Here is a 143,500-nt window from a genome sequence, read left to right as displayed (position 1 = left end):
AAAAATTTAACTTTGAAAGACTAGAGAATCATGGGGGGAAAGCCATGAATTCTATGTGCTGTATTCTCCTAGCACTGGTGTTTTGCATTTCTCATTGATTAACGAACTTGATCTTGGCTGCATGTTCTTGCTGATCTTCTGTGGGGAGAAGCCTGTTGCAGTGATTCTCAAATGTCTTTGACTAAGGTGGAGTTGCACCACCCTTGCCAGAGGCCCAGCTAAGTAATCTGCTCAGGTTTGCTCTTGGTAGCTTCTGTTTCCTGAAAGCTTTCTACAGATTTGGAGGACAAGAATGAAGACGACAGCCTCCCAATCTCCAACCCCATAGGAGCCAAGTGCTCAGGGGGCTCCTCTCTTCAGTGAGCCCTCAGAGAAAAGCAGTCATTCACTCCTGTCTCCCTGGTCTTGAGCTGTACTCTGAAGTCACCTAGCCTGTGAACAAGCATTGCTGTCTCTGGCACACAGCTCCATTTGGAGTCTCCAAACCCAGCATATTCCTGCAGTCACTCCTCCTGCATGTCACTCCTCCCAGCAGAGGAAGAAGGAGGGGGGGTCTCCCCAGATCTGCCACTTGTGGGGTCCCTGCTCAAAGAATAGTGGCCCAACTTTGCATTGGATCATGGTTTTTGGCAACCCTGAACTGAGACCCTCCCTCCTCAGCTTCATCTTTGCAACTGGTTTCCTCTCTCCAATACCTGGGAGGTATACCACACTCAGGCACCCCTGGTCTTTCTGTGACCCCAGAGGGTCCTGAGCCACACTGACCCAGTGAGGATTTCACTCCCCCCCCCAACCCCCCGCTTAGCCACTGGAGTGATGTCCCTTCACAGAGCAGACTTCTAAAAGTTCTGATTTTGTGCTCCACTGCTCTATCACCTGCCAGGAGCTGGCCCCACCCCTCCCTGGTCTATCTTCCTGTATATCACCTCGGATTCACTTCTTCACATGTCCTACCTTCCAGAAAGTGGTTGCTCTTCTGTTCATAAATTGCTACTGTTCTCTTCTCTTCAATCTCCTGTTGAGTTGGTGGTGTTCAGAATAGTTTGATATCTAACTGAATTCCTGTAACCAGATGAAATTTAGGTATCCTACTCCTCTGCCATCTTGCTCCTCAGTCCCCTAGGAGCTTTTTTTAAACATATTTTTCCTTATAATCTCCCATGAAATGTTAACACTGCTGATTGACTCTATATTTCTTAATGTATTGTGTCCTATAATTAAAAACAGACTCTATTTTTAATTTCTTGAGGAATCTCCACACTGTTTTCCAAAGTGGCTGCACCAACTTGCATTCCCATCAACAGTGTAAGAGGGTTCCCCTTTCTCCACATCCTCTCCAACACATGTTGTTTCCTGTCTTGCTAATTTTGGCCATTCTAACTGATGTAAGGTGGTATCTCAATGTGGTTTTAATTTGAATCTCCCTGATGGCTAGTGATGATGAACATTCTTTCATGTGTCTGATAGCCACTTGTATGTCTTCATTAGAGAAGTGTCTGTTCATGTCTTCTGCCCATTTTTTGACATAATTATCTGTTTTGTGTGTGTTGAGTTTGTGAAGTTCTTTATACATCCTGGATATCAACCTTTTGTCTGTACTGTCATTTGCAAATATCTTCTCCCATTCCGTGGGTTGCCTCTTTGTTTTGTTGACTGTTTCCTTTACTGTGCAGAAGCTTTTAATCTTGATGAAGTCCCAAAAGTTCATTTTCACTTTTGTTTCCTTTGCCTTTGGAGACATATCTTGAAAGAAGTTGCTGTGGCTGATATCAAAGAGGTTACTGCCTATGTTCTCCTCTAGGATTCTGATGGATTCCTTCTCACACTGAAGTCTTTTATCCATTTTGAGTTTATTTTTGTGTATGGTGTAAGAGAATGGTCGAGTTTCATTCTTCTACATATAACTGTCCAGTTTTCCCAGCACCATTTATTGAAGAGACTGTCTTTTTTCCACTGTATTTTTTTTCCTGCTTTGTCGAAGATTATTTGACCATAGAATTGAGGGTCCATATCTGGCCTCTCTACTCTGTTCCACTGGTCTGTGTGTCTGTTTTTATGCTAGTACCATGCTGTCTTGATGATCACAGCTTTGTAGTAAAGCTTGAAATCAGGTAACGTGATGCCTCCAGTTTTGTTTTTCTTTTTCAACATTTCCTTAGCAATTTGGGGTCTCTTCTGATTCCATATAAATTTAGGATTATTTGCTCCAGATGTAGTGAAAAGAAGGGCCATCTGTACCTCAATGTTCATAGCAGCAATGGCCATGGTCGCCCAACTGTGGAAAGAACCAAGATGCCCTTCAACGGACGAATGGATAAGGAAGATGTGGTTCATATACACTATGGAGTATTGTGCCTCCATCAGAAAGGACGAATACCCAACTTTTGTAGCAACACGGACGGGACTGGAAGAGATTCTGCTGAGTGAAATAAGTTAAGCAGAGAGAGTCAATTATCATATGGTTTCACTTATTTGTGGAGCATAACAAATAGCATGGAGGACAAGGGGAGATGGAGAGGAGAAGGGAGTTGAGGGAAATTGGAAAGGGAGGTGAACCATGAGAGACTATGGACTCTGAAAAACAATCTGAAGGGTTTGAAGAGGTGGGAGGGTGGGAAGTTGGGGGAACCAGGTGGTGGGTATTAGAGAGGGCACGGATTGCATGGAGCACTGGGTGTGGTACAAAAACAATGAATACTGTTATGCTGAAAATAAATTTAAAAAAAAAGAAAAATTTTTTAAAAAAAGACTAATTTTCACCCCTGGGGGCAATATCCTCCTAGAGTAAGAAAAGACATAATTAAGTTATAAGAATTATAAAGAAAGTATAGCTACAGATAGAGCAGAAATATAAAAGTCAAATATATTCTGAACAACACTATACCAATATATGTGAATACATGTTCAAATTCCTAGAAAAATTTAATACTTAATGACTTCTAAAAGAAATAGAAGCACTAAATAATCCAGTGTGTATGTTGGCTCTGGCTGGCATAACTAAAATTCACAGACTGTATGACTAAACAGAAATTTATTTTCTCACAGTTCTGGAGGCTGAAAGTCCAAGATCAAAGTGCCAGTATGGTTGTTTTCTGAAAAGACATTTCTGAAAAAGACATTTCCAGACATTGTCTGAAAAGACAAAAGGCAGCAGGCATCTGCCTTCTTGTTGTATCCTCACTTGGCCTTTTCTCTGTGTCTGCATGGAAGGAGAGCTCTAGCTTCTCTTCCTATTCTTTTTTTTTTTTTTTTTTGCCATTTATTTATTTATTTATTTATTTATTTTACAAAATAACTTTATTTTAATTTTTTTTAATTTTTTCAGCATAACAGTATTCATTATTTTTGCACCACACCCAGTGCTCCATGCAATCCGTGCCCTCTACAATACCCACCACCTGGTGCCCCCAACCTCCCACCCCCCACCCCTTCAAAATTCTCAGATCGTTTTTCAGAGTCCATAGTCTCTCATGGTTCACCTCCCCTTCCAATTTCCCTCAACTCCCTTCTCCTCTCCATCTCCCCTTGTCCTCCATGCTATTTGTTATGCTCCACAAATAAGTGAAACCATGATAATTGACTCTCTCTGCTTGACTTATTTCACTCAGCATAATCTCTTCCAGTCCCGTCCATGTTGCTTCTCTTCCTATTCTTATGAGGACACCGGATCTGTAGGATGAGACCCCAGCCTTAAGACTTCACTTAACCTTTATCACCTTCTTAAAGTCTCTGTCATCTCCAAAAACAATCACATTGTGGGTTAGGGTTCAAAATATGAATTTGGGGATGGGCGCTACAAGTCTATAACATTCAATAAATATTAATTAAATTATATGGGTAACTTCAAGACTTTCCACAAAGAAAACAGGCACAGATGATATCATACCAAATATTCAAGAAGCAGATTGTTGTGATCATATTCAAAGTCTTACCAAGAGAAAAGAAAGTGAAACCACTCCTAGGTGCATTTTATGAGGCCAATATTATGTGACATCAAAACCAGGAAAAGATAGTACAAAGATAGAAAATTGTAGGCCAGCTTCTCTCATAATCACAGGTAATTACAAACTAATGGTAAATTTAATCCAGCAGTGTTTTAGCAATATTTTCATAGCCAAGCTGTTTTTTTTAAATAAAATGTTAAAGTTGGTTTTATATGCATTAATATAATTAACCACAGTAATAGATCACTGGAGGAAAATACATTTATTCATGACTTGTTGCAAACCAAGACTAGTAGGAAAACACCTAATCTCATAAAGTATGTCTATCAAAAGCCTTCAATATAGATTATTCTTCATGCTGGTGTGTTAGAAGCAATCTCTTTAATTCCTCCATCACAGTTTTTAGGCAACATTTAACAGGGGAAGTAGCAAAATGTGTGTATGTGTGCGTGTGTATCTGTAGAGAATATATATATATTCTAAAACATACCTGGAGAATCATTATATAATATATTATATAATATAAAATATTATATAATATATTATATTATATATTATATAATATAAAGATTCTCCAGGTATGTTATGTATATATATTATATATATTATTATTATTAATATATTATTATATATATAATATATATATAATATAATGATTCTCCAGGTATGTTCTCTTGAACAGAAAACCAATCCTACCAGAAATTATAAAAATGCAAATTAAGACCACAATAAGAGGTCAAATCAATAGATATATAAAAATTTGACAATACCAAGTCTTATGAAGGATGTGAAGCAAGGAAAAACTAATATGCTAATGAGAGATGTATACCAAATCCTAAATATCATTTAAGATATCCTGTGATTTTAAATACCACTTCAAAAATTCATACATACACAGTGTTTTTAATCACTTACAATTTTTATGTAATAAGTATTGAAAGATATATTTTAGACTTAGAAGGATTTGGGGGATATATCACTCTTCCTTTGTGCATACAAATATGAAGAAAATAAATTTGTTAATGAGGGGCACCTGCGTGGCTCAGTGGGTTAAAGCCTCTGCCTTTGGCTCAGGTCATGATCCCAGCGTCCTGGGATCGAGCCCACATCGGGCTCTCTGCTCAGCGGGGTACCTGCTTCCCCCTCTCTCTCTGCCTGCCTACGTGTGATCTCTGTCAAATAAATAAATAAATCTTAAAAAAAATAAATCTGTTAATGAATTTCTAAATATTTTTCACATCACAGTCTAAGTGATGGAATCGCCTTTGACTCAAAGTTGTCAAGGACTGTATTTTTCCACGAAGCACAGGCAAACCATCTCCAGTCACCCTCTCTGCATTTCTGATTCCCAGAACTTATGCACATAGGAAATGGTTCTCTTGTATGTCACTACATTGGGGTGGTTTGTTACATAGCAGTACATAACCAGAATGTCCCTCATTCACAAAGGACTTTGGAATGCTTGTACAAACTTTCTTGACCTTCTAGATCTTTTTATGTCTATGGATGATGTCAGTGTTCACACCAATGACCCGTACTGTACTCTAGTCTCCCAGTTCCTGGACCTCCTCACCCACAAGGATGTCCTCATCTAAGTCACTTCAGCTACCTGCTTTCAGTTATAAAAAGGCAGGGTCTTGAGGATTTGAATGGACATCTGGAGGGTTTGGGATAAGGGACAAATGATGGCCCCATCCTAACCCCCATCCAAAGATCCCATGGCTCCCACCTGGGGTTATCAACAGGCAGGGTACTGAGCAGAGCTGCAGGTCACAAAGTCACCATGCCAACCCTCCTGCCCATCATAAGGGACATCACAGGGAATTCTGCCTCTGTGGGGCAGGGGAAGAGCCACTCAGGTAGTGGGGCCATCACCCCAGAGACAGCCACTTGCCTCTTCCGCCCCAAGGGCAGATACCAGGTGGAGGCTTTCAGAGAAATTTGGGGCAGTGCTGGAGGGGACAAGACCCCAGGGCACGGGGTTTTCGGGGAGACAGTGGATGAGGCAGAGGCCTGTGGTGGTTGGGCATGGCCAGCACTAATCCCACACCTGCTCCAGGAGAGAGTGGGGCCTCGGGCACAGCTAAGAAAATAGGGAGCAGCAGCATCTGTGTCCCAGGCCCTGCACTTTCCCTGTTCCTGCTCCTGCTGCTGCCACCTCCATTGCTGAGCACAGGGAGCTTCCTGCACCGCCTCCCAGCTGGGAGAACTTTCCACCACGGCGCCAGGCACTACAGGAACAAAGTTGATCTGAGAACCTGCGATAGTGGCTTTAACCTCTTCTTCCTCCTGGACGCGTGAGCAGCTCTCCCACCCTGGCCCTGGATGTCCCTCAGGGCACCTCTGACCTCAGGGCATGAAGTGGTTCAAGGAGATCCCAGCCTCTGGGAAAGGAGAGGTGGAGACAGTCTTAACACCTAAGATAAAACCCCTTTTTCCTGATGCAGAAGGAATGCTCCAAGAATTTATTCCCTGAGAATTTTCCTTTTGGAAAGGAAAAAAAAGGCCACTGTACAGTTTTGGGGTGACTCTCAGTCCCTCCTCTGACATGGCCAGGATCTGTGCCCTGCATGCCCCTTAAACAGCTGGATGGGCAGGTGATTGTTAGAAGCCCCTTCTCAGCAATTTTTAGAAGCTCACTGGGTTTCAGATTCTGTCTGTGCAGTTATCTGCTTGTGTTGCTTTTCACTCAAGTAGATTCTATTTTTATTAGGCTCCAGAGAGATTCCCTGTTGGTTCTGTTGGACATTCTCAGAGTGTCACTGCTTAGAAAGTCCTTTGCTTTCCTGCCAAGGCTTTTGCTTCCTTCTTCAACCACTTGGAGACCAAATTCTGGAATGTGTATACTTCCAGAACAGCTAGGTATGACCAGGTGTTATCCTGGGAAGCTGGGCTGTGCATTAAGCACCCTGTGGCCCTCAGAGAAGGAAAGGGGGTAGATCTTCATGCTTGGAGAGACTGGAGTTTTGCCTTGTTTCCATTGCCAACTTGTCTGTTGGGTTGACCCCTTCAGTAGTAATAATAATATGACCATCCATAATGTCATCATTGAAGCACATTTTGATTTCCAAAGCCCTTCCACTGTACTTCCATCACCCTCAAAACCATCCTAGAATGTAGAGTAAGGAAGAATGTAGAGTAAGGAAGAATGTAGAGTAAGGAAGAATGTAGAGTAAGGAAGACATTTTGCATTTTCACTCTCCTGGAGAAGGGACAGCATCTAGAGGTTGGATAAAGTAGCTCCAAAGCTGGTGGGTGATTCCAAAGACCCCCCTCATCTGCCATCCTGTTACAGTGCCCTTCTTCATGGGGCAAAACCCAGCCTAGTAGTGTGGGCAAAACCCAGCCCTGGGTTGCATTGGGAAGGATTCTGGGTATAGGTGTGGCCTGTGAAATAACAGTAATTAAGCAATTTCTACATGCCTGCGAAGGGCTGAACTAAGCCTCCCAAAGCTTAGGGAAGTAGATTCTATTTCTCTATGAGGGTGACAAAACTGAGGCCGAGAGGAATTAGTGATTTGCTCAATGTCAATTGAGTCAGTTCGTTGCAAATCATTAGATAGTGGGGGAATGCTCCCTTTCCTCTCTTCTGAGGAGGGTATGCAGTGAGGGAACAAGAAAGGTGCCAGAGAAATGGCTTCCTGAACAAAGAGGTCCCCACTTCTTGTCCCTTTCATAGCTCTGCTCTTTCCCCCTTCAGCTTTTAAATGCTGGGAGGTGGTACTGTTCTCTCTGATCACAGCTGGCTGTAGCTGTATGTTGATGTGAAGGGTATGGACCCCACTCTGAAGGCTGAGAGGGCAAGGGAGGAAGGGGAGCAATCAAATCCTCTGTACCCTCACTCACACTCTAGGATCAAGGCCCCCCAACCCTTATTCTGACATGTTACCCAGGTAGCCAGAACTGAATCCTGCTGGATGCACTGATGGGAGGAGGAGCTGAGGGGGTCCATGAAAGAGCCCTTAAACACACCTTTCACAGCTCCCAGAGCCATCAGTGAGGGGTCTGGCTAGAACCTGCCTGCAGTTAACCAGGCAAAGATTGTCTGAAACCACAGAAAACTCCTCAGCCCCAGGGAAATAATCTCTGTGTGACCTGGGCACAACTAGTGTGGTTGAAGATGGCTTTATGCATTGCTTTTGAGGGCCAACTTGATGAGAAATTCCTGGAAGGTGAGCACATAGTCCCTCCAGCATTTCTCCCTGCTGTTCTCAGAAGAAGGGGAGTAATGACCACTGAGGATCATTTTTGCCCACACTGGTGAGTGAGGCAGACTGCACTAACCAGTCCTGTCCCCCTGGACAATCTGTTTCACCTCTCTGTGCCTCAGATTCCCCTCTGTGATGGGGATCTTCATACCCAACTCACCAGGTTGTGATGAGAATGAAGGGGAGTTTGTATGCAGTTTGCCCAACATAGCGTCTGATGGAATCATAGAAGATGAGTACAAAATGCTGCTAGGGAAAGCAGAGTCGGTCACACCGGGGCTGGGGACTCCCTGGCACTACAGGGGCCCCTGACCAAGCCCTGACTCCCTGGCTTGACTCTCTTCTGACATGCCCTTTTGGGTGGCAGGATACAGGTCAAATGCCTGTGCTGGTGACACTCCCAAGGTTCTCTGGGGCCTATCATCCATGTGATGAGCAGTCCTGTTCGTTCATTCATTCCCTTAACAATTCATCCACTCACAATGTCTGAGCAACTGCTACACATCAGTCACTATTTGGATGTGCAGGTAAGGCAGCAAACAAAACTGGACAAGGTCCTTGTCCTCCTGGAGTTTCCATGACTAAAGAGGGAATAAATCAAAGAGGAGAGGAAGTAGTGTATTAGATGGGATAAGCACCAGGGGAGAATCAGGGAAGGAAGATGAAAGTACTGAGGGAGGGGCTTTTCTGATGAAGTGGTCAGGGAAGGCAGGGCTGGCAGACTAGAAGGTAGAGGTGAATAAGAGGGTGTGTTTGAGCAGAGAGGGCATACAACTAGATCTTGGTCTGAGAGGATCACAACTGAGGGGCCGAAGGACAGAACCTGCTGGGAGACCACTGCAGGGGTGTCTGGGGATCCAGGGAGATGATGGTGGTGTGGACCTGTGGGGTAGGAGTGGAGGTGCAGAGTGGCTAGATTCTGAATCTATCTTGAGGAATATAGAGAGTTTGGATGGGGGAGCCCAAATGTGGCTGTAGACTGGGAACAAGGGGAAGGAGAAAAAGTAGCTTCATCACTGAGTCTTCCTCTCCACTGTGGGTAAATATTTTCTATTTCACCAATGAGGAAAAAAAAGGTCACTCAGGGCCAGAAATGACCCCCTAAAGCCCTCAGAAGGGAAGACATGGAGCAGGAATTGAAATCCTGGAATGTCTTCCTCCAAAGCCCATGCCAAAGAGTCCAAGGCTGCGTGGGTCCCTGAGGATCGCTGTCTGCAGGAAGGTCTTGAGTGGTTCATTTCCACCTTATTCATTAGATTCATTAAGTTGAATTGGATGAAAATTAGTGAGCTCTACCATTGCCCCAGGGCTGACTCCCTTTGAGGGCCAGGAAACTCCAGGTTAGGGGAATGGCCTGTGTAAAGTCCTGAGTGTGAGACCCTCAGATGATCTCAGAGTGTGAGGAGGGACGGAGGGTAGAGGAGGAGGAAGAAGGAAGGGGCTGGTCAATGGTGGGCCCTTGGGCCTATCTGAGCAGTGTGTGTTATATCTTAAGGGCATCTGTGGGATTCACTGAAAGAACTACTTTTATCAGAAGAGAGATGGATCGGATCTGCGTTCTTGAAAGAACTCCCATATTCCTTGAGGATTAGATAGGAAAAGGGACGGATGGCACATGAGTGGAATTAAAGGGGAAAATTCTAGAAGTTCACAGGAAGCCTGACAGGCTGGGGAAAAACAAGTGGGAAACAAGATCAGGTATGCCAAATGAGAGAAGAGGGAGACAGACTCTCCCAAATCTCCTACATATGTGGCACATTTGGAGTATGAAGGGCTGGTATAGACAAGACAGGCAGTTCTTCGGATCCATCATGCCAACAACATGGGTATGTCACTGTGAGTGCACTGTGGATGACAGGTCTCATAGCTTCTTTTTCTGATGTTAAAAGATAAACTGAGGTACTTTGTAATTTTTAAGAATTAAAGTATGCATGGATTTACATTAAGTCACACCAAACTTAAGTTGTTAGGAACACTACATTGGCAGGATCTAGTGCCAAGATTTATATAGAGAAGATGTAAAAGAAAAACAAAGAAATTATTTTCATATAATAGTTTAAGTAGTTACTTTATTTGGGATAAGCCCAATTAGCAGTTTTTTATTGGTTTTCTTATACAGGCTACCAAGACATTAGGACCACCTAGTCTAATGACTTTTGCCATAGATATTTTGCTACTGTTCATTCATTCACCTTTTTTTTTTTAATTTCAGAAGTTTTGTAGTCTAGAAGTTAAGTTACAGTTTGTTCCACCTCACTGAAGTTGTTCCCTACTCTTGAGAATAGGTCAATTCAGTTAAACAGTTGTATCTCATTTAATGAGGTATTGTTACAGAGGGGCTCCCAAAGTTAGACCTATACCATGTGAACGTTCAGGTATATAAGATGCATTTTAATGAGAACAAAAGAAAAATTAATGGTTAGAGCAGACTACAAACCGGATTCTGAGACCAGAAAGCTGTCAGTTGAGAAGGTGTGCAGACATAGGGCTCTTAAATGTGAGCTTAATGCATCTTGTGTAGTTTGAATGTTCCTGGTGATGTCAATGGGTGTTCAAATGATTGTTCTGAGTGGCCTACCACAAAAATGTTTCCTGTGCATGAGACATTGTGTTGATTTCTATGAAGTTTATATCAAGTTATCCAGCTCAGTTTTGCAGGGCTTTGGGAAAAGAGCAGTTTCTGATTTTGGTGATTCCAAATCAAAAGGGTGGGAGCAAATTGGAAGCATTAATTTAGAGAACTGTATGCAGATATTGAAGGAAAATAGAAGTTAGGATCCATTACATTTTACAGGTAGATAGCAACACCACAAAGACAAGAACAGGTCTAGCTAGAATCTGATCTCCATGAGGGTGTGTTATAGATTTTACTGCTTTTTACAGAAAGACAAAAAACAGTTTTTATTGATACATAATCTTCCTCTTTACCATTATCCCAATTTCTAGCAAAAATAATCTCAGTAAGAATAATTTATTAAATCACTCTAGTCTCATTAAACTGGGCTTAATTATTTCCATAAGTACAGGAAGAATAATGATTTTAAGTATAATCTCAGATATGATATACCAGTTAAAGCTTTGATGATATCTAAGAGGACTTATTGTTTCCATTAGGGTCCACCTCATTTTTCATTCTGGTAATAAGAAATCTTTGATTAGATTTTGTCATTGTTGTTTTCTGTGGTTTTGTGATTAGATTTTTTTAAGCTAAGAAGCCAAACCAATCACTTGCCCAATTTCATCCTGTTAAAAGGAAATCAGACTCTTATTTAGCTTACACAAATACCTATATTGTCATGTAAAATAAGAATACTCAAGGAGCACCTGAGTGGTTCAGTCAGTTGAGCATCCAACTCTTGGTTTTGGCTAAGGTCATGATCTCAGAGTCTTGAGATCGAGCCCCACCTGGCTCTGCACAGAGTCTGCTTTGGATTCTCTCCCTCTCCACCTCTACCCTTCCCCTCATTCTCTTTCAGAATAATAAATAAATAGATTATCTTTTAAAAAAAGAATACTTAAAATTTTCTGAAGAATAGAAGGATCAGATAGAGAGTAAAAGATATTTTATTTTCAGTAAAAAGTTTGTTTACTAAATTTCTATAAATTATAAGTAGATTAAAAGAAAGGATAAAGATGACTCCTTAAATCTGGAGATGGAGGAACAGAAAAACCAGCAATGTTTAAAAAAAAGAACATAGGGGCACCTGGGTGGCTCAGTGGGTTAAAGCCTCTGCCTTCGGCTCAGGTCATGATCTCAGGGTCCGCGGATCAAGTCCCGCATCGGGCTCCCTGCTCAGCGGCGGAAGCCTGCTTCCTCCTCTCTCTCTCTCTGCCTGCCTGCTTGTGATCTCTCTCTGTCAAATAAATACATTTTAAAAAATCTCAAAAAAATAAAATAAAATAGGATCATAAATTCATAATAATCCTCATGAGTTCTTCTAGTACTATGTAATTGATTCTTGATTAATGTTTAATCTTCTGTTAGAAATTATATGAATCCATCAGTTTCTCCATTAGTGTTCAGAAAATTCTTCCCCACTTCAGTGATATCACCTTAAAGTTATCTGAAACTTGTACCTGGAGAGTTCCCCAGTTCACTGATATCACCTTTAAGTTATCTGAAACTTGTACCTGGAAAGTTACTAGAAAAGGTCCTTTCCATAAATCTCTTTGAAAAGAAACTACTTCTGCAAAACCAGTAGTGTAAAGCAGTAACTGTCTATAAATGTCAAAAGACTTAAAAGCTTAAAAGCTGGAATATTAAAGATCTGATGAGGGTTCATTACAGTGCAATTGACAAGAAATTTCACTTTTTCTTTGACATACTTCTTAAGACCATAATTAGAATTATGACAGATAACATATTACCAAGACATTGATTTCTTGGAATTCCATACAATTTCTAGAACTTACCTTAATAACATAGATCCATACGAGTATAACCTAAAAAAAGTTTAACATATCTTATTTGAGAATGCTTCCCTTGTAATTCAACATGTCAAACTAGCAAAATTAGTTTAATATGTCTGTTTTATAAGGAGAGCAAAAAATATTTTGAGATGTTCCAGGGACCCTCTTAAATATCCCCAAGTCATCCTGAGGTTAAAAAGACATCATTTTGAAATTGGTAAAGAGAAGTTTATAAAAAAAAAAAAAAGAAATCAGATAGCGCAAGGGAGGAAGCAAGATGGTGGAAGAGTAAGGGACCTCATTTTCATCAGTCCCTTGAATTTAGCTAGATAACTATGAAATCATTCTGAACACCCATGAATTCACCCTCAGATGTAGGAAAAGATTATCCAAAACCCTGAAAGTAGAAAAGTGACCACTTTTTCCAAGGTAGGAGATACAGAGAAGTGAATCTGAGGAAAGATAGCAGAAGATAAATGGAGTGGGGAGGGAGCCTCTGTGAGCTGGCTACCAGAAAGTGATATAGCTTCAGAGGGCGAAATCAGAATCCTTAGAAATCTGCTCCAGTGAGAGACATCCCTGTCTGAGTGGTGCTCAGGGGGTTAAATGAGAAGATTTCTAGGTGGGACAATGTGGTCTCAGGATCCCCGGAGTCACAGAATTAACAGGGACTCCTGAGCTGGTCAAGTTCCAAAGCAGTGGAAAGGGGAAACTTGTTCTGGTCAGTGAGCCCAGGAGGGGGCTCTCAGCTCAATTTGCCATAAATTGTAAGCCAGGCCAATTGGGTGGACACTCTCTTGCCTGTGGACCCTGCAGAGGACTAGAAACACAGAGACCATTCACCATCCCCTGGGAGGGGCAGAATGGGTGCACACAGGATTCAGCCACTGCTCTCAGCACCACGGCCCTACAGAGAGCATTAACACAGGACCCTACAACTTCCCCCTGGAGGACTGCTGTGGGCATGCACCACCAGAGTCTGCAGAGTTTGGCACACAAAAAAGTAAAGAGCCTTGATTCCAGAGAGTTTACTAAGGAGAAGGAACTGCGTCTTTCGGTTCTAGGGCTGGAGAACAGGTGTAGCCATTTTTGTTTTGATCCTCTAAAGAAGCACATAAAGTCTTAAGGGAATAAATGACACACAAAAGACACACAAAGGACTAGCTTACACTGTCAGACACCTGGCAAGGGGCGGGGCTACTCCACCCAGGAAAGACACCTGAGAAGCAGCACAGCAGGCTCCCCCCCACCAGAAGACCAACTGGAAGAAGAGGAGCAGAGCAAGTTTACAGACCCCACAAGACTTTAAAAATCCAGTGCCAGAGGAAAATAGTATATAGAATTTGAGGCCTTTTTCTCATGATTCATTTATCTTTCAGTTTAAAACTTTTCATTTCTTTTTTCCCTTTTCAACTAGTTTCTTACCAACTCTTTGTTTTTTAAATCTTTTTTTGACTTTCTTTTTTAACTTTTTTTAACTTTCATTTTTTGCATTTACATTTTATAGATCTATTCTTCATTTTTGGCTTCCTTTCACTCTATTCAATTTTATTCACTCATTTTGGTTTCTGATTTTATTCAGTCATTTTGACTTCCTTTCACTCTATTCAATTTTATTTTGTGTGTGTGTGTGTGTATTATATATATATATATATATATGTATATATATATATATACATATATATATATATATATATAAAGTTTTGCTTTCTTTACAATTTTGGGATTTAGTGTCTTCTAACACATAGAGCAAAATATACTCAGGAACAGGTGGATCACCCTGTTTTGTCCACCTAGTGAGATTATATTCTCTCTTCCCCTCCCCCCCTTTTTTCTTTTTTCTTTCATTTATTCTTTTGCTCTTCCGTTTTGGTTTCTGACCTCTTGGGATTTTCCCAGTGTGTAGTTTGCTTGAGTCATGGTTGATATTTTTTATTGTTCATTCGTATATCCATTCTTCTCTGGGCAAATTGACTAGAAGTAGGAATTCACAACAAAAGAAAGAAGTAATACTCTGCCACAGATCTAACTGATATGGATATAAGTAAAATGTCAGACCTGGAATTCAAGATAACAATTATAAAGTTACTAATTGGACTGGAAAAAAAGGGCAAAAGACACTAAAGAATCTGTTACTGCAGAAAGGAGATTTATTTTTAGTTTTTTATTTTTTCAGCATAACAGTATTCATTATTTTTGCACCACACCCAGTGCTCCATGCAATCCGTGCCCTGTACAATACCCACCACCTGGTGCCCCCAACCTCCCACCCCCCACCCCTTCAAAATTCTCAGATCGTTTTTCAGAGTCCATAGTCTCTCATGGTTCACCTCCCCTTCCAATTTCCCTCAACTCCAGAAAGGAGATTTAATTAGCCCCAAATTAAAAATTTTCTAACTGAAATGCAGTCTAAATTGGATGCTCTAACAGCTAGGATCAATGAGGCAAAAGAGAGAGTCAGTGACACAGAAGAAAAATTGATGGAAAGGAAGGAAGCTGAGGTAAAGAGAAAACAACTAATAGGCATGAAGAGAGGATTTTTTTTAAATTTAATTTTATTTTTTTCAATGTTCCAAAATTCATTGTTTATGCACCACACCCAGTGCTCCAGAAATCAGTGATGCTACAAAACGTACCAACATCAGAATTATTGGAATCACTGAGGATGAAGATGGGGGGGGCAGCAGAAGGTGTATTTGACCAAGTCATAGCTTAGAACTTTCCTAATGTGGGGAAGGAAACAGGCATTCGTGTACAAGAGGTAGAAAGGACCTCTCCCCAAATTAATAAAAAATAGATCACTCTGACATATAATAGTGAAGCTTCCAAATTTCAGAAACAAAGAAAAAATACTGAAAGAAGCTCAAGAAAAGAGGTTCCTAACCTACAGAAGTAGGAACATTAGACCTGCATCAGACCTATCCACAGAGACATGGTAGGCCAGAAAGGGCTGGCATGATATATATTCAGGGTACTTAATGAGAAAAACATGCAGCCAAGAATACTTTATCCAGCAAGGATATCATTCAGAATGGAAGGAGAAATAAAGAGCTTCCAGGATAAACAGAAACTGAACAATATGTGGCCACCAAACCAGCCCTGCAAGAAATATAAAAGAGAGACCCTGTAAGCAAGGAGAGAGCCAAAGAGTAACATAAACCACAAAGGAACAGACAATTTACAGAAACAGGGACTTTACAGGTAATACAATATCACTAAATTCATATCTTTCAATAGTTACTCTGAATATAAATGGGCTAAATACCCCAGTCAAAAGACACAGGATATCAGATTGTTCCCCTGAAATAAATAATACATTGTTAATTTTAAAAAAGAATGAATGGGTCAACCAGGAAATTAAAGAAGAATTTTAAAAGTTCATAGATACTAATAAAAATGAAAACACAACTGTTCAAAATGTTTGGGATACAGGAAAGGGGGTTCTAAGATGGAAGTACATTGCAATACATGCCTCTCTCAAAAATTGGAAAAATCTCAAATATAAAAGCTAACCTTACACCTAAAGGAGCTGGAGAAAACACAGCAAATAAAGCCTAAACCAAGCAGAAGAAGAGGAATAATTAAGATTAAGAAATAATTAAGGTTAAGATTCAAGCAGAAGTGAATGAAATAGAAACCAGAACAGTAGAACAGATCAATGAAACCAGAGGCTGGTTCTTTGAAAGAATTAATAAGATCAATAAACCCCTAGCCAGACTTATCAAAAAGAAAAGATAAAGGACCCAAATTAGTAAAATCATGAATGTAAAAGGAGAGATCACAACCAAGACCAATGAAATATGGTCAATTTTAAGAACATATTATAAGCAACTATATGCCAACAAATTGGGCAATTTGAAAGAAATGGATGCATTCCTGGAAACTTATAAACTACCAAAACTGAAACAGGAAGAAACAGAAGATCTGGACAGATCCCATAACCAACAGGAAAATTAAAGGAGTAATCAAAACTTCCCAAAAAACAAGAGTCCAGGGCCTTCTGGCTTCCCAGGGGAATTCTACCAAGTATTTAAAGAAGAAATAATACCAATTCTACTTAAGCTCTTTTTTTTTAATTTTTTATTTCTTTTCAGCGTAACAGTATTCATTGTTTTTGCACCACACCCAGTGCTCCATGCAATCCGTGCCCTCTCTAATACCCACCACCTGGTTCCCCCAACCTCCCACCCCCAACCCCTTCAAAACCCTCAGATTGTTTTTCAGAGTCCATAGTTTCTCATGGTTCACCTCCCCTCCCAATTTTGAAGCTCTTTTTTAAAAAATGGAAATGGAAGGAGAAGGTCCAAACTTCTTTAGGAGGCCAGCCTCACCTTGATCCCAAAGCCAGACAAAGACACCAACAAAAAAGAATTACAGACCAATATACCTGATGAACATGGATGTCAAAATACCCATACTGACTAATAGGATCCAACAGTACATTAAAAAGATTATTCACCACAACCAAGTGGAATTTATTCCTGGACTGCAAGGGTGGTTCAACACTTGAAAATCAATCAACATGGCACATCACATTAATAAAAGTAAGGACGAGAATCATACGATCCTCTCAATTAATGCAGAAAAAGCATTTGACAAAATACAAATCCTTTCCCTTTTTTTATTGTGTTATGTTAGTCATCATAAAATACCTTATTAGTTTTTAATGCAGTGTTCCAAGATTCATTGCTTACATACAACACCCAGTACTCCATGCAATATTTGCCCTCCTTAATACCCACAACATCCTTTCTTGATTAAAACTCTTCACAGTGTAAGGACAGAGGGATCTTACCTCAGTATCATAAAAACCACCTACAAAAAGCCCACAGTATCATTCCCAATGGAGAAAAACTGAGAGTTTTTCCCTAAGGTCAGGAACAGGACAAGTATGCTCACTCTCACCATTATTGTTCAACGTATTACTAGAAGTCCTAACCTCAGCAAAAAGAAATAAAAGGCATTCAAATTGGCAAAGAAGAAGTAAAACTCTCAGTCTTTGCAGATGACATGATACTTTATATGGAAAACCCAAAAGACTCCACCCCAAAATTACTACAACTCATACGGCAATTCAGTAATGTGGCAGGATACAAAATCAATGCACAGAAATCAGTTGCTTTTCTCTACACTAACAATGTGACTGTAGAAAGAGAAATTAGGGAATCAATTCCCTTTACAATGGCACCAAAACCCATAAGATACCTATGAATAAACCTAAGCAAAGAAGTAAAGGATCTATACTCTAGGAATTAAAAAACACTCATGAAAGAAGTTGAAGAAGACACAAATGGAAAAATATTCCATGCTAATGGATTGGAAGAATAAATATTGTGAAAATGTCTATGCTACCCAGAGCAGTGTGCACATTCGATGCAATCCCTATCAAAATACCATCAACTTTTTTCACAGAGCTGGAACAAATAATCCTAAAATTTGTATGGAACCAGAAAAGACCCTAAATAGCCAGGGGAATGTTGGAAAAAAGAAAGCCAATGCTGGTGGCATCACAAAGCCTGACTTCAAGCTATATTTCAAAGCTGTGATCATCAAGACAGCATGGTACTGGATCAAAAACAGACACATAGATCAATGGCACAGAATAGAAAACCCAAAAATAGACCCTTGACAGCATGGTCAACTAATCTTTGACAAAGCAGGAAAGAATATCCCATGAAAAACAACAATCTCTTTAATAAATGGTGTTGGGAAAATTGGACAACCACATGCAGAAGAATGAAACGGGACCACTTCCTTATACCACACACAAAAATAGACTCAAAATGGTTAACTTATTTCACTTAGCACAATACCCTCCAGTTCCATCTACATTGATATAAATTGTAAGTATCCATCATTTCTGATGGTAGAGTCATATTCATATATATATATATATATATATATATATATATATATATATGTCACATCTTCTTTATCCATTCATCTGTTGAAGGACATCTGGCTCTTTCCACAATTGGGCTATTGTGGACGTTGCTGCTATGAACATCGGAGTGCAGGTTCCTCTTAATTTCACCACATCTATATCTTTGTAGTAAATACCTAGTAGAGCAATTACTGGGTCATAGAGTAGTTCTATTTTTAACTTCCTGTGGAACCTCCAGAGTGTTTCCAGAGTGGCTATACCAGCTTTAAATCTGATGCCTTGACTTCCTCAAGGATGGATTCTGTGAATTTATTTAGTTCTTTGAATGAACAATGTTCTTCTATTTCTTTGTACATTCTGTGATTTTGGTTGTTGTTGGAAGTTTGATTTGGATTATTACAATGTAGTAACTGTAGAAATAAGATTTTCTAAAAAAAAAAATTCTCACTGGTCTCAGGGGTGTTTTGCTCCTTCTACATGTGTAGAAGTTCGTTTGTTTTGAGATTTTTCCAAATTACATTTTCAAAGAATGAATCTTGTGTGGGGACACTGGAGTTTGTTTCTTTGGCTAATTTTCAGCTTATATTTTGACAGCGATTCCTTTGAATGCCGGCAGTTTGAAACAAATATAAAAACACCATAACATTAAAAAAAAAAAAAGACCCCACGAGAAACAGAGAAGAGAACCTCTTCCACTTCCAGTTAGGCAGATGTTATTTACTGGGCTTTCCTTTACCACTTAACTAGACTTGTTCTGAACCTAGGGATCAACCAAAGGTGAAAGTTTATTTATTTGTTTTAAAGATTTTATGTATTTATTGGACAGACAGAGATCACAAGTAGGCAGAGAAGCAGGCAGAGAGAGAGAGGAGGAAGCAGGCTCCCTGCTTGAGCAGAGAGCCTGATGTGGGGCTCAATCCCAGGACCCTGGGATCATGACCTGAGCTGAAGGCAGAGGCTTTACCCCACTGAACCACCCAGGTGCCCCCAAAGGTGAAAGTTTAAAGTGTTCACAGAATATGCTTCTGGCTGAGCATATGCGTAGCTTTCTAAATTTATCTGTGTCCACAACTACCTTTGCAAATCCTAAATTAACCCCCACAGCAAGTTTAGAGAAAAGATGTACACAATAATTTATAAGTGAGGTCCACACTGCTCCCTCTGGTTCAAGAAGTTGGAACTGGACCACATATCAGGACTCAAACTGCCACCGGACTAGAAAAAGAATGGGGGAAGGGTGATTAAAAATGTTTACTATTGAACCATAGTAAAGTGACAGTACAAAGCCCCTGAGGAGGGAAGGGATCTGAGAGGTGTTGCCACTGGAGTTTTTAAGTCTAAGGGTTTTTGGTTTTTTTTAAGATTTTATTTATTTATTTGACAGACAGAGATCACAAGTAGGCTGAGAGGCAGGCAGAGAGAGAGAGGAGGAAGCAGGCTCCCCGCCGAGCAGAGAGCCCGATGTGGGGCTCGATCCCAGGACCCCGGGATCATGACCCGAGCTGAAGGCAGAGGCTTTAACCCACTGAGCCACCCAGGTGCCCCTTAAGTCTAAGGGTTTTTATGAGCTTGTTGGTGGGCTGTTTTAATCTGATTAACCCTCCCTGCACCTGTCATTCAATCAGGTTTTTGTCATCTATCACACGGGAAAGGGTGGAGGGCTCCTTCCTGGGTGGTGTAAAATCCTCTAAAGGGTGATTTCCTCTTAGGATGGGGGCCACTTGTGCCTGCCTGCCTTTCTTCCAACTATCCTCCATCAGTGTCATCCCAGTCTGCCAAGTAGAACAGGGAGAGCATGAGCTTTACAACTAGATCTGGATTCAGATCTATGCTACCCATGGAAATTGTGCCAAATTCTTTGAACTATGAGAGCCTCAGTTTTCTTGACTGTAAAATGGAAATAATTCTGATATCACAAGCCTTCTCTGGAATTGGAAATCTTTAATGTAAAATGCCTCATATATACATGAATGATAATCCTGACATACTTAGGATCATCTATCCTTGTTTCCCTCACCATCTAGTGACAATTTTAGAAGTAGCTTAGAGGAGGCAGAAGGAATGGTGGAGTGGAGAAAGGATGCTTTTGGATGTGTGGGACACATGTAAAAACATGTAAACATGACATTTGGAATGTAAATGAACATAGGGATCATTGGAAGAAAAGGAAGAGCCTCCTTGTGGGTTTCTCTGATTCTGACATATGTTCTCTGACTCTGGCATATGTTCTCTGACATAGGACATGTAAAAGGCAAGAACCATCACAGATCCAGGGAAAGAGTCCAGGCACCAGCACCAGTCTGTTTCACTCTAACCATCCATAGAACCCTGACAAAAACACTTAGTCAATAAACCTCCAGAAACTGGAATTGTGCAGACCTACAGAGATATGACATTACAAAGAATCTTGAACCCTGGGCAGCTAAGGCACAATAAAGTGCTTCCCACCTAGGCAGAAGGGGCCATCATGAGGCATCAACCTTCTTTACCCTCCTACTCTCCATCCAGGGATTAATGTGGGAGCCAACCGGAACCAAGAAACTGAAAGTAGGGACAGAAGGGACCTGTAGCTTTCCCTTCTGGTTGTAGCATGATGACACCAGAACAGTACTGTCCTGGGCCTATTCCAGTCCCTCCCCCGCAGTGGGGCTAGAAAAGTCCTCCTGTGTCCAGAGTGGCTCAGCTTTGCAGGCTGATAGGAAAGAGGGAAATAAAATAGTCCTAGTAGCACATCCTCTGTGCTGAGGTCAGGGCTTCTACCAATGTGTTGGTAAGTGGGAACGAGGGGCAATAGAACAACATATCAGAATCAGTGGGAACTTTTCTATCCTCCTTCCTTCCTTGCCTAACAGCCTCATCTAACATGACCAACCATCTGGGTTTGTATCCAAAGTCCCTCATCCTCAAGCATGGGTCTATGTGGTCATCCTCCCCACCACTTCCACTGATGATAGTCACCACCAAGGTAACCCACTAAGGTGTTTGGCAGACATCAGTTATGTGGGCTGGAGATGAGCTTGCCAAAGGGACTGTGGGAGGTAGGGAGGCAGAAATGCTGCCTAGCTGATGGAGGCACATAATCCCTCTGATCAATGTTGTTTTGTCTTTCAGGTCAGAAACTGCAAAAGAATACTGGGAAGAATCACAGAGACTTGTGGAGGAAATGCTGAAGAGGTTCACAAAGTAGGCTTGTGTTTCCCTCTGCCAGGCAGAGTACACAGCTCTTTAGCTCAGTAGGCATGAGCATCCCTCCAGTCAGGAGCACAGAGCCCAGGGCAGCATCTTGAAACAGGAAAGGACAGATCAGTCATTCCATTGGTTCATGGCAGCTTTGACTGGCTCCTGCCTGAGAGTCAGGCCATATTGTTGGGGATACAGTCTGACCTTGAGGACCTAACAGATTAGGAAACAAGCAAAACAGTAGCAGTAAATAAACACTTGCTTAAATAATGCCAGGGGCCAAAAGAAAAGGCAAATGACTTACAGCAACTTTAAGGAAAAATTAAGAATTCACAGAAAAAGTTCAAGGATGGCTTCCCAGGGGATGTGAAATTTGATCTATTTTTTTAAAGATGGGGAAAAACAGGGTAATGGGAACCATCAGGGAGATTTCTTACGGAGTAAGAGGTCTGTTTGGGTGCAGGATAGGGTTATAAGGAGGGGAGGGCTGAGAGATAAAGCCAGATGGGTCAGCATGGAGCCAAAACACAGTGACTCATGCCAGGCCATGGGGCTTACATTTTCTGCTGTGAGCTATAGGAAGCCACAGATAATTCTTGTTTAAGGGTGTGAAAATAGCAAAGTTGTGCTCTAGGAAAAAGAAATAATAATAAGAAAGTCTGATAATAGTGGTAAATGAGTTGGGAGAAGAACCAAGAGCAGTTTAGCTAAGGAATAATGAGAGTCAGCAGACCAGAAAACAGTGACCAAGGAGAGGAAATGAAGGGATGTACATGCATGGTTACCAAAAGAGAGAATAACTTTTTTAGGAGAGAGAGAGGTGGGGAAGGAGTTCCAAAGTATGTTGCAGTAGAGGAGAGGCTATTTGGAAGGCCCTCTTGCAAGAGTGTGAAGGTGTCTATTTCCTTGAGTAGCACTGTGCATATGCCTCTGTGTGTGTGTGTGTCTTTTGGAGAGAGTGTAAGGGTGATTCAGGATGCCATTCTCACACATTCTTCCAGGAAGGCTGCCCATTTCACAGGCCTCAGAATTTCTTTGCTAAAGTTACAAGAAGTTCTGAGGTTTGGAAAGCAGGGCCCAAAACAGAATCGTTGAGGTGGGGACAGGGAAACTCTCATGCATTCCCTCCCTGATTGCCACTGGTTTCATCTGAAACTGTGTTGATGGCTTCTCACAAGCATGTCCTTCCTCCCTAGCCCAACCGTGAGGATCGGCATAGTCACCTACAATTCACAGGGTGAGACCCAATTGCCACTCACCATACACAGGCAAGTGCCACGTCGACCCCCAAGGCAGGCCTTAGTGGGTGAGACCCCAGAAAGATCAAGGGAGCTGAAAGGTTCCCTGAGACCACAGTGGGAATCCCAATGGTATGTGCATAGGCGGGCCTGAGATTCCTTCATTGTGCATCCTAACCCCCAAGCTCTGACTCCTCTCTTTCCTCTGACCCCTGGCTGCTCTGAAAATGGCCAGCCCTGTACTGGTAGACTGTCCCTGTCCCTCTAAGCCCTGTGATCACATGTCTGAGTTCTTCTCTCTATGCCCTTCCCTGTTCTTAGAAGTGGCTGTCAGTGGGACTCCCTGGACGGGGTAGGACGGATGTGTGGCTTACTTTTGAGCAGTACCAATGATGGGTACTTGCTCTTGTGTGTCACTTTCTGCCCTGGGCCAGTGGGGCAGGGAGAGACAAAGTCAGTAGTGGGGGGAAGGGATGGGATGGGCAGCATCAAAGTATCGATGGGTATCAATGAAGCAGATCTTGGTCCCTTAGTAGGTCTGGGACAGGGGAACCAATGAGTGGAGTCCTGAGCACCAAGCTGGGATAGAATGATTGAGATGGGTCATGGTGGGCTAAGCAGTTTTCTCAAAAACCTGGAGATAGGAAGTATGGAGCTTCTGAGTGGCTGAAAGGTTAAGATTCTCATGGACATAAATGACTGAATCCCAATTTAGAGAGAGAGAAGGACCAAAGAGAGGTTGAGCACCCTTAGGACAGAATGGACCCAGGATTTATGACATAGACACACCATTCAGTACCATGGAGAGAAACCAGGTGTGCACAGTGGTGATGTCAGTGCATGCAGACAGCACTCTCATGTCTGACTCCAGGAAAAGCAATGAGTGGGATGGCTGCTCCAAGCATTAGTGGAAGCACAGATTTGTGCATATGTGTGGTTATGGGTTTAGGACAGAGAGATCTGAGTGGATATGAGCTGAGTGGAAGGAAGCAAGTCCATCAGGGGTGACGCTGGCAGGTGGCAGAAAGACGCAAGGCTGCTGGGCAGGGGGCTCTGGTGGAAAAGCTGTCACTGGGGAGGGGAAGGCTTCTGCCTTCTCTAAGGTGGGAGTCTCAGGGCCCAGATGTGAGAAGCTGTGTGGAGGCTTAGGGAGGGCCTCCTGGTCCTCTCTGGACAGGAAACATAATGACATCTGCCACAAACGAGGTTTCAGGAATGGCAGTGTATCCAGGGGAGTGGAAAAGATGGGAAATGAGATGGGACAAGATGTGCAGCTGGGAAGAGAGCTCACACTCAGATCAGGGTCCTAAGGCTGTCAGCCCCTGAGAAACCCAGAGAATCTTGAGTGGAGTTAGGCTCCACCTGAGACTGGGCCTTCCCAAATGTGCTGCACTGCCTAGAAGTTGAGGAAGCCTATGGCTGAGAGCCCAGGCTCTCAGAGAATGCCAGGGAGAAACCCCTGGCATTCAGAGAAAATCCCAGAGGGGACAATGTTACCTGATACAATTGTGACTCTGGAGGTTCTGCAGAGAATGTGGGACCAAGGCTAGGACCTTGCTTGGTGCCTTCTGAGCCCTTCCTGCTAGGATCGAGTAGGCTGAGGAGACATAGTCCAAGAGGGGTTTCGTCTGGATGTTGGAGAAGCCAGATGGCACAGAAGCTAGAAAGACCCAGAGGTGTTGCCCAGGAGGGTGACAACAGGAGAGAGATGGAGAGGCTCCAAGGAGTTGAGACAGGTATTAAGGAGGAAGAGAGACTGCTAGAGGCAGACTGAAGAGGACTGATGTCCCTCCCATGGACAGAGCTGGGAGTAGGGCCAGAGGGGCAGCACTCCCTGGGGGGAGCCTATTGGGCTAGACACTGGGAAGAGGTGAGAGTTCCCCCATACTTGGGATACTGTCACAAAATACGAATCTTCCAGTGTATGATGAGAGAGGAGGGGAGAGTGCTTCCACTGAACAGACAGTGCCTGGTGTAGTTTCCACTGGCCCCAGTTCCCAGGCCTTACCTCCTGGGCTGGGCTGGGCTGGGCTGAGTGGGGCTGGACCTGGGGCTCTCAGGTCTCCCCCATAGCAACACCTGCACTCTCCACAATGAAAAGCCTTCTTGGGTCCACATTCTCCTAGACTGGCTGTGCCAACCTAGCTCATCATATGGGATTGGCCTGAACCTAAACACCCAGACCCTCATGTATCCCAGTCTCACCCATGAGTTCTGCCTTCACAGCAGCTGTCTGGCCACAGAACTGTGGCAGCCAAGGGATCACTCCTCAGGGCCACTTCCCCAGGAAGCGGCCTTTTCCAGGAGCACATGAACTCAGGAGCCCTAGTGTGCTCATGAAGCAGCTTGCTACTTCCTTTAGCACCAGTCCAGAAGGGAAAGAAGCTTAGGGGGACCAGGTCAACCTCAGGGGTCTGTGGCAGGGAAGTATGGGACAAAGCAGGAGCATCAATCAGCAGGATAACTTTTCCAAACTCAGCCTTACCTGTTGGAGGATAGTGTGCCTTCCTGAGGGAACTGGTAACTTCTAGCATCCCTGCCCATCACATTGTGAGTGGGATTCACAGTGACACCTCCATGGGTGTGCCCCACATTCACCCTGGGCCCTTGGGGGTCCCCCAGGTCTGTGTGCCTGAGACAGTGACGAGTGCAGAGAAAGCCAGGCCATACCCATGGGACTAGCAAAGCAGCATCTCCCACCCTATGCTCACCCGATGGGAGACAGCAGAGGCCTGAACATGGCCTGTCAATATCAAGGACAGGGGGCTGAAGGTCATGACTCAGCTAATTGACTTGTGTCCTTTCCTAGCCAGACATGTACACACGGCACAGTGGCTCCAGGATGGCTTGGGGCTGCCTTTAATATCAAGACCAAGTTACACTTCAACACTTTTTCTGATTTTTTCAGAAAGAAATTTGAAGAAGCTCTTAACAATCTTAAGACAGTACAACTTTCAGGAGAAAACCTATTGGAGACAGGATTTGTAAAGGTACTAACTGTAGAGTTCTGAGGACCTCTGCTTTATGGAGATCTTAGAGTATTCCTGGGTCCTCCCACTGCCCTCCCCCAATACTCCTTCATTTCCTTGCAGGTAAATGAGGACCTTCGAAAAGAGCATCTCCTAAGTAAGCTGCCTGGTGACTTCACTGTGGGCAGGTGTGGGGACAGAGCAGGCCCGGGCTTCAGGGAGGTCTGGTGCAGACCCTTAGTATCACTGACTCTTGGAACAAGGTGTTGTCCTCTCTGGGCCGTGGGTATCCTCCTCTGTGTAGCGAGGATGAAAACCATCCCTAGTAATGTACTCAGAGTAACATGGGGCCATACGTGTACCTTATAGGTTCTTGGTAACTGAGAGGTGCTTGAAGTATACTTGGGCTGCCTGAACAAGAAAACAGAAAAGCTAGGGGACCGAGAGCAGACAAGATTCCATTTTCAGAAAAAAGCACTGGATTTCCCCCTTGCTATCCACACTTTGTCTCCACCACATTTCTGGCCCTGGTTCCTTTCCCTTCAGTTTCTTCCCTCTGGCTAATGTCATCCTGTGACTGTGTCCCCAACACTGGAAAAGGCTGTCCTCTGCCCAGAACCATCTTCATCTAGACTATAGGGTCGCAGCCCTTGCCGGGAAGGAAGCGTAGGCCTGGTGGGGAAGGGCACTGAGCTGGCCATGGGGTCCACAGCCTGAGAGTCTCCACCTTGTCTTCTGGACCCCTGGGTGTACAGATAGAGCAGGAATTTCTGAGGGCACTGCCCGGAGCCAGAGCCAGGCTCTCCACTGCCCTGCGGGACATCTGGTACAGTCGAGTCTGGCTGTCCGTCCCTTTGCTCAACTGAAAGGCTGATGCTTGTGCAGTGAGGTAGCTGGAGTTACCTTTCAGAGCAAGGGTCGTACGTCTGGTCATAGTGACAGTTCAGTAGGGAGGGCCAGAGCGAGGCTCAGCGCTGTCATCTATCATGTAGGTCCTGGCTAAGGCCCTTCTCCCTCCAGGGCTGGGCTGCTAGCCCTCCAGACGTCGCTGATGGTGGGTGCTCGGGTCGGGGGCCTCTCCTCCAAAGGAGGAAGTGTGGGGAGCAGCACTGCGCTCCAGCAGCCAGTGGAGAGTCACCATGGGGCCTCTACTGACCAGGCCGCTCCCTGCCCCTCTGCAGACCCGCGTAAGAGCAGCCTGATTATAGCGGTGACCACCGCGCCCCTGAAACCGTCATCAATACCGATGATCAAGGCCCAAGTGAGTCCCGCCCGTCGGTATTAGCATTTTGCCGCACGTTTCAAGTATCTTATACTCAAAGTCTTATTTGTCTTAGGCTGAGGAGGCCTGGAGGATGAAGGGCTCACTTTACTTCATGACTTACAACGATTATAACAGAGAGCAGGTAATTACAAGCAGGTAAGCAGGTGCCACCTGGGAGCCTAGATGGAGAGAGCTTTCATAGGTGGCTTTCCCAGGGTCACATGAGGATGGACCTCTAACCCACCCCTAGTGTCTGGACAGCAGACAGCCACTGCAGAAACGAATGACAATTGTTGTGTTAAACCTACACGCCCAGGTACACGTGTAAGGGCTTTCCCTTCCTGAAGGGTGGGCTGCTGGCCCTCGGAGTCTATAAGCAAAAGACTGTCTCCTGGAATGGGGACTTCTGTGTCTTCAACTGCTTGTGAACACCTCATAGTTACTACTCCCTGCGAGTCCATGACACTTCTTCTTCCTTGTAGCTAGTAGACATTACAGGAAGAGAATCCCAGGTGTATGCAACAAAGGGGCTCAAGAAATTGGATCTCGCTTATCAATCGGTGAGTGTGCATTAAATGTGAGAAGGGGACAAGGAGGCTTCTCACCACGCTACCACAATCCACTGTCCCTGACCTGCTACTCCTTTCTCTTTTCCAGCTTGTGGCCAATACCTGTATGAAAATGAATGCAGTCGGCGTTTACTTTGTCTGTTTGTTTGGTAAGAGATGCGGTCACTGTTATAGTGTGGGGAGTGTGTGCATGTAAGTGTACATGTGCGACTGTGCTCATGGGCTCAAATGTGTGGGAGTCTGTGTTCATCTGAGTGTTACTGTGACTGAGTGTGTGTTTGGTGTTAGTGTGACTTATGTGAGTGTCTGGTCTTTGCATGTGAATAAATCCCAGGGCCACAGCACCTAGAAAAGCTGTCAGGGATGAGCACAGACTCGCTGTGGCTCAGGTGACATCTCCTACGCAGGGCCCTGAAGGCACTGAGCAGGCCCCTTCCCAAACCCGAGCCTGGCCTGGGAGTGTGAGGTCCCTAGCCTCCATCAAGGCCAGCCAGGTCTTCCCTCAGCTCTAAGGCTGGGGAGAGGGGTGACATTGGGCTTCCTGCAAGCCCCTCTGTCCACTTTCCAGGGTCTAGTCCACCCTGGAAAGGTGGACTTTGAGGCCTCATTCCCAGGAGTCTGCCCCTTGCCCCTTCCCTGATTCACCGGCCCCTCTGGATTCCCACAACCCTTTGTCTGTCCCTCTCATTAGTCACTTGTCACTTTGTATGTGCCGTGACTTTGGCTTGGCTGTGTCATGGTTTATTTTTGCCATTCAGTTCTTTGATATTTTCCTAGACTCTGAAAGAAATTTCCAAGCTTACAGCAAAGTGGAAACACCAGTACAAGGAACAGCCCCATCTCCACTACCTGGATTTTGCAGTTCATATTTAATATCTGACCATATCTCATTATAATGTTATCTATCTAGTCCACTTGCTCCCTCTCTCCATGAATCCATTCTTAATTTTTGTTGCATTTTAAAGTAAATTACAGGTATAAGTCTACTTCACCAAACCCTTTCATCTACGTATCTTACACAGGGGGCTAATATTTACTAAGAGTTATTTTTCTGAAATATGACAAAAGTGTACCATTTCATGATTTCTGACAAAAGTACAAAATGCATGTGTGACTCCAACCCCCATGAAAACACAGACCATTACGGTGGCTTCCAGAAAATCCACGCTGAACCCTTGTTCAGCAAATCTTGCTCCTGCCAGCTGAAGGCTGTTAATGTTCTGATTTTCCTCGCATAGGCTAGTTTGCTCTGTAAAAAACATCTCCTTAATGGACTCAGGCACTAGGAACACTGTGTTTGGTTGAGGCACTAGGCACGGTGGTTTGGAGATTCAGCCTTCCTCTGTGTTTGCTGGGTATATTTGAGGCTTTCTTGCCCACTGAAGCCGGATGTTGCTGGCACCTTGTCACTCTTTTTCCCATATGTGATGGGACCCAGAGTGAGTGTCTGCAAAGAACAGACAGGGCAATCTATGGGGACACATAGTAGGACCCAGGGCAGAGGAGGGCTTTCTGCTCAGATTCAGTGGGCAGGTCCTGAAGGGTGGCAGGTAGAAGCTTTGTGTGGAGTATGTGCAGGTTCAGCTGGGCAGGAGGAGCCTGAAGACGGAATGCAAGACCAGCTACACAGTGCAGGGTCATGCCTGCAGCCAGTCCACTTAGTGACCCTCCCTCCACCCCACTATGATCAAGTTCCCATGTGTCCCATCCATCTCTCTCCCACAGATAACTCCACCAGATGGCTGATCATGTGTCTGTACACAGCTATCTAAATATGCTTTTCAGGGATGTTTTTACATGAATGGGGTCATGCAGGACCTTCAGGGTGGCGAGGACACTCACTGTGTGCAGAGAGCAGGATGGGCTGTGTGGAGCAGGAGCCCCCAGAGGGGGAAGGCAAGACCCACGGTGCAAGGCAGAGACACCTTTGCCACCAGCATGGGCAGCTGCTATTCATCTACCATGGTCCTTTCCATCTCATCCTCCAGAGATAACTACCACAGACAGTTCATCGCATGTCTATACAGAGCTATCTAAATATGCTTTCCGAGGATGTTTTTACATGAATGGGGTCATGCAGTATGTAACATTCCCCAACCATCAGCACATACTCCATTCTACAGATGGAGGAAATTTCTTTCAGTAGTCTCCCTGGTCAATATTCTGGTTGTTCCTAACATGTGGCTGCAGCAGGCTGTGAACAACGTGAGGCTCACTCTTTGTGGGCATGGGTCAGGATTCCCTGGGTCAATCCCACAAGTAGGACTGCAGCATGAAGAGGACACACAGGATAAACATTGGTCAGTAGAGTCGGATTTCTCCCAAAGAGCCTGTGCCAAGCAGCAGGGGGTGTTCCCAGAGCCCGACCCTCCCCAGGGCGGTCACTTCTACTCGTGTGCCCTTGTCAGTCTCATGGTCAGTGGATTGCCCTTCCTCACTGCTGGTTTCCTCCTGGCCTTCTTGGGGAGCTACCCTCCCGCCTTCTTGGGAGCTCTTTTCTCTGGAGCCCTGGAAGGCCCACTGTACAACTTCTTCTCCAGAAAGAAAATTCTCCATCCAGAAGGACCAGTCTCCCCTTCCAGGGGATCCAGGTCCTCATACCACCCAACCGCTGCAATGCAGTGGCCCCCTGTGTAGGAAATGCAGCTCCCACAAGCTGATGTTAGTCTGTCCTTGGATTCATTTTCTTCTTGTGGTGGTTGGAATTGGGTAGGGGGTGTTGGAGCAGAAGGAGCAGGTAATTGCTTTCCTCAGAAGGAGTTCCTGGGAATGGGGTTTTGGGGGAACCTGCTATAACTAGCAGATCAGAGGGAAAGTAGCTCTTAGCCCTGTCTCATACAGACCATTGGATTTTGCCTTTGCAGATACCTATGATGTGGGATTTGAGAGACATGTCCCAGATCCAAGCAACATAGAGAACTTTGTTTGCGAATATACTTTGGATGGCGAGGCTCTCCCCAGTAAGTAATCCCCTTGGTTCCTCAAAGTGACAAATTCCCCACCTCAGGCTGCCTTCTCCTCAGCCACCCAGGTCTTCAAAGTCCTTGCTGACCATGCACTGTGGACATTATGAGAACAGAACTGTTCTAAGCCTCTTGAGTGCCAACTCCCAGGGTGCCATTAGGAAAAAGAAAAAAACACACAAACAAAGACAAGGAGAGGCCCTCTTCCTTCCTCAGGCTTTGCTACCTTACTAAATGGCACCCCCATCCACCCAGGCATTGTGGCCAAACCCTGCCAATCAACTCTGCTTCCTCTTTGCTTTCACTCCAACAGTCCACTATTGCCTCAATGTCCAACACGTACCCGGATCTGGCCAGCCCCTGGTCAGATTCATCATCTTAGAATAAGACGCAAACCCCTTCCCAGGGCTCACAGTGCCCTGCCCACCTCTCCTCACTCACTTCTCTCCACAATAAGCTCAACTAGTTATGCCCCAGGCCCTTGGCACATGCTGTTCACAGAAGCCAGACACTCTTTCCTTGGATCTTTCCCTGGCTTTCCCCTCACCTGGTTTCAGCTCTAGGATCCTCTCCTCAAAGAGACTTTATTTGGGATGGAAATTTTCAACAGTAAAGAAAAGTAACAAAAATTGTAGAATGAACTTGACACAACTTCACCTACTTTCAATAATTATCAACGCTGGACCATCTGGTTTTATTGACGCCTTCACTATGGACTACTTTGAAGCAAATCCCAGCCATCACATCAGTGAAGTCACTGAAGAATACAGATTTTTGTTTCTGTAAAAGGAAATGGTATCTCTTAAGGACAGGACAGGTCCCCCCATTCCTAAGTTGTGTCTTTTCCTTTCCACTCTCTGTCCTCCCCTTGCTTCTTGTCTCAGCACTTTTCACTGTCTGCATTTATTTTGTTCCTTGTTAGTTATTTCAATGTCTGTCTCCCTCCAGTCCCTCAAATGTAAAGCCCTTGGGAACTGGGACTCAGCCAGCCTTTTCCATCCAACCAGAGCATTCTAGAGAACCTGGTGCACAGTAGGGGCTCAGAGGAAGACAGAGAAGAGAAGCTGGTGTCTTTCAAAGTGTTAACTCTGCTTGCCAGGGGCTAGCAGAAAGGAAGAGATGGATGAATGGACATGGCATTAACATTATTCTTGTGATTTTCTTTTAGATAGAAGAGCAGATGCTGTAACGCCACGCAGTATAATTTGCCCTGGATTCGTATTTGAGGAGGAAGATCAGTAAGTGCCCCAGGTCAGGGGCCAGATGGACATTTTTCCACCATGAGATGTACAGAATGTGGGATGCCAAGCTACAGGCAGCACATGTCTAATTCAGGGAGGGCTCCAGGCATGCTCAGGACCTACTCTTGGTGGTGGTCCCCAGAGGTATTCAAGGATTCCCCCATCCCTGGCTCTGCTGAGGAAGGTAGGATTCAGGAGATGATGTACTCTGTGGTGGTACCTTTGCTCCAGACAGCCATTCAAAGCTAAGTCAACGTACTCTGTAAATAGTCAAGATGGTGACACCAAGCAGCCCTCCCTGGAAACTTAGCCCATGGCCATGAGGGTATCACACCCGATGTAAGACTCCTCATGCTTGGTCAGTCATCACTGCAAAACTGACCTTGTAGTATGCTATATGCTCACTGATGGACCCAGTGCCTGATGGTCAAAGTCACTGCAATAAACAAAACTAATGACTATGGCTGACTCAAGTGCAAGAAGTATACTAGCCATACTAGTGATCACCATCTGCTTTTCTATGCTTTAGGGAGCTCATCGTGAGATACAGCATGGATGCTGGAATCACATTCCAAGGCAACATGGTTTTCCGCGGCACCAACTGTGTGAGTGCTAATGTAGGGTGGCAGCCTCCCTCCTGGGCTGTCCAGAACCACTGCACAGAAGGAGCAGACACCAGGGAAGCAGAAAGGGCAAGAATGTCCCAGGCAGTCTCAAGAGGTGGCTCCTGCAAACACGAAGCTAGGGCAGCGTCTCACAGCCAGCTTGGGGCCCTCAGCCCGTCATCAGCAAGCCGTTCCCCCATACAGCCCTCTGAGGTGCCCTGAGAGCAGGTTCACAGGAGTTCCTGCAATGCAGCCACCTGTTCCGGCCTTGTAGAAACTCTGCTCTCTGTGAACCAACTGTCATTGGAGGCACATGAAAGGTGACAGTCAGAGCCCTGAGCAGACTCTAGAAATGGTGCTGAGCCTCTGACACCTGCCTCCCTCCTTGCCACCTCCCCTGGCCCAGCTGTTTTGGGGGGAGCTCAGGCTTCCATCCTGCATTCCAGCCAGGCAGCTGAGAGAGCCTGGGGGACTGTGGGCTAGGAGCCAGAGTCCAGGACCTCTGGGACACTGGGACACTCCAAATCCAGGTACCAGACACAGGGCATCTGGAAGGTGGGGACGGGTGTGTTTCCACCATATGGATGCAGCTGCTGGTACAGCTGAGCCCACATATGCCCATCACTGGCCTGAGCCCCAGGCCACTTGGGAACCCCCCTCCCCGGTCATTTGGCAGAGACCATCAGCCTCCCCTCTACGTCCACTGCTTTCTCGTGATCCTCAGCTGTCCCTCTCTACTAGCGCTCTCTAACCCTACTCTCCTGCAATGGGAGGGGAAGCCACCAGGGCTGTGGGAAGGGCCTGGGGCTCAGCTCAAGGACAGGCACATGGGGGAAGAAGGTTCTGCTCCCAGGTTCCTCCTCCTCAGAGCTCCATATCTCCTTGACACCTGGCATAGGGCACCATGACATGGGCAACAGAGAGCGTTAGGATGGAGAAGACAGCTGCCTGGGAGGAGGGATAATGGTGCCTAATTGCCACCACCCTAGTGTCCAGTCCCAGCCTGGGAGGGTTTCAGCAGTGCTGACAGTCCTCCAACTCTGTCTTCGGTTGTGCCTGGACATACATTTCTGGATCAGCAAACTGACTCACCTATGTGTCCGTCCGGAGTCCCACCAGCTGACAGCCCACCCCCAGCACACACATGTCAGAAAGACCTTAGGAGGAGCCACACCACCCTGGGCCCAGACTCTGCCTCCCTCTTCAGCTGCTTGTCTCCTGGAATAGACCCTCAGCCCTCTCCCTCCCCTGCCTCTGGGAAAGGAGACCACTTTGTTTAGGACAGGGCTTTGCAGCATGTCCACCGAGAGGTGCAGATTGGCTTTGTCCCACCATGGGGATTCTGCTCCCTGGTCGGGGCTCTGGGACAGGGCCTCTGAACAGGGCTAGTGGTGCACTCTGTGGCCCAGGGCTCCGCAGTGGCTCTCTGGGTGCTGTCTTTGTTCTCCAGCCTTCAGTGTTTCCTGGGGTGGGGAAATCTGAGGTCCATGGGAACAGGTGGATGGGGAGATCTGCGTGGTTACTAGGGTATGCTCCCCATAAGAGGTCACTCTTGCCTACCTCTGTCGCTGACATGTCTATATGTTGCAGGAGGACCCATTAAAGTCTGCAGAAAGAACCACGATGCCCTCGATGATCACATCTACAATGACCACAAACACCACGACGACCACGTGGATGCCCATGATGCCCATTTCAACCACGACGACCACACAGACAACCACAACACCCACGACGACCAGGTGGACGACCACAAACACCAGGACGACCACGTGGATGCCCATGATGCCCATTTCAACCACGACGACCACACAGACAACCACAACACCCACAACGACCAGGTGGACGACCACAAACACCAGGACAACCACGTGGATGCCCATGATGCCCATTTCAACCACGACGACCACACAGACAACCACAACACCCACAACGACCAGGTGGACAACCACAACACCCATGACAGCCACGCAGACGATCACAGTGTCCACCGTCACATGGGAGATGATTGGGAAAGGAGTAGTCACACCAGAGTCCACAGGGCCCATGGTTGTCACAGAAAAGCCAATCCTTGACAAATCTCTCTATCCAGTGCTCGTCCCCACCCTGCTCATCATCCCGGTGGTTATCTGCTGCATCTGCTGCTGCACGAACGTGAGTGAGCCCAGGCCACACAGCCTGTGAAGAGGCTCACCCAAACCACAAGGGACCCAAGCCCATTCCACCCCCAGATTCAGACTGTGGCAGCTGCCCATCAACAACCAGGTCCTCACAGGAACAACCAGAGGCACAGCCTGTCTTCTGCTCCCAGGCAGAGACTCACCATGTGTCTAAGGGCCGCCAGCCTCACGCATGTCTCTGGAGGTGGCCTGTGAGCTGCCCTGGCCTCTGGGGAGAAGCCACCTTAGGGTCCAGATGCCAGAGAGGCCTCACAGCAGCGAGACCTCTGGAGACTCAGGCAGACTGAGCACCACACAAGGCCTCTGAGGGAAGAGCATGGGCCCTGCAGGAGGCAGTGAGAGCCCCAAGGGAGAATCGCTGGCTGGCAGGGGTCCGGACCTCTGGGACAGCTGAGCCTCAGACACCAACAAGAATCTCTGCCCTCGTGCAGTGGGTCTGGCCTACCTTCCTCCTTGCTAAGGGCCAGGGCATGCTGGGCCCCTTGCTGGCCATAGAGGTCCAGGAATGGACCAGACACCAGCCTTGCCCTCAGGAGCTCACAGTCCTGTGTCTGGTCTGGATGGGTACCTGGGGGTGGAGGGTAAATTGTCACCTTCATAGGGTGTGGCAAGCAGAGCCTTAGCAAAGGACAAATACTGGCCCTGGGGGGAGGGAGGAGGGCAGACACACTGGCCGCTGGGTTTGAGGGGGCCCCAGCCAGAGCTGATGAAGGAAGAGGGGATGGCAGATGGTGGGAAAGGACAGAACAAACCTGCAGGACACAAGCAGGTCCCGTTGTGGCAGAAGGGGAAGTGTGAGGACAGAAAGAGGAGGTGGGCACTGCCAGCCGTAGGGGGAATCAGAGAGGGTTGCTAGGAATTGGTAGGTACGGGAAGGGGAGAAGGGAAGAGGGGGAAGTTTTCCCATCTTCATGTGATAGAAGGGCTGCTGACAAAACTACCAGCTGGGGTGCCTCTGCCAAGGACCAGGAAGCCTACTCTGATTGTCTCCCCATGCATCGTGGAGGGAGCTCTGATCCCCCTTGAAGCCTGAGGAGCCTGAGGCTCAGGGTGGTGCAGCTGGTTAGCCAGAGATCATGGGCAGTGGGCTCATAGATGTCACCCTAAAGTCCATGTTCCATTTTCCGGCTGCTGAATAAGGTCCCCTCCTGTCTGCATGGTGGACCCAGCTCTCTCCATGCCATTCCAGCCTCTGTCCGTGTCTCTTTTTAACATTCTAGACTGACAAGGAGCCACCACCAATGGAGATAATAGAAAGGGTAAGTCATGATTTTTGGTCCTGATGTGGTCTGTATCCTCGATGCCCACACTGAACTTCACACACAAGGGCTCCTGCTGCCTGTGGGATATTTGCACCCCCTGCCACAGCACCTCCCAGCTCCCTGGGCAAAGAAAGTTGGCAGAAAGAAGAGAGTAACTGAGGGACAGGGGAGGGCCTCAGAAGGGCTTGGGACTCATAACACCCTTCCCATGTATGCAGCTCTGCTGCTCCAGGGCCTTTGCCCCCAAATTAGCAACTAGAGGGAGCCCGTTTCAGCAAGCACCAGGATCCCTATTAAAATAGAGGGACTTTGGGTCAATTTCCAAAGGACTGTTTGAGAGAGTCGGGTGAACTTTGAGAGTAGGAACCTTAGATTTCAAACATTGGTCCTCTGCCCAAACTCTGATGTATGTTGTGCTGCATATCGTTGATCTCCATCCCTGTCCCCTGACAGGGCCAGGAGCTTGGCTAGGGTGGGACACTAGGGACATGAGGGGCTGTGAAGGTTGGAAGGTGTCTTACCTGGCATCGAGCTGGGAGGCAGACCCAGTCCAGGTGAGCACAGAGAGCCAGGGTCAGGGAGCAGGCTTGGATATCCCAGGGTGGGAGCCGAAACCTGGTTCTGGAAGAAAGAGTTATATGGGTACACAGTGTCCTGAAGAGGGTACCAGAGCCTGACGGCTGGAAGGAAGCAGGCCTCACTGCCTGTGTCTGTACTGGGACTGGGTGCAGTGCCATGTGCTGAGAAAGGATCTGCCAGGGTCGGGTGAGTGCGGCCCTGTCCCCTGCCAATGCTCCCACCTGGACAGCCCTCCAGTACACTGCACAACCCCAAGACTGGGTTTCTCCCCCAAGGGTAGCCCCAGGAGACCTGGGGTAGAGTTTGGTGGTCTCCTGGGAAAGTGCCATATTTGCAAGTGTATTGAGTTTGCTTGTTTTTCCCCTGGAGAGACTGTCACAGAGCACGGTGCTCCTTAAGCTCCTCTAAACCTCCTAGCAGTGCCCTTTTCCTGAGTGGGCCACTGAGGGGCCACATGTCATGTGCCTCTGTCCAGGAGCTGCCGACAAAGAAGCAAGCTGTGCTTTCTCTTCGTAGGAGTCAGACACGTGTATGCAGAGATGCACTCCAGTGATCATCCCTTGTTGTCCCTACCAGGAAGACATGAGTCGCATAGAGGTAAGAAGCGCATTAGGGAGGGTGCTGTGACTGCCAGGTAGGCTGAGGAAGAAAAGGGAGCAGTCCGTTCATGGCCCACGGGAACCGTGGCTTCGGGGAGATGAAGTTTATGGAAATGGACACTGACCCCTTGGCACTAGAGAAAAAGCAGACTGCATCCTGATCCCCAGGCCCAGGAGAGAACAGAAGGGATGGACCCTGCCTCCACTACCTTGAGGGGCCCAGCACTAGCGTCTCCCCCTTGGCATGGGCCCAGGTTTGCAGAAGCTGGTAGCTGGCTATAGCCTGCCAGTCCCCGGCTCGCTCAGAGCTGCTCAGCATCTCCAGCAATGGCTTGGGGTTCACCAGCCAGCAGGGGGATGACGAAACACAAGCGCACGCATAAGCAGGCTCCCATGGGTCAGAAACAAAATTTTTTACAGGAGAATTCTGAGCAAGGTTTGTTCACTATTAAAAGTATCCAGAAATACCAGTGGCTCCTGCGAGCCTTTCATGCGTCTGCTCAGCAGGGTGAGGGACTGAGCTAACTCCATTGTCCTGGGGACCCAGTGACATGGAGGGACCAGGGCCTTGTGGAGGAGAAGGCCTGCAGGAAATGTTCTCACCCCAGGATGTGCTAGGCCCCCACCCAGTGAGGGAGCCCCCAACCCTGCAGGGGTCTTTGAGGACAGGGATGGGGAGGCCTGAGGCAGTCCAGTGTGAGGAAAATATGTTTCAGATTCCAGAGACCCCAAACAAACAAGGTCACCAGGCCCCTGCCCCAGGTAGACGTTTCAGGGGTCCCTCAGTGTGTTCCTGGAGATAGAGCCCTCTGGGACCATCTCAAGCCAGAGAGAACTGTACCCTCTGGAGGTGACCGCCATGCCTACAGCTTCCTCATGGCCACATCTGCTTCTCAGGACAAACTGGATACCCTGTGTGACTTTGTTCAAAGCTGCAACCAGCTGCCATTGATGTGGTGTCAGCCTGGTGAGCAGGTAAGCAGGGGCACAGGGATGCTCCCCATGGGCCAGCAGGCCTTTGCTCTTTGCCCTTGACCGTTGCACTCAGGGACTGTGGGCCAGAGACTGTGTCCAGGCACCGGCCAGGGAGGATGCTAAGACGTGGAAAGGTGGTGTTCATGAGCCTCACAGGCCGATTTGGGTCTGGCACCTGCATTTTCGTGCACATCCTCTCCAGAATAACAGGAAAGTTCTTATGACCCAGCGCCTCCGAACCTAAGTCAGAGAAGCTGTAAAGGGAGGCCAGCCACAGAGTTCTCCTGGCCCCTCACCATCATCCCTCCCCACCGTGCTCCCCCCTGGAGGTCTGCTGGCTGCCCCCATCCACTGAGACTCTCCTGCATGGCTCACTCTTATGCTAGGACTGGTGGAGGGCATGGTGACACCCCCATGTTGTTGGCCAATACTGACTGCTTTTACCAGGTAGTAGAGTCCCTCCTTCTGTCATTGCCTGTGACAACAGGGAGAAGCCAGCTTGTCACAGGTGTCCTCCATGGAACTGAATATTAGTGACAACTTGTTGTTCTAAGTTCCTCCTGTGGGCCAGCTGCCAGTCTAAGAACGCTGCATATTTTCACTATGTACTCCTGCCAGCAACCCCATGTGCAAGTACTACTAATATGCCCTTCTTTCCAAAGGGGGTGCTAAGGCACAGAGAGGTCTAGTGACTTACCCCAGGTCACAAAGCCTGGGAGTGGCAGCGCTGGACTTGAACCCCAGACCCTGGCTCCACCCCTCTCCCTGCCCTTCCCCCTGTCAGGTCAGGATCCTGATCCCATGATGGTTACCCCACAAATACCTACAAGGCTCAGACCGAGGGCCCACGAAAAGCATGCTCCTTGCTCACCTGGCTCCCAGGTCTCAGACCCTTTGCTCAGACTGGCCCAGGGGCCTGGAGGACGTTGAAGTCCCCAGAAGCCCTAGTGAGGACCACATAAGTCACTTCTTTGGATCAGGCAAGCACGGCTCTCCCTTGGTACCAGGTGGGCATTTCGGAGTCCTGGGCAGGCCTGAGGGGCTTGGGACACTGCTGAGGAGACACCCCCGATGCATGCTGACCCCCAGCAGGGCCACCGTCTGGTGTCAGAGGTGCCAGGGCTCCTCTGGGGCTGGGCTCCGGGCTCTGGGTCTGAACAGGGCTCTCAGTCCCAGCCATGCTCACACAGAATTCCCTTCTCCATCTGATTCTCCTGGAGCCTCTTCCCAGAACCGCAGCCCCACGATGGTCACATGAGCACCACACCAACCCTGTGCCCTGAATCCACCCAGTGGTGCCCACTCAGGGCGGAGGGATGGAGCAAGACATGGAGGGAGGCCTGAGACCAGATGGAGAACAAGGAAGGGATACCAGAAAGGGCCATCCTACCCATCCAGGTGAGGGCAGGGTGCTGAACGACCTTCCAGAAGGGTCACATTCCTAAGACTCCAGATGAAGGGTGGCAGAATTCAGACTCATGCATTGTGGGGCACTGCCAGCTGCCCACGGCTCTGCCAGACCCCTGCCATGCCAGCTCTGGCACTGGCCCAGCCCCCTCTGGAGCCAGGAGGGACCCTGTGTGTGTGCCAATGGCCAAACACTGTCTGAGAGGTCAGGAAAGCAGCAAAGTCCGACGGAGAGCAAGTTCAGCACCCAGGGCTGTCTGAAGTCAATCCTCTCATCCTGAGCAGACCTGGGAGCCCATTAACTAAGCCCTGTGGGAGGGGGCTCCCTCCCCACTCATCTGTCCCCTCCCATATGACTCTGAGGGTCAAAGCCTGCCCAGGGTCTCTTTGGTAATAGACAGCTGGGCTGGGAAAGCTACTCCCTCTCCTGCCTCCTGAGTCTGCACACATCGTCTGTGGATGAGACCCTCATCGTGACTTGAGCCCTTCCCAGAACAGGCACCACACTGCTGGGAGCTGGATCTGATGACTCAGCACAAATCCTGAACCCCGAACGCGGCTGTGTTCTGTGGGTTCAGTCTGCTCTTTCCTTCAGTATAGTGAATGACTGTGTTTTTACTGTCGGTCCTCTGGTGTTATAAGGTGCTACTCTCCTGTGGCTGCTCTAACACAGTGTCACAAACTCAGCAGCTGAAAACAACAAGTTTTCAGTTGTGGAGTCCTCTCAGCTCTGGAGGCTGGAAGTGTGAAACAGGTTTCCTGAGCAGAAATCCAGTTCTCTCCGAGACTGTGCTCTTTCTGGAGGGTCTGGCAAGAAACAATCCATTATCCATTTCCTGCCTTTTCTACTTCCGGAACTGCATTCGCAGGATTCTCTGGCTCCTGGCCCCTTCCTCCACCCATATGCTAACAGAGTAGCACCTTGAATCTCCCTCTGCTTCACCCTTCCCATCACCTTCTCCTCTTCTGTGGGTAGGTCTCCCTCTTTCAGGAACCTGGGCTCACCTGTCAGCCCATTCAGATAACCCAGGAAAATCTCCTCACCTCAAGCTCCTTGACTTAATCACATCACAAAGATCCTCTTCCAGTGTAACCCAAACAGCCACAAGTTCCTAGGACCTTGATATCTTTCAGGGCCATTATTCAAGTGACCACTGCAAGCCAATGACCTAGAAGCTCCTTTGAGAGTAGGGACCCTCCTATCTGACACTTTGCACTTCATGTAGCACATAATGAGCAAAAGGACATGGGGACCTGGAGGTTCAAGTGTCTGTGGTGTGTGGGAGTGTGCAAGGACCACTCAAATGAGGGCCACACCCAGGGGCTTTACCCAGTTAATGTTCCTAAAGGTGTGGCTGCCTTGCTGTGTCAATAGGTTTATTTGAATTAAATTTGTTTCAAATTTATTTGAAGTAAATCAAATTTGAATTTGAATTAATGGTTCTAGAAGAACTGCCCCCTGGAAGGAAGCTGGGGGTCTGGGAAAACCCGACATGGTCTCCCTCCTCTCAGGTGTGCTGCCTGTGGAAGATGCAGGACCTTTCTTATCCACTCTCTGTATCTCCTGGAGCTAGAGGGGCCAGAAATGCTGTCAGATGGCCAGCATGCCCAGGCCCCCTCCCTGGCTTTCTGAGCCTTTCAGCTGGGACTCCTCAGCTGATTCGGAGCTAGGGTCTAGAGGGGATGCCAGTGAACCACAGGCAGACTCTTCTGTCCCAAACATCTCTATTGTTCTCTTCCCAAGCCAAAGAGTTTGGGTTTGCTGCTGCCTCCACAGCCCATCACCCATCTGAGGGTGCCCCCAGTTGCCCTTGGCCTGGGGGCCCAGAGCCTGACCTCAGAACTGTGGTGAGAAATCAACCCTCCAGCACACAATCACTGAAAGAACCGGGGCAAGGCCTGTGCTGCTGTGGCAGTCAGGCTTTGTTCTCATTTTTGAGGTTCCCAGTCCAGGGGAAGCAGACAAGTTCAAAACCAGAACAGAGGGAGTCTGGAATCAGAACACTGGAGCCTCCTGGGGGAGGCAGGGAAGACTTCTAAAACATGAACTGAGTCTTGAATTGGCAGTCCAGCCTGGAGGCCAGCACCCAGGGAGAGGAAGGGTATCAACAAGGTCCTACCATGTTGGTCTTGATGGGTCGTGAACCAGAACTCCCTTGAGCCAAGAACATCAAAGCTTTCTGGTTCCATCTCCAATGCCTTCTCAGTAACCTTCTCTCTCTTCTCTTCTCTGCAGGGTCAGTGTTTCAACTTCACCCCACTGAAGCCCCTCTGCAGGCAGTTGCCCTGCCTTCCACCCAACCAGGGATGCTTCCCCCTCAACATCTGCTGTGCACAGTGCCACTACCCCCCTACCATATACTCCCAGCCACCCTCCATGACGCTGCCATTGATCTCTCCCCCTGCTGAGGCACTCTGCAGAACTACTTTGTCACTCCCACCCCCATAGTCTTGCCTGTAAAGCCCCCAAAACCCAAGACTGTTAAGAGCCCTTTGTGTACTGAATTGGACATATATAAAAAGTCTTGATATATGGTTAAAAGAGTTAGAATTGTTGGTGATCAACAAGAGAGTTTATTTACCTGGTGAGCATCACTCTATTGTATGAGATGTGTCAGTAGTGTTCCTGCCAGGAAAAAGCACCTGGTCTATGGATGCAGACATGAATGTCTCCCACTCCCTGCAAGTTGGTCTTCATCTGTCATGAAGGGCCTGGATGCATGGGGTTTGGTACAAATTTTCCTTTTTGAAAAAAGCCTGAAATGTCTTTGAAATATGAATAAAGCCTGTTTCCCCACTCACTGACTATTTTAATCTCTTGAATAATTTACTTAATATCCCAGTGATTTAAGGACAGGTCATTTGAAATCATCCCACTGGAAAAACAAAAAGAAAATGGAGTTAAAAGGAGTAAAGAAATACTATGGGACATCATCCACAGAAACAATGTTTTAGAATCCCAGAATGAAAAGAGAAAGAGAAAGATACAGAAAGTATATTTAAAGCTAAATGGCTGAAAACTTATCAAATGTGGAGAGAAATGGAAATCCAAATTCATTTGGGTCCAAGGACCCCCCACCCCAGTGGTTAAACAAGATAGGCACATCCCAACACATCTTGCCAAACTGAAATAGAGAATTGTGAAACCAACAAAAGAAATGTGAGTCATCACACACAGGGACTCTGCCCATAAGACTGAAGGTGTATTTTTCAACAGAAATCTTGCAGAAAAAAAGCGGGATGATAGAGTCAAATATTTAAGATAAAAGCTGCCAACTAAGAATAGGATGCCCAGCAAAGCTATTATTTGGAAGTGGAGAGAGAAAAACATAACAAACAATAGTTGAGTTCATAACCAGTAGACCTGCCTCCCCCAAAATGTTAAAGAATATCAATGAAGCAGAAATAAATGATCATAATTAACATGGTGAAAACAAAAGAATGTGTTTGCAAGACTCATTGGTAGTGACCATCCTATTGTCAAGGTGGTCCATAATTATGTAGAACTCTAGATCAAAGATTAGAAAATGTATAAAATAAACACAACCACAATAACTTGTTTTAAACCATATTTAAAAATATGTAATTTTTTTTAATTTCTTTTCAGCGTAACAGTATTCATTGTTTTTTGCACCACACCCAGTGCTCCATGCAATCCGTGCCCTCTACAATACCCACCACCTGGCTCCCCCAACCTCCCACCCCCCGCCCCTTCAAAACCCTCAGGTTGTTTTTCAGAGTCCATAGTGTCTCATGGTTCACCTCCCACTCCAATTTCCCTCAACTCCCTTCTCCTCTCCATCTCCCTATGTCCTCCGTTATTTGTTATGCTCCACAAATAAGTGAAACCATATGATAGTTGACTCTCTCTGCTTGACTTATTTCACTCAGCAGAATCTCTTCCAGTCCCATCCATGTTGCTACAAAAGTTGGGGATTCATCCTTTCTGATGGAGGCATAATACTCCATAGTGTATAGGACCACATCTTCCTTATCCATTTGTCCGGTGAAGGGCATTCTTAGTTCTTTCCACAGTTTCCATTCATCCGCTGAAGGGCATCTTAGTTCTTTCCACTGTTTGGCGACCGTGGTCATTGCTGTTATAAACACTGGGGTACAGATGGCCCTTCTTTTCACCAAATAAATGGTGTAAGGTGGTATCTCAATGTGGTTTTAATTTGAATCTCCCTGATGGCTAGTGATGATGAACATTTTTTCATGTGTCTGATAGCTATTTGTATGTCTTCATTGGAGAAGTGACTGTTCATATCTTCTGCCCATTTTTTGATATGATTATCTGTTTTGTGTGTGTTGAGTTTGGATACAAAGTCAATGTACAGAAATCAGTGGCTTTCTTATACACTAACAATGAAAATACAGAAAGGGAATTTAGAGAATCAATTCCATTTACTATAGCACCAAGAATGATAAGATACCTGGGAATAAGCCTAACCAAAGAGGTAAACAATCTGTACTTGAGGAACTACAGAACACTCATGAAAGAAACTGAAGAAGGCACAGAAAGATGGAAGACCATTCCATGCTCTTGGATTGGAAGAATAAACATTGTTAAAATGTCTATACTGCCCAGAGCAATCTATACTTTTAATGCCATTCCAATCAAAATTCCACCAGTATTTTTCAAAGAGCTGGAGCAAATAATCCTAAAATTTGTATGGAATCAAAAGAGACCCTGAATCGCTAAGGAAATGTTGAAAAACAAAAATAAAACTGGCAGCATCACGTTACCTGATTTCAAGCTTTACTACAAAGCTGTGACCACCAAGACAGCATGGTACTGGCATAAAAACAGACACATAGACCAGTGGAACAGAGTAGAGAGCCCAGATATGGACCCTCAACTCTATGGTCAAATAATCTTAGACAAAGCAGGAAAAAATATACAGTAGAAAAATACATAAATTTTAATATCAATTACCTAAAATGTGAAGGACAGATAAATGTAAGGATAAATTTATGTATGCTATCAATAAGTTGTTATCAGTTTAAAATAGGATGTTATAAAAATAATATATTTTATGTAATCCTTTACACAATTACAAAAGCAAAACCAATAGAGATAAACAAAAGTTATATGGAGTGCCTGGGTGGCTTGGTAGCTTAATCTTCTGCCTTCTGCTCAGGTCATAATCCCAGGGTCCTGTGAACTTGCTTCTCTGCTTCTCCCTCTCCCTCTGCCTGCCACTCCCCCTGCTTGTGCTCTCTCTGCCTCTTTGTCAAATGAATAAATAAAGTCTTTAAAAAATAAAAAATAAATAAAAATAAAAGAAAACTTATGAAATAAGAATTAAAGGAATCAAAGCATATCCCTACAAAAAGTCATCAAACAACAAAAGACAGCTAGCCAAGAAATAAGAAACATATAAATTAAGTTAAATGGCAATGGTAATAAATAATTCCTTTAGTCATAAAATTATTAAATTATTTAATCAAAAGACACGAAATAATTGAATGGAGAAAAAAAAAAGATCTAAGAATATGCTGCCTACAAGAGATTCACTTTAGCTTTAAATACACACACAGACTGACAGGGAATGGATGTAAAAAGATATTTTAAGCAAATGGTCCCAAAAGACAGCACTGATAGCTCTACTTCTATCAGACAGAATAGACTTTAAGCAAAAAATAAGTGGTCAAGAGACAAAGAAGTCATTATATAATGATAAGAAGGTCAGTCCACCAGGAATATACAGCAATTGTACTTATTTATGCACCCAACATTGGAGCAACTAAATGTATAAAACAATTACTAACAGAACAAAAGGATAAATAAACAGCAATATAATAATAGGTAAGGGCCTCAACACCCACTCTCAACAATGGAAAGTTCATCCAGACAGAGGATCAATAGAGAAACAGTGGATTTGAACAACACTGTAGACCAAACAAGGTCTAACACACATAACCACTACATGCCAAACAATAGCAGCAGAATACACATTTTTCTCAAGCAGCTATGGAAAATTCCCTAGGATAGATCATATTTTAGGCCACAAAAATAGTCTTAACAGATTTAAGATGATTCAAATCATTTCAATTATCTTTTCCAATCACAATGGTGTGAAAGTAGAAATGGATAACATGGGGAGAGCTGGAAAATGCTCAAATACATACAAATTAAACACCACACACTGAACAACCAATGAACCACAGAAGAACTCAAAAGGAAAATACACAGATATTTTGAAAAAAAAGAAAACAGGAAACACAGTATACCAAAACATAGGGTGGAGCAAAAGCAGTTCAAAGGGAGTTTACAGAAATAAAGGCATATACCAAGAAAAAAGGAATACAGCCTCTGAAAAACCTTACCTTACACCTCAAGGAACTATGAAAAAAATTAAGTGCAAAGTTATCAAAAGGAAATGAAGATTTCAGTGCAAAAAGTAGAAAACAATAAAACTGTACAAAAGGTTAACAAAACAAAGACTTGGTTCTTTGAAAAGACAAAGCACATTGGCCAACCTCTGACTAACCAAGAAACTAAAAAGAGGACCAAACTTTAAAAATATATATATAAATGAAAGAGAAGACATTACTACTAATACAGAAATAAAATAGATCATAAAATGCTATGAACAACTAAAAGCTGCTAAATTGCAAAAATTCAAAGAAATGGAAAAATTTGTGGAAAATACAACTACCAACACTGAATCACAAGTAAATAGGATATCTTAACAAACCAATAGTGAGTCAGGAGATTCAATCAGTAATTAAAAATCTACCAAGAAAGAAAAGCCCAGAACCAGATAATTTCACTGGTGAATTATACCAAGCATTTATAAAATTAATTATAAAATTAATTATAAAATTAATTATAAAAACCAATTATTCTCAAACTCTCCCAAAACACTGCAGAGGAGGGAACACTCCCAAACCTATTTTTCAATACCAGCATTACCCTAATATCGAAGCAGATAACAGCACTACAAGAAGACAATAGACCAATATCCCTTGTGATTATAATACAAAAATTACACACACACACACACACACACACACACACACACACACACACACACACAAATTAACAAAGAAAATTCAGCAGCATATTAAAAATATAATGATCAAGTGGGATTCATTTCTGGAATACAAGGATGGTTTGACATACACAAATCAATAAATGGGATACATAAAAAGAGTCTGAAAGTTTTCCTTCTGCTTCTATTTTTTGAAACAGGTTCAGGAGAATAGGTATTATTTCTTCTTTGAATGTTTGGTAGAATTCCCCAGGGAATCCATCAGGTCCTGGACTCTTGTTTTTTGGGGAGGTTTTGATCACTGCTTCAATATCATTATGACATATTGGTCTATTCAGGTTGTCAATTTCTTCCCGATTCAGTTTTGGAAGTTTATAGGTTTCCAGGATTGCATCCATTTGGTCTAGGTTGTTTAGCTTATTGGCATATAACTGTTGATAATAATTTCTGATGATTGTTTCTATTTCCTTGGTGTTAGTCATGATCTCTCCCTTTTCATTCATAATTTTATTAATTTGGGTCCTCTCTATTTTTTTTATTAGTTTGGCCAATGGTTTATCAATCTTATTGATACAAAAAAAAAAGCTTCTAATTTCATTGATGTGTTCTACTGTATCTCTAGTTTCTATCTCTGCTCTAATCTTATTTCCCTTCTTGAGTGTGCGGTTGGCTTAATTTATTGTTGATTCTCTAGTTCTTTAAGGTGAAAAGAGAGGTGGTGTCTTCTGGATTTTTCCTTTTTTTTTTTGAGGAAGGCTTGGATGGCTTTGTACTTCCCCCTTAGGACTGCCTTTGTTGTATCCCATAGGTTTTGGACCAAAGTGTCTTCATTCCCATTGGTTTCCATGAATTGTTTAAGTTCTTGCTTGATTTCCTTGTTGAGCCAAACATTCTGAAGCAAGGTGGCTTTTAGCTTCCAGCTGTTTGAATTCCTTCCAAACTTTTTCTTGTGGTTGAGTTACAGTTTCAAAGCATTGTAGTCTGAGAATATGCAGGGAATAATCTCAGTCTTTTGGTGTCGGTTGAGTCCTGCTTTGTGACCCAGTATGGAGCCTATTCTGGAGAAAGTTCCATGTGCACTCGAGGAGAGTGAGTATTCTGTTGTTTTAGGGTGGAATGCTCTGTGTATATCTATGAGGTCCATCTGGTCCAATGTGTCATTCAATGCTCTTGTTTCTTTATTGATTTTCTGCTTGGATGATCTGTCTATTACTGAGAGAGGCATGTTAAGATCCCCTACTATTAATGTATTCATATCAATATGACTCTATCTTTTTTTTTTTTTTATAAACATATATTTTTATCCCCAGGGGTACAGGTCTGTGAATCGCCAGGTTTACACACTTCACAGCATTCACCATAGCACATACCCTCCCCAATATCCATAATCCCATCCCCCCTCTCCCAACCCCCCTCCCCCCATCAACCCTCAGTTTGTTTTGTGAGATTAAGAGTCACTTATGGTTTGTCTCCCTCCCAATCCCATCTTGTTACATTTATTCTTCTCCTACCCCCTTAACCCCCCATGTTGCATCTCCTCTCCCTCATATCAGGGAGATCATATGATAGTTGTCTTTCTCCGATTGACTTATTTCGCTAAGCATGATACCCTCTAGTTCCATCCACGTGGTCGCAAATGGCAAGATTTCATTTCTTTTGATGGCTGCATAGTATTCCATTGTGTATATATACCACATCTTCTTTATCCATTCGAATATGACTCTATCTTGATTAACAGTTGTCGTATGTAGTTGGCTGCTCGCATATTGGGGGCATAAATATTTACAATTGTTAGATCTTCCTGGTGGATGGACCCTTTAAGAATGATGTAGTGTCTTTCTTTATCTCTGACTACAGTCTTTAGTTTAAAATCCAATTTATCTGATATGAGAATCGCTACCCCAGCTTTCTTCTGAGGACTACTGGCATGAAAGATGCTTCTCCATCCCTTCACTCTCAGTCTGGATGTATCCTTATGTTCAAAATGGGTCTCTTGTAGACAAAATATGGACACGTCCTGTCGTTTTATCCAATCTGCAACCCTGTGCCATTTTATGGGAGTGTTTAGGCCATTCGTGTTGAGAGTGACTATTGAGAGATACATTTTTATTGACATCATGTTGCCTGTGAAGTCCTTGTTTCTATAGATTATCCCCGAAAATTTCTGTTCTATGACACTCTTGGGTTCTTTCATATTTTATAGAACCCTCCCCTTAATATTTCTTGTAGTGCCAGCTTGGTGGTCACACATTATTTTAAACCTTGCTGCCGGTCTTGGAAGATCTTTATCTCTCCATCCATTTTGAATGTCAGTCTTGCTGGATAAAGTATTCTTGGCTGCATGTTCTTTTCATTTAGTGCCCTGAATATGTCTTACCAGCCCTTCTGGCTTGCCAGGTTTCTGTTGACAGGTCCGAAGTCATTCTGATGGCCCTTACTCTGTATGTAAGGAAGCTATTCCCCCTAGCTGCTCTCAAGAGCACCTGTCTAAAATTTTGATTCATCAGTTTCACAATCACATGTCTCAAGGTCTTTCTAGATTCTATGATCTTGGGGGAGCTGACCTTTCTGCCTCTAGGACACAAACGCTGGTTCCATTCCCCAGATTGGGAAAATTTTCATGGAGAATTTGTTCAACTATATCTTATAGTCTTCTTTCTTTCTCCTCCCCATCAGGGATTCCATAATTCTGGCATTGGAATGTTTCATGGTGTCATTTATTTCCCTAATTCTGTTTTCATGGCTTCTAAGCTGTTTGTTCCAGGCCTCCTCCTGATCCTTTTTCTCTATCAGTTTTTCCTCTAGATCACTAATTCTATTTTCTGTCTCAGTTACCCTAGCTGTTAGAGAATTTAAATTAGATTGGAACTCATTGATAGCATTTTTAACTTCTTCCCAGGTTATCCTGATCCCAAAATCAGGCAAAGACACCACCAAAAATGAGAATTGCAGACCAATATCCCTGATGAATATGGATGCTAAGATTCTCAATAAGATCCTAGCTAATAGGACCCAACAGTACATTAAAAAGATTACCCACCATAACCAGGTGGGATTTATCCATGGGATGCAGGGGTGGTATAACATTTGCAAATCAATCAATGCAATAGAACAAATCAATAAGAGAAGAGAGAAGAGCCACATGGTCCTCTCAATTGATGCAGAAAAAGCATTTGATACGATACAGCATCATTCCTGATTAAAATGCTTCAAAGTACAGGGATAGAAGGAACATTCCTCAACTTCATAAAATCGATCTATGAAAAGCACACAGCGAATATCATCCTCAATGGGAAAAAGCTGACAGCCTTCCCTTTGAGATCAGGAACACAACAACGATGCCCACTCTCACCACTCTTGTAAACATAGTACTAGAAGTCCTAGCAATAGCAATCACACAACAAAAAGAACTTAAAGGTATTCAGGTTGGCAATGAAGAAGTCAAACTCTCTCTCTTCAAAGATGACGTGATACATTATATGGAAAACCCAAAAGACTCCACCGCCAAATTATTAGAACTCATACAGCAATTCAGTAATGTGGCAGGATACAAAATCAATGTACAGAAATCATTTGCTTTCTTATACACTAACAATGAAAATACAGAAAGGGAAATTAGAGAATCAATTCCATTTACTATAGCATCAAGAAACATAAGATACCTGAGAATAAACCTAAGCAAAGAGGTAAAGGATCTGTACTTGAGGAACTACAGAACACTCATGAAAGAAATTGAAGAGGACACAGAAAGATGGAAGACCATTCCATGCTCATGGATCAGAAGAATAAACATTGTTAAAATGTCTATACTGCCTGAACCAATCTATACTTTCAATGCCATTCTGATCAAAATTCCACCAGTAATTTTCAAAGAGCTCGAGCAAACAATCCTAAAATTTGTATGGAATCAGAAGAGACCCCGAATTGCTAAGGGAATGTTGAAAAAGAAAAACAAAACTGGGGGCATCACGTTACCTGATTTCAAGCTTTACTACAAAGCTGTGATCACCAAGACAGCATGGTACTGGCACAAAAACAGACACAGCTAGACTTGTGGAACAGAGTAGAGAGCCCAGATATGACCCCCAACTTTACGGTCAACTAATCTTTGACAAAGCAGAAAAAAATATACAGTGGGGAAAAAAAAAAACAGTCTCCTCAATAAATGGTGCTGGGAAAATGGAACAGCTGTATGTAGAAGAATGAAACTCGACCATTCTCTTACACCATATGCAAAGATAAATTCGAAATGGATAAAAGACCTCAATGTGAGGCAGGAATCCATCAGAATCCTAGAGGAGAACATAGGCAGTATACACATAGGGTTTTTTCTTCTAAAAATTTTTTCTTCTAAAAAATTTGGTGTAGATCAAAATACACCCTAAATCTAACACTGGGCCTGTTCTAGTCTCCAGCCTGAGTAAACTCTCTCCACTTTCTTTTTCTTTATTCTCCCAACCAACTTATCTTATCAACTCCTTTTTTAGAAATAAAAAAAAATTTTTTTCATCTTTATAGTCATATTCCATCCCTTCATTGTGTTTACCCTTATATATGTTTTTTATTCTTTAAAATTTTGGGAGGTAGTTTCTTCTAAGGACCAAAATACTCCCAAAATTAAGTGGGTGACCCTGTTCTAGTAACCAGTCTAATATATATAAATTTTTTCTTTTTTCTTTTTTCTTTTTTACATTTTTCCTTTATTTGTTTTCTTTTTTTAATTTTTTTTCTGAACTTCTTTTTACTCCCTTTCTCCCCGCCATGACTTGGGGTCTCTTCTGATTTGGTTAAAGCACATTTTCTTGGGGTCTTTGCCACCCTTTTAGTATTTTATTTGCTCCATCATATATTCTTATCTGGATAAAATGACAAGGCAGAAAAACTCATCACAAAAAAAAAAAAAAAGAACAAGAGGCAGTACTGAAGGCTAGGGACCTAATCAATATGGACATTGGTAATATGTCAGATCTAGGGTTCAGAATGACGATTCTCAAGGTGTTAGCCAGACTCGAAAAAGGCATGGAAGATATTAGAGAAACCCTGTCTGGAGAAATAAAAGCCCTTTCTGGAGAAATAAAAGAACTAAAATGTAACCAAATTGAAATTTATAAAGCTATTAATGAGGTGCTATAAAAAATGGAGGCTCTTACTGCTAGGATAAATGAAGCAGAAGAAAGAATTAGTGATATAGAAGACCAAATGACAGAGAATAAAAAAGCTAAGCAAAAGAGAGACAAACAACTACTGTACCATGAGGGGAGAATTCAAGAGATAAGTGATACCATAAGATGAAACAACATTAGAATAATTGGGATTCCAGAAGAAGAAGAAAGAGAGAGGGGAGCAGAAGGTATATTGGAGAGAATTATTGTAGAGAATTTCCCTAATATGGCAAAGGGAACAAGCATCAAAATCTAGGAGGTGCAGAGAACTCCCGTCAAAATCAATAAGAATAGGTCCACACCCCATCATCTAATAGTAAAACTTACAAGTCTTAGTGACAAAGACAAAATCCTGAAAGCAGCCTGGGACAAGACGTTGGTATGTAACATACAATGGTAAAAATATTAGATTGGAGGTGGACTTATCCACAGAGACCTGGAAGGCGAGAAAGAACCGGCATGATATATTCAGAGCACTAAATGAGAAAAACATGCAGCCAAGAATACTATATCCAGTTAGGCTATCATTGAAAATAGAAGGAGAGATAAAAAGCTTCCAAGACAAACAAAAACTGAAAGAATTTGCAAACACCAAACCAGCTCTACAGGAAATATTGAAAAGGGTCCTCTAAGCAAAGAGAGACGGTAAAAGTAGTAGATCAGAAAGGAACAGAGACAATATACATAACAGTAACCTTACAGACAATACAATGGCACTAAATTCATATCTCTCAATAGTTGCCCTGAATGTAAATGGGCTAAATGCCCCAATCAAAAGGCACAGGGTATCATAATGGATTAAAAAAAAAAAAAAACCATCAATATGCTGTCTACAAGTAACTCATTTTAGACCCAAAGACACCTCCAGATTTAAAGTGAGGGGCTGGAAAACAATTTACCATGCTAATGGACATCAAAAGAAAGCTGGGGTGGCAATCCTTATATCAGATCAATTAGATTTTAAGCCAAAGACTATAATAAGAGATGAGGAAGGACACTATATCATACTCAAAGGGTCTGTCCAATGAGAAGATCTAACAATTTTAAATATCTATGCCCCTAACATGGGAGCAGACAACTATACAGACCAATAAATAACAAAATCAAAGAAACACATTGACAATAATACAGTAATAGTAGGGGACATTAATACACCCCTCACTGAAATGGACAGATCATCCCAGTGAAAGATCAACAAGGAAATAAAGGCCTTAAATGACACACTGGACCAGAAGGACATCACAGACACATTCAGAACATTCCATCCCAAAGCAAAAGAATACACATTCTTCTCTAGTGCACATGGAACATTCTCCAGAATAGATCACATATTGGGTCATAAATCAGGTCTCAACTGGTATCAAAAGAGTGGGATCATTCCCTGCATATTTTCAGACCACAATGCTCTGAAGCTAGAACTCAATCACAAGAGGAAATTTGGAAAGACCCCAAATATATGGAGACTAAAGAGTATCCTTCTAAAGAATGAATGGGTCAACTAGGAAATTAAAGAAGAATTGAAAAAATTCATGGAAACAAATGATAATAAGAACACAATGGTTCAAAATCTGTGGGACACAGCAAACACAGTCCTGAGAGGAAAATACATAGTGATACAAGCCTTTCTCAAGAAACAAGAAAGGTCTCAAATACACAACCTAACCCTACACCTAAAGGAGCTGGAGAAAGAACAACAAAGAAAGCCTAAACCCAGCAGGAGAAGAGAAATAATAAAGATCAGAGCAGAAATCAATGAAATAGAAACAAACAAACAAAAAAAAAAAAAAACAAGAGAACAAATCAACAAAACTAGGAGCTGGTTCTTTGAAAGAATTAATAAGATTGATAAAGCACTGGCCAGACTTATCAAAAAGAAAAGAGAAAGGATCCAAATAAATAAAACCATGAATGAAAGAGGAGAGATCAGAACCAACACCAAAGAAATACAAACAATTATAAAAACATACTATGAGCAACTCTATGCCAACAAATTTGACAATCTGGAAGAAGTGGATGCATTCCTAGAGACATATGAACTACCACAACTGAACCAGGAAGAAATAGAAAATCTGAACAGACCCATAAACAGTAAGGAGATTGAAAGATTTATCAAAAATCTCCAAACAAGCAAAAGCCCAGGGACAGACAGCTTCCCAGGGGCATGCTACCAAACATTTGAAGAAGAATTAATTCCTATTCTCCTGAAACTGTTCCAAAAAATAGAAATGGGAGGAAAACTTCCAAACTCATTTTATGAAGCCAGCATCACCTGGATCCCAAAACCAGACAAGGACCCCATCAAAAAAGAGAACTACAGACCAATATCCTTGATGAACACAGATGTGAAAATTCTCACCAAATTACTAGCCAATAGGATCCAACAGTACATTAAAAGGATTATTCACCACGACCAAGTGGGATTTATTCCAGGGCTGCAAGACTGGTTCAACATCTGCAAATCAATCAATGTGATACAATACATTAATAAAAGAAAGAACAAGAACCATATGATACTCTCAATAGATGCTGAAAAAGCATTTGACAAAGTACAGCATCCCTTCCTGATCAAAACTCTTCCAAGTGTAGGGAGAGAAGGCACATACCTCAATATTATCAAAGCCATCTATGAAAAACCCACTGCAAATATCATTCTCAATGGAGAAAAACTGAAAGCTTTCTGCTAAGGTCAGGAACATGGCAGGGATGCCCGTTATCACCACTGCTATTCAACATAGTACTAGAAGTCCTAGCCTCAGCAATCAGACAACAAAAGGAAATTAAAGGCATCCAAATTGGCAAAGAAGAAGTCAAACTATCACTCTTTGCAGATGATATGATACTATTTGTGGAAAACCCTAAAGACTCCACTCCAAATCTGCTAGAACTTGTACAGGAATTCAGAAAAAGTGTCAGGATATAAAATCAATGCACAGAAATCAGTTGCATTTCTCTACACCAACAACAAGACAGAAGAAAGAGAAATTAAGGAGTCAATCCCATTTACAATTGCACCCAAAACTATAAGATACCTAGGAATAAACCTAACCAAAGAGGCTAAGAACCTATACTCAGAAAACTATAAAGTACTCATGAAAGAAATTGAGGAAGACACAAAGAAATGAAAAATGTGCCTCTGCCTTCGGCTCAGGTCATGGTCCCAGGGTCCTGGGATCGAGCCCTGCACCAGGGTCCTGCTGAGCAGGGAGCCTGATTCCTCCTCTCTCTCTCTCTCTCTGCCTGCCTCTCTGCCTACTTGTAATCTGTCTGTCAAACAAATAAATAAAATTAAAAAAAAAAAGAAAAATGTTCCATGCTCATGGATTGGAAGAACAAATATTGTGAAAAGGCCTATGCTACCTAAAGCAATCTACACATTTAATGCAATCCCTATCAAAATCCCATCCATTTTCTTTTTCAAAGAAATGGAACAAATAATCCTAAAATTTATATGGAACCAGAAAAGACCTTGAATAGCCAATGGAATATTGAAAAAGAAAGCCAAAGTTGGTGGCATCCCAATTCCAGATTTCAAGCTCTATTACAAAGCTGTCATCATCAAGACAGTATGGTACTGGCACAAAAACAGACACATAGATCAATGGAACAGAAGAGAGAGCCCAGAAATAGACCCTCAACTCTATGGTCAACTAATCTTCGACAAAGCATGAAAGAATGTCCAATGGAAAAAAGACAGCCTCTTCAACAAACGGTGTTGAGAAAATTGGACAGCCACATGCAGAAAAATGAAATTGTACCATTTCCTTACACCACACACAAAAATAGACTCAATGGAAGAAGGTCCTCAATGTGAGAAAGGAATCCATTGAAATCCTTGAAGAGAACACAGGCAGCAACCTCTTTGACCTCAGCTGCAGCAGCTTCTTCCTGGGAGCATCGCCAAAGGCAAGCGAAGCAAGGGCCAAAATGAACTATTGGGATTTCATCAAGATCAAAAGCTTTGCACAGCAAAGGAAACAGTTAACAAAACCAAAAGAAAACTGACAGAATAGGAAAAGATATTTACAAATGACATATCAGATAAAAGGCTAGTATCCAAAATCTTTAAAGAGCTTAGCAAACTCAACACCCAAAGAACAAATAATGCAATAAAGAAATGGGCAGAGGAACACCTGGGTGGCTCAGTGGGTTAAAGCCTCTGCCTTTGGCTCAGGTCATGATCCCAGGGTCAAAATAAGTAAAATCTTTAAAAAAAAAAAAAAAGGAAAAGAAATGGGCAAAGGACATGAACAGAGTATGGAAACTGCCTAATCTGATAAAGAATTTCTACCAAAAGCCTTTCATAAATAGTATTTTTTCTTTTTTAAATTTTTTAATTAAATTTTTAAAATTTTTTATTAACATATAATGTATTATCAGCCCCAGGGGTACAGTTCTGTGAATCGCCAGATTTACACATTTCACAGCACTCACCAAGCACATACCTTCCCCAATGTCCATAACCCCACCACCCTCTCCCTAGCCCCCTCCCCCCGGCAACCCTCAGTTTGTTTTGTGAGTTTTGTTTTGTCTCTTATGGTTTGTCTCCCTCCCGATCCCATCTTGTTTCATTACTCTTTTCCTACCCCCCGAAACCTCCCACGTTGCCTCTACACTTCATATCAAGGAGATCATATGATAGTTGTCTTTCTCCGATTGACTTATTTCACTAAGCATAAATAGTATTTTTCACGTTGATATATTAAAAGTATTCTTGTAAAAGTCAAGAATGCCTCCATCACAGGTTCCAGACAACATGGCATTGGAGAAGCAACCAGAGTAATTTCTTTGGTTTCTGTTTTTCATGGAAACCAAAACTGCTCTACAGACATATGTTAGAATAAGGGAGCTTAACAAATTGTATGAATAATCAATAAATTAATACATCTCCCCACAACACCAATAAAAGTTTAAAAGCTTTATTTTTAAAATGTCATTTACATTAAGAGCAAAAATATAAGGTATTTAGGGAAGGCACTTGACAAAAAAGACAGGATCTTCATAGGGAAATTTATATCCAAGGCACTGGAAAAGATATAAATAAATGGAGACATTGCCAGGTTCACTGATACTGGGAGTCCTGATGGCAGATTCAAATCAGACCAAAGAGTATCTATACATTTAATGATCAATTAATTAATTTAATTTGTTAATTAAATTTTTAATACTTGATTACAGTAACACTGTAATTAATTAATTTAATTTGTTAATTAAATTAAATTAATTAAATTAATTAATTACAGTGTTACTGTAATCAAGTATTAAAAATTTGGGGAGACTTTTCATAAGATCAGGCAACTAAAACAAATGGTCAATGGCCAATCTAAATTCAAAACTGGATATTTTGAAAGTATATCCCATGGCAATTATCAGCTCCTACTGTTCTCAGAGGCTACAGTGTGTAAAGTTATCTAGAATCAATTTAGAAGAATCACAAGCCTATGATCTAAATGAAAAGTAAGAGGTAAGAAGAAGAAGATCTAAAATTTATATGAGATTTATATAGTGCTTCTAAAATTTATATGAAAGAGCAAATGGGTTTTCCATGTTTTTCTATGAAGCAGAGACAAGCCATCTTCACTCAGCCCTCTTTGCATTTCTGATCCACAGACACTGTGCATTTAGGAAATGGTTCTTGTTTTATATCACTAATTTGCAGATGGTTTGTTACACAGCAGTAGATAACTGGAATGTCCCTCATTCACAAAGGACTTTGGAATGCTTGCACCTTCTAGACCTTCTAGATCCTTCCATGTCCATGGGTGGCTTCAGTGCTCACACCAATGATGATTACTGTACTCTAGTCTCCCAGCTCCTGGACCTCCTCATCCACAGGGATGTCCCCATCTAAGCCACCTCAGCTGCCACCTTTGAGTTATAAAAAAGCAAGATCTTGAGGATTTTAATGGCCACCTGGAGGGCTTATGATAAGAGACAAATGGTGGCCTCATCTTATCCCACCCCACCCCCTCTCCCACCCAAAGATCCCAGGACTCCTGCCTGGGGTTGTCAGAAGGCAGGACACTGAGCAGAGCGGCAGGTCATAAAGTCACCATGCCAACCCTCCTGTCCATCATAACAAGGCCTTCTGCCCTGGGGGCACGGGGGAAGGAAAGCGCAGGTAGTGGGGCCATCGCCCCAGAGCCAGCCACTTACCTCTTCCGCCCAAAGGGCAGGTAGCAGGTGGAGGCTTGAAGTGGGTCTTGGGAAAGGGCTGGAGAGGCGGAGTCCTCCTTGGCACAGGAGGAGTCCACGGAGGCAGCAGCCTGAGGCGACCTGAAGTGGCCAGCATCCAGCAGCACCGCGAGAGCGGCCCAGAAAATGGGGAGCCGCAGCCTGGGTTTGCCAGGCCCTGCACTCTTCCTGCTGCTGGTATTGCCGCCTCCGCTGCTGAGAGCCGGAAGCTTCCTGCACACGATCAAGGCCTCCAGAGACATGAATGAACCCGGTCAGAGCAGGAAAAGCCAACACCACAACCCCCGCCCACATGGGAAAGTCCTCCAACCCAACAGCGGTCTGAGGCACTATTTCCCGGAGACCCGGATAGACGAGTCCAAAAAGTGCCGGAGTAATTTTGATCTTTACTTCATCTTGGACAAGTGAGTGGCCCTCCTGCCCTACCCAACGCCCCAAAGGCAGAGCGGTCCCTGAGGCTAATATGGGCAAGAGGGGGCCAAAGGGGATGCCAGCTTCCATGAGGGGAGGGAAAGGGGATTCTTTCCCTCAAGAAATCTCTGCAGACTCGTTCCTGAGACAGAAGGAATGCCCCCAAGAATTTGTTCTCTGGGACTTTTCCTTTTGGAAGAAAAGGCCACAATAGGGTTTCCGGGTGGCTCTCAGTCCCTCCTCTGACATGGCCAGGATCTGTGCCCTGCATGCCCCTTAAACAGCTGGAGGGGCAGGTGATTGCTAGAAGCTCCTTCTAGTTATTAGAAGCTCGCTGGGTTTCAGTTTCTGTCTGTATGGTTTTTTGCTTGTGTTGCTTTTCACCCACATGGATTCTATTTTTACTGGGCACCAGAGAGATTGCCCTGTTGCTTCTGGTGGGCATTCTCAGACTGTCACTGCTTAGAAAATCCTTTGCTTTCCTTCCCAGACTTTTGCTTCCTTCTTCAACCCCTTGGAGACCATGTTCTGGATTTTGTGCACTTGCAGAACAGCTAGGTCTGGCCGGCTGTTGTCCTGGGAAGCTGGGTTGTGCATTAGGCACCCTGTGGCCCTCAGAGAAGGAAAGGGGGTGGATATTCATCTTGGGTGGATATTCATTTGTAACTTGCCTGTTGGGTTGAGAATGAACTTTACTGGGTTAATACTATCAGTGGTATGAGAATAATATTGTTAAAGCACGTTTTGGTTTCCAAAACCCTCCCACTTAACACTTCATCCTCAAAACCACTCTGAGATGTAGAGTAGGGAAGATATTTGCACTTTCTATCTCCTGGAAAGGGGGTGGGATCTGGAAGTTGGATGAAGTAGCTCCCAGGCTGGTAGGGATGACAGGACTCTGGCTTCCTGTGTACCCTGATTACAGCATTCCCAGGCTGTACTGCCTCTGATTCCTCTTATTCTCTGTGGAAGCTGATGACCTAGGGGTGGGGAGGGGGGGGGGCAAGTATGTGGCCAGCCACCGGCTTCTAAACAAAACCAGCAGAGCGGGGAGCCTCTCTGTCCACTGGAATAAGTTCCTCCTCACTGTCTAGTGAAGGGACTTCTGAATTGCTCTGAGCAGGTCTTGCCTCAATGATATTTGGCCCAGCCCAGGGAGATGGTGATTTCTCTCTTAGGCATTAGGGTTGGGGTTAGGAAGACTCTTGTTTGTTGGGAGATTTTTGATTACTGATTCAATTTCTTTTCTGCTTTTGGATCTGTTCAGGTTTTCTACTTCTTCCTGTTTCAACTTTGGTAGTTTATATGTTTCTAGGAATTTATCTATTTCTTCCAGATTTCCCAATTTGTTGGCATATAAATGCTCATAATATTCTCTTATAATTGTATTTCTTCAGTGTTGGTTGTGATCCTTCCTCTTTCATTCATGATTTTATTTTTTTAAAGATTTTATTTATTTATTTGACAGATAGAGATCACAAATAGGCAGAGAGGCAGGTAGAGATAGAGAGAGGAGGAGCAGGCTCCCCGCTGAGCAGAGAGCCCGATGTAGGGCTCCATCCCAGGACCCTGGGAACATGACCTGAGCCAAAGGCAGAGGCATTAACCCACTGAGCCACCCAGGCGCCCCGTTCATGATTTTATTTATGATGGTCCTTTTCTTTTTGATAAGTCCAGCTAGGGGGTTATCAATCTTGCTAATTCTTTCAAAGAACCAGCTCCTAGTTTCATTGATCTGTTCTTTTTTTATGCATTCCTATATCATTGATTTCTGCTCTAATCTTTATTATTTCTGATTTAGGCTCTATTTTCTCATCTTTTCGCAGCTCCTGGGTGTAAGTTTGGGTCTTGTATTTGAGACTACTCTCGCTGTGTTGCTATATACTTCCCTCAGGACCACCTTTGCTGCATCCGAAAGGAATTTAACTGTCGTGTTTTCATTTTCATTTGCTTTAATAATAAAAAAAATATTTTTTAATTCTTCTTTAATTTCTTGGTTGACCCATTCATTCTACAGTAGGATGTTCTTTAACCTCCACATATTTGTGGTCATTCCAAATTTCTTCATGTGGTTGACTTCAAGCTTTATAGCATTGTGGTTTGAAAATACGCAGGGAGTGATCCCAGTCTTTTGGTACTGATTGAGACCTTATTTGTGACATAGTATGTGATCTATTCTGGAGAATGTCCCATATACACTCAAGAAGAATGTGTATTCTGTTGCTTTTGGATGAAATGCTCTGAATGTATCTGTGAAATCCAATTAGTCTAGTGTGTCATCCAAAGCCCTTGTTTCCTTGTTGTTCTTCTGCTTCAATGATTTGTCATTTTCATGGGTGGGATATTAAAGTCCTCTAATATTATATTATTATCAATCAGTTTCTTTAATTTTGTTATTAATTGGTTTGTATATTTGGCTGCTCCTAAGTTAGAGGCATAAATATTTACAACTGTTATATCTTATTGGATAAACACCTTTATTATGATATAGTGTCCTTCTTCATCTCTTATTACAGTCTTCAGTTTAAAATCTAGTTTGTCTGATAATAAGGATGGCTACCTCAGCTTTCTTTTGATGTCCATTAGCATGATAAATTGTTCTCCACCCCCTCACTTTCAGTCTGGAGATGTCTCTGGGTCTAAAATGAGTCTCTTGTAAGCAGCACATCAATGTGTCTTTTTTTTTTTATCCAATCTGATACCCTATGTCTTTTGATTGGAACATTTAGCCCATTTACACTCGGAGTAATTATTGAAAGATATTAATTTAGTGCCATGGTATTACCTGTAAAATTGCTGTTCCTGTTAATTGTCTCTGTTCCTTTCTGGTCTTTACTACTTTGGGGCTCGCTCTCTCTCTCTCTCTCTCGCTTTATTTTCGAGCTCACAGGATCCCTTTAATATTTGTTGCACGGCTGGTTTAGTGATCACACAGTCCTTTAGTTTTTGTTTCTCCTGGAAACTCTTTACCTCTCCAACTATTCTTAATGACAGCCTTGCTGGATAAAGTATTCTTGGCTACATACTTTCCAGTTTAGCATGTTGAATATATCATGCCAGTCCTTTCTGGCCTGCCAGGTCTTTGTGGGCAGGTCTGCTACCAACCTTATGTGTCTGCCCTTATAGGTTCAGGGCCTCTTGTCCCCAGCTGCTTTGGGATTTTCTCTTTATCTTTGAAATTTGTAAGCTTCACTATTATATGTTGGGGTGTTGGCCTATTTTTATTGATTTTGAAAGGGCTTCTCTGTGCCTCCTGGAGCTGAATGCCTGTTCCCTTCCCCCAGATTAGAGAAGTTCTCAACTATAATTTGTTCAAATAAACCTTCTGCCCCTTTCTCCCTCTCTTCATCTTCTGGGACCCCTACTATCCAGCTATTATTTTGCTTTATGGAAAGAAGTCTCTCTATGTGATCTAATGGGTTTTTTTTTCTCTCTTCTTTTCAGCTTCATTATTTTCCATCATGTTATCTGCTATAGCACTGACTCTTTCTTCTGCTCATTCATCCTCATTTTTATGGCCTCCACTTCGGACCATATCACAGTTATAGAATTTTTAATTTTGGACTGACCAGATTTTATTTCATTTATTTCTATGGTAAGGAATTCCTTAGTGTCTTCCATGCTTTTTTCAAGCCTATCTAGTATCTAGAATCATTTAAAAATTCTAATTCAGACATATTACTTATATCTGTATTGATTAAATCCCTGGCAGGGAGTACTACCTGCCGTTCTTTCTTTTGGGGTGAATTTCTCATCTTGTCATTTTGTCCAGAAAAGAAAAGAAAGGAGGAGAAAAAACAATAATAACAATAAAAAAAGACAAAGCAAACAAAGACAAAAACAAAACAAAACAAAACAGATCCTGGGTATGTTTTAGTCTGCTTGTTAAAGGAAACAAGATCCATTTACATCAACAAGGATGGAACTGGACAGTATTATGCTAAGTGAAATAAGTCAATAAGAGGAACACAATTATATGGTTTCACTCATATGTGGAACGTAAGGAATAGTGCAGAGGACAATAGGGGTGGGAGGGGGGAACTGAATGGGAAGAAATCAGAGAGGGATAAAAACTATATGAGACTCTTGACTCCAGGAAACAAACTGAGAGTTGCAGAAAGGGAGGTGGGTGGGGGATGGGGTAACTGAGTGATGGGCATTAAGGAGGGCATATGATATGATGAGCACAGGGTGTTATAGTAAACTGATGAATCTTTGAACATTATATCAAAACCAATGATGTACTATACCTTGGTTAACTGAATTTAAATTTAAAAAATAAATATAAAAATTTAAAAATAGAAAAAATAATAAAAACTTTAAAAACTAGACCCAAAAATAAGAAAAAAAAAGACTTTTAATATAAAGTGAAATACAATGATGGGAAACAAAAAATAAATATGTATATAATGTGTACATATAAACACAAAATTTAAAAGAATTGAAAAAATAAGAAAATAACTGAAAAAATACTGAAAGCCTAAAGAATAAAAATACCAAGAATGCTGTATACTGTTTTCCCCCAAGAGCTGAAGTTTTGCAGCCTTCTATGATCTGTAAACTTGGTGTGAGACAATTGTTTGTGTTGGTCTTCTAGAGGGGAGGCCTGTTGCACTGACTCTCAGTGGCATTCGCCCTGGTGGAAATGTACCTCCAGTGTGAAGGGAGTTAGGGCTTGGTGTAAGCAGCTCTGGACTCCACTCTGTGGCACTGTTTTCCTCCTTGAAGGCTTTCAGTGCTGATGGGGCCCTGCTCTCTAGTCCTGGAGCTGAAAGCTCACTCCCCCAACTCTTCATTGAGCCCTCACAGAAAAGTAGTCAATGACTCTTGTCTCCCTGGTTTTCATTGCTAATCTGGGTTCACTCAGTCTGTGACTGAGCATTTTTATCTCAGACGCATGACCGAGTTTCAAAACTCCAAATTTTTCTGACTCCTGAAGCTCGGATCCACGCTATTCCTCTCCAAGTGATGAGAGAGGGTCTTGCCTCACTATTGCCTTTTGCCGGACCCTCCCAGGAAAGCAGTCACACAACTCTGCAGTTTAAGGCATTGCAGAGCAGAAAGCTGGCACTTAGACTCATTGTTCTCACCCAGCTTCCTTGCTCTGATGCCTGGGAAATCTGCCACATTTGGGCATACCTGTTCTTGTGACCGTGGGGATCCTACAATCACACTGTCCCATCTGGGATACCACTCCACTTTGCCCCCTGAATACCTTTAAGCCAGGGACATACCACAATGTAATACACTGCAAGAAGTTCTGATTTTACACTCTACTGCTCCAGAAGCATGCTCCTCCCTATGCAGTATCCTCAGCTATTTCTCCCTGGATTCATCTAACTTCCTAACTTCCAAAAGATAGTCACTTTTCTACCTTGCAGCATTTCTTTTCTCAGATCGTCAATTGACTTCTCAGGTGTTTAGAATGATTAGACAACTATCTAGGTGTATTCGAGGAACCAGACAAACTTAGCGTGTCCTTCATCTTCTGTTTATACATTTTCTTTGGAGAAATGCCTATTGAACTCCTTTGCCCATTTTTGAATTGAGTTGTTTTGTTTTTATTGTTGAGTTGTAGGAATACTTATATGCTCTAGATAGCAATCCCTTTTCAAATATATGATTTGCCAATGTTCTCTCTCATTCATTAGGTTATCTTTTCATTTTTTTATGGTATCCTTTGTACAAAAGTTTTTAATTTTGATGTTTGGCTTATCTATTTTTCTTTTATTGCTTGTGTTTTGGGTGTGATATCCAGAATACCATTACCAAATCCAACATCATAAGGCTTTTCCTCTGTGTTTTCTTCTTAAAGTTTACATACAGACCTTTGCACAGACCCTAGAGTCACTAACATGTATGGAGAAAACATTAAGATATTTTTGTGTCCCTGGAAAGATTAAGGAGACTATGCTAGAGTTTAGGCACAAGATCCCTTTAGCAGTACGTATTTTACTTATTTTTTTAGCAGTTTGTATTTTTTATGTTATAATAGTCACCATACAGTACATCATTAGTTTTTGATGTAGTGTTCCCTAATTGATTGATTGTGAATAACACCCAGTGCTCCATGCAATCTATGCTCTCCTTAAATACCCATCACCAGGTTCACCCATTCCCCCACCCCCTCTCTTCTAAAATCCTCAGTTTTGTTTCTCAGAGTCCATAGTCTCTTGTGGTTTGTCTCCCCCTCCATTTCTCCCCCTTCATTTTTTCCTTCCTTCTAATGTTCTCCATGCCATTCCTTATGTTCCACAAATAAGTGAAACCATATGATAATTGACTTTCTCTGCTTGACTTATTTCACTTAGCATAATCTCCAGTCCCATCCATGTTGATGCAAAAGTTGGTATTCATCCCTTCTGATAGCTGAGCAATATTCCATTGTTTATAGGGACCACATCTTCTCTATCCATTCATCTGTTGAACAGCATCTCAGCTCTTTCCATACTTTGGCTATTGTGGACATTGCCACTATGAACAGTGGGGTGCAGGGGTCCTTTCTTTTCACTACATCTGTATCTTTGGGGTAAATACCCAGTAGTGAAATTGCTGGGTCATAGGTTAGCACTATTTTTAATTTTTTGAGGAAGACCCATACTGTTTTCCAAAGTGGCAGTACCAACTTGCATTCCCACAACAGGTAAGAGAGTTCCCCTTTCTCCACAAACTCTCTAACACTTGTTGTTTTTTGCTTTGTCAATTTTTGCCATTCTAACTTATGTAAGATGGTATCTCAATGTGAGGGTTTTTTTGTTAACTTATAATGTATTATTTGTTTCAGTGGTACAGGTCTGGGATTCATCATTCATACACAATTGACAGCACTCACCATAGCACATACCCTCCCCAATATCCATCACACAGCCATACCATCCCTCCCACACCCATCCCTCCAGCAACCCTTAGCTTGTTTCCTGAGATTAAGAATCTCTTATGGTTTGTCTACCTCTCTGGTCCCATCTTGTTTCATCTTACCCTCCCTTCCCTTAGGATTCTCTGTCTTTTTTCTCAAATTCCTCATATCAGTGAGATCATATGATAATTGTCTTACTCTGACTCATTTCACTTAGCATAATACCCTCTAGTTCCATTCACGTTGTTGCAAATGGCAAGATTTCATGGTTTTTGATGACTGCATAGTATTCTATTGTATATAGATACCACATCTTCTTTATCCATTCATCTGTTGATGAACATCTAGGCTCTTTCCATAGTTTGGCTATTGTAGACATTGCCTCTATAAACATTTGGGTATACGTGCCCCTTCAGATCACTGCATTTATATCTTTAGGGTAAATACCCAGTAGTGTAATTGCTGGGTCATAGAGTAGCTCTATTTTCAACTTTTTGAGAAACTTCCATACTGTATTCCAGAGTGTCTGCACCACCTTGCATTCCCACCAACAGTGTAGGAGGGTTCCCCTTTTTCTGCATCCTCGCCAACACCTGTCAATTCCTGACTTTTTAATTTTAGGCATTCTGATTGGTATGAGGTGGTATCTCACTGTGGTTTTGTTTTGGATTTCCCTGATGCTGAGTGATGTAGAGCACTTTCTCATGTGTCTGTTGGCCATTTGAATGTCTTCTTTGCAAAAATGTCTCTGCATATCTTCTGTACATTTCTTGATTGGATTCTTTGTTCTTTGGGTGTTGAGTTTGGTAAGCTCTTTATAAATTTTAGTTACTAGCCCTTTATCTGATATGTCATTTACAAATATCTTCTCCCATTTTGTCAGTTGTCCTTTGGTTTTGTTGACTCTGTGCAACAGAGTTTACTTTTCTGTGCAAAAGCTCTTGATCTTGATGAATTCCCAAAAGTTCATCTCTGCCCTTGCTTCCCTTGTCTTTGACGGTGTTTCCAGGAAGAAGTTGCTGTGGCTGAGGTGAGGAAGGATGCTGACTGTGTTCTCAAGGATTTTGAAGGATTCCGTTCTCACATTGAGGTCTTTCATCTATTTTGAGTCTACTTTTGTATGTGGTGTAAGGAAATGGTCCAGTTTCATTCTTCTGCATGTGCCTGTCCAATTTTCCCAATAACATTTGTTGAAGAGACTGTCTTTTTTTCACTGGACATTTTTTACTGCGTTGTTGAAGATTCGTTGGCCATAGAGTTAAGGATCCACTTCTAGGTTCTCTGTTCTGTTCCATTGATCTGTATGCTTGTTTTTTCAGCCACTGCCATACTGTCTTGATTATTACAGCTTTGTAATAGTGCTTGAAGTCCGGAATTGTGATGCCGCCAACTTTTTCTTTTTTCTTTTTCAACATTCCTCTGACTATTCAGGGTCTTTTCTGATTCCATACAAATTTTATATTTATTTGTTCCATTTCTTTGAAAAAACCTAATGGTATTTTGATAGGGATTGCATTAAATGTGTAGATTGCTCTTGGTAGCATAGACATTTTCACAAAATTTTTCTACCAATCCATGAGCATGGAAAGTTTTTCCATTTCTTCTCGTCTTCCTCAATTTCTTTCATGAGTACTTTATAATTTTCTGAGTATATATGTTTTTCTTCTTTGGTTAGATTTATTCTGAGGTATCTTATGGTTTTGGGTGCAGTTGCAAATGCACCCAACTCCTTAATTGCTCTTTCTTCTGTCTTGTCATTGGTGTATAGAAATGCAACTGATTTCTGTGCATTGATTTTATATCCTGACACTGTAATGAATTCCTGTATGAGGTCTAGCAGTTTTGGAGGAGAGCCTTTGGGTTTTCCACATAAAGTAACATATCATCTGCAAAGAGTGAGAGTTTGACTTCTTTGCTGATTTGGATACCTTTTATTTCTTTTTGTTGTCTGATTGCTAAGGCTAAGACTTCTGGTACTATGTTGAATAGCAGTAGTGACAGTGGACAGCTCTGCCATAGTTCCTGACCCTTATGGCAAAAGCTCTCAGTTTTTCCCCATTGAGAATGATATTCCCTGAGGTTTATTCATAGATGGCTTTTATGATATTGAGGTATGTCCCTCTATCCCTACTGTGAAGAGTTTTGATCAATAAAGGATCCTGTAATGTGTCAAATGCTTTTTCAGCATCTATTGAGAATATCATATGGTTCTTGTTCTTTTTTTTTTATTAATGTATTGTATCACATTGATTGATTTGCTGGTGTTGAACCAACCTTGCAGCCCAGGAATAAATCCCACTTGGTCGTGGTGAATAATCCTGTTAATGTACTGTTGGATCCTATTGGCTCGTATTTTGATGAGAACTTTTGCATCAGTGTTCATCAGGGATATTGGTCTGTACTTCTTCTTTTTGGTGGGGTTTTGTCTGGTTTGGGGATCAAAGGAATGCTGGCTTCATAAAATGAATTTGGAAGTTTTCCTTCCATTTCTATTTTTTGGAACCATTTCAGGAGAATAGGTATTAATTCTTCTTTAAATGTTTGGTAGAATTCCCCTGGGAAAGCTGCCTGGCCCTGGGCTCTTCTTTCTTGGGACATTTTTGATGACTGCTTCAATCTCCTTACTGGTTATGGGTCTCTTCAGGTTTTGTATTTCTTCCTGGTTCATTTGTGGTAGTTTATACATCTCTAGGAATGCATCCATTATTTCCAGATTATCAAATTTGCTGGTGCATATTTGTTCATAATATGTGCTTATAATTGTTTGTATTTCTTTGGTGTTGGTTGTGATCTCTCCTCTCTCATTCATGATTTTATTAATTTGGATCCTTTTCTTTTCTTTTTAATAAGCCTGGCCAGGGGTTTAGCAATCTTATTAATTTCTCTTTTTATTATTTTTTATTTTTTTAATTTATTTTCAGCGTAACAGTATTCATTGTTTTTTGCACCACACCCAGTGCTCCATGCAATCCGTGCCCTCTCCAATACCCACCACCTGGTTCCCCCAACCTCCCACCCCCCGCCCCTTCAAAACCCTCAGTTTGTTCTTCAGAGTCCATAGTCTCTCATGGTTCACCTCAGTTCTTTCAAAGAACCAGTTCTTAGTTTCACTTATCTGTTCTACTGTTCTTTTAGTTTCTTTTTCATTGATTTCTGCTCTGATCTTTATTATTTCTCTTTTCCTGCTGGGATTAGGCTTTATTTGCTGTTTTTTTCTCCAGCTTCATTAGGTGTTAGGTTGTGTATTTGAGGCCTTTCTTGTTTCTTGAGAAAGGCTTGTATTGCTATACACTCTCTAGGCTTGTATTGCTATACACTCTCTGTACAGGACTGCCTTTGCTGCAACCCAAAGATTGTGAACAGTTGTTTTCATTTTCATTTGTTTCCATGAATTTTTAAAATTCTTTCTTAATTTCCTGGTTGATCCATTCATTTTTTAGAAGGATGCTTTTTAGCCTCCATGTATTGTATGCCCTCTGTAATACCCACCATCAGGCTCACCCAACCTCCCACCCCCCGCCCCTTCAAAACCCTCAGATTGTTTTTCAGAGTCCATAGTCTCTCATGGTTCATCTCCCCTTCCAATTTCCCTCAACTTCCTTCTCCTCTCCATCTCCCCATGTCTTCCTTGTTATTTGTTATGCTCCACAAATAAGTGAAACCATACGATGATTGACTCTCTCTGCTTGACTTATTTCACTCAGCATAATCTCTTCCAGTCCCATCCATGTTGATACAAAGTTGGGTATTCATCCTTTCTGATGGAGGCATAATACTCCATAATACTCCATAGTGTATATGGACCACATCTTCCTTATCCATTTGTCCATTGAAGGGCATCTTCATTCTTTCCACAGTTTGGCGACCGTGGCCATTGCTGCTATGAACATTGAGGTACAGATGGCCCTTCTTTTCACTACATCTGTATCTTTGGGGTAAATACACAGTAGTGCAATTGCAGGGTCATAGGGAAGCTCTATTTTTAATTTCTTAAGGAATCTCCACACTGTTTTCCAAAGTGGCTGCACCAACCTGCATTCCCACCAAGAGTGTAAGATGGTTCCCCTTTCTCCACATCTTTCCAACACACGTTGTTTCCTGTCTTGCGAATTTTGGTCATTCTAAATGGTGGTGGTATCTCAATGTGGTTTTAATTTGAATCTCCCTGATGGCTAGTGATGATGAACATTTTTTCATGTGTCTGATAGCCATTTGTATGTCTTCATTGGAGAAGTGACTGTTCATGTCTTCTGCCCATTTTTTGACATGATTATCTCTTTTGTGTGTGTTGAGTTTGAGGAGTTCTTTATAGATCCTGGATATCAACCTTTTGTCTGTAGTGTCATTTGCAAATATCTTCTCCCATTCTGTGGGTTGCCTCTTTGTTTTGTTGACTGTTTCCTTTGCTGTGCAGAAGCTTTTGATCTTGATGAAATCCCAAAGTTCATTTTCACTTTTTTTTCCTTTGCCTTTGGAGACATATCTTGAAAGAAGTTGCTGTGGTTGATATCGAAGAGGATACTGCCTATGTTCTCCTCTAGGATTCTGGATACAAAGTCAATGTACAGAAATCAGTTGCTTTCTTATACACTAACAATGAAAATACAGAAAGGGAATTTAGAGAATCGATTCCATTTACTATAGCACCAAGAACCATAAGATATCTGGGAATAAACCTAAGCAAAGAGGTAAAGGATCTGTACTCGAGTAACTACAGAACATTCATGACAGGAATTGAAGAAGACACAAAAAGATGGAAGACCATTCCATGCTCTTGGGTTGGAAGAATAAACATTATTAAAATGTCTATACTGCCTAGAGCAATCTATACTTTTAATGCCATTCCAATCAAAATTCCACCAGTATTTTTCAAAGAACTGGAGCAAATAATCCAAAAATTTGTATGGAATCAGAAGAGACCCTGAATTGCTAAGGAAATGTTGGAAAAAAAAAAAAAACAAAGCTGGTGGCATCACGTTACCTGATTTCAAGCTTTACTACAAAGCTGTGATCACCAAGACAGCATGGTACTGGCATAAAAACAGACACATAGACCAGTGGAACAGAGTAGAGAGCCCAGATATGGACCCTCAACTCTATGGTCAAATAATCTTTGACAAAGCAGGAAAAAATATACAGTGGAAAAAAAAGACAGTATCTTTAATAAATGGTGCTGGGAAAATTGGACAGCTATATGTAGAAGAATGAAACTCGACCATTCTCTTACACCGTACACAAAGATAAACTCAAAATGGATAAAAGACCTCTTCTATGCTTTTTTCAAACCCAGATAATGCCTTGATAATCATCATTCTGAACTCTAGTTCTGAAATCTTACTAATGTCTGCATAGATTAAGTCCCTAGGCATCAGTACTGTCTCTTGTTCTTTTAGTTTTTTGAAGTGAGCTCTTCTGCCTTATCATTTTATTCAGATAAGAATAGATGAATGAAAGAACAAAACACTAAAAAGCTAGCAATGACTCCAGAAAACACATTAACCAAATCGGAAGAAACCTGAAACTGGAAGGGGGGCAGGAAAGAAAAAAAGGGGGAAAAAACTATATATATATATATATATATATATATATATATATATATATATATATACACACACATATATATATGTGTGTGTGTGTGTGTGTATACATATATGTATATACACATATATATATGTATATATATATATATATGTATATATATATATATATATATATATTAGGTTAATAGAACAAAGCCACACACTTGATTTTGGGTGTATTTTGGTCTGTTAGAGGAAACTGCCTCCCAAAATTTTGAAGAAAGAATAACTTATATATATACCAAAATGATGAAGGGATGGACTATGACTGTAAATATGAAAATTAAAAAAGGTTCCAAAAAAGGAATTGATAAGATAGGAAGTTGGTTGAAAAAAGGGAAGAAAAAACAAAAGGAGATAATTTGATCAGGCTGGAGACTAAAACAAAGCCATACAGTAGATCTAGGGCATATTTTGTTCTGTTAGAAGAACTGTATCAGGGCGCCTGGGTGGCTCAGTGGGTTAAGCTGCTGCCTTCGGCTCAGGTCATGATCTCAGAGTCCTGGGATCGAGCCCCACATCGGGCTCTCTGCTCAGCAGGGAGCCTGCTTCCTCCTCTCTCTCTGCCTGCCTCTCTGCCTGCTTGTGATCTCTCTGTCAAATAAATAGATAAAATCTTTAAAAAAAAAAAAAAGAAGAAACTGTATCCAAAATTTTAAAGAAAGAAAAACTTATATGTATACCAAAAATGAGGTTAAATACAATGAAGGGATAGAATATGACTATAAAAATGAAAATTAAAAAAGATTTTTACAAAGGTATTGATAAGATAAAATAGTTAAAATAGGAAAGAGGAAAAATTTTTTTAAAAGAAAAAGAAAAAAATAGCAAAATTTTAAAAATTTAACTTTGAAAGACTAAAGAATCATGGGTAAAAAGCCACAAATTCTATGTGCTGTATTTCCCTAGCACCAGTGTTTTACAGTTCTCATTGATTGATGAACTTGGTCTTGGCTGAATGTTCTTGCTGATCTTCTGGGGGAAGGGCCTGTTGCAGTGATTTTCAAATGTCTTTGCCCGAGGCAGAATTGCACCGCCCTTGCCAGGGGCCCAACTGAACAGTCTGCTTGGGTTCACTCTCAGTAGCTTTTGTTCCCTGAATGATTTCTGTACAGCTTTAGAGGGCAAGAATAAAAATGGTGGCCTCCCAATCTCCGACCAGGCCCTGTAGGAGTTGAGAGCTCAGGGCCCCACTCCAGTGTGCCCTCAGAGAATAGCACTCAATCCGTCCCATCTCCCTGGTCTCCAGCCACAATCTGAGTTGACCTGGCCTGTGACGGAGCATTTCTTCTCTGGCGCACAGCCCATTTGGAGTCTCCAAACCCAGCAGATTCCTGCAGCACACTCCCGTGCCACTCCTCCTGGTAGAGGAAGGAGGGGCCCTTCCCAGAACTGCCACTTGTGAGGTCCCTGCTCAAAGAGTCATGGTCCGATGATTTAAGGTAACCTTGAGCTGAGAGCCCATCCTCGGCTCCATCTCTGCAGCTGGCTTCCCCTCTCTGATTCCTGGGAACTCTGCCACATTCAGACACCCCTGGTCTTTCTGTGACCCCAGGGGTCCTGAGACCACACTGTCCCCATGAGGGCTCCACCCCTGCTCAACCTCTGGAGCAACCTCCCTCTGTGGAGCAGACTTCTAAAAGTTCCCATTTTGTACTCCACTACTCTACTGGCTGGGAGCCAACCCCAGCCCCCTGTAGTCTCTTTTCCTGTATGTTGCCTCAGATTCATTTATCCACATGCCCTACCTTCTAGAAAGTGGTCGCTTTTCTGTTCTTAGAATTGCTGCTATTCTTCTCTTCCATCTCCTGTTTAGTTGGAGGTGTTGAGAATGGTTTGGTAACTATCCAACTGAATTCCTGGGACCAGATGAAATTTAGGTCTACTCTTCCACCATCTTGTTCCTCCCTCCTCAATGTGGTTTTGATTTGAATTTCCGTGATGGCTAATGATGATGAACATTTTCTCATGTGCCTGTTAGCCATTTGTATGTCTTCTTTGGAGAAGTGTCTGTTCATGTTTTCTTCCCATTTTTTGACTTGATTATTTGTTTTTTGGGTGCTGACTTTGAGAAGTTCTTTGATATCTTGGTTATCAGCTCTTTGTCTGTAGTGTCATTTGCAAATATCTTCTCCCATTCCATGGGTTGCCTTTTTGTTTTATTGATTGTTTCCTTTCCTGTGCAGAAACTTTTTATCTTGATGAATTCCCAAAAGTTCATTTTCACTTTTGTTTCCCTTGCCTTTGGAGACATGTCTTGAAAGAAGTTGTTGTGGCCAATGTTGAAGAGGTTACTGCCCATGTTTCTCTCTAGGGTTTGATGGATTCCTGTCTCACATTGAGGTCTTTCATCCATTTTGAGTTTATCTTTGTGTATGGTGTAAAGGAATTGTTGACTTTTGCATTCTTCTGTATATAGCTGTCCCAATTTTCTCAGCACCATTTATTGAAGAAACTGTCTTTTTTCCATTGGATATTTTTTCCTGATTTGTCAAAGATTATCTGACCTAGGGTTGAGGGTCCACATCTGGGCTCTCTATTCTGTTCCACTAGTCTATGTGTCTGTTTCTGTGCCAGAACAATGCTGTCTTGGTGATCACAGCTTTGTAATATAGCTTGAAATCAGGCAATGTGATGCCCCCAGCTTTGTTTTTCTTTTTCAACGTTTCCTTGGTGATTCGTGGTCTTTTCTGGTTGCATACAAATTTTAGGATTGTTTGTTCCAACTCTTTGAAAAATGCCAATGGTATTTTGATCTGGATGGTGTTGAAAGTATAGATTGTTCTGGGCAGCATAGACATTTTAACAATGTTTATTCTTCCGATCCATGAGCATGATCTGTGTGTCCACAAATATATGTTGTCAGTGTGAGATATTTTTCTCTCTGGATGGATATTGCCCAAACTAATTTGTAATGAGCTCTATTTCCTTGGTTTGGAGACAAGTACTTATAAGGATTGGGTATTCTAAAACTGTAAGAAAGATAGAAACTAATCTAAATATGTTTCAAATTCATGTGATCTGGGCAAATACTCAGTTATTGGTTTAAGTAAAATAGATATGGCTTTAGTTATCAGCACTAAAATTAAAACTTTTATGTGCCTTGGTTTACTAAAATAAGTAGATGTGATCTCTGTTCCAAAATGTTTAAAAAAAAATAACTTGGGAGAATGATGAACTTTTATGTTTCATCAGGGTTTTTTTTTTAATTTTTATTTTAATTTCAGTTAGTTAACACACCATGTTCTATTAGTTTCATGTGCACATTATAGTGACCCATCACTTCCATCCATCAGCTGTGCACATCAGAACAAGTGGGCCCCTTAATTCCCATTGCCTATTTCACTGATCCTCCCCATGTCTCATAAAGTTTTTATGGGTAAACTCAGCAAAACTGTTAGGAACAAGTACATTGAATAGATGTAAATTAAATTAGAAATTTTAGATAAAAATAAAAGAAAATAAAAGTTTAATACTTTTACATTTAAGTTTTTTATTCATTTGAGTTAATTTTTGTATATGACATAAGGTAAGAGCCCAACTACATTATTACATGTAGACATCCAGTTTTCCCAGCACTATTTTTTGAAAATAGTGTCCTTGCCACATTGAATGTTCTTGATATCCTTCTTAAAAAATCAATTGAAAATACATATGAGGGCTTATTTCTGTGCTTGTTATTCTATTCCGTTAGTCTATATGTCTGTCTTTATGCCAGTATTACACTATTTTGATTATTGTAGCTCTGGGGTTTTTGTTGTTGTTGTTGTTTATTTTGATTTTTATTTAAATTCTAACTAATTAACATTTAGTGGAATATTCACTTCAGGAGTAGAATTTAGTGTTTCTTTGCTTACTTATAACAACCCATACTCATCATAACAAGTGCCCACCCATCACCTATTTAGACCACCCCCAACCTAGCTCCCTCCATCTACCCTATTTGTTCTGCATTGTTGAGTGTCTCATGGTTTGCTTCTCTCTCTGTTCCCTGTTAACCTGTTTTGTTTCCTAAGTTCCACATCTGTGTGAAGTCATATGTTATTTGTCTTTCTCTGACTGACTTATTTCATTAGCATGACACTCTTGCTCCATATGTCACAGCTATATATACATGTCTATATATGTCCCAACTCTTTTATCCATTCCTCAATGGGTGGACAGTTGAGCTCGGCCTGTAGTTTGGCTATTGTTGATAAACCTGCTATAAACATTGGGGTACATGTGCCCCTTGAGTCTGTATTTTTGTATCCACTGGGTAAGTACCTAGAGGTGCAATTGCTGAGGCATAGGATAGTTTCCTTAAATCTTAGAGGATTACACAGGCAGTAACTTCTTTGACTTTAGTTATACAAAAATCTTATTATTTTATTTTATTTTATTTTTTCAGTGTTCCAAGATTCATTGTTTGTGCACCACACCCAGTGTACAAAAGTCTTAATAAGTATGTCTCCTGAGGTAAGGGAAATAGATTTAAAATAAAGTATCTGGGCTTCATCACGAGGAAAACCTTCTGAACATTGAAGGAAGCAATCAACTAAACTAAAAGGCAACCTTTGGGATAGGGAAAGATATTTGCAAATGACCTCTCTAGTAAAGGGTAAGATCCAAAACAGATAAAGAACTTATCAAATGAACACTTAAAAAGCAAGTCATCCAGTTTAGAAATTAGGCAAAATAGCACGAATAGATTTCTTTCCAAAGAAGACATCCAGATGGCCAAGGGGCCCATGAAAAGATGTTCAACATCACTCATCATCAGGGTAATACAAATCAAAAGTACAAGGGGATATCAACTCTCTCCAGTCAGAATGGCTAAAATTAATATGGAGAAAGGGGAACCCACTTACACTGTTGGTGGGAATGCAAACTGGTACAGCCACACTGGAAAATGGAGTGGAAATTTCTCAGACAATGATTATTGTAGCTTTGTAATAAATTTTGAAACCAGAAAATGTGAGTCCACAAACTTTGTTTTTATTCAAGACCTTTTTTTAGGATTTATTTATTTATTTGGAAAAAAAAAGATTTATTTATTTATTTGAGAATGAGAGAGAGAGCATGTATGCGGGTGCACACAAGCTTAAGCAGGGGATTGGGCAGAGGAATAGAATCTCAGACAGACTCCCTGCTAAGGGAAGAGTCTGTAGGGCTTGATCCCACAATCCTGAGATCATGACCTGAGCTGAAATCAAGAGCTAGGCATTTAACCAACCAAGCCACCCAGTTACCCCAAGAAGATTTTAGATATCTGAGGTCTCTTAAGATTCCATATGAATTTTAGAATGAATTGTTCAGTTTCTGCCAAAATAAAAAAATGTTGAGATTTTGAGAAAGATTGCACTAAGCCCATAGATGGCCTTGGCTACTATTGCCAGCTTTAAGATATTAAGTCTTCCAGTGAATATGTAAGTTCCCTCCAGTGATTTGAGTCTTTTTAAATTTCTTTTAGCCATGTATTATAGTTTTCAATGTACTAGTCTTCTGCACCTTTGGTTAAATTTATTCATAAGTATTTTGTTCTGTTTGATAATATTGTAAATGGATTTGTTTTCTTAATTTCCTTTTTGGAATGTTCATTGTTAGTGCATATCAAAATGTAACTGATTTTTATGTTAATTCTGTATCCTGTAACTTTGCTAATTTCTTTTATTAGTCAAACAGTTTTTTTGTGTGTGGAATCTATGGGGTTTTCTACATGTAAGATCATATTGTTCAAGAACAGAGACAATTTTACATCTTCCTTTTCAATATGGATGCCTTTATTTCTTGTCCTTGACTAATTGATCCAGCTAGAACTTCCAATACTCTATTGAACTGAAATGATGGAACTGGGCATTTTTGTATTACTTTTGATCTTAGGAAAAGTTTTAGTCTTTCACCACTGATATGTCAACTATGGGTTTTTCATATATGGTTCTTATTATGTTTATCATAGAACTTTTCTCTCATTCCTAATCAGAGCATTTTTGTGACGTATGTTGATTTTTTCAAATGCTTTTCCTCATGAATTGGAATGATCGTGGAATTTGTTTTTTTGATCTATTAAGCCTATCATATTCTATTCTGTTAATTACATTGTTTGATTTTTGCATTGAACCATGTTTCCATTGTGGAAATACATCCTACTTGGTCATGGAATATAAATCTTTTAATATGTCATTAAATTCAGTTTGCTAGATTCTTTTGTTGAGGATTTTTGCATCTGTATTCATATGGGTTATTGATATGTACTTGAACTATTAGTATGGTTTTGATTTTGGGATAATGCAGATCTCATAGAATGAGTCTGGAGGTGTTCTTCAATTTTTTTGAAGTGTTTGGGAGAGATTGGTGTTAACTCTTCATTAAATGTTTGTTCATATCAACCTATGAAACCTTCTGGTCCTAGGCTTTTCTCTTCTAGGAAATTTGTAATTACTGATCTCTTTACTAGGTCTATTCAGGTCTATAGGTCTATTCAGATTTTATGCTTCTTTTTGTTTCAGTTTTGGCACGTTGTATGTCTCTAGGAATGTATCCATTTGCTGTAGGTTATCTAATTCATGGATGTATAATCACTCTGACCAGTTTCTTATGATTCTAAGTATTTCTGTAGTATCAGTTGCAATATCTCCTCTTTCTAAATTAAATTTATTTATTTCAGCACCTTTTTTTATTTTGTTCTCTGCTAACTTTGGGATTCATTTGTTCTTTTTTTTCTAGTTCCTTGACATTTAAAGTAAGATATTTTATTTGACATTTTGCTAATTCTTTAATATACGCATTCCTCATTATTCATTTTCCTCTCAGAACTGCTTCTGCAGTATTCTATAGGTTTTGCTATTTGTTTCCATTCCCATTAGTTTCCATTAGGATTTTTTCTTCCATTTGTTTCTTTTTCCCATTGTAATCTTCTTTGACCCATTGGTCATGCAAAAGTATGTTTAATTTCCATAAATATATGTTTGTTTTCCAGATTGTCTCTTGTTTTTTATTCTGTGTTATTAAAAAAGACAGCTACTATGACTTAAATCTTAAATTTGCTAAGACTTGTTTGGTGTCCTATCATAGGATCTATCCTGGAGAATAATCTGTATGGACTTGAAAAGGATGTGCATTCTGCAACAGTCGATTGAAATGTTTTATATATGTCTTTTAAGGCCACTTGGCCATAGTATGGTTCAATTCCAAGGCTTTCTTGTTGCTTTTCTGTCTAAGAAGATCTATCCATCACTGGAACCTAGGGTATTAAAGTTGCTATTTTTGTGTTGTTACCTTTCCTCCCTTCAGATCTGTTAATATTGCTTAATATATTTAGGTGCTCATGTTGGGTATGTATATATTTATAATTTTTGTATCATCTTGATGTATTTACTCTTTTATCATTATGTGATAACTTTCTTTGATTCTGTTACTGTTTTTTGGCTTAAAGTCTCTTTTGTCTGATATAAGTGTAACTATAATTTTTTAGGTTCTACTTGCATGGAATACCTTCAGTCCCTTCATATTGAACCTACATGTGTCTTAAAGCTGAACAAATCTCTGGTAGGCAGCAAGTAGCTGGGTCTTGTTTTTTACCTGTCATTTTGCAGATTTTTCGTCTGGTATTATGCTGTTTCTGATACCATGCTAGTACTGATGCTGTTTGTTGCTGTTTGAGATTTACTAACTCTCTATTGTCTTCTGAGGGAAGAGAATTTAGCTTTCTTACAGCTTAGGTTCTCTACATGATTTCCCCCCATCCTTTCCATTCTTCCAGCATAGTTATATCATTAGTGTGTTTTGGCCTCAAGCTTCGATGATGGAGATGTCTTCAAATGTCTGCTGGTGCTCTTCATTCTCATTTAAGAGTGAGACACTAGAACAGGATTGGAGCTCTGTGTGCTGGAAGCCCACATAGTTGCTGTACCATATTGCCTCCTTCCTAGTGACCTGATTGTCCCTGCAGTATTTTCCGCTGCCCAGGAGCACTCACGTTGGTCTAAAAGTTTCTGGAGTCTAAACCTTTCTTCAAAATCATCACAAACTGGAAACTTCCCCAGAGTAGGTGGGTGAGTTGAAGATTCTTATTTCCTGTAAATCTTCTTTGAAATATCCTCTTCACTCAGGGGAAAAACAGGAGAGAAAAGTAATGAGAAGGAGAGTAGACAGGGTTTCCATTAATTAAGGAAGTTGTCTTGCACTTTAACATGGAGGCTTCTAAAAAAAAGTCTGCATTGTGGGTTGGTTGTCAGAGTCTAGTACTTTCTTACTCAACCAGAGTCACCTTGATCTGCCTAGTGTAATGGGTAGAGCATGGGTTTTAAAGCTAGATCTGCATTCAGATCCATGCTCACTATTAATATTGTGGCAAATGCCATGACCTGTGAGTCTCATCTGTAAAATGGGAATACTGCTGATATCATAGGGCTGTTCTGGAATTGGGAAATCATGCTTGTAAAGTGTCTATTATATACATACATACTCCATGAATGATAATCCTGACTTCGTTAGAAACCACCTGCTGATAGTTTTAGATATAGCCTAGAGGAAGCAAAGGAATGATATAAAGGAAAATCCAGGAGCATTTTGTTGGGATGTGGTGCCAAAGAGCTCTGCCTCCAACCCAACCACAGACACCTTCAAGGGGCAGGGGAGGAGCAGACATCTGAGAGACAATAGGCATCCGGGAAAGCCAACAAATCAGAATCACTGGAGGCTTTACCAACCAATGCATCCTCCCTTGTTTCTTGTCCAGCAACCCCACCTAGCATGACCATACATCCTGGTTTGCTACCACAAGTCCCTCATCCTTTGAAGTTCCTCAGCCCAAGCATACAGATACTGTTAGACAACCTTCCCACAACTCACACTGATGAAAGTCACTACAAGGGTGACCCACTTAGGTCACTGAGGATGTGTGGCAGGCTTTGGCTATGTTGAGGAGAGTAGAGGTGAGGAGCTTGCTAAAGGACCTGCAGGAAGGCAGAGAAGACAAGAACTAATCCTACACAACAGATGTGACTCATCTCTCTGACTCGTGTTTCTTCATTTTCAGGTCGGGCAGTGTGAACAACAACTGGATGGATATTTATGACATGGTGGAAGATTTGGTCAATAAGTTTGACAAGTATGGCTTCTCTGTGTTAATAGGGTGTTGTTTCCTTCTGCCAGAGGTAGTACAGAGCTGTTTAGACTCAGTGGGCACGGGAATCCCTCCAGTCAAGAACACAGAGCCCAGAGTGAAGTTCTGAAGCAAGAAAGGAGAGATCACAGTGATTCCAAGGGTCTCAGCAACTTTACTTGGCTCCTGCCTGACAGTCAGGCCATATTACTAGAGACACAGTAATATGCCCTGAGGACCTAACAGATTAGGAAACAGGCAAACCAGTAACACAGTAATTAAACACCTGGTTAAATGTGTCAGGGGCCAAAATAAAAAGGCAAAGGACTTAAATGAAAGCTTATATAAAAAGGAAAAATTTTAATTCAAGGATGGCTTCCCAGAAGATGTGGCAATATCAACTAGGTTTTGATGGATAGGAAAGACAGGGCAACAGGAAACATCAAGAATACTTCTTATGGAATGAGTGGTCTGTTTGGCTGCAGAGTAGGGTTATCTCAAGAGAGGACTAGGAGATGAGGCTGGGCATGTTGGCTTGTAGCCAAGGCCATAATAGCTCATAGTGCCATGCCATGGGGCCTATGTTTCATGTTGTGAGCAATAGGGAGCTACAGATAATTCTTGTTGAAGGGTTTGACATGATCAAGGTTGTGTATTAAGAAGAAAAGTCTGACGGAAATGGGTAAAATGAGTGGAAACAAGAGCCAAGAGCAGTAGGGAACTCAGCTAGAGACCTATGGTACCAATTTAGCCAAGGATAATGAGGGTCAGCATACCAAAAGACAATGGCCAGGAGCAGGAAAGCCTGGAGGGATGTAGGGATGTAGGGATACAGGCCAGGAGGGATGTAGATGAATGGCTGCCAAGAGGGAAAATAATTTCTTTGAGAGGAGGAGGGAAGAAGTGGGGAAAACAGGCAAGAAAGGAAGGGCAATGAAGTTCCAGAGAATGTTAGAGAAGGGAGGTCAGGTGGGAGATCCTCCTGCAGGAGAGTGCAGATGTTTCTCTGTCTTCTTGTGAATGCAGCTGTCTGTGTAAGTGCCACTGTGTGTTTGTGTGTGGTGTTTGTGTGTGTGTGTGTGTGTGTGTGTGTGTGTGTGTGTGCACCTGCACGCACATGTACATAAGAGAGAAAGAAAGAGAGAAACAGACTGACAGAAAAACACTATTGGGTGTTGTGAGGTAAGGATGGATCAAGATGCCATTCTGGCACACTCTTCCAGAAAGGCCAGATATCTTACAGGCCTCTGAATTCCTTACTAAAGTTATGGGAAGTTCTGGGGTTTGGGAAATGGGCCCCAAAGGATAAGAATTAGGGTGAGGGCAGGGGAACTGTCATATACTCCTTCCCTGGCTGCTCATTGGCTTCATTTTGAGCCTCTTTCTATGACTTCTCACACGCACATTCTTCCTCCCCAGCCCAAACCAGCGGATGTCTTTCATCACCTACTCCACAGAGGGCCACACACTCATGAAACTCACATCAGACAGGTAAGTGTTGACATGGTGACCCCCAAGGCAGGCCCAGAGGGTAGGACTACAGAAAGAGCCAGGGAGCGAATGAGTTCCCTGAGACCACAGGGGGGAGCACACTGGACTGCAGGCTGGGCAGGCCTAGACTACCCTCATTGTGCACCCTGACTCACAGATCTGGCTCCCCAACCCTTTCTGACTCCCAGCTGCTCTGACATTGGCCACCCTGTGCTACTAGATCATCTCCACTCCTAAGCCCTGCCTTTCACCTGTCCTGACTCTTTGTTTCTGCATTCTTCCATCTTCTTAGAACAGACTGGCTGTGAGGACTCCCAGGATGGTATAGAACAGGTGTATGGTTCCTTTACAAACTGCATTAATGATCTGTGGTCATGTGTCACTCTCTGCCCTGGGCCAGTGGGTGCCAGTGAAACAGTCATAACCAAGGAGGAAAGGATGAGCAACATCAAATTATTGATGTTCTCAGCGAAGGGGATCTTACTTCCATGGTGGGTCTGAGACAGGGGAGCCCATGAGTAGGATCCTGAACATCAGAATTGAGAGAGACATGACATGCCCAAAGCCTAGGTGGGCCACGGTGGGCCCAACAGTTTGCCCAAAAGCCTAGAATTAGGGAATTATAGAGGTTCTGAGTAGCTGACTAAGGAAGTTAAGATTCTTGAGGGCACAAATGATCAGAACACAACACGGAGAAAGTTAAACAGCAAAGAGAGGGTGAATATCCTTAGGACTGGATGGGTGCCAGAATTTGAGTCACAGAGCCACCATTCAGGACCATGGAGAGAAGCCAGGAGCAGCAGACTGAGCAAGAACAACCAGACCTCAGGAGAAGGGTGTCATGATGTCAGTGCATGCAGACAGCTCTCTCATCTCTGACCCCAGGAAAAGCAGTGAGTGGGATGGCTGCTCCAAGCATTAGTGGAGGCACAGATTTGTGCATATGTGTGGTTATGTGTTTAGAACAAAGAGACCGGAATGGATATGAGCTGAGTGGAAGGAAGCAAGTCCATCAGGGGTGACGCTGGCAGGTAGCAGAGAGATGCAAGGCTGCTGGGCAGGGGGCTCTGGTGGAAAAGCTGTCACTGGGGAGGGGAAGGCTTCTGCCTTCTCTAAGGTGGGAGTCTCAGGGCCCAAATGTGAGAAGCTGTGTAGGGGCTTAGGGAGGGCCTCCTGGTCCTCTCTGGACAAAACATGACGTCTTGAAAGATGGCGGAGAAGTAGCAGGCTGAGACTACTTCGGGTAGCGGGAGATCAGCTAAATAGCTTATCTAAAGATTGCAAACACCTACAAATCCAACGGGAGATTGAAGAGAAGAAGAACAGCAATTCCAGAAACAGAAAATCAACCACTTTCTGCAAGGTAGGACTGGCGGAGAAGTGAATCCAAAGCGACGGGAAGATAGACCGCGGGGGGAGGGGCCGGCTCCCGGCGAGCGGCGGAGCAACGGAGCAAAATCAGGACTTTTAAAAGTCTGTTCCGCTGAGGGACATCGCTCCAGAGGCTTAACTGGAAGCCCAGGCGGGGTCAGCGTGGCCTCAGGTCCCGCAGGGTCGCAGAAGGATTGGGGGTGTCTCAGTGTCGCAGAGCTTACCGGTATTAGAACGGGGAAGCCGGCTGCAGAGACAGAGCCGAGGAGTGACTCTCAGCTCAGGGTTGCCTTGAACCGGTCGCAGGCTCGGTCAGCTCGGAGCGCGGCCGGAGGCCAGGGTGACGGGAGTCATTTGGCGCTGTTCTCTGAGGGCGCACTGAGGAGTGGGGCCCCGGGCTCTCGGCTCCTCCGGGCCGGAGACCGGGAGGCCGCCATCTTCATTCCCGTCCTCCGGACTCTACGGAAAGCGCTCAGGGAACAAAAGCTCCCGAAAGCGACCCGAACGGATTACTCAGCGCGGCCCCGGGTAAGGGCGGTGCAACTCCGCCTGGGGCAAAGACGCTTGAGAATCACTACAACGGGCCCCTCCCCCAGAAGATCTACGGGAAACCCAGCCAGGACCAAGTTCACCTACCAAGGAGAACGGTGGAATTCCAGAGGAGAAGAAAGCAAAGCACGGAACTCATGGCTTTCTCCCCATGATTTTTTAGCCTTGCAGTTAATTTAATTTTTTTTTCTTTTTCAATTTTTTTTTTCTTTTTCTCTTCTTCTGCTAAATTTTTTTAACTTTTACCGTTTTCTTTTTTTTAACGTTTTTTAAATAGTTTATCTAATATATATATATTTTTTCCTCTTTTTATATTTTTTCTTTATCGGCTTTCTTTTTTTTAATAGTTTTTTTTTTCTTTCTTTCTGAACCCCTTTTTATCCCCTTTCTCCCCCCTCACAATTCGGGATATCTTCTGATTTGGCTAAAGCATATTTTCCTGGGGTTGTTGCCACCCTTTTAGTATTTTACTTGCTCCTTCATAAACTCTTATCTGGACAAAATGACAAGGCGGAAAAATTCACAACAAAAAAAAGAACAAGAGGCAATACCAAAGGCTAGGGACCAAATCAATACAGACATTGGTAATATGTCAGATATAGAGTTCAGAATGATGATTCTCAAGGTTCTAGCCGGGCTTGAAAAAGGCATGGAAGATATTAAAGCAACCCTCTCGGGAGATATAAAAGCCCTTTCTGGAGAAATAGAACTAAAATCTAACCAAGTTGAAATCAAAAAAGCTATTAATGAGGTGCAATCAAAAATGGAGGCTCTCACTTCTAGGATAAATGAGGCAGAAGAAAGAATTAGCAATATAGAAGACCAAATGACAGAGAATAAAGAAGCTGAGCAAAAGAGGGACAAACAGCTACTGGACCACGAGGGGAGAATTCGAGAGATAAGTGACACCATAAGACGAAACAACATTAGAATAATTGGGATTCCAGAAGAAGAGGAAACAGAGAGGGGAGCAGAAGGTATATTGGAGAGAATTATTGGAGAGAATTTCCCCAATATGGCAAAGGGAACAAGCATCAAAATCCAGGAGGTTCAGAGAACCCCCCTCAAAATCAATAAGAATAGGTCTACACCCCATCACCTAATAGTAAAATTGACAAGTCTTAGTGACAAAGAAAAGATCCTGAAAGCAGCCCGGGAAAAGAAGTCTGTAACATACAATGGTAAAAATATTAGATTGGCAGCAGACTTATCCACAGAGACCTGGCAGGCCAGAAAGAGCTGGCATGATATATTCAGAGTACTAAATGAGAAAAACATGCAGCCAAGAATACTATATCCAGCTAGGCTATCATTGAAAATAGACGGAGAGATTAAAAGCTTCCAGGACAAACAAAAGCTGAAAGAATTTGCAAATACCAAACCAGCTCTACAGGAAATATTGAAAGGGGTCCTCTAAGCAAAGAGAGACCCTCAAAGTAGTAGATCAGAAAGAAACAGAGACAATATACAATAACAGTCACCTTACAGGCAATACAATGGCACTAAATTCATATCTCTCAATACTTACCCTGAATGTTAATGGGCTAAATGCTCCAATCAAAAGACACAGGGTATCAGAATGGATAAAAAAACAAAAACCATCTATATGTTGCCTACAAGAAATTCATCTTACACTCGAAGACACCTCCAGGTTTAAAGTGAGGGGGTGGAAAAGAATTTACCATGCTAATGGACATCAGAAGAAAGCAGGAGTGGCAATCCTTATATCAGATCAATTAGATTTTAAGCCAAAGATTATAATAAGAGATGAGGGACATTATATCATACTCAAAGGAACTGTCCAACAAGAAGATCTAACAATTTTAAATATCTATGCCCCTAACGTGGGAGCAGCCAACTATATAAACCAATTAATAACAAAATCAAAGAAACACATCGACAAGAATACAATAATAGTAGGGGATTTTAACACTCCCCTCACTGAAATGGACAGATCATCCAAGCAAAAGATCAACAAGGAAATCAAGGCCTTAAATGACACACTGGACCAGATGGACATCACAGATATATTCAGAACATTTCATCCCAAAGCAACAGAATACACATTCTTCTCTAGTGCACATGGAACATTCTCCAGAATAGATCACATTCTTGGTCCTAAATCAAGTCTCAACCGGTATCAAAAGATTGGGATCATTCCCTGCATATTTTCAGACCACAATGCTCTAAAGCTAGAACTCAATAACAAGAGGAAATTGGGAAAGAACCCAAATACATGGAGACTAAACAGCATCCTTCTCAAGAATGAATGGGTCAACCAGGAAATCAAAGAAGAATTGAAAAAATTTATGGAAACAAATGATAATGAAAACACAACAGTTCAGAATCTGTAGGACACAACAAAGGCAGTCCTGAGAGGAAAATATATAGCGGTACAAGCCTTTCTCAAGAAACAAGAAAGGTCTCAGGTACACAACCTAACCCTACACCTAAAGGAGCTGGAGAAAGAACAAGAAAGAAACCCTAAACCCAGCAGGAGAAGAGAAATCATAAAGATCAGAGCAGAAATCAATGAAATAGAAACCAAAAAAACAATAGAACAAATCAACGAAACTAGGAGCTGGTTCTTTGAAAGAATTAATAAGATTGATAAACCCCTGGCCAGACTTATCAAAAAGAAAAGAGAGAGGACCCAAATAAATAAAATCATGAATGAGAGAGGAGAGATCACAACGAACACCAAAGAAATACAGACAATTATAAGAACATACTATGAGCAACTCTACGCCAACAAATTTGACAATCTGGAAGAAATGGATGCATTCCTAGAGACATATAAACTACCACAACTGAACCAGGAAGAAATAGAAAGCCTGAACAGACCCATAACCAGTAAGGAGATTGAAACAGTCATCAAAAATCTCCAAACAAACAAAAGCCCAGGGCCAGACGGCTTCCCGGGGGAATTCTACCAAACATTTAAAGAAGAACTAATTCCTATTCTCCTGAAACTGTTCCAAAAAATAGCAATAGAAGGAAAACTTCCAAACTCATTTTATGAGGCCAGCATCACCTTGATCCCAAAACCAGACAAGGATCCCAACAAAAAAGAGAACTACAGACCAATATCCTTGATGAACACAGATGCAAAAATTCTCGCCAAAATACTAGCCAATAGGATTCAACAGTACGTTAAAAGGATTATTCACCACGACCAAGTGGGATTTATTCCAGGGCTGCAAGGCTGGTTCAACATCTGCAAATCAATCAATGTGATACAACACATTAATAAAAGAAAGAACAAGAACCATATGATACTCTCCATAGATGCTGAAAAAGCATTTGACAAAGTACAGCATCCCTTCCTGATCAAAACTCTTCAAAGTGTAGGGATAGACGGCACATACCTCAATATTATCAAAGCCATCTATGAAAAACCCACCGCAAATATCATTCTCAATGGAGAAAAACTGAAAGCTTTTCCGCTAAGGTCAGGAACACGGCAGGGATGTCCGTTATCACCACTGCTATTCAACATAGTACTCGAAGTCCTAGCCTCACCAATCAGACAACAAAAGGAAATTAAAGGCATCCAAATCGGCAAAGAAGAAGTCAAACTATCACTCTTCGCAGATGATATGATACTATATGTGGAAAACCCAAAAGACTCCACTCCAAAACTGCTAGAACTTGTACAGGAATTCAGTAAAGTGTCAGGATATAAAATCAATGCACAGAAATCAGTTGCATTTCTCTACACCAACAACAAGACAGAAGAAAGAGAAATTAAGGAGTCCATCCCATTTACAATTGCACCCAAAACTATAAGATACCTAGGAATAAACCTAACCAAAGAGACTAAGAATCTATACTCAGAAAACTATAAAGTACTCATGAAAGAAATTGAGGAAGACACAAAGAAATGGAAAAATGTTCCATGCTCCTGGATTGGAAGAATAAATATTGTGAAAATGTCTATGCTACCTAAAGCAATCTACACATTTAATGCAATTCCTATCAAAGTACCATCCATTTTTTTCAAAGAAATGGAACAAAGAATCCTAAAATTTATATGGAACCAGAAAAGACCTCGAATAGCCAAAAGAATATTGAAAAAGAAAGCCAAAGTTGGTGGCATCACAATTCCGGACTTCAAGCTCTATTACAAAGCTGTCATCATCAAGACAGCATGGTACTGGCACAAAAACAGACACATAGATCAATGGAACAGAATAGAGAGCCCAGAAATGGACCCTCAACTCTATGGTCAACTCATCTTCGACAAAGCAGGAAAGAATGTCCAATGGAACAAAGACAGCCTCTTCAATAAATGGTGTTGGGAAAATTGGACAGCCACATGCAGAAAAATGAAATTGGATCATTTCCTTACACCACACACGAAAATAGACTCAAAATGGATGAAGGATCTCAATGTGAGAAAGGAATCCATCAAAATCCTCGAGGAGAACACAGGCAGCAACCTATTCGACCTCAGCCGCAGCAACATCTTCCTAGGAACATCACCAAAGGCAAGGGAAGCAAGGGCAAAAATGAACTTTTGGGATTTTATCAAGATCAAAAGCTTTTGCACAGCAAAGAAAACAGTTAACAAAACCAAAAGACAACTGACAGAATGGGAGAAGATATTTGAAAATGACATATCAGATAAAGGGCTAGTGTCCAAAATCTATAAAGAACTTAGTAAACTCAACACCCAAAGAACAAATAATCCAATCAAGAAATGGGCAGAGGACATGAACAGACATTTCTGCAAAGAAGACATCCAGATGGCCAACAGACACATGAAAAAGTGCTCCATATCACTCGGCATCAGGGAAATACAAATCAAAACCACCATGAGATATCACCTCACACCAGTCAGAATGGCTAAAATTAACAAGTCGGGAAATGACAGATGCTGGCGAGGATGCGGAGAAAGGGGAACCCTCCTACACTGTTGGTGGGAATGCAAGCTGGTGCAACCACTCTGGAAAACAGCATTGAGGTTCCTCAAAATGTTGAAAATAGAACTACCCTATGACCCTGCAATTGCACTGCTGGGTATTTACCCTAAAGATACAAACATAGTGATCCGAAGGGGCACGTGCACCCGAATGTTTATAGCAGCAATGTCTACAATAGCCAAACTATGGAAAGAACCTAGATGTCCATCTACAGACGAATGGATAAAGAAGACGTGGTATATATACACAATGGAATACTATGCAGCCATCAAAAGAAATGAAATCTTGCCATTTGCGACGATGTGGATGGAACTAGAGGGTATCATGCTTAGCGAAATAAGTCAATCGGAGAAAGACAACTATCATATGATCTCCCTGATATGAGGGAGAGGAGATGCAACATGGGGGGTTGAGGGGGTAGGAGAAGAGTAAATGAAACAAGATGGGATTGGGAGGGAGACAAACCATAAGTGACTCTTAATCTCACAAAACAAACTGAGGGTTGATGGGGGGAGGGGGTTGGGAGAGGGGGTGGCGTTATGGATATCGGGGAGGGTATGTGCTATGGTGAGTGTTGTGAAGTGTGTAAACCTGGCGATTCGCAGACCTGTACCCCTGGGGATAAAAATATATGTTTATAAAGCTGTAAAAAAAAAAAAAAAAAAGAAAGAAAGGATGAATCCCCAAGTTTTGTAGCAACATGGACGGGACTGGAAGAGATTATGCTGAGTGAAATAAGTCAAGCAGAGAGAGTCAATTATCATATGGTTTCACTTATTTGTGGAGCATAACAAATAGCATGGAGGACAAGGGGAGATGGAGAGGAGAAGGGAGTTGAGGGAAATTGGAAGGGGAGGTGAACCATGAGAGACTATGGACTCTGAAAAACGATCTGAGAATTTTGAAGGGGTGGGGGGTGGGAGGTTGGGGGCACCAGGTGGTGGGTATTGTAGAGGGCACGGATTGCATGGAGCACTGGGTGTGGTGCAAAAATAATGAATACTGTTATGCTGAAAAAAAAAATTAAAAAAAAAAAAATGATGTCTTCCACAAACGAGGTTTCAGGAGTGACAGTGTACCCAGGGGAGTGGAATAGATGTGAAATGAGATGGGACAAGATGTGCAGCTGGGAAGAGAGCTCACACTCAGATCAGGGTCCTAAGGCTGTCAGCCCCTGAGAAACCCAGAGAATCTTGAGTGGAGTTAGGCTCCACCTGAGACTGGGCCTTCCCAAACGTGCCCCACTGCCTAAGAGTTGAAGAGGCCTATGGCTGAGAGACCAGGTGGAGCCTGACATTCAGAGAAAATCCCGGAGGGGGCAATGTTACCTGATCCAGTGACTCTGGAGGTTCTGCAGAGAATGTGGGACCAAGGCTAGGACCTTGCTTGGTGCCTTCTGAGCCCTTCCTGCTAGGATCGAGTAGGCTGAGGAGACATAGTCCAAGAGGGGTTTCGTCTGGATGTTGGAGAAGCCAGATGGCACAGAAGCTAGAAAGACCCAGAGGTGTTGCCCAGGAGGGTGACAACAGGAGAGAGATGGAGAGGCTCCAAGGAGTTGAGACAGGTATTAAGGAGGAAGAGAGACTGCTAGAGGCAGACTGAAGAGGACTGATGTCCCTCCCATGGACAGAGCTGGGAGTAGGGCCAGAGGGGCAGCACTCCCTGGGGGGAGCCTATTGGGCTAGACACTGGGAAGAGGTGAGAGTTCCCCCATACTTGGGATACTGTCACAAAATACGAATCTTCCAGTGTATGATGAGAGAGGAGGGGAGAGTGCTTCCACTGAACAGACAGTGCCTGGTGTAGTTTCCACTGGCCCCAGTTCCCAGGCCTCACCTCCTGGGCTGGGCTGGGCTGGGCTGGGTGGGGCTGGACCTGGGGCTCTCAGGTCTCCCCCATAGCAACACCTGCACTCTCCACAATGAAAAGCCTTCTTGGGTCCACATTCTCCTAGACTGGCTGTGCCAGCCTAGCTCATCACATGGGATTAGCCTGAACCTAAACCCCCAGCCTCTCCTGTGTCCCAGTCCCACCCATAAGATCTCCCTTCACATTGGTTGTCTGGCCACAGACCCGTGGCTGCCAGGGGATCACTCCTTAGGGCCACTTCAGGCTTTGGCCTTTTCCAGGAGCACATGAACTCAGGAGAGCTACTGTGCTCATGAAGCAAGCTTGCTACTTCCTTTAGCACCAGTCCAGAAGGGAAAGAAGCTTGGGGAGACCAGGTCAACCTCAGGGATCTTTGGCAGTGGAGGATGAGACAGAGCAGGAGCATCAATCAGCAGGATGACTCTTCCAAACTCAGCCTTACCTGTTGGAGGATAGTGTGCCTTCCTGAGGGACCTGGTAACTTCTAGCATCCCTGCCCATCACATTGTGAGTGGGATTCACAGTGACACCTCCATGGGTGTGCCCCACATTCACCCTGGGGCCTTGGGGGTCCCCCAGGTCTGTGTGCCTGAAACTGTGACGAGTGCAGAGAAAGCCAGGCCATACCCATGGGACTAGCAAAGCAGCATCTCCCACCCTATGCTCACCCGATGGGAGACAGTGGAGGCCTGAGCATGGCCTGTCAATATCAAGGACAAGGGGCTGAAGGTCATGACCGGGCTCCTTGACTTGTGTCGTGTCCCCGCGAGACAGATGTACACTCTGCACAGTGGCTGCAGAACAGCTTGGGGCTGCCTTTACTATCAAGCCCAAGTTACACTTCAACCACGTTTCGGATTTTTTTTTCGCTGCTTTATCTCCAGCTCCCTTAGGTGTAGGGTTAGGTTGTGGACTTGAGGCCTTTCTGGTTTCTTGAGGAAGGCTTGTGTCGCTAAATACTCTCCTCACTGTCTTTGATGCATCCCAAAGATTTTGAACAGTTGTGTTTTCATTTTCATTTGTTTCCATGAATTTTTTTAAATTTTTTTTAATTTATTTTCAGCGTAACAATAATCATTGGTTTTGCACCACGCCCAGTGCTCCATGCAATCCGTGTTCTCTCCAATACCCACCACCTGGCTCCCCCAACCTCCCACCATGAATTTTTAAAATTCTTCCTTAATTTCCTGGTTGATCCGTTCATTCTTTAGAAGGATGCTCTTTAGCCTCCATGTATTTGAGTTCCTTCCAACTCTCCTCTTGTGGTTGAGTTCTAGTTTCAAAGCATTGTGGTCTGAAAATATGCAGGGAATGACCCAAATCTTTTGGTACCGGCTGAGACCTGATTGGTGATCCAGGATGTGATCTCTTCTGAAGAAGAGATCATGGGCACTGGAGAAGAATGTGTGTTCTGTTGCTTGGGAATGGAATGTTCTGGATAGATCTGTGATGTCCATCTGGTCCAGTGTGTCATTTAAAGCCTTTATTTCCTTGTTGATCTTTTGCTTAGATGATCTGTCCATTTCAGTGAGGGGAGTGTTAAAGTCCCCTAAGGTGGCTCCAGGATGGCTTGGGGCTGCTTTATTTTGCTTTTCTTTCTTCTTCTTCTTCTTTTTTTTTTTTTTGAAATATAGCTGACACACAAAGTTATATTAGATGTAGATGTGTAGCATAGCGATTGCACAATTCTATACGTATGTTACGCTCACCACAAGTGTAGCTACCATTTATGACCATACAACATCGTTACAGTATCACAGACTATATTCCTTATGCTCTACCTTTCATCCCTGTGACTTTTTCATTCCATAACTGGAAACTAGTATCTCTCACTCATCTTGGTCCATTTTAACCCTCCCTCCAACCCCTTCCCCTCTGGCAACCATCAGATAGTTCTCTGTGTTAATGAGTCTATTCCCGCTTTTTTGTTTGCTCGTTGCTTCTTTGTTTTGTTTTTTGATTTCACATATAAGTGAAATCATGTGGTGTTTTTCTATCTGACTCAGTCATTTAGCATAATAACTTCAGATCCATCCATGTTGTTGTAAATGGCAAGATCTCATGGTGTTTATGGCTGAATAATATTTCTAGATGGCATAAACCAAACTTCTTTATCCATTCATCTATCATTAGACACTTGAGTTACTTCCATACCATGACTTTTGTAAATAATTTTGCATTGAACATGAAGGTGCAAATATCTTTTTGAGTCAGTGTTTTCATTTTCTTTGAGTAAATACCCCATTGTGGAATTAATGGATCATATAGTAATTCTATTTTTAATTTTTTGAGGAATGTTCATACTGTTTCCCAGGATGGCTGCACTAGTTTCCATTCACACCAACACTGCACGAGGGTTAGCTTGGGCTCGTTTGAGTAATCCACACCTCATACCACCACAACCCCTTTTCTGATTTTTTTCAGAAATGAAATACGTGACAGTCTTGCTGAACTCCAGAATGTAGTACCTTCGGGAGCCACAAACATGCAGGAAGGATTTAAAATGGTACCGAAACTAGAGCTCTGAGGACCTCTGCTTTATGGAGTTCTTAGAGTGTTCCTGGGTCCTCCCACTGCCCTCCCCCAATACTCCTTCATTTCCTTGCAGGCAAATGAGCAGATTGAACAAGAAAACACTAAAGGTAAGTTGCCTGGTAACTTCACTGTGGGCAGGTGTGGGGGCAGAGCAGGCCTGGGCTTCAGGGAGGTCTGGTGCAGACCCTCGTCTTACTTACTTACTATCACTGACTCTTGGAGCAAGGTGCTGTCCTCTCTGGGCCATGGGTCCCTCCTCTGTGCAGGGAGGTTGAAAATCATCCCTAGTGATGTGTCTCAGAGTAACATGGGACCATACGTGTACCTTCTAGGTTCTTGGTAACTGAGAGGTGCTTGAACTACACTTGGGCTGCCTGAACAAGAAAACAGAAAAGCTAGGGGACCGAGAGCAGACAAGATTCCATTTTCAGAAAAAAGCACTGGATTTCCCCCTTGCTATCCACACTTTGTCTCCACCACATTTCTGGCCCTGGCTCCCTTCCCTTCAGTTCCTTCCCTCTGGCTAATGTCATCCTGTGACTGTGTCCCCAACACTGGAAAAGGCTGTGCTCTGCCCAGAACCATCTTCATCTAGACTGTAGGGTCACAGCCCTTGCCGGGAAGGAAGCGTAGGCCTGGTGGGGAAGGGCACTGAGCTGGCCATGGGGTCCACAGCCCGAGAGTCTCCACCTTGTCTTCTGGACCCCTGGGTGCATAGATAGAGCAGGAATTTCTGAGGGCACTGCCCTGAGCCAGAGCCAGGCTTTCCACTGCCCTGCGGGACATCTGGTACAGTCGAGTCTGGCTGTCCGTCCCTTTGCTCAACTGAAAGGCTGATGCTTGTGCAGTGAGGTAGCTGGAGTTACCTTTCAGAACAAGGGTCGTACGTCTGGTCATAGTGACAGTTCAGTAGGAAGGGCCAGAGCAAGGCTCAGCGCTGTCATCTATAATGTAGGTCCTGGCTAAGGCCCTTCTCCCTCCAGGGCTGGGCTGCTAGCCCTCCAGACATTGCTGATGGTGGGTACTCGGGTTGGGGGGCCTCTCCTCCGAAGGAGGAAGTGTGGGGAACAGCACTGTGCTCCAGCAGCCTGTGGAGAGTCACCCTGGGGGCCTTTACTGATCAGGCCACTGCGTGCTGCTTCTGCAGGGAAAAAGATTCCCATCGTGATTATCTCTCTGACTGACGGAACTCTGCTGCCACAGCCCTTTGAGGATACCAAGTTCGAAGTGAGTCCCATCCATTGTTACCAGTATTCTGCTCCACATAGCTGGTGACTTATACTCAACACTTTCATTCTCTTAGGCTGAAGAGGCTCGGAGACTGGGGGCCACTGTTTACGGCATTGGTGTAAAAGACTATAGGAAAGACCAGGTAATTCCAAGCAGGTAATCAGGTGCCACCTGTGAGCCTAGATGAAGAAAGCTTTCATAGGTGGCTTTCCCAGGGTTACATGAGGATGGACCTGTAACCCATCACTAGTGTCTGGACAGCAGATAGCCACTGCAGAAACAAATGACAAGTGTGTAAAACCTGCTGCTGATGGTGCTGGTGGAAGGGCTTTCCCTTTCCAAAGGGTGGGCTGCTGGCCGATACCAGAGTCTGGCCATCGGAGTCTAACATGACATGAGGGAAGAGACTCTTTCCTGGGATGGGGACTTCTGTGTCCTCAACCCCTGGCCATGGGCCGCAGGCACCTCCTCTGTCTTATAGCTGTTGGAGATTGCTGACAGCCCAGACCACGTGTTTGCAGTGGACAATGGATTTAAGGATCTACGAAACATTGTAGGAAAAGTGAGTGAGGGATGAGAGAAAGGGAATGGGGTGACATCTCACCACAACTCCCCATTACTGTCCCTGACCTGCCACCCACCCCCTCTATTCCAGCTCGCAGCTAAGTCTTGTATTGATATTACAAATGTGGAGCCTTCCTCCTTCTGTGCAGGAGGTAAGAGCTGGAGTCACTGTTGTCAACCCGGGGTGGGGGGGCGGTGTTGTACGTGCTGGATGCATGGTGCATGCGGTGGGAGCATGTGTGCGTTGTGAGTTTCAGTGTGTGGTGCGTGCATGCAAGGGGTGGTTTAGAGAAAGGTACATGGGTTATAGAAGTAAGTAGATCTTTCTATGAGGTGTGTATGCCAGGGACCGTCGTGCAGGTATGCGTGTGACTCTGTTTTTTGGTTTTTGACGTAATGTACATACACCTCTCTGCGTAAGTTTAAAATAGTACCATTATTTCATATGCACATACGGCAAAATGATTACCAAAGAAGTTTCATGTGGTAATTTTTCTAAACCCGAAAACCAAAAGTTGAATATGTAACAAGAAAAAAAATATATTTACAAACCTTCAACAGAGAACTGTAAAATGAAATCTGAGAATATATAAAAAGCACAGCACATCAAGAATAATTAGGGACAACTCCTACAACACAAGTCCGATTCAGCATTTAAAATATCAGTGTAACTTACCACATCAGCAACGTGCAGAAGAGAAACATTATCTCAATGGATGACTAAAGAATTGGACACAGTTCAATGGCCAGCGTCATACTGGGAACGTAGCCAGACAGAAGGCATCCATACAGATACAGCTAACATCTCATCCAGTGGTTATGGGGAACTCCTCTCCCTCACATCTGGAACTTCACAAGGGTGCCCTCTCCCCATCCAGGGGTCCCTGTGTCAGTCTGGTGAGAACTCCTATGCAGTGACTACTGGGACAGAAGCCCCCTCTCCGTAATGGGCTCTGTGTGTGCCCACTGGGGATCAGTACAGCGGAAGTGGATGGATAAGCACATTTCTTCCACTGCTAACAGCACTGAGCTGGATCCAGCCAGATGCAGACCCAGAGGCTGGCTCTGGCCTCTGCACTCGTAACTGTAGGGGCATAGTGCCACAGACCACGGGGTCAGACAGACCTGTGTTCACATCTGGCTGTGCTGCCCATGAACGTGCCACCCGGAACAAACCACTGAACATCTGTGAGCTCCCCTCTTGTCTCCAAGAAGTAGCAATAACAACACCCATGAGCAGATGTGAGACGGAAGGCCAGGGGATTTTATGAGGACTGGCACAGGATGTAGAAGTTGGTCAGCCCTAAGCAGGAGTAGTGGTACTAATATTCCCATCATCATGGTGCCCCTGGCCGCAGTGCTGAGGCCATGTGTGGAGGGTGTGGGGAAATCATCCCGGATGAAAGCACCTCCAGCCAAATAAGCTGTGAGCCGCAGCTCTCTGATTCGTCCTGTCTTCTGCACCAACCTGCAGCGCGAGGGGGGGAGGTGGGGAAGACACCCCACACAAGGAGGCTCTTCTGGTTTAAAGCACTGAGCCGTATAGCTGACCTGACAGCTTCGTTTCTCTGATTATGTCCCCTGGACACGCACAGGCCATGGCGTCGCAGCAGCCTGTCAAACTGCAGGTGCAAATGGCAGTCATCGCCCCTCCCCCATGGTGGCCAGGCCAGGGTGACAGGTGCCTGCCACACACCCACTGACAGCTTAACTCAGCATTTCCTGTTCTGACCTTTTCAATTGTTGCCCTCTTGAGGAAGCTGCCACAACGTGACAGTCACTGGGAGGCCAAGCTCAAGGCAGGATCCTGGACCCCAAATGAAATCAAAGGAGGCATTTCATCAGGCTGTCATTCGAAATAAATCAGTGGGTCAGGGAGCCTTGGGAAGCAGATGGGATGAGCATGAGAGACAGGACCTTTTCAGTCTCTTGGGATGCTCTCCATGGTGAGGCAGAGGCCTCTGCTAGCCTTCCTGCCTCTATGCCTGGGCTCTAGCCCATCCTTGGCTCAGTGTCCTCAAGCCCTGTGTGGGTGTTTGGTGTTAGTGTGACTTGTGTGAGTGTCTGGTCTTTGCAAGGTGCATAAATCCCATGGCCAGAGCACCTAGAAAAGCTGGCAGGGGTGAGCACAGACTCCTCGTTTCTCCACCGTGGTGGCTCAGGCTGGCATCTCCTACACAGGGCCCGAACGTACTGAGCAGGCCCCTTCCTGAACCCCAGCCTGGCCTGGGAGTGTGAGGTCCCTAGCCCCCATCAAGGCCAGGCAGGTCTCCCCTCAGCTCTAAGGCTGGGGCGAAGGGTGACACTGGGCTTCCTGCAAGCCCCTCCGTCCACTTTCCAGGGTTCAGTCCACCCCTCCTTTGAGGCCTCACTCCCAGGAGTCTACCCCTTGCCCCTTCCCTGATTCATTGGCCCCTCTGGATTCCCACAGCCCTTGCTCTGTCCCTCTCATTAGTCACTTGTCACGTTGTACCTGCCGTGACTTTGCCTTGGCTGTGTCACCGTTTATTTTTACCATTCAGTACTTTGATATTTTCTCAGACTTTGTGAAGGAAATTTCCAAACCTACAGCAAAGTGGAAACACCAGTACAAGAAACAGCCCCATCTCCACTACCTGGGTTTTACAGTTCATATTTAATATCTGACCATATTTCATTATAGTTTTGTCTATCTAGTGCTCTCTCTCTGTCTTGCAAACACACCCATCTATGCCCACACACAAAAACAGACACAGTGCATCTTATTTTTTTCTGCGTTTCAAACCAGCTATAGGCATCAGGCTACCTCATCCCCAAAACCCATCATTCTGTATGTATTTCACTATTTACACCGATATTTGTAAAGAGTTCTCTTTTAAATTGCAGCAAACTTTAGTGTATCATTTGATGACTTCTGGTAAATGCACACCCCCAGGAAGACCCAGAGTTTACCATTGACCCCAGAAAACCCCTCAGATCACTTGCCGGGCGATCCTTGCCCCCCTCCCCCCATCCTGAAGGCAACTGCTCTTCTCAGTTTTTCTCCCATAGGCTAGTTTGCTCCTTTACAACATCCTCTCGGTGGACTCATGTGGTACGAACACTATGTTTGAACATCATGCTTGCTCTGGTACTCTTGGCATGGTGGTTTGGAGATTCATCCTTCCTGTGTGTGTGCTGGCTGGACTTGGAGTTTTGTGTCAAGGAGGAAGGCTGGAGGGGGCACCTTGTCATTCTTTCTTCTGTCTGTGACTGGCCCAGAGCGAGTCCGTGGTGGCACGTAGTAGGACCCAGGGCAGAGGACGGCTCTCCTCAGAGATCCAGTGAGCAGGGCCTGCACTGTGTGCAGAGGGCAGGGTGGGCTGTGTGGGGCAGGAGCCCCCAGAGGGGGAAGGCAAGACCCACGGTGCTGGGCAGAGACACATTTGCCACCAGCATGGGTAGCTGCTATCCATCTACCATGATCAAGCTCCCCTTTCATCCCATCCTCTGTCTGCCAGAGGTAACTACCACAGATAATTCATCGTATGTCTATACAGAGCTATCTAAATATGCTTTCCAAGGATGTTTTTACATGAATGGGGTCGTGCAGTATGTAACATTCCCCAACCATCAGTACATATTCCATTCTACAGATGGAGGAAATTTCTTTCACTAGTCTCCCTGGTCAATATTCTGGTCGTTCCTAACATGTGGCTACAGCAGGCTGTGAACACCATGAGGCTCACTCTCTGTGGGCATGGGTCAGGATTCCCTGGGTCAATCCCACAGGTAGGATTGCAGCATGAAGAGGACACTCAGGATAAACATTGGTCAGTAGAGTCAGATTTCTCCCAAAGAGCCTGTGCCGAGCAGCAGGGGGGTGTTCCCAGAGCCCGACCCTCTCCAGGGCAGTCACGTCCACTCATGTGACCTTGTCAGTCTCATGGTCAGTGGGTTGCCCTTCCTCACTGCTGGTTTCCTCCTGGCCTTCTTGGGGAGCTCCTCTCTCTGGAGCCCTGGGAGGCCCGCTGTACAACTTCTTCTCCAGAAAGAAAATTCTCCATCCAGAAGGACCAGTCTCCCTTCCAGGGGATCCGGGTCCTTGTGCCACCCAACCGCTGGGATGCAGTGGCCCCTTGTGTAGGAAATGCAGCTCCCACAAGCCGATGTGCTTCATTTTCATCCAGTGGTGGTTACTGTTGGAGGAATTGGGTGGGGGGTCTTGGAGCAGAAGGAGCAGTTACTGGACAGAGCAAAATCCTTTAACTCCACATCTCTTCTGCTCAGAAATCTGAGCCCATCACCCTGCTTTCCACTTACTGAGTCTTGCCAAAGTGACAGGACCCTCTGAGAGTGGCAGTGCCTGGGGACACATATGGCACTGCTACTGAGGAGGGCCCCGAGGGCTACAGTGCACACCTCATGGGAAGGGGGCATGTGGGCAGAAGGACAGTGTGCAAGATTCCTGAGGAGTGCAGGCTCTGTGAGGTCCCAGGCTGTCAGGCAGCCCTGCCCTCAGCGGCCGCCCTATATCCTGGGCAAACTGGTGATAGCTGCTCAGAACTAAGAGAAGAGCAGAGGGGGCAGAAGGGGGACTTTCCTTGGGCACATGAGGTCAGATCCTAGCCCTGTACCTGCCAGGGCTCCAGGGAAAGCCACCTGCCCTCTCTTAGCCTCAGCTTCCTTCTGTGTAACTTAGGGCATAATGCCTAGTGCGGGCATGTTGGGAGGTGAGGGAAAGTATAGATCAGCCCATAGTATATGCTGTTCGTGAGGAGTGTTATTTTGGATGAACTCCGGTGTTACACACCTTGGCCTGGCACAGATTTGTGCACTTCTGGTTCCTTCTGCCTGTTTGCTAGTGGCAGGAAGAGTCTTCTTGCTGTTTTGGCCTCCTCTGGAGCCTGATCTCACCTGCAGCCACACACAGCCCGCTGAATTTTCCCTTCTCTGCCTGTATCTAATAACAATGTGGGTTATGCGTTTACAGTTCTGTCTTGCAAGGAAATACTTCTTTGCAATAAAAAATCCTGGGATGTAAAGTGTAAATGCTACTTCTGTGAGACTGAGGGGCGGCAGCTGTTCTTGGGCTGGCCCTAGCTGGGCTGGCAAAGGGGTTCACAGGAGACAATCTCAAGGGCTCCTTCCTGGCCAATCTCAGAACCCTGTGTCATGGAGGGACAGGTCCTCAGAGGGTATGACAGGGAGCCTGGCACAATCAAATTCAAAGCAGCATTGTGAGATTTGGCTACTGTGTGTGGGAGAAGACACATCACTTAGAGTCAACAAGTCAGCCCTGAGTGGGCCAGTTCCATCTGTCGGGCCAGGCTGCTGCCACGAGCAGGAGGGGTGAGTCGGGATGAGAGGCTGCAGTGTGGGGTGTGCTGGAGTAAAGCAGGTGCTGGCCACGGGGAGTGCTCCCCCAAACTGAAACTGGGCAGTGGCATATGGAAATACAAACCCACTGATGCCAGCTGTTCCTGCTTTCCAAGAAAGCTAGTGATCTGGATTACTAGGGAAATGTGCGGGCTTTACAATGCTAACTCTCATTTTTGGAAAACACCTGAAAGCCTGAAAACCCACATCAACAGACCAGCGTCGGGCCACGGGTCTAGAATCTATGTGCTTCAAAGCAGAGCATTTGCTGACACTGCCCTGATCAATGGAAGCTTCGGGGAGACGGGAAAAAGGAGGAATCAGGACAGCCGGTCCAGTTCTGCTAATATGAAGAATTATACCCAGAGAGTAAATTGAGCTAGGGCAAATCAAGCTTCAGGAAGGGGAGTTAGCCCAGCTGGGACAGGAGGCAGTGGTGGAGGCCTTGGGCTTGCCGCTGAAGACCTGCCTGTTAGCCTGGTGAACTCCCAGAGGGCCAGGCCCACCAGCTGCCCCCTGGTTTTGTTTCAGAAGCCCAGAAGCTCCAGGGGAGCTGCAGCACCTTGTTTGGGGTCTAAGGCCTTCACCTGTCTCAACACTGATAGAGGAAGTGTTTGCTGAACCCCACGTGGGTTGGTTGTAGCCTATCAGGAGGAGGCAGGGAAAAATCATCTGTAGAGTTCCAGAACCACTGCAAAGACAGGAGCTCTCCTTCCCTGGGGGATTCTTCTCTGCAGGGTCACAGACTCATAGGATATGCAGAGCAAGAGGCAGGGGCTCTGAATGGGCTCCGAATGTCAGGAGTGGAGGTGAGAAGCCCCCCCAAGAACCTAAGCCTCCCCTGACACTCTAAGTGCACCCTTGGTGACACTGGGTGAGGATCTGGCCCAGGGGAATCACACGTCTTGGTTTTGACATGTTTGCTTCCTCATAGGAATCCCTAAGCATTCCATTTTGGGGGTGGCCTGCCATGGAAGACAGAGGTACCCTCAGCCCCACCTCACACAGTCTTTTGAATGTTGTCTTTGCAGAAAACTATGAATTGATGGTTACTGGAACAGGCTTTAATAACGCAAAAAAGAAGGATGAAGTTATTTGTAAATTCATCTTCAGTGAAAATAAGTCCTTCAGTAAGTAGCCCCATTGGTGGTGCCTCCAAGTGACAAATTCCCCACCTCAGGCTGCCTTCCCCTCAGCCAGCCAGGCCTTCAGAGCCCTTGCTGACCATGCACTGTGAACATTGTGAGGATAGACCCATGTGGACAAGGGGAAGGAGGGATCTGACCGAGAAGTTGGGAAGTCATCAACCCCAAAACACAAGAGCCTCTTGGAGCAGGGCTTTCACCCTACTGAGAATGGCTCTGGGTGCAGAGTGTGCCCCAGAGCTGCTCTCTCCTCCCTTGGCTCAGCACTCACTTGCCTTGAGTGACAAGGACCCGAATCCATGGAGATTGCTGGTAGAAACAGAGGCAGCCCTGGGGCTCTGAGCGTGGGCCAGGCACACTGGTAGTTTCCCCGGAGGGTACGTCACCTGGGATAGAGAGAGGCTGCCAGCTGCCAGGCCCGGACCCTGGAATCCTGGCACAGGCATATGTCACATGTGTGACCTTCAGCAAATGAGGAATCTATTCTCAGCCTCTCTTTTCTCTACCGTAAAATGAGGCCAATATGGTAGCTGAACTAACTAAGCCATGTTGCCTGTGTAAACCAATGTTTGGGAAACAGGCTCAGGCGTACCTCTGTAGGGTCGAGTGGCTTGAGGAAATACACTGGTGGACAGGCAGATGTGCCCTCAGTGCTGAAGTGGGTATGATTCTCCCCAGAGATCTGGGGGAGGCAGGAAGACTTGCTGCATCCTCCTTTGCCTTCCCAATTAGCCCCCTGATGCCATCATTTGACTTGATTATAATATGTTCAGTCACATCTTCCTCCAGGGCCATCTGGTCAACCCAGAGCTACTTCCGGCCAACGCATCACTGCAGGATGAATGTTTCAGTCCCCTAAGGGAAATGGTGTCTCTAAAGGTCAGGACAGGTCCCCCATTCCTAAGTACCTGCCCCTTCTCCTCCACTCTCTGTGCCTTCCGTTGCTTCTTGTTGTCTCAGAACTTGTCACTCTCTGCATCTACATTTATTTTGTTCTTTGTTAGTTAGTTCTTAGTCTGTCTCCCTCCAGTCCCTCAGATGTAAGACCCTAGGGAGCTGGGACTCAGGCTGCCTTTTCTGTTCAACCAGAGCATTGCACAGGCCTGGTGCACAGTAGGGGCCCAGAGGAAGGCAGAAAGAGAAGCTGGTGTCAGCCAGAGTGTTAGATCTGCTTGCTGGGGACCAGCTGAAAGGGAAAGATGGGTGGGTGGACATGCCATTGACAGTATTCTCTCATGATTTTCATTTAGGTACAAAAGCCACCTCTGTGGAGGAAAACACCGTGATCTGCCCAGGAGTAAAGATAGATAATCCAGATCAGTAAGTGCCCAGGTCAGGGGCCACACATGTACAGTTTCCATCACTGTAAGGTACATAGAATGTGGCATGCCACCTGTGCTGGGGAAAACATGTCTCTCCAAGAAGGCTCAAGGCATTGTCAACACTTGTCCTTGTCGGGGGTCACACAAGACGCTCAGGGATCTGCTGTGGCGGGGTCTCTGCTGAGGAGGGAGGATACTGGAGATGATGACTCCAGGAATGGTATCTCAGCTCCAGGCAGCTGGTGAGAGCTAAGCCAATATATTCTGTAAATGGAGAGGAATCCAATGTCACCAAGCCACTTTCCCTGGGAACTTAGCCCATGGCCACAAGGACATCTGACCTCATGTAAGGCTCCTCATGCCTGGTCAGTCTTCAATGCAGAGGTTAAACTCAAAGTGCTTATGATGAGCCCCTCCCTTTCCCCATGCCGTGTGCTCACTGGTGACCCCACGGTGCAATGAGCAAATCAGAGCAAGGAGCGCCGCTGGCTGTGGTTTGAGCAGCGTGCAGGAGCTTTGCCCACCCAGGCTGCTGATCACTTTCTGCCATTTCTCTGCTTAGGGTGGTCTTCGTTGAAGTCAGCCTAAATAATGGCATCAACTTCATCAGCAGCGGTGCTAACATCACGAGCAAGAACTGCATGAGCGCCAGGGTAAGACTTCAGCCTCCCTCCTGGGCGGTCCAGAACACCTATGCTGAAGGACACACACCTTGGGGGGCAAGAGGGAAGCACAGGGTGCCAAGGGCCTGAGCAGTGGCTCCTGCAGACAGGCAGCTGGGGCATCTTCTCACAGCCAGCTTGGGGCCCTCAGCCATCGGCAAGCTGTCCCCACACTCAGGCTTCTCAGGTGCCCTGAGAGTGGGACCACAGGACTTCCTGCATGCAGCCACCTGTCCCGGCCTTGCAGAAACTCTGCTCTCTGTGAACCAAGTATCATTGGAGGCACATGAAAGGGGACAGTTAGAGCCCTGAGCAGACCCTAGAAATGGTGCTGAGCCTCTGACACCTGCCTACTCCCTTGCCACCTCCCCTGGCCCAGCTGTGGTGGGGGCGGGGGAGCTCAGAGCTCCATCCTGCATTCCAGCCAGGCAGCTGAGAGAGGCTGGGGGGCTGTGGGCTAGGAACCAGAGTCCAGGACCTCTGGGACACTGGGACACTCCAAATCCAGGTCCCGGACACAGGGCATCTGGAGGGTGGGGCCGGGTGTGTTTCCACCATATGGATGCAGCTGCTGGTACAGCTGAGCCCACATACGCCCATCACTGGCCTGAGCCCCAGGCCACTTGGGAACCCCCCTCCCCGGTCATTTGGCAGAGACCATCAGCCTCCCCTCTACGTCCACTGCTTTCTCGTGATCCTCAGCTGTCCCGCTCTGCTAGCGCTCTCTAACCCTACTCTCCTGCAATGGGAGGGGAAGCCACCAGGGCTGTGGGAAGGGCCTGGGGCTCAGCTCAAGGACAGGCACATAAGCAAAGAAGGTTCTGCTCCCAGGTTCCTCCTCCTCAGAGCTCCATGTCTTCTGGATACCTGGCATAGGGCACCATGACATGGGCGACAGAGAGCGTTAGGATGGAGAAGACAGCTGCCTGGGAGAAGGGATAATGGTGCCTAATTGCCACCACTGTACTGTTCAGTCCCAGCCTGGGAGAGTTCCAGCAGTGCTGACAGTCCTCCGACTGGGTCTTCGCTTATGCCCGGACATACGTTCCTGAATCAGCAGACTGACTCACCTATGTGCCCATCAGGAGTCCCACCAACTGACAGTCCGCCCCCTGCAGACACATGTCAGAAAGACCTCAGGAGGAGCCACACCACCCTGGGCTCCGACCCTGCCTTTCCCTTCAGCCACTTTTTCTCCTAGACACAGAACTAGTCTTCTCCCTCCCCTGCCTCTGGGAAAGGAGACCAGTTAGCTTAGGGCAGGGCTGTGCAGCATGTCCGCCAAGGGGTGTAGTGAGGACTGGCTTTGTCCCACCATGGGGATTCTGCTCCCTGGTCAGGGCTCTGGGACAGAGCCTCTGAGCAGGGCCGGTGGTGCACTCTGTGACCCAGAGCTCTTCAGTGGCTCTCTGGGTGCTGTCTCTGTCCTCCAGCCTTCAGTGTTCCCTGGGGTGGGGAAATCTGAGGTCCATAGGAACAGGTGGATGGGGAGGTCTGGTGTGGGTACTAGGGTATGATCCCAGTAAGAGGTCACTCATGCCCACCCCTGTCGCTGACATGTGTGCTTTCTGCAGAATGCGCCAGAACAGATTCCACTTCCCGTTCCAAATGTCCCTCTACTACCAGTCCAGCCTGTCACATCATCACCACCTAGCAAAACATATCTTCCAGATATGAACCCTGTCGTCTTGGCTGGGATCGTCATAGGCCTGGTCTTACTCCCGTTTCTTATCTGGTGCATCTGGCGATATTGCTTCAGAAAGGTAAGTAACATCTCAAACATAGTCCCATTCCTGGGACCATGCCAACAGCATGAGGGACTCAGCCTCTCAGCCTCACCCCCAGATTCTGCCTGTAGCAGCTGCCCATCAGCAACCAGGTCCTCACAGGAACAACCAGAGGCACCGCCTGTCTTCTGCTCCCAGGCAGAGACTCACCCTGTGTCTAAGGGCTGCTGGCCTCATTCATATCTCTGAAGGTGGCCTGTGAGCTATCCTGGCCGCTGGGGAGAAGCAACCTTAGGTCCCAGATGCCAGGGAGGCCTCATAGCAGCCAGGCTTCTGGAGACTCAGACAGACTGAGCACCAGACAAGGCCTCTGGTGCTGAGGGAAGAGGCCGGGCCCTGCAGGAGGCACTGAGGGCCCCAAGGGAGGATCCTGCTGGCTGGGAGGGGTCCTGACCTCTGGGACAACTGAGCCTCAGACACCAACAAGAATCTTTGCCCTCATCCAGGATGTCTGTCCTTCCTTCCTCCTTGCTAAGGGCCAGGGCATGCTGGGCCCCTTGCTGGCCATAGAGGTCCAGGAATGGACCTGACACCAGCCTTGCCCTCAGGAACTTACAGTCCTGTGTCTGGTCTGGATGGGTATCTGGGGGTGGAGGGTAAAATGTCACCTTCATAGGGTGTGGGAAGCAGAGCCTTAGCAAAGGACAAATACTGGCCCTGGGGGGAGGGAGAAGCGCAGACACACTGGCTGCTGGGTTTGAGAGGGCCCCAGCCAGAGCTGGTGAAGGAAGAGGGGATGGCAGATGGTGGGAAAGGACAGAACAAACCTGCAGAACACAAGCAGGTCTCATTGCGGGAGAGGTGGAGCTCCCTCTGCCACTCCCTCCTCTGCCACCAGGGAGCCTAGTCCAGCTGTCTCCCCGTGCACCCTCCAGGGAGCTCCAATCCTCCTTGAATAACCCAGGAGCCTGAGGCTCAGGGCAGTGCAGCTGGTTGACTGGAGACCCATGGGCAGTGGCATGTAGAGTGACACTCCAAAGTCTGTGTTCTGTCCAACTGCTACTTTATAGGGACCCCTCCTGTCTGCATGGTGGAGCCAGCTCCCTCCATGCCGCTCCAGCCTATGTTCATGTCTCTTTAACATTCTAGAAAAAGGAGATACCAGCGGTGCATATAATAGAAAGGGTAAGTCATGATTTTGGTCCTGATGCGGTCTGCATCCTCGATGCCCACACTGAACTTCACACACAAGGGCTCCTGCTGCCTGTGGGATATCTGCACCCCCTGCCACAGCACCTCCCAGCTCCCTGGGCAAAGAGAGCTGGCAGAAAGAAGAGAGTAACTGAGGGACAGGGGAGGCCTCAGAAGGACTTGGGACTCATAACACCCTTCCCATGTATGCAGCTCTGCTGCTCCAGGGCCTTTGCCCCCAAATTAGCAACTTGAGGGAGCCCGTTTCAGCAAGCACCGGGATCCCTATTAAAATAGAGGGACTTTGGGTCAATTTCCAAGGGACTGTTTGAGAGAGTCGGGTGAACTTTGAGAGTAGGAACCTTAGATTTCAAACATCGGTCCTCTGCCCAAACTCTGATGTATGTTGTGCTGCATATCGTTGATCTCCATCCCTGTCCCCTGACAGGGCCAGGAGCTTGGCTAGGGTGGGACACTAGGGACATGAGGAGCTGTGAAGGTTGGAAGGTGTCTTACCTGGCATGGAGCTGGGAGACAGGCCCAACCCAGGTGAGCACAGAGAGCAAGGGTCAGGGGAGCAAGCTTGGATATCCCAGGGTGGGGGCCCAAACCAGGTCCCAGAAGAAGGAGTTATATGGGGACACAGTGTCCTGAAGAGGGTACCGGAGCCTGATGGCTGGTAGGAAGCAGGCCTCACCGCCTGTGGCTGTACTGGGACTGGGTGCAGTGCCACGTGCTGAGAAAGGATCTGCCAGGGTCAGGTGAGTGCAGCCCCATTCCCTGCCAATGCTCCCACCCAGCCAGCTCTCCTGTACACTGCACAACCCCAAGACTGGGCTTCTCCCCCAAGGGCGGGTAAAGCCATTTCTGCAAACAAAAGGAATTTGTTTATTTTCACATGGAGAACACTGTCCTGGTGCAGGGTGCTCCTCATTTGTCCTTGAAAACTCTCTTGTGCTTTTTTTGAGTGGGCAGAGCTTGGACAGGTGCTAGAGGATAGATGTCATGGGTCTACACCGAGGAGCTGCCAGACCCAGGAGCAGACTCTGCTTTCTCTTCCTAGGAGCCAGCGAGGAAATGTATGGAGACATGCCCAACAATGGTGATCCCCTGTGGGTGCCAGGGAGGCGGAATAAGACGGATAGAGGTGAGAGGGGCCTTAGGGAGGGTGCGGTGACCCTGCAGGTGGGGCTGAGGGAGAATGAGGGCAGCCACTTCATGCTTCACAGGCCTGGACCCAGAAACTATGGCTGGGGTGGAAATGAACTTTACTGAAACTGACATTGATCCCTTGGCACTAGAGAAAAAGCAGAGAGCACCCTGATCCCCAGGCCCAGGAGAGAACAGAAAGGGAGGGCTTCTGCCACCACTACCACGCGGGGCCCAGCACTAGGGTCTCCCCCTCGGCGTGGGCCCAGGTTTGCAGAAGCTGGTAGCTGGCTACAGCCTGCCAGTCCTGGGCTCACTCAGAGCTGCTCAGCAGCTCCAGCAATGGCTTGGTGTTCAGCAGCCAGCAGGGGGATGATGAAACACAAGCCCAGTCATAAACAGGCTCCCACTGGTCAGATGTTATGTTAGTCACTGTACAGTACATCATTAGTTTTTGATGCAGTGTTCCATGATTCATTGTTTACATATAACACCCAGTGTCCCATGCAATATGTGCTCTCCTTAATACCCACCACCAGTCTCATGCATCCCCCCACAGCCCTCCCCTCTAAAACCCTCAGTTTGTTTCTCAGAGTCCACAGTCTCCCCCTCCATTTCCCCCCCGCTTCACTTCTCCTTTCCTTCTCCTAATGTCCTCCATGTTATTCCTTATGCTCCACAAATAAGTGAAACCATATGATAATTGACTCTCTCTGCTTGACTTACTTCACTCAGCATAATCTCCTTCAGTCCTGTCCGTGTTGATACAAAAGTTGGGTATTCATCCTTTCTGATGGAGGCATAATTTTCCGTTGTATATGTGGACCACATCTTCTTTATCCATTCATCTGTTGAAGGGCATCCCAGCTCTTTACACAGTTTGGTGACTGTGGCCATTGCTGCTATGAACATTGGGATACATATGGCCATTCTTTTCACTACTTCTGCATCTTTGGGGTAAATAAGGAAATTTTTTACAGGAGAATTCTGAGCAAGGTTTGTTCACTATTAAAAGTATCCAGAAATGCGAGTGGTTGCTGCAAGCCTTGCATCCGTCTGCTCAGCTGAGTGAGGGACTGAGCTAACTCCATTGTTCTGGGGACCCAGTGACATGGAGAGACCAGAGCCTCGTGGAGGACAAGGTCTGCAGGAAATGTTCTCACCCCAGGACGTGCTAGGCCCCCACCCAGTGAGGGAGCCCCCAACCCTGCAGGGGGTTTTGAGGACAGGGATGGGGAGGCCCCAGGCAGCCCAGCATGAGGAAGATATGTTTCAGATTCCAGAGACCCCAAACACACAAGACCACCAGGCCCCTGCCCTAGGTAGATGCTACAGGGCTCCCTCAGTGTGTTCCTGGGGACACAGCCCTCTGGGACCATCTCAAGTCAGAGAGGACTATACCCTCTGGAGGTGACCGCCATGCCTACAGCTTCCCCATGGCCACATCTGCTTTTCAGGGCAAACTGGATACCCTTTGTGACTTTGTTCAAAGCTGCAACCAAGTGCCACTGATATGGTGCCAGCCTAAGAGAAAGGTAAGCAGGGGCACAGGGATGCTCCCCATGGGCCAGCAGGCCTTTGCTCTTTGCCCTTGACCGTTGCACTCAGGGACTGTGGGCCAGAGACTGTGTCCAGGCACCGGCCAGGGAGGATGCTAAGACGTGGAGAGGTGGTGTTCATGAGCCTCACAGGCCGATTTGGGTCTGGCACCTGCATTTTCGTGCACATCCTCTCCAGAATAACAGGAAAGTTCTTATGACCCAGCGCCTCCAAACTTAAGTCAAAGAAGCTGTAAAGGGAGGCCAGCCACAGAGTTCTCCTGGCCCCTCACCATCATCCCTCCCCACCATGCTTCCCCCTGGAGGTCTGCTGGCTGCCCCCATCCACTGAGACTCTCCTGCATGGCTCAGTCTTATGCCAGGACTGGTGGAGGGCATGGCGACACCCCCATGTTGTTGGCAAACACTGACAGCTTTTACCAGGTAGTAGAGTCCCTGCTTGTGTCATTGCCTGTGACAACAGGGAGAAGCCAGCTTGTCACAGGTGTCCTCCATGGAACTGAATATTAGTGACAACTTGTTGTTCTAAGTTCCTCCTGTGGGCCAGCTGCCAGTCTAAGAACGCTGCATATTTTCACTATGTACTCCTGCCAGCAACCCCATGTGCAAGTACTACTAATATGCCCTTCTTTCCAAAGGGGGTGCTAAGGCACAGAGAGGTCTAGTGACTTACCCCAGGTCACAAAGCCTGGGAGTGGCAGCGCTGGACTTGAACCCCAGACCCTGGCTCCACCCCTCTCCCTGCCCTTCCCCCTGTCAGGTCAGGATCCTGATCCCATGATGGTTACCCCACAAATACCTACAAGGCTCAGACCGAGGGCCCACGAAAAGCATGCTCCTGGCTCACCTGGCTCCCAGGTCTCAGACCCTTTGCTCAGACTGGCCCAGGGGCCTGGAGGACATTGAAGTCCCCAGAAGCCCTAGTGAGGACCACATAAGTCACTTCTTTGGATCAGGCAAGCACGGCTCTCCCTCGGTACCAGGTGGGCATTTCGGAGTCCTGGGCAGGCCTGAGGGGCTTGGGACACTGCTGAGGAGACACCCCCGATGCATGCTGACCCCCAGCAGGGCCACCGTCTGGTGTCAGAGGTGCCAGGGCTCCTCTGGGGCTGGGCTCCGGGCTCTGGGTCTGAACAGGGCTCTCAGTCCCAGCCATGCTCACACAGAATTCCCTTCTCCATCTGATTCTCCTGGAGCCTCTTCCCAGAACCGCAGCCCCACGATGGTCACATGAGCACCACACCAACCCTGTGCCCTGAATCCACCCAGCGGTGCCCACTCAGGGCGGAGGGATGGAGCAAGACATGGAGGGAGGCCTGAGACCAGATGGAGAACAAGGAAGGGATACCAGAAAGGGCCATCCTACCCATCCAGGTGAGGGCAGGGTGCTGAACGACCTTCCAGAAGGGTCACATTCCTAAGACCCCAGATGAAGGGTGGCAGAATTCAGACTCATGCATTGTGGGGCACTGCCAGCTGCCCACGGCTCTGCCAGACCCCTGCCATGCCAGCTCTGGCACTGGCCCAGCCCCCTCTGGAGCCAGGAGGGACCCTGTGTGTGTGTGCCGATGGCCAAACACTGTCCGAGAGGTCAGGAAAGCAGCAAAGTCCGACGGAGAGCAAGTTCAGCACCCAGGGCTGTCTGAAGTCAATCCTCTCATCCTGAGCAGACCTGGGAGCCCATTAACTAAGCCCTGTGGGAGGGGCTCCCTCCCCACTCATCTGTCCCCTTCTGACCTTGTCCCTCCAACCATCCTCCTGGAGTCCTGAGTATTGCTGAACCCCCAGGACTGCAGTATGTGCAGGGTTCTGGCACCTTCTCTTTAAGCCTTCAGTGCACTGGTCCCAGGCCCTAGTCAACCAGAAACCAAAGGGTCTGAATGTCACTGGGACCTGCAGTCTCTGCATACCAACACGGCCCCAAGCCCAGACCCCTAGCCCAGGCTGCTTGGGGTCAGAGATGGGCGTGGCCTGGGGCTTCCATGTGGGAAAGCGGATACTGCAGATGTTTGTAAAATGACTACGATCTCCGCACCACCACCCCTACCACCTTTAAATCCCCAGATTTTTTCTGAAAAATTTCCCTTCTAGACTGACTTTCCCTACTGACATATACAAAATGGTACAGCAAGACTCAGTCTAGTTGCTTAATCTTGACCCAAACCCTGGCTCCCCTGTGAGATCAGTGTCTCTTCACTCGTTGCCTTATCCCAGAGCAGTGCACTAGTTCACAGATACTGGTACTGTTAGTTCCGCCAGGAAAATCAGGCCCCCTTACCCTCCCCCACCGCAGGTGCTGCCCATAGTCCTAGAACTGTGTCCCCAGGCGTGTAATCTGTGTGCCCCCCGAGAGGCTCTCTGCACAGCAGCTCCTTTCCAGGGACTGTCCCTGCCATTTACACAGAGCCCACAGACGGATGGATACTGTCCTGAGGGCTCTATACAACCGACTCCTCCATCTCCCACACCTCCATGGGGAGAGAGCTGAGGCCCACACAGTTAAGTCTCCTGCCCAGACTGGCCCTGGCATGAAGCTCTTGGGACAGCACCAGCAGCCCAGCGCCTTGCTGCCGTATGACTGTATCTCTCTTCTGCAATGTGGTCACTTCTCAGCATGTCACAGCTGTGGAAACTGAGCCTCTGAAGTTAGTGATGGACTTGAAGTGACAGGGTTGTGGAGGGCTGTGGCAGGGCAATGAATGACCCCAGGGGAGGCTCACGTCCAAGTTCATGCTCTGACCCTGTACCAGACTATGAGGGCAGTAGGGAAACACGTGGAATGCACTTCTGTCCACAGTGCAGTGTCTTAGATGGGCAAACAGTTGTGAATGTCAACACCCTACTTACCTAATATGCTGCTGACAGACCTTGGGCATGTTTGCCGGAAAAGAGTTTCTCCAGGGAACAAGCAGAGCTGGATACAGATGGGCCTTACAATGCATTCGTGGTCGAGGAGCTCCTGAGCCTTTGACCTTACCTACAGAGGAAGCTGCACCAGGGAGGCGTGTGTGACAAAGCTGGGACATGGCTTTACCCCCCCCCCCCCGGAAGTCTGAACTTGACAGGCAACTATCAAGCCAGTGAACTTGGGGAAGGTCTCACCTGTAACTCTGGGATTGTGATAGCAGCTGGCCCCCCTGTGCTCTGCAACCCTCCCCTCTCCCTGACCCAAAATTCACACAATCTCTCTCTCTCTCTCTCTCTCTCTCACACACACACACACACACACACAGATGCATGCCCAAGCACGTGCAAGGACATGTGCACACATGTACATATTCCTCATGAAGTAGCAGGAAATGCAATAATGGAGCCAATGCTTTAAAGCACCGGAGGTTAGGGCTAGCAAGCGACTGTTTGCCGGTAGATTCAAGGATAGTCCTTCACCTGTGCAGACCTGAGCTGATGGAAGAAGTGATGGGTCACTGGCTTAGATCATCAAATGGTAAGAAGGCAGAGAGGAAGGAGAGCCCCCTCAATGCCCAAACTCCTCCACTCACCCCTTGACACTTGCACCACAGATTCAGGGTCTCTGTGTCCCTCCAGGGTTCCCCAACACATGGGGCCCCTCATTCCTCCCAGCTGCCTGTGGGCAGATCCAGCCCGCAGCTCCCAGGGATAGACTCAGGCATGGGGGAGAGGGTGGACCTCAGCACAGGTGCCCCACAGTCATCTCTTAACAAAATCAGAGGGATCCTCCAGCAGTTGCTAGGTCTAGAATAATCTGTTCACATTCTGGCGTAAATAAGCAGAAATAAAAGAGGTAGAAATAAAGATAAGATACAAGATTCCAATCTATTCTCAATAGCAGCACTCCCATGCATCTGGGTAGCATGAGTGTATTGAACTATAACGAAACCACAGAGCTTTACTCATCGCTAGAAAGAAGATTTGAGAATGTGAAAACCTAGACCCCCTGCTTTTCCTAGAGGAACTCATGGGCTTAGTTCTCCTTTAGTGGAATTGTAATGAACATGTTTAGGAAAAACTGATTTTAAGTTTACACACACACACACACACACACACACACACACAAAAGAACAGTTAAGAATAGTTTAGGAGTTTTTGATGTGATATCCTGGGGCAGGGATGGAGCTAGGGGGTTGCTTGGAGGAGAGGATCCTATGTGGTCTGAACTAGAGGAGTGCAGAACAAGGTGGAATGGACACAGTCAAGTGGGCCTAAACACGGAGCCTGAGGACCTGGATGGTCCATGGGTGCATAAGAAGGTGAGAATGAACAGGTGACTGGAGACACAGGTGGCTCAGGACAGGGTCTGGGCCGAGTAGACCCTAAGGCTGGGCCTGATGCCCTGGAGGCTGGGGAGAAGGAGGCAGGTGAGTCGAGCAGGGATAATATGGGGAGCCAGCTGGAGGGCGGCCGCAGAGCGCACGCCTGGGCTGTGGGTCTGGAAGTGAGAATGGCCAGCTAGGGAGTAGAGATCTTAAAAGGGATTGCTGATAAAGGATCAAAGAACTTGCTATCTGCATAGAGTTCAAGATTCTATTCAGAGTGGTTACCGTGGATGGTTAGAAAACAAGCAACTTCTGTTTCCTTGTGCATGTTTGTCTGTATTGTCTGGATCCTCTACAACGGGCAAGTGTTACCTTTTACAATCAGGAAAAGCAAAAATACTTACCTGTAAAAGATAAAATATTAACCTAATGGACCCTAAGGTGATGTTGCATAGAATGTGGCCTACAAAGTGACAGTTTAAAATGTACGTGAGTCTTGCTGTCCCACTAGCAAAAGTCACTACAAGGAATTCTTGCCCATCTCTGGGCTCGTCTCCACTCTGCACAGAAGGGTGCAGGTCCCCAAGTGTGTGTTTCCCAAAAGTTCAATTGGCTCAACATCTTGTGGGTGTGAAAAAGAATAAGGTCTGGCTCCAGGTGTCCCAGGTTCATTGAGAACACACTTAGAAACCCAAGGGGTCTCAGAGGTTTTAGGTATGTTGTTTTTCTAATGTAGCTACATTAGGAGGGAAAGCCAAGGTCATTCTCAAGGGTTGGAAGGGGTTTTTATTAAAGATTTTATTTATTTATTTGATAGAGAGAGATTACAAGTAGGCAGAGAGGCAGGCAGAGAGAGAGGGGGAAGCCCCAGAGAGAGGCAGGCAGAGAGAGAGGGGGAAGCTGAGCAGAGAGTCCAATGCGGGGCTCCATCCCAGGACCCTGGGATCATGACCTGAGCCAAAGGCAGAGGCTTTAACCCACTGAGCCACCCAGGCGCCCCTGGAAGGATTTTTAAAACTAGGGTGATGATGATGACAGTCCCAATAAGAGAAAGCAGCTGTCCAGGCCCTCTGTCACTCACAGGTACTCAAGATAACACTTCAAATGAATGAATGACAGGTCCACAGAAGTCCCAAGTCTGCCTCACTGCACTTGAGGACTGAAGGGTCTTTCTGGAGACCAAGAGGCTCCCACAGATCCAGCAGAGGGATCAGTGGGGATCTGGGCAACAGGAATAGCATGGGCTTAAGTAGAGAAGGTGCTCGGCAGGCCCCAGCAGCCGGAGAAACCCCAGTGTTCTGCTCCAGTGCCGTCTCAGCGACCGTCTCTCTCTCCTCTTCCCTGCAGGGCCGGTGCTTCAACTTCACCCTAGTGAAGCCCCTCTGCAGGCAGTTGCCCTGCAGCGGGAAGGTCTGCCTTCCGTCCAGCCAGGCATGCTTCCCCATCAACACCTGCTACTCACGGTGCCAGCACCCCCTCCCCACGTGCTCCCGGCTCCCCTCCCGGATGCTGCCGCTGATCTCTCCCCCTACCCGGGCAGTCTGCGGAACCACTTTGTCACTCCCGCCCCCTTAGCCCAGCCTCTAATGCACCAAAACCCCCAGATTATTAAGAGCCCTTGTGCACTGAATTAGACATATGTATTGAGTCTTGGTTTGCAGTCAAAGGAGTTGGAATCTATTGCTGATCAGCAAGAGAGTTTGTTACCGGGAGAACATCGCTGCACTGTGTGAGACGTGTCTATACCGCTCCTGCCAGGACAGAGCGCCCTGGTGTCTGCTGGATGCAGACATGGATGCCTCCCACCTCCCACAGCCAGCTCTTCATCGGTCACCAAGGGCTGCAACGCCTGGGGTCCTGGGCAAATTCTGGTCCTTGAAAAAAATGCCCCAGTGTCTCTGAAATATGAATGCAATGCTGTGCTTTGTTCCCTAACTTTGTGCAGGGGGAAAACTTGAGTCTCTCCCCTCCTTCACTCCACAGTCCTCGTTTTCAGAGTTTGGCTACCCCCGCTTCTGAATGTGTCCTAGAAAGAGGCAAACCCCTACAGCTCACCAGCCGCCAGGGCGACTTCTCTTTTCCAGATACCCCAGATAGTCCCTAAGCCCAGAAGAACGTTAGAGGACTCTCTCCATTTCCCTAGAGAATGTACAACCTCCCCTACTGGCCGTGAGCCCTCAACAGGACCATACCCAGTCATCTCCAACCCAAACTGATAGGAAATGAAAGTCCTCTCTGCCTCCACCCTCATATCCTTCAATGTCATAATTACACTTTTCGGTGGAATTTCTGTAAGACTAGTGTAGGTAAAAAAATGTCAGGTTTGGGTTTTTAATCTGTATGGATTAAAGTGGCTGGATAGCCATGACCCTAATTTTAAAAAAATAAATAAATAAGTAAAAGTCTTACCTGGCGTGGCTTGTGTATAAGTATGTGGTGAGTGTTTGCAGTGTAACTCTCCAAAGCATTTATATCTGGAGCTGCTCTTTCTCAAGGACCCCTTCCTGACCTCCCCATCCTGTCATGGCTTGGGCCACAGATCCGTGTCCTGCCACCAGCCAGGACGGGAACAGTGACAGAGAACATCTCCCACCCCATTGTGGGCCCTTGGCACGTCCCCCAGCCCATCCATCTCACAAGCTGGTTTTGTTGCTGTTGTTGTTTTTGTTGTTGTTGTTGTTTTATTTGATAGAGAGAGAGATCACAAGTAGGCAGAGAGGCAGGCAGAGAGAGGGGGGAAGCAGGCTTCCCAATGAGCAGAGAGCCCGATGTGGTGCTCGACCCCAGGACCCTGAGATTATGACCTGGGCTGAGCCACCCAGGTGCCTCTCACAAGCTGTTTCTAAGAGAGCTTTTCCTAGCACAAAATGCCAGGTGCACCGTGTCTCAGAGAAATAAGCCAATTCAAAATGGAGGAAGTAGAGGAGGAGGCTTAACCCTGCGGCTTGGACTCATAGTTTCACTGGACCGCGCTCTGGGCCCCATTCCAGAACAACTATATAGGTGCGTGAAAGAGAACAAGCAACTGCTCCAGGCCCCACTTCCCGAGGTCCTTCATGGAATGGGAGGCCCTAGTCAATGCTTGGGTTCGCTCTGGGGTTACAAGAGTGAAAACAACAGGTGGTGTAAACACAGAGTGTGGTGAGGTGGCCCCGCCCTTGTGCAGCCCCATGGGGAAGGCTCTGGATAGGTAGGTCACAGATGCCTGTGCAGCGTGGGATGGGACCACTGGCTCTGGACCACCTTCACAGAGCAGCTGGTGTCCACGGGCCAAGCACGAATGAGCCAAGAGCTACCACATCCAGCTCTGAAAAGGTGGCTCGACTCTCAGTCTTCTGAGAATCGGGGAAAACATGCTTATTGTATTTGTGATACCAAGAAAAATGTGTGAAACATTTTTTTACTGGACAGAATGGGAGTTAAAACAACATGAATGTGTACAGAGAGATTTCATCTCTTCCCAAAAAGTCTTTTGTCTATAACTGGTGAAAGCATGATCCCGGCCTGAGAGGTCCAAGGACACTTTTCTAACTGGCTCTGGGCTCCAACGTTGTAGCTACATTGAACCCTAGGATGGTACTTGGCCCTCTCCGAGCCTCCATGACCCTATCTGGAGAAAGGTCTGGTCCTGACCGACATCAACATGCCTGTTCGTTAGCAGGCGCTGGGAGCTGTCTTACTTTTAGCCAATACAAACCTGGGCTCATTGCTCCTTCCTCATCCCTGAGCTGAGGAAGGAAGTAGGCACAGACATCTGAGAGAAACATAGGCCTGCCCCCACCACCCCCCACCCCAGCCCCGCAGCCATGGACCCTGGCCTTGCTTCTGGTGGGGACAGTATCAGGAGGCATCAGGAAAAGGGAGTTTCTTTGGAGACCCCTTCCCGGACCCATGCTCCTGCCCTGCCGTCCCGGGATCTAGCTCAGCAGATCTTCCGGCTTGTCATCAACCTGGGGCTCCTAGCTTTTGTGAAGGAGAAAGGGGCATAGCCCACTACTGAGAGCTGACTTGCAGATCACCTGTCTCCACCTCCTGCCTGAGGTTTTTGGGCAGGGCAGGACATTTTTAGAAAATGTCTGACATCTGAGCTGTCCTGAGCTGAAACATGTGCAAGGGGGAATATACTGGGCAATGCTTACTCCTTCCCTCAGACATTTTCTGAGTACCTCTCGGTGTCACTTGGAGTTGCCCCTATAGACGCAGAGTGGACCTGGGCCAAAGCTTGTGCTTCTGGAATCTGGGAGCTTCCCTCAGATCCCACCTGGCTCAGCCACAGGCCTCCTTCACGAGTGTGCAAGCCACAGTGCACTCACACACATCTCCATGTTGGAACTCCTCCCCTGTCACAGTCGGTGCACCGGGACCCCCCAGAGTGGGCCCGGGGTGTTGAGGCGGCCAGTGGGGCAGAAGGAAACACTATTTCTCAATCACCACCCAGTGCTTCTTGCTATGCTGTTCTCAGCAATCTGCTCAGGCACTAAATTAGTCTACAGAAACATCCATCAGCTCCCCTCGCTCTCCCTGTTTCCCATTCCACACCCCAAGCAGGTGGCCAGGCCCTTGGTACCATCTGGCCATTTGCAGCAGGAAACAAGTGGTCTGAGCTCCATCTGTCTTCTACCTTGTGTCAAGAGGGCCCAGGGACCTAGCCTCCCCAGAGCCACCAGGACACAAGGCCTGCGCAGGCCTGGCACTGGGTGGTTTGGGAACAGCCATGTAGGCCTCCTGCAGACAGGACTTTGGTCCAACCCTGGAGGAGGAGGAGCCCTGGGGAGCATATGAAATCTACATTCTTCAATATAAAGAATTCTACTGTGAAGTCGTGAATCTCTCAGATGAGTCGCAAAGCTCAAAAATTTCACAGACCATTTCAGAATGTGACCCCAGCTTGCTCACAATTTCCATGGGAAGGTCGGCGACATCCTGCCATAAGGAGTCCCCCTGCAGGAGAGCACAGCCTGACCGCACAGCGGGCTGCAGCAGGACAGAATTACATTGGCTACAGGTCCGGACCTGTGGTCAGAGAGGCCACCAGTCCAGGAGAGACCAGACACTGGAAAGCCCATGGGGGAAGGGCCTCTTTCAGGCCCTCCTGCAAACATGGCCGCCTCTGGGCCTTGTGGTCTCTGAGTTCTGTCCATCCCGCTCTCTCTGCCTCCCTGTGCCCTCAGCTGCCCAGTGGCCCACAGTCTCCAGTTGCCGGCCCCTGCTCAAGTTGAACGGCTGCTCCCCAGTGCTGTGCCATGGGGGAAGGACGTCCCTGTGGGCACACGGCTGCTGTCAGGCCCAGCACAGGGTGTGGGAGCAGGTCGAGGGTGTGACCATGGGCTGAGCAGTTGCCTCCAACATCCTCTGCCACACACTGGGGAGCCTGATCCACCTGTCTCTCAGTGAGTGGCCCCTCATCACCCGCCATCCTTCGCTCCTGCTCCTTTCTCTCACTGTCTTTGGCTTCCTGATGCCCCAAGAAGCTGAGCCATGTGAGCAAGTAGGAGCCTCTCAGGGTCCACTCTCACCTGCCCCTGGCACCTGCCCTTTCTCTCGGGGTCCCACATCCACCTGCTGCCTCCGACCTACAGACCCAGTCTGTGCCAGCTGGGGGAGGGGGCTGGGCTTGGACAGTGGTGGGAGACAGAGAAGGCTGGCCCCTCGTGTGCAGTCTGGGCTCAGTTAACAGCAGAAGGACGTGCAGTGTCTGTCCATCTAGGGGTACCGTGTTTACATGGGCTGCCGGAACAAAGTACCGGAGACTCAGTGGCTTAAAGAGCAGAAATTTATTTTCTTACAATTTTGGAGGTTAAAAGTCCAAGATCAAGGTGTCTGCAGGTTTCATGCTTGCTGAGGCCTCTCTACTTGGTTTGTAAATGGCCTGCTATTCCTACGCCTTCACAGGCCTCTGCTCTGTGTGTCCTCATCTCCCGCTTAAGGACAACGGTCATCTGAGAACAGGGCCAACCCTAGTGACCTCACCTAATTTTGTTATCACCAAGGGCTCCTGAATGGCTCAGTTGGTTAAGCCACTGCCTTCAGCTCAAGTCATGATCCCAGGGTCCTGGGATTGAGCCCCGCATCAGGCTCTCTGCTCCATGGGGAGCCTGCTTCCTCTTCCCTCTCTCTACCTGCCTCTCTGCCTACTTGTGACCTCTGTCTGTCAAATAAATTTTAAAAAAAATTAAAGACCCCCATCTCCAAATAGTCACATTCCGAGGTACTGAGGGGATTAGGGCATCCACAGATTAACCTGGAGGGGACACAGTTCAGCCCGTAACAGCCATTTATCAACTGATATTGTCAGGAGTCCCCTTCCAAGTGGTGGGCTCTGGGGGACCTGGGGGATCCTGTGAAAAGACTCCATGGTTAAGGACCATCTGGGTGACCACAGGCAGGCCACTGTCTCCTCTTTAGAGACGACAGCTACGTGGAGATGGAGCATGAAGAGTGCACAGCACCCCATCCTCACACACGCAGTGAGGGCTCCCAAGTGGCAGCTCCTGGGAATCTGAGACAATGCTGGGTCAGGACCTAGTTGCTCAGGTCAGATGGCAAGATCGGGAAGGGACCGTGGGGACTCATCTTCTCTTCTGACAAGTGAGGAGCTGAAGAAAAGCATGTTGGTGACTCGACATTCAGGGGGGCCACTGCCTTATGTTCATGACCCTTGCGGAAATTCTGGGGCTCCAACGACATGCAGAATGCCAAGGGTTTCAGCTCATGAGCCCAAAGGTGAGATGGGATTCTCAAATCCAAAAATGGATTTCTTGTAACCAGAAATCCTGACCCTTCATTTTTTTCTTTCCCGCTACCCATGGGTGGGGGACATCCCTGGGAAGCACACTCTGGTTCAGCAAGCAGATGGCTGGTGGTGAGAGGAGCTGCCTCCCAGACAGGAGGCCATAAAGGGGAAGAAGCTTAGGGGCTTCTTCCTTTCAGGGAGCTGGGGCCAGGAGCCCACTCCGAGATGGGTTTGGGGTTCAATCAGCACAAGTCCCCTGGGGTCCCAGAGGAGGGAAGGCACAGGAGGCAATGGGCATCTCCTGCAGTGCCCCCCACCCCAGAGGCTGTCCTAACTTGTGGCCTCAAGCATTAGGTACCCAGTTGCCTCATTGAGAATGGGCATGAGAATGACGGGAGGCCAGGATGATGTGGTGGATTGTTCCAGAAGATGGCGCTCAAAGCTTACACTCCTTTACTAGCCTAGCTTAAAAATCTATCTTAAACCGTCAGCTCTCAGCAGAACCATGGAACAAACATGGAGACGTTTGCATCACCACTTAGTTAATTGCATGTCCGTTAAGTGTTGCTTTCTGCCACACCATCATTGATGACACTATTTTTCTTTTTTCTGGAGACTGCAGATATTTCTTTAAAACTTGGAGAAACAGGAGAGTACTTGGCAGGGGATGGGGGGGGCCTACAGTGCCCTAAACCCTCAACAAGTACTTTTCCAACCCACAGGCCTCCCATGCCACCTCCTGTTCTAAGCAGACTCGCAGCTGGGGCAACCAGGTCCGTGCCAGTGACCTGCTTCAGCCCCCGTTCCAGAGCCCAGTGGGCCCCAGAGGATGGGCCTTGCTCACAGTCAAGGACTCAGGGAAGAGCCCTGCCACTCTGCTGTGCCACTCTCTGCCCTCTCCCTCCAACCATCCCTCTCCTTCCTTTGAACTATAGACCTTGTATTCAGCTAACACGGCCATGCAGCCCCATGCCCACTGTTATCCCAGCAAACCTCGACATCCATGGGATGTCACACACAACGCCATGACCTCTTAACCTTGACCTCTCGGCCTCCACCTGTTTGCCCTACAGGCCACCTGCCTACCCCTGACCACACCCTAAACCTCGTAAGCCACCAACCGCACAATTGAGACATCTCCCTCTTGCCAACATCGTGTACATGTCCAGTTTATTGACTTATTGTTCCCACCCCATTGTTTTTTAACCCATCAGGACCTCCCACCCAGAGTCATCCCCACTTTTTTTCCAGCACAGGCCCCAGGGCCCAACACCCAGGTAAACCTCCCTCCAATACGCTGCTCTTCCCTGGCCTCATTTCTTTGTGTCACATGCCCAGGGTAAAACCTCTGAGTCAAGTGGATGAAACCAACTGTTTGCCTCTCCTGTGCCTGTCCTGGGCTGAGGAACACACTCCGGGGGGAAACCCATACCTCTGCCAGGCTCGTGCCCTCAGAAGCTAGTGCCCATCCATCTCCCCTGAAGCCTCAATGCTGAGAACAACTTTTAACACAAATTCCAGTTAAAAAAAAATAAGGAAAGCTATGTTCTAATTGCCAGAGATGTAAGAAGAAGAGGAGGAGGAGGAAGAAGGAGAAACTTGAACTTAAATGAATTCACAACAGTGAATAGCTCGTAGACTTTGAACACGTGACTTATGTTAAGTCTTGAACACAAGACTTACATCAGGGGCACCTGGGTGGCTCAGCCGGTTAAGCAGCTGCCTTCAGCTCAGGTCGTGTTCCCAGGGTCCTGGGGTCAAGCCCCACATCGGGCTCCCTGCTCAGCAGATGGTCTGCTTCTGCCTCTCCCTCTCCCTCTGCCTGCTCCTCTGCCTCCTCGTACTGTCTCTTTGTCAAATAAATACATAAATCTTAAAAATAAATAAACAGATAAATAAAAAGACATGTCCTGGCCAGAGGAGCTGAGAGGTGAAGTCTCAGTGCTCAGGCACACAGAGAGCTGGGTCTGCTCCATTTTATGTCAGAGCTGCAGAGGGCAGTGCTCCCCATAAAACAGGACACAAACCCTCATCTCCAGCCCAAGCCATGACACAGAGGAGGACCACGTGTCCCAAGTTCCTGTGGGAAATGAGGGTCCCAAGTCAGCAGCGTGGTGTGCATGCTGTGGGAAACCTGAGCTGAGAAGATAGCATTGGAGTCTATCCCGACCTAACAGAATCTCCCAGGTTCCAGCAAAACCAAACATGGCCCTGTCCCGCTGCGGTGCCTCCCCCATCCGGGCTACTGGGAGCGGGGGCGTCTCATGGAAAACATTTCCTGCTGAAGATGAGCTCAAGGGAGAAGAAAAATCCTAGGTATCTAGCCAAGGAGAGCCAGCAGATAAAAGAAACAAAGAGACTCAGGGCCCAGAATGTAGAGATAATAGAGCAACCTAAAAGGGAAATAAAAAAAGAGTGTGTGAAATGTTCAAACAAAATAAAGAAATAAAAACTAGAAGACAAGAACTACTAATTATGAAAATGGCAGAGCTTAAAGAAGATCAAAGTTTTAAAATGGCATTAAATTAGAAATTTAATATGATTCAACATAATTGAAGAGAAAAAATGGACTCAATCGAGAGACACATGTGCAGATGCTGTCCCTGTTGACTGAGATGGAAGCCAGAAGGGAGAAATTAATAAACGAGGAAAGAATGAGGAGCTACAGCCATGGCAGCCCATTCTTTCATCCCCAGTGGTTAAAGGATAAAACAAAGGCTCTGGAGCTCAAACACACAAAGGAACAAAGCCATGTCTGCTGACTCACCAGGCCAGAGAGCAAACACCAGGAGAGAAACCCACTGAGTGCTCTGCTAAGAGAGTCAGCAGACTCTCTAGAAGGTTCTGGAAGGACTGGTGGGGCTGATCAAAGATGGAGAACTAGCACTCTGGATGGAACAGAATGTGTTCCTAGGTCTGTACACAGCTGCTTAAAACACGCCCCATGTTCCTGGACCAAGGGGGTCTTCACTCAGGCCTGACCCGTCAGGGTGACTCCAAGTCTGGGATCAATACTCAAGAGGGATACCTGCCATAGGTTAATTTTCACCACAATAATAATTTCAAACCACCTGCCTCTGACCTCACTACTTCACCCCACACTCAGCACCCGTAATCATCTCCAGACAAATACCACCTCAGAGCAGTGGAAAGAAAGCCCTCTCTTTCCTGACATACCCCCATTCCCTGCCCATTTCCCTCAAATTTCACAACAGAGGGTTGGGGTTGGGCTTTGGGTTTTCCTTCCTGACTAATGCCAGAGTCTCTGCTCATACCCTGGCTCCTATTCCCTATCTGCTCTTATGGAACTGGTGCCCCTGTTCTGTCCCCTCTCCTGCATCTTCATCCTTCTCTGCACTCCAAGAGCATTAAACATGTTCAATCCCCCTCCTTCCTTAAAAACACCTTCCTCGGCCCCACACGCCCTTCCAGAGAAAGCCACCCTCTGCTTGTGTTGTCTTCATTCCGAGTCTGTTGCTCCCACGTCATCCATGTCTACACGGTACCCTCCCACGCCCACACTCAGCTGAGTGGGAGCACGGCAGCTCCTGTCACCCTTGGGCCATGAGTGAAATATGGGGCAGAGGATCTTGGCACCCCAAGATCATAACATTACTCAAGAGAAGTCCAGCTCAGCCTAGCTAGGAGCACCCACAGTGCACTGGGGCAGCTTTGGCCAGCCTTGTGCCTGGGTGTGGTCTTCACAGTGTCTGCCCGGGCTGTGGGAAGGACAGGCTATGGTGATTTCGCCCATGGGGAGCCCTCCCAGAGAACTCAGACAGGCACCCCAGGGAGGGGCCCTCTGTCCATTCTCTGACCCCCGGGCCTGGGGCTCACTCAGCAGGGCCAAGGGAGCTGCCCACATCTACCCAGGAGTGAGGAAAGGCCATTCAGGAGGGGGAAGCAGGCACAAGGGCAGAATGTGGGTACAAGTAGGCAGGTGAGAGGCTCCAGAGTTGGCATGAGGACAGAGGCCCACGGCATGTGGGACCCAGTGGGCGATCCAGGGAAGGGGCTGCTGAGCCCAGAGACCCTACAGGAGCAGATGGGGTCTCTGGACTTTCATCTCTGGGGTGGGAGTTGCCCAAATCCTTGATTCCAAGTCCTTGGAATCAAATCTTCAGAATCAAATCCTTGATTCCAAAGGATAGGCAAGGCTCAGAACCACTGATGAGGAAGGGGAAGAACAGAGGGTCCAGTAAGGAGTCCTGGGGGTCAGTTAGGGTGATAATCATGAGACTAAAAAGGCTGGCAAAGGGTGCAGGATATCCCAGAAGGGAAGCAAGAGATGGGCTGGGGAAAGAAGGTGAGGTTCTGGCTGTTGGAGCAGTCTGCACAGAGCCTGAGGAGAGAGCACAAATGCTGTTGGGGCTTGGTCTCATCCGGTGACCTGTCTGGGTCACTGTGCACTGCAGACCCTCAGAGAGCCAGGTCACGTCTGCACCAATCACTGTGGCCTGTCCTGGTCTCAGTGCCTGGCATGGCTCTCCGGGCTGTGCTCAGGGCCTACCACGCCAGCCCTATCTAAGGTCATCCTCATAACTAGACTTTGACCACAGCCTCCCAGAGGGTACCTACTACCCAGACACGCCCAGGCCATGGTGCGGACACCCCCTAACAGGCACATGGGTGTGGGCAGCTGAAGTCCCGAGAAGGCCCACCAGGGAGGGCACCTCCCTTATGACCAAAGGACTCCCAAGAAGAATGGGAAGTCTGGGTCCCCAAAGGTGGGGGTAGACCTTTCTCAGTCCGTGTGACCAGAGGCAGGCTGAATACTTCCTCTTCAGATGGCATCCCACAATTCTCTCTAGTAGTTATCCCTAGTCCTCCAGCCACTCTGGATGGTGCCTGCCCCCCCTCTGCAGACCAGCCCAGCTCTGTCCCCACCCACCCCAGCCGGTACTTCCAGAAAGAACAGCCTGGAGACACTGTGTGTGTGTAAAGCAAAGAGTACTAGACTCCGGGTCAGGAAACCAGACGACTTTGTATCAAGGGACAACCCTTATCTGTTACTCTGAAAGGTTTCCCTGAATACAAAACAATCACACCAGCATGGAGCTAGCTTTCACTCAGAAGGCAGGGCATCCTCGAATCCCCAGTCTCTCCCGACAGAGGCGCCTCAGGGTGGTCCCTGAGGCACTGGTGTTTCCCCTGAAGGGCAGGTTAAGAGTTGGATGGAGAAAGTCTGCTGCGGAACATTCTAGTCAGGGGACCCAGGGAGAGTTAAAAAAAAAAAAAAAATTTCTTCCAGAGAGGAAAAAATTAACCTCTTCCCAGTGGCCCTGTCTGCCTCCCTCGACTGGCAGCTGAGGCGTCCTGCAGGACCCCACCCAGGGCAGGCGCGGAGTGGAGCCCAGAGAACTGGTGGGTGACGACTCTGCTTCTCCAGAGCAGTGGGACTCGTGCAGATGATCTGAGCGCTGGAGCCTGTTTCTTCCTGCAGGACAGGAACTTACACTTGCCGCTCAGGGCTGAAGCAAAGAATAAAGGGAACAGATGGGTCACAGGGATTAAGAAGTCTCCAGACTTAAGAGACACCCCCAAAAAATGGAGGCTGCTCATACTTATGTCCTCTGCCGAGCTCCCCACTACCTTGTTAGTGGTGTAGAAACTGTGCAATTAAAGAAAGGGAAACATAGTATCCTTCCCTTTTTTCTACGGCTCAGGTCCGGCAAAGATGGTCTGAAACTACAGCTGTGGTTACTAAGTGGGGCGGTCAAAGGCTGGGACTCAGAATTTCCAGTTGACATTACAGCCTCAGCCCAGACATCTGGCAGTGAGGGGCAGCATTCCACAGGCGGGCTCTGGGTGGTGGCTGGGTGCGGCCAGGGAGCCCAGGGAGGGACCCAGAGCTAGGCGGAGCCCAGAGGGGAAGGGGTGGGGCCTGAAGCCCCACTTTCGCCACCACACCCAACACCCAGCCCCAAGGACCTGGCTTCTTATGTGAGAGCCAGTTTTGTGGGATCTCCCGAGTAGAGGGAAGGTCGACTTGTAGATCTTCATTTCCCTGGGAAAGAGAATCGAGAGAACAAGATGGCCTGGTGGAAAGCCTGGGTAAGTGGGGAGCAAGCCGCGGCGGACTGTAGGGTTCCTGAAGAGTACTGGTGGAGAGAGGCATGCTATCTGCTGGCCAAGCACCAGGCTGCCCACTGAGGGGGGAAGAGAGAAGAAACCGTCCCAGCCCTAGAGGCGCTCATAGCTAGTGAGACAGATAAAGGAAAATTTTCTTCTTAAAAGATTTTTTTTTTAATTTATTCATCTGAAAGAGAGACAGAGAGAACACAAGCAGGGGGAGAGGCAAGGGGGAGAGAAAAGCCGACTCTCCAGTGAGCTGGGAGCCCAATGCAGGGCTCGATCCGAGGACCAGGAGACCATGACCTGAGCCAAAGGCAGACACTTAACCAGCTGAGCCACCCAGGCACCCCCAGATAAAGACAACTTGAGGTACACCTAAGGAAGCTGAGGGGATGGGGAGCCCAGAGGAAGAGCCACGACGGGAAGTGTTAGGCTGCTCGAAGCTAGGGGGTGTCATGTTTGAGTGAGATGTGCATGTGTGTGGTATGTGTGCCCACACATGTGTTTGAGGAGAATCAGGCAGATTGTTCCTTGCAGAGGGAAAAGTATGTGCAAAGGCCCGGGGGCAGTGGGGGGAGGGAAGCTTGGCTTTAGAGAGAAGTAGCTCGTCATGGCCTGAGGGCCCTCTGGGGTGGGGGGGGCAGAGGAATCAGGGGAGATAGACCTAGAGAAGCAGGCAGGACAGCTCCTACAAAGCCTCACATGGCAGGATAAGGGGCTTGGGCTTTACCTTAAGAGCAGTGGGGAGCCATTGAAGGCACTTGAGCTGGTGAGCAGCACAATCAAATCGGCTGATGGTGGAGATCTCATCAATGCCCACACCTTAGGGCATGGGAGGGCAGGCAGTCTTCTAGGAATCCATGGTGTTTATTCAACAAGATTGAGGAGAAAGGAGGGAGGGCAAGAGGACCTGGCCTACAGGGGCCTTGAGTGTCTGAAACCTATGCTTTATAGAGTTCTGGAGGACTGAGGCGGGGAAGACAGCACAGCCTGTCCCCAAGTCTCCCACCTCACAGCTGAACTACCAGATTCTTGGGAGTGTTTCATCTGGGTTTGAGTCGAGGCCATCTCGTCCTCATGAGCTGAAGACACAAAGATGACAAGCCAATGACATCTTCTGGCCAGGCACGACTCCTTCATTTCATCCCCCAGGCAGCCCAGGACATCAGGGCTGCTCTTCCCTTTCCATGGATGAGGACACTGAGTCTCAGAGACACCAAGTGACCTCTGGGTCCCACAGCAAGCAGTCAGGGGTCTCTGCACCCCCTCCCCCAGGCACTCTGTGAGCCACAGTGGATGACCCAGCCTTATCCTGCTTCAGGAAATCTCTTTGTCACAAATGGGACAACCCAGGGGCTGATGGGTTCAGACATGCCAGGCCTGGACAGTCAGGACAGAGAGGCAGCTAGGGACAGGGGGGCAGCCGTCTGGGCCCCAGCACAGCAGTCAGGACAGGTTAAGGGCCTGGGGCAGCCTCCTGTTTCCACCTGGTCAGTGGGAAGCTTCTTTTGAGGAAGCAGGCATGGCAAGGAGAGCCCAGTGCTGGGCACTCTTCCACAGTCAGCTGCTGCCCTGGATGGCCTGATTCTGGGCCTTGCTCCCAGGAGACCAGGGGCCCAACCCAGCCAGGCAGGCAGAAGCCTCCTTGCAGGGACCTGGCCCACCTGGCAGGTTAATGGTGACCCTCACTGAGCACCTACTGTGCGCCAGACATTCCTCTAAGCATCTCACTTCTAAGCATCTCGCTTAAGCCTTGAACACCTCTACAAAACGGACGACAGTATCTTTATTCACAGATGAAGAACGGAAGCACAAGGAGCCTCAGTGGATGCCCAGTGTTGCCGCACAAGCAAGTGGTAGAGTCTGGGTTAGAATCAGAGCAGCGCAATTCCAGAGCCCAGACTGGGGGCCTTGGCAGCCCACAGCCTACCGGCTTGGGCAGTAAGACCACAGGCAGAGCCCGCCTGTGACTGGCTAAGGACCAGATGTCCTCTGGGCCCCTAGCCGAACCAGGACCAGGACTGGGGGTGTTGGGGGGTGAGGGTATGAAAGATCAGCTAGAGGGACCTGTTTGTGCCTCTCTTACAGAAATGAAGTTCTGTCTCGCAGGTTCCCCAGGGCAGCCTCGTGACGGGGGAAGGCAAAGGTGGGGCAGCTCCTCAGAACCGAGCTCTCACAGACAGAGTCACGGGCAGGACTGAGTCACCTTCTCAGTGAAAATATTCCTGTCTGGACAAGCCAGTCTGGGCACGGGGCCCCGGCAGGTTCTCTAACAGCGGGGCCTTTCAGATAGGAAGATCTGGTACCCTGCCCCACCCTGCTGATGTTCAGGGGTCTGATTCCAGATAATTGTACTTTTTATCCCCTAAAATCACAGAGGAGGAAGAGAGACTGAGGCTCCTCAATGCCTCAAAAATCACAACCCCCCGGGAAGTGGGTTGACAACCGTTCCCCCCAGAGCCGACCTCGGACCCGCTAAAGGGGCTGCTCCCAGGGACTCAGTCCCATGGTCTGGCCAGTCCCTGCCCCACGCGTTGGCCTGGGGGCAGGGAGACAGCCCTTCGAGGGTGGTCCCCAGACCTCGCACTCCCTCCTGGATCACCTGCATTCCTGTGGACAAGGCTTCCTTCAGTAGAGAGTTCCGGGAAAATTCCCTGTCCCGAAAAAGTTGAGTGATCAGTAGAGTAGGGGGAAGTAGACAGAGCTCAGCTTCTGAGTCAGGCTGTGGGTCTTGCTAGGCACATCAGCTTGACAAGCACTCTGAGCCCAGCTCCCTTGCCTGTAAAATGAGGCATTCATGGTTAGAGAGGTCCAGGAGTATGAGCACCATACTTCTGGCCCTGGAGGCATCAAACACAGAGGCCTGGCACAAAGCAGCCGCTCAGTGGCTAAGGGAGGTCACGGCAGCTCAGACTCCACAAACAAGGGATACTGTGTATGCATGCACACAGCAGGGCCACCTCTGGGACCATACAGGCTCTTCTGGGTGGAATCTGCACAAAGGATTATTTCTAACACTTTTTGCTGAGAAATACAGTGATCAAAAATGAGATAGGAGGGGCGCCTGGGTAGGCTCAGTGGTTTAAAGCCTCTGCCTTCGGCTCAGGTCATGATCTCAGGGTCCTGGGATCAAGCCCCGCATCGGGCTTTCTGCTCGGCAGTGAGCCTGCTTCCTCCTCTCTCCCTCTCTGCCTGCCTCTCTGCCTACTTGTGATCTCTGTCAAATAAATCAATAAAACCTTTAAAAAGAATGAGATAGGAAAATGTTAGCAGACATTTGAAATTCAAGCAAAGGGAACAGAAAGACCTTTTACCTTTTATTCAAAAGCGATATCCCTACCGATAGCCCCACAGATGGCAATCTGCCAGGTATTTTCAGGATCTAATTAGAGCTTGAAGGATAGAAGGATGGATGGATGGATGGATGGATGGATGGATGGATGGATACAGTGATTAAATGAATGGCTGGATGGGTGATTAGATGGATGTAAGGATGGATAGAAGGATGGACATGGTGATTAAATGAATGAATAAATGGTTGGATAGATGGATGGATGTGGCCATTGAGTATCTGGGTGGAGAATGGATGACTAGATGAATGAATGAGTGGGTTGGTGGGTGGGAAGGTGGGAAGGCAGATGAGTGGATGAGGGGCAGACAGAAGGAGGAAGTGAATAGTTTCATGGGAGACCAAACACTTTGGGACTAAACTCCTTTCCACTCCTCCTTTCCACTGAGGAATCTCTGAGTCTTCTTCAAATTCAATGCCCATCTCCAATCTCCCTCCACTCCTCTACCAGCCTCCTAAAAGCACATACTTAAGAAAGATCATTTATTTTCATCTGAGAAATTCTACAGGGCACAAGGCTAAAGAGTCCTCAGGCGAGCCCTGGAGTTCGAGATCTGGCTCAGACAAAGGGCCCAAGAACTCTGGTTATTGTGTTTACTTCACAATTTCCAGAGCAGCATGCCATTCTTTCTAAACCTAACCTTCTGTCCTCCATGAGCCTGCGCACTTGCAAAGGCTCTGGGCTGTTGGGTCTCTACCTGCTTGTGAACACCCACTTCTCAGAAAGAAGGCAGCTTGACCTCAAACCACACCTCTCTTCCCAACCTTGTCTGCACACTCTCAAAGCAGCACATTCAGCTCCACGAAGCCTGTCCTTACTCGCCCATTGCCCTGTGGTTTGGGGGTAGGTGGCCCTTTCCCACCGACAGCAGTGCCTGTCGATGGTGCTGGAGGGAGCTCTGGGGTGTGGGTGGGCAGGGCCTGCTGTTTGCCCTCAGATGACATCAGCGGGGAGAGGCTTGGCCTGATCCACAGCCCACACCCCAGGGCAGGAGCCGAGGCAGGAAAGATTCTGTGACTTCTTCCCACAAGCTGCGGTTCTGGCTGGTGTCAGCCTATTAATCAAAGAGCCATTCTGTGGAGGTGACATGGCAGCCACAGAGCCCAAAGGGGAAGCAGCAACCCCTCACAGCCAGGCCAGGCAGGCTATGGTCTCTCACAGTACTCTCACTTAATGGTAGCTTCCCTACCCAGCTGATGCCTCTGAGGGCCTGGCTTGAGTCACAGAACGCCCCCCACCCCACCCCAGAGCTTAGATGCAGCCTGCCTAAACCCAAGAAAGCTACCTCCCATAGGACATCCTGCCCTTTGTGTTCCTTCATAACCCCTGTACGCACACCCTGTGGTGTCCCCACCCCTTCTACCAAGTTCCTGTTACCCCCGGTGAACCTCTGGCTAGCCACGGGAATCCTATCACAAAAGATCCAGGGACAGGTCTGGCAAGGAGGCTGAGGCAAGGAAAACTGTGGGACCCTTCTGAAGACAGCCAGGTGGCCAGGAGCACACTCATGGTCATTGTTGTGCCTTGTCACCCCCAATAAAATCACTGCTGGCCTTCTCTGGGGCCAGCCCCCTCTCCTAGGACTTCCTCCCAGTGCTTCCTTCCTCCTGACACTGAAGGCTGGGCGGCGGGTCTGCACATCGCCACAGTACCAGCCACCTTCTAGGGTCAGTGTACGCCAGCTCCACAGGGCTGGCCCTGGTGCTGAAGGCTGAGATTCCCCCCACTCACGGTGGCCCTGGATGCAGACGAGCTCGGTCCTGCCTCACTCCTCCTCAGGGGGCCCCTCCTTCCTCCTTGAGGCCTGAGCTGACAGGACAGGCCTCCCCTTAGCCAAGGCAGCTAAGGGCCACACGGGGCCTCCACACCCACCCCCAGGCTTCTGCAGCCCCAAAGTGGAAGAGCCATAGGGCAACTTGGTGCCAAGTGGACCGAGGCACCCCTTCCTCGACACATATCTGCTGGTAACTGTCATATCCAGGAGCTACAGTCCTGGGCCAGGAAGGACCCCTCAGGCCTCCCTTCATCCAAGGCAGACCATCACGGAGACCCATGCCAGGCTGGGGCAGGAGGGACCCAAGCCTCCACCGTGATGGGCTGGTGATCTGCCCCCCACCCACCCACCCACCCCTGCCAGCCTTCCCACTTGGAACAAGCCTGGGCTCTTTTGCAGGTGGAACAGGAGGGGATTACTGTGAAGGGCAGCTCCCACTTTAACCCGGACCCCGATGCAGAGACCCTCTACAAAGCCATGAAGGGGATCGGTAAGTTGATGTCTGCAGACCTGCCCACCGGCCTCTCTGGGGTCTGGCCACTCTGCTCAAAACCGCGAACTCCACAGCTCCAGAGGGGTGTGGCCAGGGGACACTGTGCTCCCAAAACGGACTCCCAGCCCAGAGAAGCACATGGGCGCTCCCATCCCAGCACTGGTCTACACCCCGCCCCCCACGGCTGGAGAAGAGGGAAAGTGGTTGTGCCTCCCTGAGTCATGAGGGAAGGAAGGGGTCACCATCACCTGTGCGTGCCTACGCATCCTTGTGTCAGCAACTGTACCCCACTCGTCAGAGCTTTCACACTCACAGAATGGCCTCGGGAACCCTGGACCTGTAGGGCCGAGCTGGACTTCCCCACTCAGCTCGGGCTGGGCACAGGCAGCCTCTTTCCAGTCTCCAGGACGCACATTCCTGAAGCAAGCAAGGGGTTGTCCTCCTTCCTAGATGAACCTTGATGGCATGTTCATGACCTCTGTTTCCTGTGAGATCTCTGCTGTTACCCCCACTTCCCAAAGGAGAGAGCAGATGCTCTGGGCAATGAGATCGCTGGGCCAGGACTCAGACCCAGTTTGCTGGGCCCTCAGTCCTGACTTGCCCCTGCCACCACCAGCCCGAGAGAGGACAGGGTAGAAGGTCCTCCTATCTGAGCACCAAAGGCCCCGGAGGATGTCCAGGGCAGATCAGATGATCAGAGGGACCTCAGCACTACCACTTTGAGACTGGCCTCAGACAGCACCCCAACATCTTGTGGGTGGGAGGCAGGGGAGGGATGGATGGATTTTCTGCTTGGGTGTTCTAGCTACACCATGAACATTGTCAGTTCTGGGAGCTATCCATGCATTGTGTGCCCACTGCTTGGCCACCCAGCAGCTTCTCGCCCTCCTCCTCAGCCCCCTTGGGGGTCATAGGGATGTTCACAGTGTGCACCCCTGCAGGGACCAACGAGCAGGCCATCATCGATGTGCTCACAAAGAGAAGCAACGCTCAGCGGCAGCAAATTGCCAAGTCCTTCAAGGCGCAATTTGGCAAGGTAAAAGGAGGACAGGAGGCTTTCCTTGGGAGGCTAGGGGAGCTGCTGTGGCCAGAGACAGCCTGGCAGGCAGCTTTGTTCTGGACCAGGCCTTTGGCTAAAGACCAGTTTCTAAAAGCATGAGGCACAGAGGGCATGCTTACACTAAAAATTTTATTAATTGTGTATCTGAAGTTAAAATTTCACTGGCCATCCTGTGTTTTATCTGGTTACATTATTTATGGCTCCGCACACCCCTGGCTTGGTGGCCGGCCTCTGCGGTCCACTGTACCCCTCCACCCCATCTCTCTCACCGACCTCCTTTACTTTGTCTCCATGCCCCATCCTTGAGCTGTGTCCCTGCCTCTATGCTTTGCTCACGCTGTTCCCAAAGCCTGGGAATCCTCCTCTCACCTACATGCAGAGGAGCCAGCCAGGCTCCTTTCTGTCCTGCGACCTGTCCACTCTCTTCTCACATTAGAGCTTCCATGTCTGTGCCTGCTCCCTCTGCCTCCAGGGACTCCAGGGGCAGGGAACACATGCGCTGGACCCTTTTTCTCTCTTCCCTCCCTCCTCCACCCCAGGATAGAGCCAGGCACTGGGGGTACTACCTAAACACAGAAACAAAGGCACAGATAGCCTCGACTGCCAGAAGCTTCTGTCGCTGCATCTCCTTAGTTTGGAGATTGAACGTCAGAAGGTGAATGATGAAGCCCGAACATTCCAAGGGGTGTCAATGCGCGTCTTTCTTTCTTCCTGTCTTCCTTCCTTCCTTCCCTTTCTTTCTTTTTTTTTTTCCCTTAATTTCTTTCTCTTAACTTTCACAACTGTGCATTATTTCCTACATTCATCATTAGGGAAATTGATGTTCTAAGAATAAGTTCTAAGAGTAACTGCCCAAGATCCCAGAGCTTATAAGCAACAAGGTTGGGATTTAAATCCAGGTCCAACAAGGCCCTTGGTCCTTGGCTATACTGTGCAGATCAGCAGGGTATGGCCTTGTGGCTCCTTGTGGAGACTGGTGTCCTTAGAAGCAGACCCACGTGAAATGGATTCCTTAATTCATTCCTGAATTTATTGAGTGCCCACGGGCTATGACGGGATTGAGTGCCCACGGGCTATGACGGATTGGTGAGCAATGACAAACACATTTTCGGGCTTATAACGTGCCCAGCATGGCCTTGAGAGCTGAGTCAAGCCACGCACATCTCTCCACCGGTCCCCTAAGCAGTGGTATAAGGCGGGAGTCTCACGGTCTCCAGTTCACGGGTAAAGGTAATGCTGCTCACAGAAGCTGCACCGCTGGCCCCCAAAACCCCAGCTCCCTCCCGCTCAAGGTAGAGCCTGCCAGAGGCCCTCCGGAGCCTCCAGGACTGGCTGCCACCCAGCTGCCTGCCCTTGGAGGGGCACAATGTCCAGATCATTGCTCTTCCTTCTTCTCACATTAGGATCTCACCGAGACCTTGCAGTCAGAGCTGAGCGGCAAGTTCGAGAGGCTCATCGTGGCCCTCATGTACCCTCCGTACAGATTCGAAGCCAAGGAGCTGCACGATGCCATGAAGGTAGCCGGGGGGAGGGGCAGGAATGTCACAAGGGCTGGCTGGGGCCACAGCTGGGGACGCATTCCCCAAGAGAGCCTGGCACTGGGACCTCCAAGCTCCCGGTGAATCACCCTTTGGAACGGCCCAGCCCGGGGAGCCTGCAGCCTGCTGCCCAGACGGGTCGGCTTTTGCCGTCATGCGGGCACCAGGAAGCCAGAATTGGCACTTCTCAGGACAGGGCCTCACCAGGTGTACAGGAATGACAGGGCGATCCCTGAACCTGAAGCCTCTTCCCCGTCCTCTTCCTGCAGTCATCTCTTGTGACTCCCATGGCTCCTTTAGCACTCGCAGAGAATGAGGAGGCAGTCAGGGCCCAGTGACTATAATCATCGCTGTTGAAAGGACACTCACTGGGTGTGCACGCCTGGCCTTTCCCACCTGTTCTCTCCGATCCACCTTTGGGCTGGGCCGGCTCCTTACCCCCCGAGGATGGATGAGGACTCCTAGGCTCGGCGAGGTGGAGTGACGTGCTAGAGACCACCCAGCATGGAGGGCAGAGCTGAGACAGAACTCTCCCATTGCCTCCCCTGCCCGCAGGATCCGCCTCTGGAGACAAACACAGGGGACTTCCCCCAGTAACACCCTCCAGCAGAAGCCCCATCAGGGGGGCGGTAGCACACTAACCAGATCTGCCTGAGGCTCTTCCTCTCGCCTCTTGACAGAGGAGGGTAGGGACAGAGCATACAAGCCTGGCGCAGCTCTCCAGCTGACAGAGGTTTTTGTCCACAGGGCTTGGGGACCAAAGAGGGTGTCATCATTGAAATCCTGGCTTCTCGGACCAAGAACCAGCTGCGGGAGATAATGAAGGCCTATGAGGAGGGTAAGGGAGGAAGTGGGGCCTGGATATAAGGGCTTGCTTGGGAATGGCCACAGGCTATGGCAGCCTGAGAGGGGATGAGGGACAAGCAGTGCCCTGGGCCTTCGCTGGAAAAGACCCTTTCTGGGCCATTCTACACATGGGTGCTGAGCACCTGCTGTGTGCCCAGTCCTGTGGTCTGATGTTCTCTATGCCCCCTGAAGCCCATGGGCTGCAGGGGGAGGGACATGTACCCCTAAACTCTCTGCCCCTCAAGGGTATTGCAATGTGGGTCCCCGGCTGTGTCAGCCCTGGATGGGGCTGGCTCCTTCCTGGCCAGGCACAAGTTGCCCCTGGGGACCGTGCAGGGCCCTGCTGCAGTACGGGCTACAGACCACAGGCTACAACACAGGCTGTTGTGGAGCCTTCAGGATGCAAGGTGACCAGAGGCCAGCCTGGCCTCCATGTGGTCTGCCCGACAGACAATCTGCCTGAAGATTCTGGCTTTGCCAAACCACAAACGAAGCGAGCTCTGTCGTCCCCTGCTGGGCTTTCGACCTGACCTCGCTCTGTGCTTCGATCTATGCTGGCAGCCTGTGTTACGTTCTCCTTCTGAATGACCGCCAGGTGGTGGAGCCCCTGCCACTCAGACCCCCAGGCCGTGTATCCACTCCGATGACTCGTCCCTACCAGACGGCTTGAACTGGGAGAAGTGTGGGAAACCCGGGCTGGGAGGAGGGAAGCCAGTCCATGCCTTGTGGTCCTGTTTCCCCCGCAGACTATGGGTCCAGCCTGGAGGAAGACATCCAAGGAGACACCAGCGGCTACCTGGAGAGGATCCTGGTGTGCCTCCTACAGGTATCAGAGCCCAGGCTCCTGGGAGCCCCTTGCCTGAAGGACCCCAGCAGCTGGGCTCCAAGGATCAGTCCTTGGGGAGAGCTGCTGGGGTGGGGTGAGGTCAAGGCCTGGGTAGAGAGCCAGGGACCGGGCTCCTTGGATACATCTCAGCGTGGCTGGAGGATTCTCACCACCGCATGTCACTGACCCAGCCACAAGGGGGCACCCCAGAACCGGGAGGAGACTGCCCTGTCACCCAGCAGGTCCTACCCACCATACCCCATGCCTGGCACTCTGCTCACCTCAGCTCACTGAATCCCCTGGCTCCCTACAAGGCAGCCCTTATTACTGTCACTTTATAGATGACAAAATCTGGCCCTGGAGAGGGTAACAAACCTGCTAAAATCCCCATGGCCAAAAAGCAGTAGAGCCCTGCCTGCCCTCCCGCCCGGCTTTCCCCTCTGCCCCAGTCGCTCTGCTGGGATAGCCTGCCTTACATGCCTCCCCTTCTGTTCCTAGGGCAGCAGGGATGATGTGAGTGGCTTTGTGGACCCAGGACAGGCTGTCCAAGATGCACAGGTGAGGCCACATACATACACTCTCAGCAGCTACCGCCCCATGGGCCGCCTGCCCCATCCACTGGGGGCTGATGCCTGGAAGCCCTACGCAGCCCTTCTGTCCATGTGGGCTTTCTTTGACACTAGGCTAGGCTGGGACCCAGCTCAGCTCTCTGCAGAACTTTACCCTCTGGGGTTCCAGAAGGAAAGTGAGAGTGTTTGGGGAGAGTCAGGAACAGGGAAGGGAGTGACTTGGGAGGGCTCCACTGAAGCGCTGTTCTAGCAGGAACAGCCCACGAACCTGGGGACCAAACGGCACTATTCAGATCACTATACTTCAGTCTGCTGGCAGAGTGCTAGGGATGCTCAGAGGCAGAGCAAAGCCCCAGGGGGAGGCAGGGGAGTTCCCAGAGCGGCTTCTGGCCCCATACCCAGAAGGGATTTTAGCCTCTCAGGGATAGCAAGAGAAGAGAATGCTGACCTGGTAGGTAGATGGGGGCTGTCACCTCCTTCCTCTCCTTCACTGGCTTCTTGTGGCTGCCCCAATGCTAGGATCTGTATGCGGCGGGCGAGAAGATTCATGGGACGGATGAGATGAAATTCATCACCATCCTGTGCACGCGCAGTGCCACACACCTGATGAGAGGTACCAGGGTGGGGGAGGCACTGTCGGGCTCCAGCTGGGGGCCCTGGCCACACGGCCCGTCCCTTCACGCGGGCCATCCAGTGTACATCCTCATCTGGTAGCGATGCTAGGGAGAGAGCCAGGGAGATTGGACCCTTACCCTGGCAACCAAGTGGAGGCCCGGGGTGACACATGGATGTGCGGTCTCGGATCTGAGATGCTGGGGGTGTCGCCCTGAGATCTGCATATCCCACAAGAGAAGACGTCTCTCTGCAGTGTTCGAGGAATATGAGAAAATCGCCAGCAAGAGCATTGATGACAGCATCCAGAGTGAGACCCATGGCTCCTTGGAGGAGGCCATGCTCACAGTGGGTAAGACATGGGGCTTGGCGCTCAGACCCACAGGTGTCCGCAGCCACGGGGCTCAGCAGGGGGGAGGGGGGCAGCGCCTGGGGTGGCAAGAGCAAACGAGTGGGTCCCTATGTCCACTTTCCATGGACCCTCTCCCCCTCCCCCCTCCAGGCCAGACACGCATGTACCCTTCAGCCCAGGACACTGGAACTATCCTGCCCTCGTGTCTTCAGTGAGCTGGGTCCTGCCCCCATAACCCCTGTGCTGTGTGAGTGTGCAAGCATGAGTGTGAGCATGGTGCAGGTGAGAACATGTGAGGATGTGAATGTGTGTGCGCACTTGCAGGATTATGCCCAACCCAGGGTCTGTGCTCACCCATGGTGGCCACACAGGGAACATCCTGGTTCTGATCATAAAGCCCTAAAGAAAGTCACCTGTCTGGACCTTAGCCAGGGTGCTGGTCTCTGCCTCGGTGGCTCACTAAAGAAATGATGATGTGTAGTTGGAGTCCAAACTCAATGATTGATAGTCTGATGCTGGGCAGCACCGAGACCCTTCCCTCAAGCATGATGTCAGGTCTACTTAGGAGGACCTGTTCCAGACAAAACCAAGATCACCGTGAAAGAAGTCATTGTACAGTGAGGAGCTGAGGCCCAGAGGCAGGGAGACCTTCCTCTCCTCCCATCCATGATGGAGCCAAGGACAGGGCCCCAGGGTTAGGGTGCTCCCCTCCACACCGGGCTCTCCCCATTTTGTGGCGGGCAGCCCGGGGAGCTCCACGACATGTCCAGGTCTTTCAGAGTGGACTGAGACATCTGACCGTACCCAGCAGGCTTTGGCTGCTGTGATAAAAACCATCTATGTCGGAGCAGTTCAGTGTCCCCCTGCCCTAGGCTCAGCAAGTCAGCCCCTGCACTGAATTTGAACAACCTCTTGAGTAAATCTTCCAGAGAGGAAAAGCAAGCCCCGGTGCTTCCTACCCCCTTGCCCTTGAACACTCCCACAATTCATGCCACAGATGAGGACAGTGCAGAGCAGGCGAGTCAAAGAATGAAGTCATACCATGCCATCAGAGAAGAGCCAAACACCTGCCTCCTTCACACAAAGCCCACGCTCTTTCTGCTGCCCTGAGCTTAAGTGCCGAGCTCCCTGACCCAGATGCCGAGCCTCTGAAGTGGCATCCATGAAAGCAAACAGGGGCCCACTCTCTGGGCCAGATGTCCCTGGGTGCCCCAGTGCTCCAGGGCTGGGCCCCACTGTCACGTGGAAACTCAAACGCAGGGACCTTCCTGATGAGTGGTGGTGTAAAGTGGGCACCCTGAGTCCTGTGGAGTGGCTGGGTGCCTGGCAAAGCTGGTTCCAGAGTGTAAGAGCCCAGGGATGGGGCTGGACAGAGCCATGTTCAGAGCAGCCAGCCCCGCAGACCCCAGGACATTTTCACCTCACCCTCTGCCTGCCCGCTCTATCTTTAGACCTGTGCCCAGTGACCTAGGCTTCCTTCCCTGTCCCACCCCACCCAACGCCAAGCCTCTCATTTTGGAACTAGGCAACGCATAAATAAATAGGCCAAAAACTTCATAACACTCACCCTTAAGATCCAAGGCAAGACATAAATAAATACACATGCACCAATGCGACCTACAACCTCAAGTTTTAACAGAGCTTTCCTGTTTGCCAGTGAAATGCACCCGGAACCTGCACAGCTACTTCGCAGAGCGACTTTACTACGCCCTAAAGGTAACTCTTCCGTCTTTGGTGCCTCCTGCTCTCAGGCCTACTCAGCGGCCTCTGCCAAACCAAGGCGTTCAGAGCCACTGCTGCCTCCGACACCTGTGTCTTCTCTAATTCCAGCCTCTTGTGATCAGAATGCTATAGCTCTCAAAGGGTAAACAGAGTCTGGGTAGGGGAAGCCCCAGCTCCTGAAGGCTGAATTTGAGCAGGTGTTTTCACAGGTGTGCATTGCATCGACTTCTTGCAGCAATCCTGGGAGACATAGGTCATAACTGCCGTGCTAGAGGTGGTGAAACCAAGGTTTGGGTCAAGGTCACACAGCTGGTGACTGGCGAACCAGTCCAGCCTCCTGTAGTAGGTGGAGTTTCTGGCAACTGGAGCCAAGCTGGAAGGTAGAGGAATTCCCTGAGCCTGAAGTCAGTGCCCACTTAACACCACTGGAAGTGAGAACCCCAAGTGCTCTGGCCACGAAGTGAGAGGGGGCATGGAGTTCCCTTGGCCGCAGGTGCCATCTAACCCGAGACTAGTCAAAGATGGACATAGGCAGGAAGGTCCTGCTTGAGAATTGGCCCGGTAAGCTGAATTTCCTGGCATTTCTCCTCTAGGAAGAAGTCTTACTTTTAGAGCAGTGAGTATTCTGTGTCTAGAAGCTGATGTGGCAAACCAAACACACATGTCACTTTGAGGCATTGGGCTCCCAATAAAGACACACACGTGGGAGGTGAGGGAGAAGAGATGAAGGGAACAGAAACTCTGAGTCACTGAAGCACCCCTCGCAGTGCTTTGCCCCCTGAAGCAAAGGCTCATTCCCGCATCTCTGGGCCCCTGTGAAAGCCCCCTGGCCCCAGGGCACAGGTTGGTCCATCATCACAGAGCTGCACCAGAAAGACGGGCAGTGACTGTTGACTGCTGCATCTTGTCCAGGGAGCAGGGACGCGCGACGGGACCCTCATAAGAAACATCGTTTCGAGAAGTGAGATCGACTTAAATCTCATCAAGTGTCAGTTCACGAAGATGTACGGCAAGACCCTCAGCAGCATGATCGTGGTAAGTCGGGGTCCCCAACTCTACCCCCAGTTTGAAGCAGACATTACTGGGGGACCTGGATACTGGGACTAGAGTCCTATGTCACATGTGTCCATCCCTTTCCGGTGGGGGTCACACCCGTGCATTCACAGCCACAGAGTATGTATAGAGCTCGGCAAGGGAGTCAGTGTGGCTAGGGCCTGGAGGGGGCTTGGGGGGACGCACAGGGACCAGACCATGGAAGCCCCTGTACTTGGCCCCCAGAGTTGGCTTTGCATTTGAGTTACACTTGCTCCTTTGGAAAGGACACAATGAACCCTTGCCAAGGAGACCACATCTGAATGTCAATGACAGTGAATAGTTCAGTAGGAATCAGGCAGCAGCCTTTAAAATCCAGACTGATGTAGCCCTTCAGCAAAATCGTGAAGCAGCATGGTTTTAAGGAGACAAATCAGATGGGTTCCAGCAGGCTACCTAACCAGAAGCCAGTCAGGGAACATTCTAGGACTGAGAAAACGCACAGTGATCCTCACACCATCACAAGACCATACTGTTGAGAGAAACAGTTCTTCTAGAAATTAATGCAAATGAGGCCTTGACCATATCATTAAGAGAAGTCAAACCTCGAGAATTACATCCCTGAGTCTTCATTGACCCTTAAGTCAAGTCTGGTTACTCTACAAATGTCTGTTGTCAGCCTCAATTTCCAATAAACACATAACTCACAATATGTTAAAAAGACATTTCTCCCTGAAAACGTTTCAGAAAGGGGTAATGGGTAGATGGGAGTGAGGGATGGTAGAATTCTTCTTTGTTTTGTTTTTGGCTTTCCAGCCGTTCTGGTCAAAAGACAGGAGGGCTACCCGCAGACCAGCCCAAGCTGCTGATGGCTTTCCCAACACCCAGCCCCGGCAGAGAGTTAGGAATTTTTTCACCCATCCGTGGCTCCTGTGGCCATCACGGAGATTCCTCTACCTTGTCACCACCACAGTTGGATGGAGCCACAGTCAGACTTCAGAGGAACAACCACCCTGAGATGGAAGGATCACTTGGATCCGTCCAGGATCCAAGTGGTGGAGTGGATCCAATCACGGTGGAGAAAGGCTTAGCAGTCTATTTATCACATGATCAGTATAATCGATAATGGAGTCCCCTGTCTAGACACACAAGAAGCCCCCCCTCTTTAGGTTTTGCCTACAGGTGCCGCTTAAGAAAACTGAGTTGGAATTGTGACTTACGTGGCCAAATACTTTCTTTTTAGTATAGACCACTCTCTATAGATGTCATCAAAGCAAAAATGATTTCCAACAGTGATACCAGCATTCAAAATTCCTGCATAGAAATTAATATGGAAAATTTATAAAAGCCCTATGTATAAGTTTATACCCATGCTTTTTTTTTAAGATTTTTTTATTTATTCATTTGACAGACAGAAATCACAAGTAGGCAGAGAGGCAGGCAGAGAGAGAGGAGGAAGCAGGCTCCCTGCTGAACAGAGAGCCTGATGTGGGGCTCAATCCCAGGACCCTGGAATCATGACCCGAACCAAAGGCAGAAGCTTCAACCCACCGAGCCACCCAGGCATCCCTATACCCACGCTTTTAAAAAGATAGACAAGATGAATAGTTTTCTAAAAAGCACAAAACAACACAGAAAAAAAATACCTTATTACAAACATTGTGGAAAGAAAGCAAGGAAGGAAGGGAGGGAGGAAAAGGAGGGAAGAAAGGAAGGAAGGAGGGAAAGGAAGGAAGGAAGGAAGGAAGGAAGGAAGGAAGGAAGGAAGGAAAAAAGGAAGGAAGGGAGGGAGGGAGGGAGGAAGAAGGGAAGAAAAGGATAAATTTAAAATGTGGTTGAAAATCTACCAGAATATTTCAGGCCCAAATGATTGCACAAGCAAATTTGACTAAAAGTTAAGGACTAGGTGATTCCCATGAGGCATAAACAACTACAGCGCATAGAACAGTGGAACTAGCCCAGCGCCATCACTTGCCATGTGGCCTTGATGAATACCACAGCCTCTTGCTCCCATTTTCCTCAAGCACATAAGAAGGGAGTTGGGTGATATGCCCTCCTCTGTTTCCCCTGGCTCAGTGTGCAGATCTTAAACCAATCAGACCTATCAGGACCTGCCTGACAGCAAGGAGGCATGGTAGACCAGAGAAACAGGGTTCAGCCATGGCCATGTGGGGTCAATCCTACTGGGAGACAGACGCCGCTTGACCCTGACGTGAGCCAGCCACTGTGCGGGCAAGCCCACGCTTCTGCTGTTTACACCTCACCACATCTCCGCAAGGCTCATATCAGCATCAGTGTCATTTGACAGACACTGTCTGAGAAGGTGGTGACAGGACTCATCCCAGCTGCAGGGTCAGGGCGTGGTCCAGGTTCTGCATGGACCCAAAGCCGGGCTCTGCCCACGGCACGCCCTGCCTCCACTGGGCACCCCGCAATTCCCACCTGCAGCAGGAGGTGTTGAGTAAATGACCAGTCTTGTCAAATAAACAAATAGTTGGACACTTTGGGGTCCTGAATGGAATAAGGGGCAGAGCTCAGGGGGGCTGGGGGCCATCAAAATGCCTTCCTTGATCCAGAGCAGAGCTGTGTCTGCGACTCATTTCCTACATGAAGCTGCCTGGTAGTTAGTAAGAGAATCAAAAGGAGATACAAAGAAGTATCCCCAGATGGCAAACAAGGAAAGATAGGTGGCATCGTGTGGGCCTGCAGCATAGGAACTGCAGAGGGACGTGCCAGGCCTCTCCCCAAGGAGCAGGACTGTTGTAATAACCACAGCTGGCAAATACCCTTTGTGACTCCCTGTCCCTCCTGTCCTCAGGGAGACACCAGTGGTGACTACAAGAACGCCCTGCTGAACTTGGTGGGCAGTGACTCCTGAAGGCCCGGGATAAAGCAAAGGCCAAGAAGCTGGAGCCACCAGACCCTGCCTGCTCAACCTTGGCCGTGCAATGGGGGGGATGGGGGGAGGGAGCCCCAACTTGCCTTTCAGTCTTCTATCTCCCAGCTTCTGGTGCTTTCAAGTCAGTTCCAGGTATGAGCACAGGGCCAACCCTAGCATAATCTGGCCAGATAAACCCTTAGGCACAAGGGGCTGTTTCTTCTTCCCTACCCATGGGTTTTCCTGAGCTCGATGGGTCACAGAGCGACCTGGGCCCCGCTCACACAGATACCCAGCCCCACCCCATCTACTAAATCAGGACCTGCAGAGAACAGACCAGAGGATAAGGAATTTTAACAAGCATCTCAGCAGATGAGCCTCCCTGAAAGGCCACAGGGAGGCTAGGAGGCTAGGAGAGCCCATATATGTTTCAGGGCACACACATGTGAGCCGCCAAGAAAGAAACACATGCATTCCGGCTGACTGGGATGCCACTAATACCCGTTCATCTAAAAACATTAGGATATAGGCAGAATGAAAATTCTCTACCTACAGAGAAAGCTGCACATCAGTGTCCCGACCCAAGGGCACTAAGCTCTAAGGGGCCCAGGCTTACCCATTCCTTGCTCAGCGGAGCTGCTTTTTCCTTCCCTGACACAAACATGGAGCGTTTCTTATTCCGACCCAATGCCAAGATGCAGAGACGCCTCTGCTGGTCTTTCCAGAATAATAAATCTTGTACACTTGAATCTAAGTGCCTTTGGATTTCTAGCAGTGACCAGAGCAGGACCAATTTAATTTGTCAGTGTTCATAAAAGAAATGTTATTATAAAGAGCTTCGGGGGGGGGGGGGGTTGAATCAAACCTGAGCACACAGGTGGACGTTTCCCCATGGGGACACACTGATCAGACTGTGCCCTCTGTACCCTGGGGACAATCGAGTAAATGAGGATCCTTCCTATCGCCTAAATCCTGATCTCTCAGAGGTGGGGGGTGGGGGTAAAAAGTCTCGTGCT

At 46.7% G+C, this 143,500-nt stretch overlaps 3 protein-coding genes across 7 annotated transcripts; all 3 read left to right on the top strand.

Moving 5' to 3' along the window:
- Positions 1-5,796: 5,796 nt before the first annotated feature.
- On the top strand, positions 5,797-42,267 carry LOC125084826 (anthrax toxin receptor-like). 5 transcript variants are annotated; one of them, XM_047702671.1, is made up of 18 exons: positions 5,797-6,241; positions 21,558-21,629; positions 22,823-22,894; positions 25,773-25,854; positions 25,957-25,990; positions 27,015-27,094; positions 27,171-27,239; positions 27,580-27,657; positions 27,755-27,815; positions 30,531-30,626; positions 31,798-31,867; positions 32,400-32,475; positions 34,066-34,213; positions 34,403-34,629; positions 35,876-35,914; positions 37,013-37,093; positions 37,993-38,070; positions 41,714-42,267. In XM_047702671.1, the coding sequence occupies exons 1-18, from the start codon at positions 5,973-5,975 to the stop codon at positions 41,924-41,926; spliced, it is 1,845 nt and encodes a 614-aa protein (XP_047558627.1). In that variant the 5' UTR covers positions 5,797-5,972; the 3' UTR covers positions 41,927-42,267. The 5 variants fall into 5 exon arrangements, with proteins under 5 accessions (XP_047558627.1, XP_047558631.1, XP_047558630.1 ...); XM_047702675.1 differs by having other exon boundaries at positions 34,066-34,217; positions 34,338-34,629; XM_047702672.1 differs by lacking the exon at positions 5,797-6,241 and adding an exon at positions 8,168-8,204.
- A 15,458-nt stretch (positions 42,268-57,725) lies between these two features.
- On the top strand, positions 57,726-114,866 carry ANTXRL (ANTXR like). Its single transcript, XM_047702547.1, has 17 exons — positions 57,726-58,236; positions 79,698-79,769; positions 81,183-81,254; positions 92,393-92,474; positions 92,577-92,610; positions 93,651-93,730; positions 93,807-93,875; positions 94,215-94,295; positions 94,389-94,449; positions 100,666-100,764; positions 102,030-102,099; positions 102,664-102,754; positions 104,338-104,526; positions 105,640-105,675; positions 106,745-106,828; positions 108,288-108,365; positions 113,972-114,866. The coding sequence occupies exons 1-17, from the start codon at positions 57,959-57,961 to the stop codon at positions 114,197-114,199; spliced, it is 1,704 nt and encodes a 567-aa protein (XP_047558503.1). The 5' UTR covers positions 57,726-57,958; the 3' UTR covers positions 114,200-114,866.
- A 10,381-nt stretch (positions 114,867-125,247) lies between these two features.
- LOC125085155 (annexin A8) lies at positions 125,248-143,233 on the top strand. Its single transcript, XM_047703398.1, has 12 exons — positions 125,248-125,411; positions 130,956-131,046; positions 131,991-132,085; positions 133,513-133,626; positions 134,395-134,485; positions 135,240-135,319; positions 135,818-135,877; positions 136,408-136,501; positions 136,757-136,852; positions 138,510-138,568; positions 139,487-139,609; positions 142,425-143,233. The coding sequence occupies exons 1-12, from the start codon at positions 125,391-125,393 to the stop codon at positions 142,482-142,484; spliced, it is 984 nt and encodes a 327-aa protein (XP_047559354.1). The 5' UTR covers positions 125,248-125,390; the 3' UTR covers positions 142,485-143,233.
- Positions 143,234-143,500: the final 267 nt, after the last annotated feature.

This window comes from Lutra lutra, chromosome 14 (genome assembly GCF_902655055.1).
Source record: "Lutra lutra chromosome 14, mLutLut1.2, whole genome shotgun sequence".
Classification (NCBI taxonomy): domain Eukaryota; kingdom Metazoa; phylum Chordata; class Mammalia; order Carnivora; family Mustelidae; genus Lutra; species Lutra lutra.
This window is presented reverse-complemented; position numbering and strand designations above follow the sequence as displayed.

Coding starts and splice junctions, on each gene's coding strand:
- LOC125085155 (XM_047703398.1), top strand. CDS start 125,391: ATGGCCTGGTGGAAAGCCTGG. Junction 136,853..138,509: donor GGAGGCCATGCTCACAGTGG/GTAAGACATGGG, acceptor CCTGTTTGCCAG/TGAAATGCACCCGGAACCTG. Junction 139,610..142,424: donor CCCTCAGCAGCATGATCGTG/GTAAGTCGGGGT, acceptor TCCTGTCCTCAG/GGAGACACCAGTGGTGACTA.
- LOC125084826 (XM_047702675.1), top strand. CDS start 5,973: ATGGCCAGCACTAATCCCACACCTGCTCCAGGAGAGAGTGGGGCCTCG. Junction 32,476..34,065: donor TTTTCCGCGGCACCAACTGT/GTGAGTGCTAAT, acceptor TATATGTTGCAG/GAGGACCCATTAAAGTCTGC. Junction 34,630..35,875: donor GCATCTGCTGCTGCACGAAC/GTGAGTGAGCCC, acceptor TTAACATTCTAG/ACTGACAAGGAGCCACCACC.
- ANTXRL (XM_047702547.1), top strand. CDS start 57,959: ATGGGGAGCCGCAGCCTGGGTTTGCCAGGCCCTGCACTCTTCCTGCTG. Junction 93,876..94,214: donor AAGACTATAGGAAAGACCAG/GTAATTCCAAGC, acceptor TCTGTCTTATAG/CTGTTGGAGATTGCTGACAG. Junction 94,296..94,388: donor TACGAAACATTGTAGGAAAA/GTGAGTGAGGGA, acceptor CCTCTATTCCAG/CTCGCAGCTAAGTCTTGTAT.